The sequence below is a fragment of the Centroberyx affinis genome, unplaced genomic scaffold, assembly GCF_046629955.1.
Source record: "Centroberyx affinis isolate AG114_WGS23_722 - 3 ecotype Tasmania unplaced genomic scaffold, CSIRO-AGI_Caff_v1 ptg000213l_1, whole genome shotgun sequence".
Lineage (NCBI taxonomy): Eukaryota > Metazoa > Chordata > Actinopteri > Beryciformes > Berycidae > Centroberyx > Centroberyx affinis.
Window position 1 is genome coordinate 1 of NW_027278904.1, and position 120,000 is coordinate 120,000.

General features: G+C 44.0%; 2 protein-coding genes across 2 annotated transcripts; one reads left to right on the top strand and one right to left on the bottom strand.

Annotated features, from left to right (window-relative positions):
* The first annotated feature begins 34,938 nt into the window (after positions 1-34,938).
* LOC139662253 (glypican-1-like) lies at positions 34,939-95,751 on the top strand. Its single transcript, XM_071540897.1, has 11 exons — positions 34,939-35,048; positions 35,194-35,765; positions 73,549-73,707; positions 84,739-84,966; positions 85,244-85,407; positions 91,314-91,479; positions 91,678-91,808; positions 93,743-93,871; positions 94,212-94,345; positions 94,719-94,894; positions 95,510-95,751. The coding sequence occupies exons 2-11, from the start codon at positions 35,606-35,608 to the stop codon at positions 95,716-95,718; spliced, it is 1,656 nt and encodes a 551-aa protein (XP_071396998.1). The 5' UTR covers positions 34,939-35,048; positions 35,194-35,605; the 3' UTR covers positions 95,719-95,751.
* A 6,714-nt stretch (positions 95,752-102,465) lies between these two features.
* On the bottom strand, positions 102,466-109,130 carry LOC139662235 (protein FAM227A-like). The gene is given in 11 exon segments (XM_071540879.1): positions 102,466-102,648; positions 104,572-104,639; positions 104,642-104,783; positions 104,863-104,945; positions 105,560-105,673; positions 105,937-106,066; positions 106,346-106,450; positions 106,779-106,877; positions 107,622-107,765; positions 108,018-108,109; positions 109,010-109,130. Coding segments are annotated over 11 exon segments (1,281 nt in total).
* Between the last annotated feature and the right edge of the window lie 10,870 nt (positions 109,131-120,000).

The window sequence follows — 120,000 nt, forward strand, 5'->3', positions numbered from 1 at the left end:
TTCACTTTTGTGGTGAGCATAAGTGATATGTTTTACCTGCCTCCTCTGAAGGGCCCACTGGAGTTTCATGAAGCCAGGTCTGCTGTGTTTCCCTGTGTGTTATAGTTGTACATGACTCATTCCGCTGTAGTATTAGATCAAGCCCAAGAGAGTGCGGCTACACAGATGCATAAGGAATAAATGGGATACATGACTGCTGTAATGTTTCAATATCAAAAGTACCCTCTAGTGTGAGGACCATTTTCAGATTTCTGTTCTACTCTCCTACGCAGGCAGTGCTAATCACTAGCCTGGCAAGAGAATACCAATACATGCATAACTGCTCTTCTGATGACTTTGACACAAGTGAGCTGCTGCTGAATTACTAATGAAAATCAAACATTTATCTCTCAGAATGAAAGAGTTATATGAGCTTCAGTCGAGTCTTGTGTGGGTTGCTTATCTTTTACCTGGGCACTCAGAATCATTGATGCTTGTCCAGGCCTTGACTCTCTGTCTGGGCATCTGTCTAGCTTTCTCCCTTTTTTCTCTTTTTTCAATATTGTATGTTGTATTTAGTTTTGCAGTATTATAATCAAACAGAAGCCCAGACAGGCTCTTCTCCTTGCACTGACAACTGGTAACAGGTCACCTTTTCTGTCAGATGTGTTGAGTGGCAGACAGAGTCCAGTGTCAACGGCAATGGCATCAGTCATCTCTCAACACCTCAAGCCCTGCTCCCATTCCTTCCACCCACCTCACAACAGGTCTTTAGCTGGGTGGTCGGTTAGCTGGTCCATCCATGTGAAGGTCACCTGTATACCAAGATTGATTCTGTCAGCTTCCTCATGAATGTGTAATAGTCTGATGATGAGATGTATGGAGTGTGTGTGTGTTTGTGTGTGTGTGTGTGTGTGTGTGTGCGTGTGTGTGTGTGTCTGTGTGCGCGCACATATGTGTGCATACAAACAGTGTCAGCTGCTACTGTGCATACCTTATAATCTAAATGTTGCTCATAGCAGCGAAGCATGTGTGTCTATATATTTCCACATGTTCTATAAATCTGGTATTCAAGCCAATTTCTTACCTTCCTACTCCAAAGGATCATTCCTGTCAGGAAAACTCACACATGATGTGGTGGAACAAAAAACACCTTGATGATGGAGGACTCCCTTCCAAGGCAGGCCAGCAGGTGGTCCAATTAGGTGGCCCCATACTGAGAGGGAGGAACCAGTGAAACTTTTGATTGGATGGGCTGTGTGCTGTTATCATGAAGAGCAGTTTTTCATGTTCCGGGCTGAGAAGCTCTTAATGCAGAGCAGTGGTCATGGTATGATGTGATAATGTTGTCTAAAGGTCAAGGTAATGATACAAGTTAGAGGCAAGAGTAGAGTGAAAGTGCTCAGATGATGTGTTCTCCCCATCAAATAATCTTGAATCAATAGTGACAAGTTGGAGCATGGCAAATGATTCATAATCTATTGAAGACGTGTAGGTAGATATGAAGAGCATTAATGAAAGAATATGAATGTCTCTGTTCTTTAGATGTAATATGGATTTCACAGTTCATGAACTGTCTCTTGTACACCCAAGTACAATGAACACAATTATTAGAACTGACCAGGAATTTAAAAGTTTTATTCCAGAATTCTATATACTAGCGCAATGCCCGTTCAAAATAGGCGTAGGCTATCAGTCGCTTGCTTTGAGCTCCGCTGCTGCACAGAACGCTGTTCGCTTGTTTATTCAAAGTGTATTAATATTGAACGTGTCGCGTGTCCAATCCGACACTGTACATCCTTGAGTCCCCAGCAATACACCCGCCAAGTGTGAAGTAGATCGCGATATGCGAAGGACACACATACAGACAGAGATTCCTTGCTTTATAGTATGATTCCATGTGGGGGGAAAAAAATCATTATCTGAGGTTCATCATTCAATATCTCTTATATCTTATTTACTGTCCATTAAAAGGGTATCATAATTGGTTTTCACTTTGTTCTGTGTAAAAGCAGTTGCCAGGATTTATTAAAAAAAAATACATTCCAGTCTAAAAGAACTACCTAGTTATCAGACTCCTTTTTTTTCTCTGGGGGCCCTTTTTTAATTTTCTTATGAATGCTCCTCTTTTTCCATGGAATAATTTGGTTGTATTTCAATGCCCCACACCAGCCTTAACACCACCCACACCACGCTTCCACCCCACCCCTCCTCATTGGCACTGCTGCCCGCCACTGATTGCTCAGTGTCACCTCTCGGGTGCTTGCTGACATTTGCAGTGATTGATATGTCAGAGCGAGGGAAATAATGTGTCGCTTGTGAGGAGGAGGACAGCAACACAGGGGACACTGTGAACCACTCTGCCCCTCACTGGTGTCACACAGCGGTGCAAGAACCATGACTTGCGATGCTAACAAGCTTATGCTAAAGCTTTTTACAAAAGGATTTTGTCTAGACTAAATCCAATTGTGTGAAGAAAGACTTGTGGAATACAGGCTTGGCTTGTATATTTTAAGACGACTGAAATGGCCTTGATGATCAGTTTTGTCCTTTTAAGAGAATCCAAATCCAAATAGATGGAATTTGTTCCCTTTGGGACCAGCCTAGAGTGTACTGCTGTATGTGGATAAGACACAGTAATAATGTATTGTGTAATGTATTTGTGTAATAAACCTTATATCACTGTCTTTGTGGTCCAGGAGACCCAGGAGAATTTTCCAGGACTGGGCCAGAGGGAAGTCTGGGAGGAGCTGGGCAGTGGAGAAACAGAGGAGGGCAGCACCACAGATTGTGATGATGAAGATGGATGTCAAGCCTCAGGAGACGGCAAAGACAAGACTTGTAAGTAACACATGCACACACACACCTCACCCCCCCCTATTTCTTTTCCCCTTTCTAATTCAGTGCTTGACCTTGACTGGCAATGCTTTGAGCATTATTGGTTGCTTTAGTAATAAGCTCTAATCTGCAGCCGTCTTCCTCCACACCTTCTTATGAGATTGTTTTCAGGCCCACTCCTTTCAGCGCTCACCTTCCATACACAAATCCTTGCCATGAGTGGCAATACCTGTTCAACCCTCCAACTCATTCATTCTATTTCCAAATGTGTCTCATCTCATTTAATTGTTTTTGTGTGGGAGCTCCAATATCTAAATCAAGGACGAGTCTGCCTCTGAAAAGACAAGGCGTCCTGTCTCTTCTCTCCACCTGAGTCAGCCTTGAATTGTTGCTGAAGAACGCCACAAGGTCACCGTTCCATTCACTCTTCTATTCCGAGTGGAATTCACTTCAAACCCTTTCGACACTCTGCCATTCTCCCCTACTGTCTCTCTAGCAGCAGTATCCACGGAGCTAAAGCTAAGGTGGCAGCATAGGAGGCTGCTCTGAACCTGAGGCAACAGCCAGTCTACTCCAGTGCAGGAGGACACACACACACACACACACACACACACACACACACAAACACACACACACAGACATACACAGCAGTTAGGAGATGTTGGGGCTTGTGCTGGCTTTGATGAGAATCATTTGATCTCTTCCAGAACCATCCCAAGCTTCACCTTAATCATCCCTAATTATCATGTTGCTTTTTCCACCTACAGTCACAATGAGGACATGGAGAAGCACATGCAGAAGCACTTGCATGCATCCACACACACATGCAAGTGACAAATAGTAGCTGCAGGTGCTCGGTTAGGCAACAAGATTGTGGTTTATTACATGGCAGGGTAGCAATAAACTAGGATAAGGAAACACCATAAGGAAGACCATAAGGAAATACACTGAGACATGTGAGCAGGCAAACACAAGGGAGACAAGCCCAATGATGAGAGCCTCTCTGGGGAAAGCTCAGCGCCTCGGCTTCCCCTGCTGCAAGACTGCAAAAATGCTAGATGCTGACTCAGCAATCTCACCGGCGAGCACACCTACACATATAACATGCACCGTGTTTACTCAGTCCAACACAAATGCACACAAGCATTTGTGGAACATGGTGCAGTCTACATACATTGCTGCATGCATCATCACAAGTATGTAATCATGTATAGTAGACACCACTCACTCATTCCACTTGAGCGGTCAGTATAATTGCTGCGGAAATTAATTTTGGCAGGCTCTTTTGGACAAGACAACACATTTGCAGAAAAAACAAAGCCCTGCATTGGCTTCAGACTCTGTAGTGTGCACAAGTTTGCTGGTCAAAGTAGTCAAATTCTTCGCACACTATCCCCTGTTGCATGTCTACAATTAGTCTAAAATATAATGTGTTTGCTTGTGTTGCTTTTCCTCCTTCGGTTCATTGCCTTTGTTTATATCTTGATGCTGACATCTCATGCTATACTCTCCATCTTTCCTCCTGGTTTAATTTAGCAGAAAAACATACCATCTCCATTTTCTTCTTCTTTTCCTTTGTTTCAGCGCAAGATACAACCCATGCTTCTAAATATTCCCTTAGCCGCTCTTTCACCGTAGCCATTGTTGTTGTTGCTCTGAGTTTTGGTCACTGCTATTTCCGGTTTCCCTACCTTGCGGTTGCCTCATCTTTGCTGTCATTCCAACTTACACAACGGCGCAGTGAAACAAAAAGCTTTTTTCTGGTCATGGCATATTCCTACAGTTCACAGGACAGCACTGTAATAATGCAATGGTGGGTCAGATATCACACATTATCAGAATTGGAATTGAAGTACTACAGTAATAACAGTAATAGTATAAGTGGCCAATGCAAAGTTGTTACAAAGTATTACAGCACAAAAAAATCCCAGTATATGGTCTTAATCATTGAGGAATATGTGAAAAATAGAACGCACATGAATATCCTCTAAATTGACATGTAAGAGATGACACTATGGCTCAATGTTCTGTCAGCGTAGTTAAAAATACTGCTCTGGTTTTAGCGCAGGACAGCAGGAAGACTATCCACACCACAGTGCAGCTAATACACCAATCAATAGCCATTACATTCCCAGTTACGCACCCGCCCCGCCCAGCCCCGTTCTGCCCCGCTCCTCCCAGCGATGTGGATACCACACACTCCAGCCTTTCTTAGAGCTCTGACAGCAGCACCCGCAACCCAACAGCAGGGGATAATCAATCAAAACCACTGTCTGAGATTTACAGAACAAAACCCATTAGTCAGTGCTCAAAGTACAGAACCATATCCTGTAGAGCTCTGCTGTCTGTTCAACACTGTCCTTTAGCTTTCAACACAGTGCTCATCATCCAGTACCAACAAATCTGAACTTTGATGCTGCTTGGAAAGAAGATGTTAGGCCAATTGGCATCAATAAAGAGTGATTAACTTAATGCCTGTGTGGGTTTTAGTATATTAAAGGGGGAATACACTGTAAAACAGATGTGTTACATGTTGGTTGTAAACAAGAGTGTCTCAAAGATAAAGACAACAGAGCCCTGACTGTCTTGATGATGTCATCAAAAGACAAATCTGGGAAGTTCCCCATTCACAGTGAGTGGGAGACCCATTTTGTTGACACAGTGACAGAATACAGTATGTTTTTACAGGGTTATGGGCACATCCTCTGGTTCAGAGGTCAGTTGGATGAAAAACCCAATAAATATGGGTCTTTAAAATCACTTTCCAATATATTGTCAATGGATTAACTGTCAATGGCATCTCAGTTTACAGACTTGATTCTCCGGTTTCTACATTCCCTTTATGTGTTTGCATTACACAAATATTGGTTGAACTGTTTTTAATTATAGAAACAACATTTGTTATGGCATCTGTTAAAGAAATTCCCTTTAACTGGGCAATGGTGGTAATATAGGGCTGTAGGCTTCTTTACAAGGTTTCTTTTCCCTTCCATCTGTAATCTGTATTTGTTTGCCTCTATGTAGCTGTGGCAGAGCTCCCAAGGTCCATGTTAAAAGGGGGCATGACCGCCTGCTGACTGTCCCTGCTGCTAAGACAGAGACTTCATTACCAAGCTAATGAACAGCACTAATCTGCAGAGAACACTCTCACTCACTGTCTCTATCTTCTCTCTGATGTGATGGAGCTGCTGCGTGGATTACTAAAGAGACAGGTTACATGTATGCATCCTCAGATTTTATGGCCTCTTGCATAATTTAAGCATGTTCAAGAATGCAGATACAGATGCTACATGCTACATACATACTTAGGGAAACAATGGACAATAGACAACAATCAACATGGCAAAATGTTAGAAAAGTCTAATTCTTTGCAAAACACTCATATTTTCTCTCCACCATTGGCAGAAAGTGTGAGTACACATACAGTCTGATTGTGTGATGTCATGCCTGTTTGATCTCGGGTGCAGATCCTGCCCCTCTCGCCTGGAGACATGCTAGCGTGCGCTGTGTGCCAACTAAACTGGGCCTGGTCATGTACGAACCGCCGTGACCACAGCTGTGAACAGGAGCATAAATCAGCAAATCTTTAACAAGCCATATCTTCCCTCTACCCTGCAGCCATGAGGGCCTCTACTGTGGCACATTGTGTGGCGTGACTATGGCTTATTAACTGTAATAGCCAGGGAACACTTATGGCTGCTCCTTCCAAAAGGGCTATTCATTTGTAGCTAGCTAATTAGCGTATTAACCGCTAAAGGATCCACAATGGCACATTAGACCACTATCTCTCCATTAGGAAGAGAGAGGAGTCTCCACATGTCTGTGCATCTTAAAGGGTGGTCCAGCACTTTATTTCTCCGTCTGCCTGCTGCCGTGAGTCCAGCAGTCTTGTCTGAGTCTCTGGCTCTAGTGAAGTAGGAACTGTACTTTCTTTTCTGGCCTTTTGGGCAGATCTTCAAAAACAGACAGGCCTATCCAGGAGAAAATATGTTATTTCTATGATATTAAAAGTGCAGCAGAAGCTGGAAGTTTTCTTTTTGTTCTCATGAAATCTAGAGGGAGTTTAAGGTGGAATGTGGGAGATAAAAGATTTTATTGCCTTTTTCCCCCCTCTGCCTTTTTTGGTCGACTGCAGTATATTGTTGTTTGTGTTGCCGTTGAGGCAATATCCCTGGCAAAGGTGTGAGAAGTCATAAAAACAAAAAGGGGAGAAAGCAGGTTATCCATCTCGGAGGAGGAGGAGAAGGAAATGCATGGATAAACACTTCCTGCGATTGGGCCGTAGGGGGTGTGCAGCAAAAAAGTGTGAAGCGTGCAGCCATGAAAGTACAATTCTCTTTTGGTAGCAAACACCATCTGTCAGGAACACTAGTGAGCTCATCAAGAAAAGTGAAGACACCCCCGGCATTGCTCACACACTCCTGCAGTTCAGTGGCTAAGCCTGTCTGTTAGCATGAAGCCACGAGTAATAACTGTTTTGCTCTGTCACCCTATCATAGAACATAATTATCTAAGTATGGCAAGATGGATAGTTTTAAGAGTGGATAAACATGTGGACGGATGGATGAAATTGAGACTGTGCATTGTGTGTATGTGGGGGGTGGCTGGTGCTTCTGCTACTCTTAAACAGAAGAGCAGATATATTATTTTTGCCCTCATACAGAGGAAACAACAAGTTGTTAGCTCAAGTGTGTGTGTGTGTGTGTGTGTGTGTGTGTGTGTGTGTGTGTGTGTAAGGGCTGACCGCTAGGAACACAGACTCTGTCCCTTGTGGTCCCTACAGCAGTGTTCCTAGACCCACAGCTGCTAGGTTTGTGGGGAAAAAAAATCTCAGAACATGGACAGAATATGAATTGTATGTTGTACTGTGCACTAAAATAATGTAGTACTGAGTGTGTGTGGGTGTGTGAGAGAAAACACACACACACACACACACACACACACACACACACACACATTCAGAGACATGGGCTGGTGGGTCAGTGTGGCATTAGAAGGGCCTAGTCAGCAGGTTTTGTATTGAAGGGCTGAAGGGCATCAGAGCAAACTGTGTGTGTTCCATACCCATTACTGCCCACTAGCCTACTGTTCACCATGTGAGTCTCTCTCTCTCTCTCTCACACACACACACACACACACACACACACACCTACTCACTACCACATTATTTCAGCCATGATGATTGGATCAACATTGATTTTTAATTTTTTTTTCCTATGTATGTGCCATGGTGTGTGACACAGTTTTACACATTAAACGTGTCCTGTCTCCAGCAGTGGAGGCTCCAGAAAAATAGGTATTATTATATAGATATTTATATATCTATGACCCTGAATCTGACCTCAGCTCTCCCCAGGATCTTAAACCAGGGACTCATCTTAGACATAGCAGCCTAATTAGGTTCCTGTGTTGCTAGTGTGCTTGCATCTGAGTGTCGTGGAGATAACTTCTTTCCAAAGACTATAAGGCCGCAAAGGTGCGCGGCAGCTGTTCTCCCTGGCAGGGGAAGAGCATTCCTGATGTGAATGGCTGCCTGGGCAGGATATGGCCAACCTGCTCCAGTGTTAGCAGGATTATTCTGGATCGGTCCCAAGCCCACTACAGCCCGCTGCTCCCCTGGACCCAGCACGCACCTGCCTTTCATGTTGGAGGACTTGCAAGAGGGAGAGAAGTGTGGAGATTAAGAGAGAAGTGCTATAGGTTAGGGTCTGAGGAGGACCGGCTGTATGGTAACATAAAAGTGGAGGGGGTGAAAGAGAGGTGAGGCAGAGAGAAGAGACAGCGTAGGGGTGAAGGGGCAGGACAAACTTCGAGACATGAAAGATAAAGTAATGGAGGGGTAATACTGCGGAGCTGTATGATATGAGTAGAGATCTTGTGAGGGGAAGTTACAAGAGGCACTGAGGCATGTGAGTGGGGCTGACGTGAGAACGGAAGGTTAAGGGCTGAGGATCAGAGGACACGATTGCAACATACAAACCTATGATTCAATCTAACGTGAGAGAGGAGGGTTAGGAGGGCGGGTAGAGGGATTTGGTGCTTGTGTGCTCTGCCAGGCCGGGTCGAACCAATCCACCCCTCCGTCTTTCCATCCTAGGTCCCGGGCTGAGTTGTTGGCCCCATGGGACTGGCGTGTGTAGAGGCCGGCTGGCCGGCAGATGTAGTGGCTGTGTCCCGGCGCGGATATTACCAGCAGGACTGCCATTTCCCTTAGCCTTTCATCTGGAGCTCAAGGGGCTGAGGAAGAGCTCCCCAGGGCAGAGTATGGTAGGACAAGAGGGGACAGGAGGATCAGAGATGGCTTTGGCTGGGCTGGAAGCTGGTCTGGGTTGGGGATGGATGTGGCAGGAGTGAGTCACAGTTTCACTCTGCAAGATGTGCAAACTCATCTCTTTTGTCTATCTGACCTTTTGCATGGAGTTGCGTGACTTTCCCTGTATTTGTTTTGACACAAACTATGATTCATACTGAGGAGTTTCAAATTTAACTATGAAACGAATATGGGGAATGACGCCCACAGTACAGAGCATTCAGAGGGCTAATCATGTAGACTAATATCTGCTCAAACCCCTTTGTCAGCACTCAAACCAGCCGACAGCTATTCCGTTTAATGATAATCACTGTATCACACGTTCTTTATCGTGCACATCAGCATTTGTGATCAACCGTCTTTCCCATTTTCCCACTGCCCCCATCCATCCCTTTTTATACCATCATCCGCCTTGCCTCTCAGCGGGCTCTATTTTCTGACTAGCTTGGCATATTCTGCCCTGTGGTTTTTATGGCAGTTTGAGAGCGTATTAGCTTGAAGGGCTCCCTAGGCACGCGGTCATCAGAGAAGGAGAATGGTTTTCATTAGCCGGCATCATCATTTCCTCTCTAAGCAGTATCAGTGAGGCCTTAATGGTTGAGCCACTCCAGCACACCTCTGGGATCCTGAGCTGGGAAACACTAAGAATCCCTGGTGTCTCAACAGGTTATAAACCAGAGGAAGTATTGGGAGTCAAGTACCTAGACAGTTAGTGAAAATGATATGTAGAACTCAGCATTTGGTTTGGTAGCTATGACGTTTACTAGCATAGACGAGAAATGGTAGTGAGTCAATGTCTTGTTATCCTAACCACATAAAAGTCTGAAGTACCACAGCAGCAGCTCTTATCCACAGATTTCACAAGAAAACCTCATGTGCAGATTTCCAAGCAGTAAATGGCATTTTAAAGATGGTTAAAAACAGTGTTCAGACTCATAACCTATTCTTTATTGAAATCTGCAAATTCAGAGGATATGACTTTGAGTTTTATTGTGTGCATAACCCTCCACCCTCCCACCGGCATGCACATGCATATACTGGCACACTGGCATAACAAGCTATTGAGGTGTCATTGGGACCAGGCCTCATCAGTATTCAGTGAATCCACAAGGAAATCTTTTGTTGCTGGCCACACACACCTAATTATATTAGCATTATCGACAGACAGACCTAGGGCTCAGGGGGCTTGGAGATGGCCCCAGTTTACTTAAACGGGCCTGGGCCTACTCCTTCATCAGTCCCCCAGTCCAGGCCTCTCTGCTGGGGGTAGGGATGGGGGGAGTGTTGGGTGAGTGACCCCCTTGACCCTCCTGAGGCTGGAGCCCAGCCCTGGCTACTAACACAGGGACAGGCATTCCTGCTGTAACGCAGCACTGAGCAAATAAAGGCAGACATTCCACTGATATTGAAAAATACAGTAGGAGGATAAGCAGGGATGAGTCTGATCCTCTTCGTCTCAGCTCAGCCTGGCATGCAGGGGGAAACTAAGTGAGGAGAGAAAGAGAGAAAGCATGGAAGGACATCAGGTGGGTTTTTCCCTCTCTTTCATTCTCTCTCTCTCTCTCTTGCTCTGTCTGTCTCTCTCTTTCTCTCTCTCTCTCTCTCTCTCTCACACACACACACACAGACACACATGCAAACACAAGCACACATATGCCAAGGCCTTGCATGTCTGTTGGTACTTAGGATGTGATACATGCAATCAAGCTATACCATAGGCATGATATTGTAACTATCATAAACAGCAGCTAGAGTCACAAAATTATGTATTCAAAATGAATCAGCCTGAGTTACTAGTCTGTCGTGCTACAAACTCTGCAACTCCAACAAACCAGAGACACCCCACAGATGTGAACTTTTGTTTTAAAGCAAAACCACTGTCAAAGTATCTGCTCTAGATAGCAAAAGTGCATTAGTATTGCATGAGTGGTCAGATAATGGAGGTTGGTAGCAATGAGCCAATTTTTGTATCGACTGTGTGTATGGGTGTGTGTATGTGTGAAAGAGACTGCGCATGCAAGACAAGTCACTTCATTAAAGGCCTATCCTATTGACCAGCGGTGAGGGCGACAAAGCCCTTCTCTCTTATCCATAATTGATGTGGCAATTAGAGCTGAACCTGGAACAGAGTGGCAGGCCAGAGGACTGGCGGGGTGCTGACCTCTCACTGCTTCAGCTGATTGCAGATCAGATAAGCATGGCCACTGACAGTGTGTTTAGTGCAGAGTTGTAAGTAATCTGATTCTAAAACTGCAGTCGGCAGTTATGTAACCAAGCAAGAGTTTATATCAAACCATTTGACTCAACCGCAAAAAAATCAAACATTTATAACATCACAGCAAGATTTTTTTTTTCAAACCCACACAGACTGCTGAAAGCACTTTGAAGTTGAAAAAGTGAGCATCACTTAGATCAGTTAAATCCAGTGGAGGAAGGTCACTGGCACAATGAAAGGCTGCATCCCATCCTTAGCATCTGTACTGCTGCTACTCGCTGTTGTAGAGCCAAAGGCAGCCTAATAACAGTTTACTCACACCAAAGCCTCTTTTCCGCACTTCAGCCCTGACAGCCCTTAGTGTCACTTGCACAGCAACACCAAGTTAACGCTATCACTGAATGTCTCATTACACTCGTGTCACACCAGTCAAGACTACACACTCTGTGAATGTATTTGAGAGAGGATGAGAGAGGGAGAGAGGGAGTACAGGTGAAAGCATTCATCTTGAGACTTCTGTATTGATTGGCTGATTCCAAGAGAATAGCTGAAACAAATTACAGTGCAGGTGAGTGTGTGGGCGAGAGGGGAGAGTTGCAGGTGTGAAACGTAACGTCAGGAGACACACACACACACAGTGACACCTGATAGAGTGTCTCTGAGTGGTTCCTGCTGTGCACTCCTTCCTGACTTTAATGGATGGTGGTGATGAAGTGTGTGTGTGTGTGTGTGTGTGAGAGGGAGAGAGAGCGAGAGAGAGAGACAGAGAGACATAGAGTTAGAATGAGTTCCTATCTCTATGTCCTTCACGCTTGTCCGTCTACAAGGACAACTTGACACCTGCCAATGCAATGAGGCATCTGGTATATGTGTGCATGCATGCGTGCATGTGTGTGGATGGGTGTGTGAACACTCATATCAGTTCGTCAAAATGGGTTTTCTATTGGGGATAGTGGTGCGTATGTGTGTGTGTGATGGGGGAGTTGTACAGGGCCCCTAACTCCTCTCTCACATAGAGGCTGCTTTCTCCTCAGGGTTCCCCTCCATCTTGAGGTTCTGTCACATCGACTGGTGGAGGTCACTGTCCTCCCAGGGCCCCTTTTGCCTGTGTGTGTGTGTGTGTGTGTGTGTGTGTGTGTGTGTGTGTGTGTGTGTGTGTGTGTGTGTGTAGGGGAGTAAATCTTAATCCTCTATACCCCAGTACAGCCAAGAAGCGTACCAGGCAGATTCCATTCCTCTGGTCTCTGCTGCGGAGTTGCCATGCTGCTATGCCTGTTGCTAGGTTAGCTGTAGGCTAGGATGTGTACCCCACTGGTGCCCCTGTATTTTTGTGCCCCCTTTACCCTTGGAGTGGCCTGCCAGAGACCCCGTACCAGCCTTGGATTCCCTACACAGGTTGCCTGTGAACCAGGGGGATAGTTCCCAGAGAAGTGTGTGTGTGGGTGTGTGTGGTGTGTGTTTGTGTAGAACCAGTGTGTTCCTCAGAATACAGAATAGGGAGATTAGTTTGAAGGAGAGAGGAACCCCTGCCTGACATGGCACCACATAAAGAGTGAGTTGTGGACAAAAACAGCACAGAGATGGATGGCCTGTAATGAACTGTGTGAATTTGTTCTCCCACCCTCGCCCCCCTTTGGAAGAAAGTTTAGTGTGAAAAGAGATAAAGAATGGCGGGGTGAGTGTTTGGGAAGGTGTGTGTGTGTGTGAGGAACCTTAAAACAGATGGGACCCAAAGAGCCTTAGCATTCTCCAGCTCTAGGAAACGCTGTCAGGGCGCCCTTGATCCATAGACACCTAGACCAGCATCAGTCTTTTATCGGTCTTTGTTTCTCCAAAGGCCTGATCGAAGGCAGACTGATGGCTCTGTGCCTCAGTAATGCTGAAAGAGGGCATTGTCCATGCAACTTGCTTAACTCGCTTGCTTATGTCTGTCCATCAGTGTTAATGATGATGTTGCTCCCACTGAGGAACATTGGTCACTGTGGGGTGTTTCTTTTAAGTAGGCGTCTATGCACTCCTCAATGAGATCCATATTACAGGACTTCAGGGATTCCCCAGAAGAGGGCCAGCACACAAAACAGGCAGCCCAGTGTCTGCTGCTTATCCACACTATGTAGTAAAAAGAAGTTTGTTAAGGTAAAATCTACAGGCCTAAAAAAGAATTAGATTATAATACATAGTATCTACGTATTGTATATAGTAAAAGAGAGGAGTGGGACCGCGTACCATGTTTTCGTGTCTCCTCTCTGTCTTCACTCTGGGCGTCGAGAGCTTCTTGCCAGTACAGAATGAGGGATAGATGATAGGTAGAAGCCCTGCAAACATCTGCCAAAGGTCACTCATCAGGTTGGCTCAGAAGAGGCTGCTCTATCTGTGTTAATGACAGCGACTAATTTTACAAGTCATTTTCAGTGGCTTTGGGGCATCTGAAAACAGCGAGTTCCAAGGACATATTGGCTATTACATAAAGATCTCGTTTTACAGCAAATAAGGATTGATCTAGCCAATCAACAGTGTCATTACTCAGCCAGTTGGCAGAGCTGTCGTGTTTCCGAATCGTGGTAGAAGAGGGGGGAAGAGGAACAGTTGGCTAGACTGTACTTCTGTTGTCTCTGAGACGCGCTCGCTGGCCTCGACCTCAAAGTGGAACCAAGCACACGCTATGGAGAGAGGCGACTGGCTAATCACATTCTCGTCACACTACATAACTCAGTGTGTATGCCCAGACAAATTGTGTGTGTGTGTGTGTGTGTGTGTGCGTGTAGGCGTGTGTGCATTATGTGCATGCACCGTGAGCGTGTGTAAATGTGTGTGCCGGTGTACATGCTTGTGCAAATGAAATAATAGTTCTTGTGTCAGAGGTCACCCCTGTTAATCAAGCGTCCCCGCGAGGCAGATCCAGTGGCCTTGTCAAAACCCACGCCCATCAACTGCTTTACAGCCCCCTCCAGCACCTCTCCCATCTCCTTCCAACCGCTCAGCGGGGAGAAGACCCTCGAGGTCAAGGCAGAGGCGTGAGGAAAGAGGGAGGGAGACAGCGAGAAAGACAGAGAGGAGGAGAAAAGTACTGACCTCCACTCACCTCTACCGCACTCTCTTTCTGTGCCACGCCACAAATCAAACCTCCACCTGCTGGCTCTTTATAATGGTGCGCAGCAGGCAGAGGAGCTAAAACTGCCACAGCTGTACAAAGGCCCAGGTTAAAGAGGTTGAATTGTTATATTTACACATGTAACTTCTATGTGGGGTTTTAAGTCACACTGTACAAATGTGTAGCTGAGGAAGCTACACAGGCAGTGAGGTGCGCTGTCAGTAGAGTGAGAAGCAACAACACACAAATCTCTGCCTAATTTAACTCAATGAAATAGAATTGAAGGTTGTAACCAGGTCCAAGGTTGTGTATTTGAAATGTTGCCATTTCTTTCGTAATGTCTTTTTAGCCAGACTCCTCTGCTCTGAATAGAATATAATAGAGTAGAATAGAACACAAAGCTATTTGTTTGTGGTACACCAAATCAATGCTCAGTCTGGAAAAGTCTGCCTAGTCATCTAGATAGCAGATAGTGTGACAACTTGCTAAGCCCCAGTATACAGTAGCACCATTCCTCACTGGATTACTGAACTGTAGCTAGTATTCAGCCAAGAGCGCCATGCGCACACACACACACACACACACACAGATAGACCTGAGTTGCCTGGGTCAAGTCTGTTAGCCGTTCGATTTGTCCCTCAATAAACTCCCTGCCCAGTTCTCTCCTTGCTTGTCACAAACACTGCCAAGGCTGTCCATCTCTGTGTGTGTGTGAGTATGCATTCGTGCGTGCACGTGTGTTGTGTGCATTCATATGTGTGTGTGTGTGTGTGTGTATTCTGTGTCTGTGCATTACGTAGTGTTTATGAGGAAAAGAGAGAGAGACTAAATCTTATCAGTGGAGGACAGAGGGAGGATTGTTTGAGAACAGTTTGCTTCTTCGCTTTGCATAGGTTTGAGGATTTAAATTAATCTCTGTGGCAGCAGTGGCTATGTGCTGGCAAACAGAAAGACAGAGAGAGAAAGAGAGAAAAGGAGAGAGAGGGTGAGGGAAGAGTGTAGCGGTGGAGAACTGGCATGGTTGCCCGGAGAACCATCATGCAATTTGCTATCCCTCAGATGTTTTCCAAAAAAAACGATGGCCAAGGCTTTTGTTATTCCTCCCACCCACCTTCCAACCCCTCTTCCTCTCTCTCTCTCTCTCTCTCTCTCTCTCCTCCCATCCCTCCTTCCTCTTGGCCAGTGCCTGAGGTCCACCTCTTCTTCAGTGCTGTGGCCAGGCTTGTTAGAAGCAGCTGTTGTGCTCCTTGGCCAGAGGGAAACGAGGCTCCTCCAACCACGCAATCCTGCCCATCTGGAGAGGCATTAGTGGCCATGGACGCTCTGGACAACTTCTCACACACTCAGCCAACCCAGAGGTCAACAAGGTGGCATGAGGCTGGCTGGGTTATGTGTTGGGTTATCTGTCTTTTGTTTTTGAGTGAACTTGACATTTAGTTGTCTATGTGTATCTGTGTATGTGTAGTTATGGAGGTACATTAACAACTTGCATATCAGAAGAAGAATGAGTATTTGGTGCCTTTTGCCTTCAGAGACTAGAGACCCTCTTACAAATTAACATGTCCCCCCCCTCGCTGTCTACTCCTGTCTTTAGAGACAAATGAATGGTACCACTACTCATAGGCCCAGAATACACACATATACACACACATTCACACACGTCTTCCCGGACATGAGGTCTGTGGTTAGCTTTCCGTGGCCTTGAGATCTCTGAGTCATATTTGTCTGTCTGTCCTCCCTCCCCCTTTCTTTGTTTTTCTTTATCACCCCCCATATCCTTCCCGCATTTCCAACAGTTTCCACAGCCTAAGGTGAAGGTTTTTACCTATGTCAGTTCAAATCAAATTTGTAATTTTCTGGTGGAGATACATATTTCACTGATCATTTGTTGCAATAGGAATAGCATGTCAGTGAAGTCGTTTGAGGTGAAATTGATTCTGTCTCCCCTGCTGTGAGTGACGATGCATATTCAGCCTCATACTGAAAAGCCAAAATAAATATTTGTGCACTGTTTTCATCTTCTAACCCTCTACGTCATCCCTCACTCTCTCTCTTTCTGTTTCCCACCCTCTGTTTTTCTGTCTTGCTTGCTCTCCCTACTTCTCCCTTCTTCGCTCCCTCCACATTTGGGGGATTTACACATGAGCCAGCTTATGAAGCACGGCTTATCTGCTAACATGGCATCATTGTGACCACAACAACATGACATTCCATTATTCATCTGTCCCCCCATTTCTTGATTTCTTTGTGCCTCAAGTTGTTGCATGCTTTTAGAGACTTAGTGTGTGTACACAACCATTTTGATACACTTCTTTTTCTCAGCTCATAAATTGATTTTGCTTCACGGCAAAGTTCCTATAGTCCCATTTACAGCTTTTCATTTATAAGATGCATCTTCTCAACATATGTGCTTCAGAGGAGGCTCTTGGCAACCTAAATCTAACTTCTAGAGAAATTCACAATTTCCTCTGTCAGCCTCTTCTCTCAGACACGACCACATAAGAGGCTTTTGTAGGGAAACAGCTCAGCTGACAGAGTAGAAACGTCTGGGAAAGGGCCTTGTCATGGCAGTAGGCTTCTGCTCATATCCGAGACCTGTCTTTCAGGCTTAGACCATTTTATGTCAAGGTCTGGTCTTTTTCTTCTGTGCTGTGCCCATATGGAAAAAATACATTTCACATGTACTTCAGAATATGTTTAAAGATATGTTTCAAAGTCAGACGTATTTATAAAATGTATCTGCAGTGTCGATATTTCTAAACAATTTCTGAAGTGAAGTGGATTTTTTACAGTATGGGTGTGTACTGCTGTCTGAAACCAATCTGGTTTAGTGAGTGGAGCGTTGTGCACGTGTGTGTGCATGTTTGTGTGTGGATGTGTCTGTGCATGTGTGCAGTGGTGTTTGGATCTTGTGTCTGTGTCATCTTACATTGTGTCATAAAGTGAAAAACAATGAGTAGTTTTCTTAAAACTACTGATACTGATACTCTGATGAGCAGCAGGAAACAAGTTCTACGCTATAGTAGAATATCTAGAATACATAGCACACCTGCCTCACACTAATCGACCATTGCACCTGGTTCTTAAGTATCAAATGTTGCCAAATGCCATGAGACACAACTGCCCAAATTATGGCTCACATGCTGTATGTAGAAAATGTTTTCAGGTGCCCTATTTTGAAATAATGCAACTCCTTTGGTCTGACAGAAACCAGCATTAGCTGTATGTTTACCCAGAGGAAATTAATTGTTATGCACAGCAGAAATTTCCATTTTGTCTTCTGTCAGCTTGGCGGTATAATTTAGCATGATCCCAAGCATGTGCAAAACTTCCTTTTGTAAGTTTCTTCTTTCAGTTTGGAAGCGAAACATATATCAAAAATACTGGTGTAGCATCTAAGTCTAAAAATACAGTATATGCCTTTGCGAAGGGGAGGGAGGGTGCAGGGGAGCAGCCCACGCGTTATCATCCTGATCAAAGATACTAGTTGCTGGGGAAGGGAGGAACAGCGTGGGGGAGATGATTTGCTCGTTGAGGGACTCAGCTTACTGGGTATTGACGCTCAGCTCTGTAACTTTTTTTTTTATTTTTTATTTTTTTACTTCATTTCATTTTATTGTTTCCAATTTCATTTTATCTCCTAGTTCAAAAAGCATTGTAGCACCATGCATTCCCCCAGTGTCTACCCTATATGAGGAAGATTCTGTAACTAGCTGGCACTACTGTAGTCTACACTGTAATTGGTTGCTCTGGCAAGTGCTATGCTCCATCAATTAGCCAGTTGGTTAGCTGCAGCAGAGTAGTATTAGTGTTGTTCTGGCCCATTCAAGTGCTGCTTTCTGACATCTCCCTAATGAGATGCAGCCCATTTCCATTGAAACAATAACAGCAATCTGATTTGGGATAAATGATGTCTTTGTCTATTGTCTGCTGGAACAACAAAAACCATTGGCACAAGAAACACTTCTCTCTCCCTAGAGCTCTGCCTAGCCCTATTCACACACGCATACAGATACAGATAGTCACATACACATGCAAACACAAGTGCGCGGTAGGGATGGGTCAATATGCATTCTCAGTGCTATGAAAGAATGTATTCGTAGATTTATGTATCTGACCAAGCCAGGTGTGAAAGAAAATAAAATCCATATTGGAAAGATAGCTTGAAAAGAGTGATAACTTTTAGTCCTTGAGGTTGGGGCGTAGGAGATTGAGCGAGGTATCCAAAGCTCTTGCACATTGTGCTATGAATTTTTGTGTTTTATACAGTAAGAGTGTAATATCCAGTACACTCTTACCACACACCTGCCTGCCAAGTTGTCTGGAGGCCAAGGCACCACACAGAGGAGGTTTTAGCTGTCTTGAAGCCTTTTATTAGACAGCTGAGTTCCAGACAGATTGGGCTGAACACACACACACACACACACACACACACACACACATACACACAGACTGTTTGGAGTCATCATTGCGGGCTTGGTCTGTATGTGTGGCAGTGACAGCTTAAAGAGAAGGTTTGACACTGTACTGGGCTTTAGTCCACAGTGTGGCAGACCCGATGCCCTGATAAGTGGCTTACCCCCCCCCCTGCCACCACACACACACACACACACAAACACACTCATTCTCTCCGTCCCCCTCTCTCTTTCTCTTTCCTTTGGCATCAGCCCCCTCTTCCCTCTCCTAACTCCCTAGATATTGTCTTCTAACCATTTCACACAAGGCTTGCAGAGACCTCTGAAACTCCAACACACAGATACAAAGTGAATATGTGACAATTACGCGGTCTTAGCGATGCAGCCAGTGGATTTAGGTGTTAATTGGGAACTGGGAGAGTGTATGTGTGTGTGGTGCACGTTCTGTGCCTAGGGTTGTAATCTCTCTGTAATCCATTGTTGTACGGAACTGGGCCGGGCCGGGCCGGGATCCTTGTCGCTCCTGGGAGAGGAGAGAAGGAATCAATTTCCTTCTCTCCTGTCACACACTGTCACGACCCAGAGGCAAAGGGGACGGTGAGAGGAAAAAAGATACAGAGAGAAAGAGGGAGCCACGCTTCAAAAGCAGGGCGAGGGGAAACATGAGGACAGGAGTGATCAGGATCAAGTGAGGATAGAAAAGAGAGAGACTGGAAGAACAGTGAGGGATGGACGACAAGAGTGAAGTCTTTCTGCGAGGCTGGGATTTCACTGATGTCAGCAGGAAAGTTTGTGTGTGTGTGTGTGTGTGTGTGTGTATAATCTATGTGTGTGTTTGTGGTGAATGTGATGAAATACGTGCTTAATGTCTGCCCTGTCTGCCCTACCCCCCATTGGGCTGATTTATCTCTGATTGGCTGCAATGACACTCTGAGGGCTGTCCATCATCTGCTCCTGGAGATTAGACAGCCAGTCAGCCCTCCATCATGGTGTGTGTGTGTGTGTGTGTGTGTGTGTGTGTGTGTGTTGGGGGGAGGTGGGGTCAGTTGCTTTTTCACTTGGGGCTGAATAGCACTGGCACAGGCTTGATGTCTGTAGCTGTGTGACAAAAGAGAGTGTGACAGTGAGTAGGTAGCTGAGGACTAGAACTGAGGAACAGTTTTAATTTTTGTGGCAGCGACACTGTAGATGCAGGTTCCATAAAAGCCCCGTTAAGTGATCTGAAAAACAATTGGCAATTTCTTTTTAAAGCAACCTTTGAAACAAATTAGTGGTTTAAAAGGGAAAATTGTTGTAACAGCTGGATACTGCTGACTGAAACGGGCACAGCTGTGCATCTTCCGCTGCACATATGAACCTCAGATTCATTGGGATTGTTACAGATGGACATAATCGTACATCATTGTTTTAATTGGAGTTTTTTTTAAATGGGGTGACAGGAATAAGGATGGGGTGATGATGTAGCAAGAGGGGGCCCGGCATACAATACAAGTTGAAGATTACAAGGACACTGCTTTAAAGTACTCTGATACCACAATGAGTCAGACCATTAATCTCTCTCTCCCTCTCTCTCTCCCTCTCTCCCTCTCTCTCTCTCTCTCTCTCTCAGCACATACGGCCAGCGATGGGAAGCCCGCAGGGAGACAGCCTGGAGGTGACGGCCCACATGAGAGCCCGCAGAAGCCCCCCGTGGTGAGGGTGAGAGGAGGCTCGACGCCCGCCAGCCTGGCCCGACCCTGGAGCCTCGCCCTGCTCTTTGCTGCACTGGGCCTGCAGTGGACCCTGTTCTGACGCTAGCGCCCCTTATTACCCGCCCCCACCGATACACATACACACACGCACACACTCATACATGTTTACCATGCAGGTATCACACATAGCATCCTAACTCCTGTCCTCGACGCACATGGACGGACGGTGACGACGGAGGAGAAATCGAGACTGGAAAAGGAGGATTGGGTGTGGAAGAGAAGAGGACAGTGACGTAGGAGACCGTGGGCGGGGGGCTCTTGCGGGGGACTTGTCGTCCCGCATCATCATCGTGTGTGTGTTTGCACAAGCTGATCCCACACACACTCATTTACCCAGATCGTTACTAGGCCTGCTGCTTCCTCTGGGCTGCTCTGTATATGTTGCGGGCCGGGCGCGTGTGTATAGAGACACTGATGCAGCCCTACCGCTCTTCGCTTCGCACACACCCTCACACACACACGCCCTCTGTGGGGAGGGTTACAAAGCAGGACTGCATTGTTCTGGTTTTACTTACCTACGCTTATACACACTCAGAGAAACACACAGACTCTCTCTCTCACACACACACATTCATATTGAAATACAAACACAACTGTCTACTTTTTCTGCTGCTGGTTTTTACTTACCCTTTCTGGCTAAAACCTCATCTTGGCCGTTGCACCAGTTGCCTACCAGGCAGCAGAGTTCAGCTCATTTAAAAAACTGTCACCTCATATATTTTCTTTTTTTTTCCAAGGATTAAGGAATGCATGATAGATTGATAGATCAATCCCAGCTGCCCGGCCCAGAATAGCAGATTTGATAAGCTCTTATGATTGTGCACCTCAGCAGAGATTAGAATGTAATCATTTCACATTTAGAAAACGGGCACACAAGCACGGCTGAACAGATAGTACAAACAAAGTAAGTGTGTATAGTATGTAACTGTATATAGGCAGAGAGATCGGATGGAGTATATGAGGTTATGATTCTCTAAAACCTGACCCAACAAAAAGCTCTTTACTGATAGACTAAATTGATTATTTTCTGTCTCCTCAATAGCTTTGAATGAACTGTGCTTGTCTGCTCTATATAAAAAAAAAACACAATGCAAAAAACCCTCTAGAGATCTATTTTCTATAACCAATAAACCAAGAATGTACATCCTTTTCCTACCCCAGCCTATGACATATATGGACACATTTTGGACATTTGGTCAGAGTCTGTACATTGTTGATTTTACTAATGTTTATTGTTCATCCAGTTTTTGCGTGTTTTGCTCGTTGAATTGCACATTAATGCATGTATAACCTACCTAGTTATCAAAGTTTTGTTATGATAGGGATCAGGTCTTTCTTTCAGTAAAGCAGCAAAAAATATATTGTTCTTTTCCCATAACCTTCCACTGATGACATCAGGTTTATCTTCCTCTCTCAAATGATGGTTTTGAACTTGACAACAGGAGGAAGGTTGGGCTTCAGATCCCATTACTACATACTGATTCAAGCAGGTTATACCATTTAACATATAGATATATAAATATATATAAAAAACATTTAGAATATTTTTTTTTATAATTTTGGGTGCATCTATTGTTTGATCCAGCACAGTGGCAGCCATTGTGGAAGCCCCCCTTCATGCATTTATCCTGCAACTACCCTGTTTTACTACTGCAGGCATTTTTGTCTTGAAAGTTATTCAGGAGAACCAAACTGGTACAATACAAAACTCTAATGTCTGGCAATCCACTAGTAAGCAGACCATTCCTTGGAACTTCCAGCAGATAAAAAGAGAGCAAATCCTGATTTTTTTTCCAAATGATTCCTCATGGGGATGGAGTAAAAGTGCAGCAAACATGCAGTAAAATGTGGGACTTCTACAATGGCTGCATCTGTATGTCTGTGTTTTCCTTCTTGTGTACATCAGGAGGTTTTGCTTAGTGGTACAGTAGAGTACCTGTGTGAATGAGGATGATGAATGTGCGGTTGAAGTTATGCAGATACAGTATTACAGCTGAATATGCCTATGTAAAGTTACACAGATATCTAAACTGAATATGCCTATACACTTACAGGTTGACATGGGTCTAGGAGCAGGGATACCTCTGCCATTGAATAATTAACATGAATTGGGGAAAGGTTTCCCTCTACCTACTGACAAGGGCTTCACCATTGGCTCTCCATAACAGTAGAATAAGGACAGATATATCCAGTCTATAGGATCAATGAGCTTCTCCCTAGTTTGGTATCAAGAAAGTACTGCCTGGCTTCAAGTGGTTCACTTGTCTAGATTAACTATATGCAAATGAATACAGTTATGGAAATGGAGATGACTACAGGTGTATGAGGTTTCAGTAGTTTAAATGTGTCCCATTTTGTGTGCTGTAACCAGATTAGTCCAGTTCATACCAATCAACTTCTGTCATTTTCTCCATGTATGTTTTGTTTCTGACTGGCATTCAATGCACCCACAGATCACTTACAGTCCTATACATTAGCATGTGTATAAATGTATATATTTTAAGTCACTCACCATTTGTTTTGTGTTTTATTTCCTCTCTTTTGTATCAGTATGGTATGGTGTAGCTGAGCTCTATTAAAGGTGCTCTGCTTTACTGCTGGTCTCGACAGCCTCTCCTTTAAGAAAATAACACAGTCATTATAAACACTGACAAACAAGGGATTTGCTTCAGAAAGTATTAACATTTCACATGCACTCATTCACTCTGCCTCTCTTCTCAAGAAGGACTATCAAACCGTGAAATACCCACATTAAGTACATCTAGTGTTATTGGCTCACATTTGGGTTCTTTTAAACCAAGGGGACCTATTAATATTGGCTTACTTTCAGTTGCTGAAAACTTCAATCTATTCTCTCATACCATTGCTTTCTAAACTTACTTAATCTTGACTGCTGGTGCCCAGTGGAGGAGGAGTGAGTGGTGAGGGTGTGGGCAGGGCAAGCCGTCACAGTCTGACCTTCTCTATTTGCATCCAGGAAGCCTCTTGCTAAACATATCAGTCTGTCTGACTGTGCAGCCCAGCCTGTGCCATCTTTGCACCAGGAATAGAGGTAGAAAGGGGGAGAGTGTGAGAGAGAGGAGGAGGAGGACGTGAATAGGTTTGGTGCTGGAAAGGACAGTGGCAGACAGTCAGCCGTGATGACAGCGGCGTCGACAGTGACAGTTTGCTCGCTCAGCTGATGTGTGGCTGACCCGCTGGCTGCTCCTGCAGGGGAAACTTTGGCTATTTATGGGCTATAATTGCCCCGAATTAGCCTGCGCTGTCAGTTCCAATGTTAGCATTACTGTTAGCCTAGCTTAGCTACAGTAGGACACACACAAACACAGAGAGCGAGCAGACAGGGTGCCAGTGCTGGCAAAGGCAGAGGTATGTGTGCTGTGGGGTGTGTTGCGAGGCACCCACTGCACTGCTGTTAGATCCAAATGAAGACTCAAAGAGAGCGAGGTTACAGCCTGAATCAGCCATGTCATGTGCTATCACTGTCATCATTACAGTCGCTGTATTCTTTAACATCATTATTTTAGGATGAAGCCTGAGTACTTGTGTAGACACGTACAATGTATATGATGCAACGCTCACATGATTGCAGGAAATAAATTGGAAGTGATGTTCATAATTGGTTATCATGGTAACATTGGTCTGTCTTCCTCCACAGAGAGTGTAAAAGCATTTGATGGCAGCGTATCAGGCGACAGTGGCCCTCCAAGTCTCACCACACCTCCCACTGTTTAAGCCATCAGCGTGAGAGCACATAACTAATGGCACTTTACTGGCTAAGCACACAATGTCTCTCTCTCTCTCTCTCTCTCATACACACACACACACACCCACACACACATGCAATCATGAACACAAAAAAAACATGACAGACCCCCCCCCACACACACACACCCACACACACACACACACACACACACACACACACACACCAATGATCTCATTCACACACACTGTCCCACAGTTGCACACAGTCACTCACACGCAGAGTGTATTTGATCCTTGGAGTCTATTTCATGCTTGTTCCTGTGAAACTGAGTGTCTGGCTGGCTTGAGAAGAGAGTGGAGCGTCCAGTCCAAGGCTATCTTAGAGGCAAAGAGGAGGTAATGTAATTGGACTGCATTGTGCCCGCCTGACAAAAGCAAAGCTGTCTGCCGTCCTTTCATAACCTCCGCTGACTGTTGCAGAAAGCCATGGATGACTTTAAAACGTGGACAAAGACGGGAGCAAATTGAGACACTGAAAGAGCATTTCCTGGAGTCTGAAAATTACCTTCAATTGAGCTTTCTTTTTTAAAGCTATATGAAGTCTCTAGGTTTTCAAAATTGGACACATGAGCACAAAAGATGTAATATAAAAGGTACACACACACACACACACACTGCAAGAGACAGTGTGGTCAGTGAGTGTAACAGTGAGAGTTAGGGGGACCCGGGGTCACAGCTGCTCAGCTCTCTGTCTGGGCTATTTTAAACGCTAGCACACATCAGCGCTTCTGTCCCACTGGCTTGGCCCAGCCAACAGCTCAGCGTCCTCACACACACACACACACACGCACACCCGTCCCCTGAAACCTTACTTGCCTTAGCAAAGAAACAAGGTAAGAGCCATTCACGAGCTTCCCCACAGACATTCAGAGATGAACCACGGTTGCATCACACATAGCGAACACAGCCTGCAGATGAATAACTGCATTATCTAACGGCTGTTTCCACTGAAGTCAACCTGATTGTGCGGGAGCGGTGTGACAGCAGTAGGATCCCCCCCAGATTGTCTTACCTTGTCAGCCCGGGGATCAGAGAGGCGGGCCAGGACCAGGAGGGAGGGAAGGAAGCAGGGAGGCACTGGAAATAGCTTTTCACAGACAGGCGAGCGGGCGAGGTAGAGGGGTAACGAAGGAGGACCTGCGGCTGCTATTTACCACAACTCTCCTTCTTGAGTTTCAGCTGTCTACTGTAGTCCATTCCCTTCTACTCAGAGCTCCCTCTGTCCTGACAACAGGCTAACACAGGCTGTCACTACCAATTCTCCCTCTGCCACTGAGCTCTGTCCAATTAACATTATACTCAATGAGCTCTTGAGCTGACTAATTGAGGCCAATTAAACAAATTTCTGACATGGCAGACCTTCAGGAAAAGCCTCAGCAACACTGAGAGAGATCAAATCAGCAACAGGGATGCGGACAACTGTTGCTTGATTCCTCCAATCCACTGATTGGCCTCACTTGTCAGTTCTGTTTCCCATCATGCAGTGTGCTGGCAGAGGGCAGGTAAACAGTGTTGGGAGGTGCTCCTCTCCTGCCAGCTGCCATAGGGTTGTTGTCGGTTTCTCTGTCTGCCTGACTGTGGGAAAATGTTAATAAGAAACCCAACAAGTCCGAGCACCTTCTCCTTTTTCCATGGGTGGCCAACATGGTGTGGCAATACGCCGTCTGGCTGGCTGTCGAGCCTCCAGGCTATTTGTGGTCGAATGATTAAATGTTTTAAAAACACCAACATGCATGTACACAGATCTGTGGCTACAGGCATACACACACACACACACACACACACACACTCAAACAATCATTAAAGTTCAAGACTGCAAAAGGCACCTTGTCCAATACTCGGCAGACAGCTCCCTCTGGCAAGTCATTCTGGTTGAGTATGAACAGCAGTGATATGAACACAATAATGCAGAACAGCCATTCAGCTGGGCAATAATGTCAGATCCCACAGGAATCCCAACTTATTCTGCCTGTTATTAAAGGAAAATAGAGGCAGACGCAAATCGCACCGCAAGCCTAGAGGACAGGGTGTCTGGCTGGAACCCCTTACTGACCCCTCACTGAGGGGACCCAAGGGTGAGGAGGGTTTCTGGACCATTGCTGCCCCACCCCCACACCCTACCCACACACGCACACAAGGAGAGAAGACAAGGGAGGGAGGGAGGTCAGGTGAGGCGTCTGTAGTCTCACGCAGAAGAGAGACGAGAGAAAGCAGAGCACCTGCATCAACTTGGTGAAGAGCGAGTTAGAAAAAGTGGGAGATAAAGAATCTGGGCAACAATAGCAGTGGCAAAGCTACATATGGATCAAACTTATAGTGATACGATTGATATATATCAATCTGAATTGCTGATTTACCAGGTTTTCTGCTGCAGCGTAAGTTTGTGTACAGTGTGTGCATGGACATATAGTATATATCCATATGGTACTGACTGCTGGAATGACTCCAATATATGTATGTGTGTGTGACTCATAAATGCAAATTATAGTACACAAGGTAGTACCCCCACACACATACACACACACACAATTATACACAGACACATACAGTATATATACTGTATATATTTCCTGGCCTGTGGAGCGGAGAGAAGTGTTGGGTGAGGAAGAGTTGTCATTAAAATGTATTGTGTCTTAATAAGGCGGAGCAGAGGGGCCTGAACATTAGTCACCATGAAAGCCGGGCCGTTAGGAAAACAGATTAACTATGTCGCCACATGACAACGGCCAGCCGCAGAGATATGTGGCCCTGCTAGCGTGAGCCCCCATTCCAATTAGACCGGTGGGGTCTGCATTAGTTAGAGGGTGTGTGTGTGTGTGTATGTGTGTGTGTGTGTGTGTGTGTGTGTGCGTGTGTAAGAGGTATGATTAAGGGAGGGTTGGAAGGGAGTGTGTGTGTGTGTGTGTGCGTGTGTGTGATTTCACATGCGTGTGTGTATTCCTGTCACACATGTTCAAGGCTGGACAGCCTCTCATGCACGCTTCCCAGTCAGCCCCGCTCTGTTTGGCATGCTACTGGCAGCCTCCTCCCTCATGTCCAGGAGATGGATGAGTGCTGGTGTGAACGTTTCATGGCTCCCTTGGGTGCCATCCCACCTCCTCAAACACACACACACCCACACTCTCTCTCTCTATCACTGAAGGTTGGACCAATGGGATATGCTATTCAGTGAATATTAAATATATATTAAATGGTCTGATTTTTAAATTTTTACCTTCCTTTGTCCTTTTTTCTCCATGCATTTTTCAATTGAAGACCTGACATCACTGTGACGCAACCATACATTAGTACGGTTTTGGAGCATGAATGTTAATTCGCTAGTGTCTGTGCTTGTGTGTGTGTGTGTGTGTGTGCGCATGTATAGATTGTACATACTCATGTGAAGGCACGTGAATATCTGTGTCTATTTGTTTCTATACCTGAAAATCAGTGTCCCTTCAATCTATGCTTGCGTTTGTCTGAATGTGTGTGTGTGTGTGTGTGTGTGTGTGTGTGTGTGCATGTAGGTCAGACGTGTGTATGTGTGTGTGTGACCCAGGATGAATGAGTGCGCTGGTAGACAGGAGCATCATTGATCGGCTATGATTACGGATTCAGAGAGGCCCGCCACTGTCCGATTGTGCCGGGCCTGAGAGAGGAGAAATCAATGCTGCGGGGCTCACAGGCCGTCACCCAACAAGCTCATACTTACAACACATACACTCCCTTCCTCATACCAGAGGGGACTTGGATTACATTGATGGCACTTGTTTCTTCTCATGTTAGTTATTTCTCCAGTGGCTGATGGTTACACTTTGAGTGACATGACACAGCGGGAGGTTCAGACCAGTCAATTTAGTGAAAATCTGAGTTTCTTTGTCATGCCAACTGGTAGCAGGGGAGCTTGTTATCTATCATTCTTGCTTTCTCCAGTTGTTTAATGGTCATGTATGTGCACTACTTTGAATGGTTTTTCAGACAGTAGCCTGCACATGTCTTAGCAACCGCTGTGTAAGAGCGATGAATGTGCAGGAAAAGGTGCATAAGCAAGCAAGGACCATGTTAAATCTGAGACAAAAAATTCCATAAATTAATAGTTTAAGGATAATGAGGATATGCTGCATACTGTAACCCAGGGCGACAACTGTATGTGATGACATGATTTATGGTAGCCCCCTTCTATTCCCCCCATATGAGCTGTACAAGCTAATTCAATGTCAGGAATTTATGGCGTTGTTTTACAATGGTGACGTACTGTACTGTACATACACTTACAGTATGGCGATATTTGAGAGGGAAAATCCACCCTAAAGTCCAATTCACAGATTTTATGTTAAAAAGTTCAGTCTGGACATGTGAGCATGGACAAGTTTCACCGAAATCTAGAAACAAGAGAGACAATATTTTGACGATGTCGATAAGTGATAAGAGCTGGAGGAATTTCACTGAGAATGAATGACACACTTTGTAGATGCTGTGACAGAACTGTGATAAGTATATGGCCCCTTTCTCTGATCCACTGTTAAGTTTTGAGCTGTTTGATTTAAAACAAAAGAAGTCCACAAAGTCAGTTTCCAATTCTTTATCAATGGAACAAGTTGGTTCTATGTTTTCTAGCTTTGGAAGAGAGTTTCCATGCTCACAAATAATGACTGAAGGGATCAGGATATGAATAAACAGGAATTTTAGTGTGAATTTTTACAATGAGACAAAAACATTAATGCTGCAATGATATCATGTCCTTCTGATGCCCCTTTACAGAAGTGGAATAACAAGGCACACGTTTTAGGCATCCAGTAAAACATGCATATATGCATGACAGACTGTGACAGGCATAAAATATCTCATGTAAGTCTACATGCCAAGCACACATACTTTGTTACATTTACTCGTATAAATGACGCTCCAGTCAAGAGGGCCTTGTAAATCAATGATGAGGCACACAGCACTTTTGAACTCCGGGCTGCAGGAAACGTACACACTGCATTACAGCTTCATTTGAAACCCAACCAAAGACAGACTGTTTTTCAGCCGACAGATTTACAAGTTAGATTTGTTTTACAATCCAGTTTACAACACCATATGAGGGGATTGCTGAGAGAACCATCCGTCTAAATGGCAATTCCCCATTAGCAGCCCCGCTCTGATCAGAGAGGGCGAGGGAAAGGGCTTCTGACAAAACCATACCAGTACCATAGCTGGACGGCTCTCAAAAGCGGGCTGCTCGCACATAGAAAAACATGGCTCATGAAAAGCTAACCGTTTATATTTCAGTGGTAAGACTTACTCTTACACAGCCAGTGATATCTGTCTGCTGATCGAACTGAGTCAGGAATGATACACTCCATTCGTCATGCAGTCTTGCTCATTAAAAACAAAATAGGAGAGATGTGAGGAGGAGTAATGTGATGAAGTGCTTCTGTACTGGGGAGGCTTGAGGAATGCTGGAGGAATGTTTGGATGTTCTAGAGTGGCAGGGGGAAAATAATTAAGGCCTCTTCTTAGGGGGCTGAGAACCACACAGAGACAGGGGCCTCCCACTGGGTCCAGGGCCTACATGGAGCGAGATGCTGCCAATCTGGATGAACTGCCTGCGAATGCACCAGCTACATGAAACCCTATGAGAGCCCTGAGGTTCCTTGAAGTCCATTTGAATAGAAGAGTTTTGATGTTGATTTTCTGGGTGACACCAAGCAAAATTTCACTAAAATCCTAATTTTTGTGACACTGGACATAGACTGGACATAGATGCCATGCTGTCATTTAAAACAGTCCAACATCTGATATTACAAAGCAATTACAGACATGAGAGATGGCTATAGGAGATTGTGCAGATCCTCCAAACCTGTCATCGCCTGCTTCCCTCCCATGAGTTTATGAGTTTTCACGGCAAGAAGCAGATGAGAAGAGTGGTTAATTTATCCTCGAAGACATATGACAAATAGAGGAGGTGAAATATTTATATGGGAACAGCATGCGGGCAAATGAACAGAGTAATTGGATGAAGGTGGTGCAGGAATAAGGGGATGCCAGCACCAGATGGGTATGGAGTGACGCTATCTTGGTGTATGAGAGAGAGAGGGGGAGAGGCCTCGTGTTGGAGGATGAGAGAGAGAAACCTACCCGTTGCAGTCCTCTCATTCGTTATGTTTACATGAACAAGATGTGTGCTGTCTTTTCTATCTCAGCGCAGAGTGCTAACATAAGCTACTGTACATAAACAGATATTAAAACACTGCATTCAATTGCCATTAATCAGCCTTAAGCCGCTGAGAGTGGCGTTTCAATTAAATTTCATGTGATGGGATTTATCTTTAGCATACTCCACTGCAGCCCCTATATCAGTGAGCCACATGGGTGAGACTGACAGAATCATTGGTGTGATTGTGTTTTTTCATGTTCATAACATGGCAGTGTCCATACTGTGAGAAGATTGGAATGTGCTCAGAGTTGTAATTACCAAGCAGAGATGGTGCCAGGATGCCCACAGGGACATATAAAGACACAACACAACACACTCCGGGGGGCATCTCTCATCCGCGACAATGGCTGCCTGCAAGAACCACCCCAAGAATTCAAGGACCGGAGCCTCGCTGGCCGCCGGTCGCTTTCCCGTAATTCCAACCCTCCTCTTTTCTCTCCCCTCTTTTGAACCCTCTCTCTCTATTTATTCTGTTTTCAGCGCCTCATTCCCTCCACTTTAAATGTATCTCCCCATAACCTTTTATCTCCTCGTCCGCTTCCCTGTCGTTCTCCCCATGTCATCCATCATCACATTCTCCCCGTCCTTATCTCGCCTCATATGTTCACCCCCCTCCCGATTTCCCTCACTTTTTTCTCATTTTTCTCCACATCTCTATCTCTCTACCCTTTGCTCTCGCCATCAAAATCTCTCCTTTTTCTGTCATCGTCTGTCTCTGGCTACTGGGGAGGGCTGTGTGTGTGTGTGGAGATATGCAGATCTGCTGTTTGTGGAGACTGTGTTTGCACAGACTGACACTGGGTAAATGTGATCAAGGAGTGATGTAGCACCACAAAATGGCAAAGGGACAGGTGTAAAGAAAAGGCAGGCGGCAGAACAACATCAAATCTAAGTTTTATGCAGGCGCGCATTTTATTCACCCAAGGATGAAGCAGTCTGGTGTGATCGGGCTGTGTTCTCATGAGATGTAGATAGAGGGGAAAAGGAAGGAGAGAAAAAGAGATGCGGAGAGAGAGAGAGTGGAAATAAAAAGGAGTGAGGAAAAGAGACAATGAAAGAGACAGGAGAGAGGCAAGAGATAAACCCGGTGAGTAATGTGTACACACTCTAGCACTCTGGTGAATGTGCTGAACTCAGGCTAATGGTTGACATAAAACCCGGAGAAGGCAGGGAATCGATGCTATCTATATGAGCCCAGGATGAGACTGGTTCTGGGGAGAGGACACAATGATCTCTCTCTAAAGGCTGATTACATCTGTTGAAACAGCACACTGGTATTTACATAGAAACCCCACTGAGGCCCGGCAGTGGGCCCTGTAAGCCGGCCAAACCTGCTGCTCCCTCACTGCATCACTCTGACTGGAAGGAGAAACTCTGGTTATATGTGTGTGTGTGTGTGTGTGTGTGTCTCTTCTATCAGATCTGGCTGTGCCTATCTCTTTTTTCCTTGTGTCATTAGCATCTTCATATGTAAAACTGTACTTGTGGGTGGGTGGGAGCGCTGTGTGCATTTCAATACAACAATATGAAAATGATAAATCCTTCACTTCCACTCCTCCAGTCTTCCATTCTCATACTTATGTACCCTGACCTTCAACAGTAGTGATGAGATTGCCTTTTATATGTGCATGCATGCATCATCTCAGTGTTTTGTGCCTGAAAAGGTGCGGTCTAACAACTGCAGTGTTTCTGCGAAGTGACAGGGTTCATTTTCACCCGGAAACCTCATCACGCCCTGAAAATGCCCGCCGCATAATTGCTGCATGTGTACACTGACAGTTGTATGGCCTCTCTTCCCCCCCCTCCCCACCTCTCTCCCCCCGCCCCCCCTGCTCTCCTCGCCCTTTGCTACCATTTTGCCTCCCCTCTCCTCCCCCCTTTCTACCCCCCCCCCCAGCATCCTGGTCCTCATTAGAAGGCCTTTCATGGTCAGAGCCAATAAAACTTCAATGGGAGGCAGCCTGAAGAAAACATGGCTGTGCTGTGGCTTTACTGAGCGTTAATTACATGATCTCCATACCAGACAGTGGAGGGCCAATCAGTCTCTCCAGCAGCACCCGCCGACCTATGGCCACATGTGGGACACTCGCAGACACATAAACGCACATTGCACACACACTCTCTCCCTCTCTCTCTCTCACACACACACACACATGCATCTACGTGCAAACAAGTACACATACACACATATGGGCATATACGTATGGTCAGGCATACACACACCCAGTTTTATATGCACACACGCACACAACACCGACAGGTATATGATCACAACACACACACACACACTGGGGCCACTTAGCCTCGTTAACTAACCTCTGGCCACATGTGCTCAACTCCGGCGGGGTTTTCCCCCCACGGCAAGAAGAAAAGTGAAGCAACGGTAATAGAAAAACTGAGACTGTGGTTTATGTCTGCTGTGTGGCAAACTTACTCAATTCTCACCCTTAGCGGAATATCTGTGCTGGCATACTGCAAGATTTGCCTGAGTAAACGTTTACAGGCAGCACACAAGTAAGACACTTGACTTTGCAGAAAGAAGGTGCAATTAAAGTCTACTCAGTGGATCATTTCAGAGCCGAAACACTGGGCAGTGAGTACAGCTATTTGTCAGTTTGTGATATGTGAGATTCCGTTCTCTATGTTTGGACTCATCCAGTCACGAGGAACAGACTAATTATAGAGTAACATTGCCTAATGTATTCATAAACAATGTCTGCCTTCATAAATAGAATGATGGGGAGGCAGGAAATGACTGTTCATACCATGTGGCTCTCTCTTTCCCTCTCCTTTCTCTCTCTTTCTCACTCCTCTCACTTTGTTTGTCTTTCTGTCGTGTGACGGCCGGTTATTTCAGGCTGCACCGGAGTTTTTCCATGTGTCACTGCGATAATGTGGTGTGGCATCTTCCTCCCCAAACAGTTCTTAAAACGCCAGCACATCTCCCACAGGAATGACACCATCAAACACCCTCTGATTCCGTTTCGCACACTGAGATGACAAAAGAGACAATGTTTTATGTGAGAATACTGTATGTCCCTATACTGTACAGTACATGCAAAACATGACCATAAAGGATGTAAAGTATACAGCGGCAGTTCACATCAGGTATGATTTGATGATGTCACATGAAAACCATATTCCTCCATTTTTGGTATTTCTTTTATTTTATCACCTCAACTGAAAAGTATATGCATGGACGTGTAACTTTAAAAATGATAGCATCGATCTGAAAATGGGAATAAAAAAAAGAATTAAGACTTCAGAGCAGACAGCCTTCACACAGGACAGAGGTGAGAAAGTGTAGGATAGTGAAAGCAAAGAATTAAGAGCATGAGTTATGCTTTTGAATACAAGCACGTTGAAAACAGCATCACAGGCGTAGGAAGCCAACACATTCAAATGCATGAACTTCTTGCTTATATAACCATATAAAGAGGTATTCTGCCCAGACACAGCATGGGAGAGAAAGTGTAGATGACCGTTAATGTCACATGTTTCTGTGTGTATGCATATGTGTGTGTGTGCGTATGTGTGTGTACATTTGTTTGCATGCCATATGACAGATTTGAAATGGCAAAGGTGCGAAAATAAATACTGTATATAAGCCAACATAAGCGCAAACTTATTTTTAGTAGCTACTAAAGTACTATAGTTCATTTTTCTTGTGCTTTACCTTGCTTTCCATGCCCTTAAGTGAAGAAGTGTAAAAGCACACACAATTTTGAGGCTCATGTTATGAATCAACAAACACATACGCTACGCATGCACACACGCACACGCGCGCACACACACACACACACACAGATAATGAAGGCATTCAGCAGGTGACAGGTAATCTGGGAACATCACTGGGCAGGTAGTGACTTGCTGGCTGTTTAATTGCACCTTGAGGAGTGATGGCGCATGTGCACATGCAGACTGGAGGAGAGCAACTTAACATTGACCTGTATTGGTGGGTGGATACCTGGGGTCGAGGACACGCCCACGGTCCACCTGTGACACCTGGCTTGTAGCGATCAAGCTGTCAGGACACAGTGCACATTCTTTCACTCTGAACTAGGCTGGACCGTGTTGTGATTCACCAAACAGCACAAATAAGCACACTCAACTAGCTCATTACCATTGTAGGTGAAAAGAAAATGTCAGACAAAAGGCCATATAAAATTTCCGAACCTCAACCTAACAATCAATCATGTTAGACATATGTAGGCCCCTCCAACTAAAAGAGCAAATGTTCTTCTAAAAATAATATTTAAGATGAGAGAATAAAGCACAAATGTAAGGAAGGAACATGTAACCTCGTGCAGTCGCTCTCGCTCGCTCGCTCGCTCTCTCTCTCTCTCTCTCTCTCTCTCTCTTCCCCCCGCCTCCTCCTCCTCATTCCACCGAGTGGCAGCGCTGGGATAGCATCGTTCCGTAAAACCTGAACGGGTTATAGAGCTGCGGTAACTGTCTGTGCGCACCCCGTTACCCAGATCGCCGGGGCTGTCATTGCCGGTAGGCGTATGGCGACAGAACCACAGTCGCTATCCAGACTGCACGGCGTCAGCGCAATACAGTGCTATTTTCTGCATGAGTTGAATTATTTCAGCTTTAAATGTGTAACCTAATTCTTTCCTCTATTGCTTCTCCCCCTCCCTAGGTGAGCCAATATATTGAGTATCAATAACAGTGGATAAGACTGGAGAGCAGCAATCATCCTGGCCATTGCGTGAAAGGCTCCAGTTATTTGGGACCCAAGTCAAAACGAGCTCCTGTCCTGTCCGGATCGGCCCTGCGCTGCGCTCGGGAAAGAAACGGGACCTGTGCGCTGTGAAGAGTCGCTCCTGTGCCGTGCAGCAGTGCGCGGAGACGAGACGCACTAGACGCACTAAAAGGGCAGGAGGGGGACAGGAAGGTGGAGGATATTTTACGCGCAGCAACAGCAATCAGTAGCTCTGTTTGACACACGGCTGCTAACTGGGAGTCTCCGCTCCGTTTAGGACTCAACACGATCGCTTCGCTCCTCGCTCGGATTTGCACTTGACTGAGTTCACACACAGCAGCTGGCTGGGATGGATTCCTTCATCATTGCGACTCTGGCACTGTGCTCTCTAACGGCACCAGCTTATGGGGACAAAGGGACCGGCAAAGCCCGGAGTTGTTCGGATATCAGACAGTTTTACAGCGGGAAAGGATTCCCCCTGGACGGTCTCCCTCAGTCCGAAATATCAGGTAAGCGGCCTTGAAATATACAGTAGCTTGATCAAAGTCTGTTGCGTTCACGCTGTGCGCAATCTTTCTCTGGATCAAATCTGGTCACACGCCTCGTTACAAAAAAGAACTATGAGGATAAGCTACTATATGATCATATCACTCTGCTACCATCTGTCCAAATATTGTACCACAGAAATTCTTTAAGTTACACCATAATAGATACAGTAGGCTATACATTAAAGTACGACACGGTGGCTGTGAACTGACTACTGAGTACCACAATGACTCTACTCTAAGTCCCTATAGGAATATTAGTCAATTATACGGCCAAAGTCGCACCTGCAGTGGCACTTTTGACTGTCTCGTGCAGGCCCATTCTGTAGATCTGACATATCCTACAGAAATGCATAAATGATAGGTTTGAGTGTTGTTGGTCCACACAGACTTTGTGCTCTGTGCTCACTGTAGCTTATAGGATATTTTAACTTGTTGAAAAATGTTTTGTTAACCCCTGGCTTCAAATGAAGCATTTTTAGTTTGTTTTGTTGTGCTACTATACTTTCTTTCTCAGCAGGACTCGATTTATCAGAGCCAACTACCCAGCTACACCTCTTTTAAGCCGGTCTAGCGTTTCATGTCTCTAGCTCTTGGCTATACTGTATCACTAAAGATGAAACACTGCTTTGAAAAGATATTAGGAGAGTACAGACATGTCACAGACTGTATTGCTGTCTGACTCCTGATCAAAAATAGGAGGTAAATCCCCTAAAATCCCTCACACTTGACATCTCTGAGCAATACTGATGCACAAATGGAACTTTATTTTCTTTCCTCCTTTCTCCATCTCCCTATTTCTCGAAGTCACTCTAAACTAAGCTGCTACTCTCTAAGCTACTCCCTACTCTTTCTCCTTCTTTGTATGTCTGGACTATTTGCAAGGAATTCTTCCTTAGAAATTAACAGGCGGTCACTTGACCACATGCCGTAACCGCGCAGATATGATGTTGCACCCTGTGTCATGGTCTGATGTCAGAGGGCTCTTTTCATAGACACAGTCACAAGCCACTCTGCAGTTCAGATGATTACACGTGTGCCTTCCCTGGAATTCTGTGCACTGCTTTCACGCACACAGGCACAAACACACACACAAACACACACACACTTGCAGTTCACTGCAATTTCTAGTTCTACAGTTACAGTCGTACATGCATGGACAAGAAAGGAGACCATGACCATGCATACTCTCACAACTGCTTTCCTGGGTGCAGATTCAAAGGGAATATAACTCCATTTAAAATTCACATTCACTTACATTTAAATTTAAAAAAATTAGTGAATGTGAACAACTCTCTTCCAAAAACTTCAGATCAGAGAAGCACGGCGCTAATCTGTGAGGTCCTAACAATCTAAAGCCTCTCACTGAGAGACTGTGGAATTTTGCCACCAAATGAGTTTTAGATTATAATACAGCTATCAGTTCCCAATCCGATAATATACCCTTATCCCCAGAAAATCCTTCTAGATTCTGTCTCAGTCACCTTTTCCACGTTCTCCAATTCATTTTCTACGGAGTGATAAGCTGGTGTGACTACACAGATAAACTCTTCTCCCCTGTTCCTGGCCATAGAAGACAGTGATGTTTGTTCATTAGTGCAGACTGAACGGTACTGAGGCATTCAGTCCTGAATTCCAGCAGTATTTGCCTAAAGGTCACACATTCAGGTTGATTATATATAACTCAATAGGTAGACCACGACTATAACACTATAAGGGTTTAGAATCCCTTGTGCATACTTAAAGAGTTATCCACACACGGTCTTGTAAATATATCTTTTGAAATACACTTGAAGTTCAGTACTAGATGTGATAAATAGGTGGAAACTGCTCTACTTTGTGTGGTGCCAAATGGGCTATCATCGAGACAGAGAGTATTGTGTCTTGCCAGAAATCTCCATATAATGAGCTGTGGATTTTTGTGGGACTTTTAGTTTGGTGGATTTTTGTTCTAGTTTACTAATTTAGCTGTATTCTCTTGATTACAGTACACTCAAGTTCCTTGCTAGCCAATGAGCCGCATACATGAAATGTTAACAGTACGTCATAACTATATGTAACGTGATGTCCAATGCAAAGACATAGATCCTTCCTAGTGATTACACTGATAGAAAATGAGGGAGATTAAAAGATTTGAGGGTGGGGCAGTAATGTGATGAAGCTGTTAGCTCGTGTCATCATGCCATACATCATAAGGTAGTGAGAGCCTAGTAGTAATGGGACACTCCTAATCAAATTGATTGACCATACTGTATAAATCAATCGACAGAATTAACGCCAGTGCTGGTCCCTTTGACAGCCCCTTTTCTTCCAAATGTCTGTAATCCATAATGCTTTGAGGAGCAAATCTGTCTTGTCATGACACCACCTATTTCTCTTGTTTCAATCAATGATGTGGAGCATACTCAAGTCTGGGGTCAATGCTTGCTCTGTCAGAGAAAAAAAATAGGAGCGAGAGACAGAGAGAGAGAGAGAGAGAGAGAGAGAGAGAGAGAGAGAGACAGACAGACAGACAGAGGGACAGAAAGAGAGACAGAGAGAAATGTGAGGAAAAAGAGAGAGATGAGAGAGAGGCAGAAAGTGACGGAAGACAGAAAGAGAGAGAGGGGAGAGGGGAGGCTATGTACATTGACAATATTTCTCTCTGTGTCCCCGTCTCTTGGCTCTTAATAACAGCTCATACGTGCCAGTCTGGCATATTAAACACCTCAGTAAAACATGAAAGCTTTAATTTATGCTGCCAAATTATGAGCCACCTGAATGGTGAGGATGATCCCTGACATTTGCGGAAGGATATTTCCTGCTGTGACACCGGGGCTTGATCAGCCTAATGTATTGGCTGGGCCCGACTCAAGGTCGCATGCTGAGTCCATCACCCCGATTCACTCTGGGTGGAGAATGAGAGATACGACTGCATCCCAATTCTGTGAATTATGTCCTATCCCAGTGGCTTTAAAACCTTTTCAAGGCCATTGCGCACATTTGCAAGACACGAAAATCCTTGCAACAGCAACTGATTGATGTACATGTAAACTTTAAACTTCATTTATTGAATATGTATAGAAGAAAACATATAGAAGAACATGATAAGCATATACAAAAAAAAAGCTGGACAAGGCCCGCAATACATTAGCCTAGAAACAAATATGTGTGATCTTAAGCCAATATGGTTTCATTTTAATGAAGAGCCAAGATTGAGGGTTTTAAAGATGATCCAACAGCTTTTATCCTTTCCCTTTTCTACATTTGAATAAAGAGACACACCTAGGATTACTCTGAAGTTCCAAGGTACACAAGTTTTAACTTTCCAACTAGTTGAGAACCACCATCCCAAATAGCAATCTCTTCTTCATTCCACGATATTGCTTTCATATGGATACGCCTCATAACAACATGGATTGTCATCTGTTCTTAGGTCATTTACCCTAGAGAAAAGGCCACAAGGGAAAAAAGCTATTGACTTTGAGGATGAATTGTTTGATGTCATTGTGTTGAAGCAGTGTTTACTGGACCATGGGAACAGTATCAACTGAGCCGAAATGAAAAGCAATGGTTTGCAAATAATCAAGTATTCACAAACTGATTGATGCTGTTGAAAAAAAGTGTGTTGACGTTGGTTTAGCTCTGTGGAGTGTGATCATTTTTGGCTACAGATTTTTTATGGTGTACTGTTTACCAAAAGTGGATGATTGATTTTTGTGAGGCTCATCTCTCTTCTCCCTGCGCTGCCCCCTCCCTGTCCCACCCCGTCATTACAGCCTTGATGACTTATCTTTTTGTCTTTCAGGGGATGACATTCTTCATCTCTCTCTCTCTCTGATCAACTCTTAAAGGGAGAGGCACCAGACATTCTTTGAGAGAGCAGCTGGCAGGCAATGAGTGTTAGACACTCAATGTCATATAATCCTGTACAAAAAGACAAGCTACACGAGGCATCTGTAGAAAGGCTGGAAACGCTTTGGTACGACATTGGGCTTTCTCATGCTGTATTTGTGTTGTTTTTGATTGCCGGTTGCTACAGGCTGACTGTGAGTCGTTCTGTGCTCTGAAGTGTCATCTCTAACCAGTGTTAGGCTAATGATACAGTGGGACTGGTGCTACAGGCCTGCTTACCAGGCCTGCTAGGAACTGTTTTTGACTAAAAACTGGCTTGTGGCTGGAAACATGGGTTGATCTGTCTGGTGGCCCACAGCAAAAAGTATGGAAATGTTTTGAGCTAATAAGCTTGAATGTGAATATGGGTTGTATACGTCTATTAGCAGTGTTGTAACTGTAACAGTGTGTTTGTATTTATTTTGTGCTTGGTGGGATCTGAGCTCATACTGCTTAAAGCATTTTTACACACACACACACACACACACACACACACACACACACACACACACACACACACACACACAGTAGGACATCTCCCTGGGCATCTTTCTCACCTCTTTGACTGAGGCTAATGATAAGATAATGGCTGCTGGTGTGTTTGCTGCCCCCTACACAGCTTCCCAGCCAGAGGTTAAATGCAAACAGGAACCCACTGCCAGCAAAAAGCAGCGGCCAGCCAGGCTGAGGCTACAAAATGTGCAACAAAACAGCAGAAATTCACCAAAAATACACTGGGTGCTCATATTAAAGGACAGCGACACTGGGAGGGTTAGACATAGTTTAACCATGCCTAACAGCCTGGATTATGCACCTATTTTGCAAGGATTGGCATGAAGAGAAACTAACACACAGAGTAGCCAGCTTAGTGAAATTGTTTACTTAGTTTTCTGACATGCCTTGTGCTACACTGGCATTATTGTCAGTGTACGGACAATTCACAAAAGGGGGTGCGGCCAACCAAGGCAGGATAGGAGAGAAAAACATTGATTCCTAGCGTAGTAAACTAGCTAACTTAGCTGGACTAGCCTACACCTAGAATAATATAAGGAGAGACAAGGCAACAAAACATGCCTGTCCCTTGCTGGGTGCGCAGTTGTCACAAAAGTCAGGTTAGTATAGTTTAGCCAGTTACTTACTGACTTACTTTTTGGGCTGGTGTGTTTCTCTGTCGCAAGTTTATCCTGTTGGTTGCGTTGAATAATGTTTCTAAAAGCCGCTGTCCACGTGTGCATCGAAATTCTGATGTTGTTCTTTAGTGTCAGCCATGGATTCATGTAGAGCTGCAACGGTTAATTGATTAATCGATTAGTTGTCAACTATTAAATTAATCGGTAACTATTTTGATAATCGATTAATCGGTTTGAGTAATTTTTTAAGAAAAATACGTCAAAATTCTCTGATTCCAGCTTCTTAAATGTGAATATTTTCTTTACTCCTCTATGACAGTAAACTGAATATCTTTGGGTTGTGGACAAAACAAGACATTTGAGGACATCATCTTGGGCTTTAGGAAACACTGATCGACATTTTTCACCATTTTCTGACATTTTATAGACCAAACAACTAATCAATTAATCGAGAAAATAATCGACAGATTAATTGACAATGAAAATTATTGTTAGTTGCAGCCATGGATTCATGCAAAAACTATGACCGGTTCCATTCATTGCAGCATTAGCCTACACTCTCAATCTCTGTGGGCAGAGCTGTGCAATATCCGCACATGCAGCACCAGTCGCTGTTAGCCGAGCCTCTCCAGCCCCTCCGTCCGTCCCAGCCGCTCTTCCCCGGGGACGCTGCCTGACTCGTGGCTGCAGCTCATTCTTGCCTCCTTTGCAAAATCTCCTCAGCAGTGCACAAAAGGGGATTCCGAAAATTACTCAGTCATAGTTACCTGAGCTTTTGGAAATAAGCAGCGTTCACTAGCTAACTGGCTAATTTGCTAGCCTGTGCACTACCATAACAAACCAGCTCCGGCCCTGAGAGGGAGGAGGCATGAAGTAAACAGAGAGCCATCCCCTAATTGTAGTTTTCATTGAAATCCTTGAATCCAAATTTAGGAAAACAAAAATATCCGAGCAAAATTGTTTTTTGCCAATCGGAAGCACTGACATTCCTGTTTGCCTATGGAGCTACTTAGATAGGCTGTATGTTGTTTTGTGGTGTAACCTTCCTTTAATATTCAACCTTTCCCTTGACATGATACCCGCACAAATGGACAGACAAATCTTAACCATAGAAATAGCAAATTTCCAATGCGTGCTGAGATAAGCTCCGGCAGCGTTGTGATTGTGGCTGTTCTGGACTGTAGCCTAATCTCAATCGCATTAATATCTCGCGGCTGATGTCCTGTGCTTATTCTCCATATAGTGGCTAACTAATTGATCCCATTGAATCACATATTGCCGCGTTGTGAATGGAACTCATTAACCGACTTGGAGATAAGAGGGCCCAGGCTCATTTGAAGGTTAATGTCAGCATGGCCCTATGCATCTGCAAAAGCAACAGTTGTTTCTGTATCACAGTCCACAGGCTCATAATTCAACTGCAGTTGAAAGCCAGTGTGTGTGTGTGTGAGTGCTGGCAGCATCTGTGCTTCTGTGTGTTAATGTGTGTTTGTGTGTGCGTTTCCGTTCGCATGGGTTTGTGTATGTGTGTTTGCCTACCAACTGAATGCGCTCGAGTTGTTAAAATGCTGAACTCAGTAAGAAGCCTCTTGAAGCATTAAGCCATAATGGGCTGCAGAGAGCATGAAACAGACCACAGTGTGTTTGATGTTCACCAGAGAGAGAGAGAGAGGGAGAGAGAGGGAGAGAGAGAGAGAGAGAGAGAGAGAGAGAGAGAGAGAGAGGGAAAGGAGGGCTGGTGGACTGCTGACTGGGACTTGGGCTGCCCTGGTCTGCTCTGTCTTGCTAGACCCTGCTCCGCCCTGCGATTGGCTACGCACAGGGGAGAGCAAGCAAGAAAAAGAGGTAAAAGAGGCTAGATGGAATAGTTCCATTTCAAATTGTTTTCTCTGCTGCAGTTTCTTGTTTGATCCTTTTCATACCCCAGGACTGTTAGAAAGATGGAAATCTAGAGGGCAGTCTGTCCAAACATGTTCAGTTGCTCTGTACTCTAAATGGGGTGGGAACAAGGGAGGGAAAACCTTTTGCAAATGAGACACATCTATTCTGCAGTACTACCTGTTGATAGTCTAAAGCACACATTGTGAAAGTAGTCAAGCACAGACTGTTGGCTAGAGAACTGAAGGTCTGACAAACATTTCACCATTTTCCTTCCTATTTCCTATGACTAATTTCAGAAAATTACAATGGTTTGCAGCAGTGTGTAATATGGGCTTGAAAGGAGGAAATAGAGGACTGAGATAGATTGGTGATTGCTTTTCACAGTGTGATGAACCTACTTACCTGACAGGTAAGATCTCCTGTCTCCTCTCTGACCATTATACCACAGCTGCTGCCATCTCTCTCTCTCTCTCTCTCTCTTTCTCTCTTTTTGCGCTCCTCTTTTCTTTTGTTCCCTGTTGCTCCTCTGATGTGAGAGTGGGAGTTCACACGTACAGGCCTCCCTTGGCAAGCGCGCGCACACACACACACACACACACACACACACACATGCACATACACACACGCACACAAACAGATTACAGCACAGGCCAGTCCTTTTTGTCACCACAGGGGGTTGCAGTGTCATTGCAACAGGCTTGTGTGCATGTGTTAAAGTGTGTGTGTGTGTGTGTGTGTGTGTGTGTGTGTGTGTGTGTGTGTGTGAGTGTGTGTGTGGGCATGTGTCTTGTTCCTTTGGGGGCCGCAGTCTGTGTATGTCTCCTTTGTCTTCAGAGGAATTGGCTGTGTCAAACTGAGAATTATTCCCCCGTCACAGCAAGACTCCTCTCTGTCTCTGGTTGTTGTTGGTGTGTGTGTGTGTGTGTGCGTGCGTGCGTGTATGTGTGCGTGCCCATGTGTCCATGAGTGAGTGTGTGTATATATCCATCTGTGTGTGTGTGTGTCACAGATGTGCGCACTCTGTATGACTTCTAAAGAAGTAGCGAGGATGATATAAACCCGCTTCCTCTGTCTCTGCTGTCATTGTGTGTGATGTGTGGCAGGCATGCATGTATGTGTGTGTGAGTGTGTGTGCGTGTGTGTGTATCTTGATGGTGTCGACGTCAGGGCCGCTCTCTGTTTTGCCTTGTTGTCAGTTTGTAAGTGTGTGTGTGTGCGTGTTTGCCAGGCCAAGCTGTTGTGGATCATGTCCCCTCTAGCAGTGCTTTGTGTAGACTAGGTGACTATTTGAAGTGACAAGGAATCGGCATTAGCTCTCTGTGTGGCTGCGCTTCTGCATTATACAGCGCTGTTCCAGCTACCTCTCCTTATTCCCTCCCACTGCTTGACAGATGGCACAGACCCAAACCAAGATGCCCACTACCATATTAAGTGCAGGCACGCAGTATGAATTTTACAGGGCGACACGCCCTACGCCGACACACACATGCACACTGTCTGCAGCTGTGGATCGGAGTATTTCTTGGAAGACTCTTGCTCTTTTGGCTAAGAGACACATCCCATAAGGGAAATCCTGTGGCTATGGCACTATGGCAACAGCTCCAACAGGCCCACAGGGATGCACAAACACACACACACACACACACACACACACACATATATATAATTGCTAAGTTAGATGGATATCCTCTGATGGAGACAGCCCTCCCATCTCCCATCTCTCAAAGATAAAAAACAGAGTAAGAAGAACTAGGAATTGAGGTGATGAAGACATTGGAGCTGTATAATAAGATAGCGGTGGATAATAAAATCAGCAAGGTGTCTTCTCACTGTTGAATGCCTGAAATGTGTCCACCACCTCAATGCACTAGTGCCTGGCGCACGCAATACTGATTTAATAAAGATAGGACACACACTCAGTCGCTACACTACACGCCTCCCTAAACTACACACCTCCCTTTGATAAACAATCATTTCTGTTCCGCTCTGCTCAACACTGGCCCTTATTTCCGCCCGTAGCTTCTTATTAAAAAACACTATGCTGTAGCTGACATCCTGGAAGAATAAAATAGTACAGCAGTTAGTTATGTAGAAACTAGACTGTAAGTTGTCAAGCCCGCTGTACATGTGTGTGTGTGTGTGTGTGTGTTTGAGGGAGATATCTCAGGTGTTTTAAGTCTCTAGTGAATATATCTCCTTTGTCTCCAGCTTCTCCTCCTCTCCCCTGAGGTCTAAACATTATTCTCCATAATCTTTCCAAACTAGAAGTACGTTTCCGCACTTAAGATGCAGAACAGTCTGTCTCTGCCACTTTCTGCTCGGCTCTATCAATTCTCTCACTATCTGACAGTGCTCTGTTTGACTTTTTAATTTGCCAATTTTGGAGGACCTCATAAATTCTTATTTTTTTTCAGGCGCTGTAGGCAAGTGCAGTTTGTCTCTCCACAATGCCATTACTTTGCCTTATTATTGCTTGGCATTCATAAGTTCCTTTAGATTGTCTCTCATCAAGACAAATTATTTTGCACCGGTTTCCATTATCATCATTATTTTCCCCCATCTCTCTCTCCCTCTCTCTCTCTGTCTCTTTCTTTTTCTCTCTCTCTCTCTCCCTATGGCGTCTTTCTCTCTCCAGCTTTCTCTCTTTCTCTATCTACTCGTTTTATAAGACATTGACTGCTTTCTTACAGATTATTTTCCATAAACATGGCATGTTTGTTGTTAATAGTTATTTATGAGCTATAGGACCGGTATGTGCTCTATGTTTTTTGTGATCTATTTCACCATTCAATTTACACTGAACATAAAAACCATATGTTTCAAGAATTCAAGACCAAGTCCCTGAGTGCTCTCCCAGTCACCTTTACTATCTTTCTCACTTTATTGTCTATGGAGTGGCTCCAGACTTAACACCTGACGACATCCCAAGAGCCTTAATCCTCTGTTTTCTTGCTCTGGAAGAAAGACGAAGGAATAAGATAAATGAAATCTAAATTTGAGTGGTGCTCCCTTTTAAAGTCAGTGCTACCCTACATGATTTCTGAATTTTCCCACAACATGGACAAACATCTTTCTGGTATTCTCTTAAAATCTTCTCACATGGGTTTCCGTTTATTTCTTTTCTCACGCTCACTTTCACCCACTCCCAATTTCCCTTGCTCTGAGTTTGAATGTAATTAAAGTGGAATCTGTGTGTTGCCTTATTGGCTGCCTGGGGGCCTAGCAAGCACAGCTTGGCTGGGTTTAGTGCTCCCACCATGTCTCCCTCTCCTCAGGCACCACTGGGGGATGATCATTGTATAACTGACTTTAAGTACAGAGGTCCTGGGTGCCTAACCATTAGTTCTTCCAGCCATGGGAGTATCCAAATTAGTCCTTCTAGCTGTGCAGCACGGACTCTTTTCCTCTGTCTCCCCTAGTTCAGTTTGTGCTGAAGCAGCTTTCTTCGGTTCTTTCTGGGCCGTTCACTTTCATTGAGTCCACTACAACTCTGCTCTCCTGTTGGGTTTTTGCTTCCGAAGCACATTTTTCTGTAATTAGATAGTACGATCTGGTTTTATGTGACATCATCTCTCACGGTTATTTGTGGCTTAGGAAAGCCCCTGTAGGTCATGGCGGTTTGGTTATTTGGCTTGACCAGATGCTTGGCCATTTAGATCTGGAGGTATAGCGTGAATGACTGCGGATGGATGAGAGGGAATGCCCAGACGATTACTAAGGCCTTGTGAGAGGAGGGGCACATGTAAAAAAAACTCATAATTACAGAGGAAAATGTGTAATTACAGCCGATTGTCTTCCTGTTTGCTGCTATAGCATGGCTTTTATGACCTAAGACCTTTTTTTTGTCCTTTTGTCCACTTTTCCTGCTGAAGACAGACACGCAGACACACACACACACACACACACACAAACAATCTCTCTCTCTTACTCACTTTAGTCAGGATCTCTGTGTTATGGTGACCCGAGAAAGGTCCTGGACCCCATCTGTGGATACCACGTCAGTACATAAAACAACTAAAAACTAGAGATGCACCGATCGATCGGCCGGTGACCGGAATCGGCCGGTTTTCAGCTGATCGGCCATGACCGGTGTCCGGCCGATCAGTCTCATATATCCGATTCTGTGCCGGTCAAATTCAAGACAACGGTAAAAACTCAGCTGTAATTAAGCAATATTACACGAGAGGGTGTGCGTTACCATGATGCTTACTGACCGCATCACTGTCCTGCCAATAATGACGGTAACGCACACCCTCGAGTGTAATATTGCGATTATACAACAGTTACCAACAAAATAAAAGATACAAACAAAATGTATTCATATTGTGGGGCAATTCGCTCTCAAAATAAAAAAAAGTTTGCTAGTGTTATCTCCGTTTCCCTGGAAATACATGGGGTCTGACTAATAACTGGAAAATAATCAGTCACGTCAGTAGACTCCTATGTAATGGAACCTAGTTTACTACTCCAGCAAGTAGGCGGAGCCTTAGTAACGACCTGCAACAGAGACGATTTCTAGTCCCTGTTGAGTCAGCCAGCCAACTTGAGCTAATGCTTTCTAGAGATCGCGGGATTTCCTAAACTGAATAAATACCACACATATAAACACAAAACTGCCTTGCTAGCTCAATCTTGTTGTAACTAAGATATCTGCTGAAAAAAATAATTTTTCCATGGACAGATTAAGCTGCTATGTCCGCGAACTTCACATGTATTTTTAAGCTAGTAGCGCCGTGTCACCGACTCACCGGCACAGCTGATGGATGGCAGAGCGTCTGGTAACATCAAGGCTGAACAGAGTTAGCGTAGCGTTATATTTAAATATATTGTATGATAATATGGCGGAGTAATATTTAGTGATGAGCACGGCTAGGTGTGCTGTCATGCTGATTTGATCACGTTCTAAATGTCTAGTTGACCAATCAGATCGCTTGGTCGGAACTACCTGTTGTATAATAGTCCATAATAGTAATAGTCGGTGTGTTGTTATATAGATCTGTTGCACCTGTTTTCTTTCGGGAAAGTATAAAGTGGGATATACTGCAATTCATTTTCATTTGGATTTTATTTGTTCAAAAAAGCTCTGTCCAGTAACCTGGAGCACTTTTTTATTTTGAGATTTGTTTGAGTGAGAGTGAGAGAAGGTCCTGTAACCTGGTGCAGTTTTGGAGAAAATGTAAGTTATTAATAGTCAATGTTTTATTATGAACATACAATTGAATTTTAATTTTCCATTAAAGAAAAGTTACAAAAATGTTTGTGTGTGCTGTCAATTATAGTTCTTAGAAAGAAAATCGGAATCGGCCAAAATCAGAATCGGCAGGTCAGACTTTTAAAAAATCGGAAATCGGAATCGGCCAAGAAAATTGCAATCGGTGCATCTCTACTAAAAACAGTATATCTCCTCCACATGCTACTGGCTCTTTGACCAGCTGTTAGTGAAGTGCTAGTACAATGAAACCAAATGAAAGGATGGAGCAGGAGTGGGAAGGAAAGGTTGATCTGCTCCCCTCAGAGGTGTTAAAAGGCTGCAGCGTGCTCCCCTTCTCTCCTTCCTCCCAGGAGGGGAAGGCAAGCAGCGAGCTAATGAACTTGAAATGACAATGACTTATTCAGCTTACATTTCTTCCGCTCAGCTGTAACAGAGGGCATTTCAGTTAGGCCCACTCTCCGTCGTTTCATACGTCTCGTTATTTGCACTACTTCCATCTCTCCCTCTCTATTTTCATCTCTTCTTCCTCCCCTGCAGAGTCTTCGCTCATAAATATTTTACATCTTCCAAATGAACTCTGTCAACCCAAGCTTAGTGCATGGCTGGCTCCCGCGTGTTTCTTATGTGTTTCTTCAATGTGTTTATGTGTCTGTGTGTGTGTGTGTGTGTGTGTGTGTCTGTGTGTGTGTGTGTGTGTGTGTGTGTCTGTGTGTGTGTGTGTGTGTGTGCGTGTGTGTGTGTGTGTGTGTGTGGAGAGGTTAAGGTTAGAGAATGAATCAGGGTTCTCACAAGTATAGTAATAAACGTGTGTGTGTGTGTGTGTGTTTGTAAAAGAGAGGTTGTGCTATGTGCCATTTTGTGCATCTATATGAGATAAAGTCTCTAGTGCATTACTTAGATGATGATGAGTGCGTCAGACTTTTGGATCTGCTTGTAGAGTGTGTGTGTGAGATGTATTTTACTTATTCATTGTTTTAATTTATTTATTTAACCCTTATTCCACCAGACAAGTTGACTAAGAACATATTCTTATTTACAGCAAAAGCCTGGGGCGCTTGTCGCTGGGTTTAGCAGAATTACATACTGTACATACTGTACATACAGGATACACACACACCTGGGAGCTGCTGAGCAATATGCTAACCAGTGGGTGTTTTAATTCTGAGCAACTAACTTAAAGCAGTTGGACATTAAGTGCCTCACTCAAGGGCACTTTGACAGTTGTTGGTGAGGAAAGGAAAAGCTTTTATCTAAATATAAAGCTTTCACTTTCCCTACCCCGATTTCCTCAGTCTGTCTGGGGCTTTAGCTTGACAATCTACTGGGCAAAAGTTGCCATCTGTAACCCTCAGGCTACCGCTGAACCCTAAACGCACTGCAGGTCCTGTGATGGTTCTCATATTGTTCACACAGCACTTGCGCTATGCATCTTTACACCTTATGCAGTTGGAAATACGTCTGCGCAGGGTGTGCAGAAGGTGTCAAGCACGGCATCTATAACCAGTGTATTTCCAGTGGAATCCCTGACTCGACAGTGTCACAACAGAAGGATGTTTGCGCCTGAGGGAGAGTAAGGGCTTGCTAGTGTGTGTGTCTGTGTGTCTGTGTGTGTGTTTGTATTGGTGCACGTGTGTCTGTGTGTGGATCTTTTTTTTATCATTTTTACCCAGTGACTTTATTTTGGGTTGTCGCAGTAAGCAGTTTGTCAGTGGCAGTCCTGTGTCTCTCTTCTCTATTCAGTGCGTATGCATGTCTGTGTGTGTGTGTGTGTGTGTGTGTGTATGTGTGTGTGTCTTTGGGCCAGGGTCTGGTTTAAACTAAAAGCCTACTCTGTAAATCTTTCATGCTCTCGCTGCCTTCCTCCTGAGATGAAGAGGGAGACAGAGAGATGGATAGGGCTTATAGAGTAATAGTCGCTTTCCCTCCATTTCTGTCTCCTCCTGTCATTCTCTGTTTTTCTATTGTTCGCTTTATGTCTCTTTCACCTCAGTATCATCACTTCTACTCTACTTTTCCTCAATTACTCCTCATATCAAACATCACATTTAGCCTTCAGCACAATTTGTCTCCAGATTTACGTTCTCAGAATACACTTTTGCAATTTGCATACACATGTCCACACGCTCTTGTGTCCTACTATGGACTTGCACATATGTTTATGTGCATGTGTGTGTGATTATGTACCCCTATATGTGAGTAAATCTCCTCGTCCAGCTGTAACGCAGCAGTAGTGGCGCCCCTATCCAACAGTGTCTGGCCCTGTGTGTCCCTGTACCCAGCACCCTTCATCCCCAGCAAACCCCAGCAGCTTCAGCCCCATGGCCCTGGGGTCCAAGGCATCACTCAGCCAAATTGAATCACAAATCCTGTTGGGCAGAGGAGACTGTGGAAGCTCAGGATGAATGGCTCTGGTCTGTCCTGTGACGCCTGCTGACGAATGGCCAGGGTCTGGAGGATCGGAAGGACTGGACCAAGATGGGTGGGACTGGCGAGAATTAGCAGTACTTTTATTGTAGACTATGATGCTGCTGCAACACTGAAACCTCAAATTTTCCTGTTTTCATTTAATTTGAAAGTACACACCACATCTTGATGTAGTTGCTGAGTAAATTTAATGACCTCTGGGTGTGCAAAATGTAATGAAAACACATTGTGCAATGTCAAAAAAACCTGAGAAAAAAGTTTCTTAATCCCTGAAAAGCTGACTTTATGAGATAGATCTGACAGCATTCATAGGATTGATGATTTCCAGAGTGTGGATGAATGGAGAAGGAGTGAGAGGAGTAAATATGCTGCTGTTGTTGAAAGTAGGTTGGTGAGAGGAACAATGAGCTACTTTCTCTATCTAGGTTCTGGCAAATCCATCCTTGTTCACAATGTGGTGATGACGCAAAAAAGAGGAGCATCAAGTCTTTGATGTTCCATACTGGGGTGTTTTGCAAAGAGAGTTGTGTGCTCACTGTGGGATGAAGTCTCTCTCCATCCCTGATAGTCATTCTCTCCTCAAATCTTCCATCCCTTCCTTCAGGCTCTCGGTGTTTGAGACGAGACGGCTCTAAGAAGAGTTTAATATTTCCTCCCTCTCTGCTGTCTTATGTCTCTTCTTCCTCTTTTGCCTCGTTTGCTCTCTCTTCTCCTCTCTTCAGTTCTTCTTTTTTCATTCCGTCTCTGTCCCTCTATCTCTTCTTATCCGTATCTCTCTTGGCTAAGTTCCCTTGATTAAGCACAGCTGTCACACTCATTGCAGAGCCTTTGTTTTGTTTTTTGTATTGTTATATAAATTGGCTGCCTGTCTTTCTCAGGCCCTGGCCCTGTTGATTTTGGGTGACGTCAATTACTGTTGTTTATGCCTTGGACACAGAGCTGATTCTGCTCTCTCCTCTGACTGCTTTGACTCGGGTCATTCAAGCACTGCACAAATGCATGTGTGTATGTGTTCGTGTGTTTGTGTGAGTGCACCAGTGAGGCGTACTCGTTAAATTAAAATCAATCACAAATTGCTTCTCCAAACATATCCCTTCCCTCCATCCCTTATCCCTGACTTGATTATTATCTTTCATGTTTTGGCAGACCAATGAAATCAAATGCTTATTAGAGGTAGCGTCTGGGCCGATGGGGAGGAGAGAAATAGATTTGGCTGGCACCGGCTCAGTGTTTTGCTCCTCTGAATGGGCTGCAGCCAGGCAGAGATGTGTACCCGCAGGGCGCCGAGGCAGTTTGGCCATGGCAGACTGGGCTGTGACATTGAGGTGATGGGAACTTAAATCATCTGCCATTGACTGTGATATTTATCAGCCGCTGGGCTGGTGTAGAGCTGAAGGGTGGGATGACCTCTGGGGAGGGACAGTGTGCTGTGGCATGCACGCATGTGCACACACACACATGCACACACACGCACAGACTCACACTTTGGCCCTCAGTCTTCCCTTACTGTACACACTGAGCAGACCATATGCTTTAACCACTCCAGGCCTGATGGACTCATAAAATTGGTTTCCAAAAAACATTTTATGAAGAAAAAATGTAATGAGTGGTTGACTGTAGGTTTTTGCTGCTTTCTGTAACTGTTGCGGTGACTTGTGTAGCCAATATGGGTTGCATAGAACATTCTTTCTGGTGTGCTACTCTAGATATCATGTCTAGGATTATATAATTTGTATTTTGTAAAATATGATGATCCATTCCAATGCTAGGAAAGAGAAACATGAGAGTAAGCCTTTTTTTTCATTTGGTCTAGTTTTGGTGCTTTTGGACCACCTCTCTAGAAGTGTGTTTGCAATGCACAGTGCTTTGCATCCCCCCCTTCACCATACTGCTACCTTTTCTAAAAGCCCTTTCCTTCCATAGCCTCTCAATTTGCTGTCTCAAACAGACATGTAGAGTTATTCTCTGTGACGGCCTACCAGCTCCTCTCTGGCTAAACGACATGCAATGGCTGTTAGGAAACGGAGCTTCGACTGTTCGAACTCCCCACCACCCACAACACCCATTCCACAAACTGTAGCTAGGCCCCCTTCTCTCTTGGGAACACAGTGCCTAATGCACCATTATACTGCTATAAATACTCTTTCCCTAGACCACGCTCACATTTTCATTATGTGATTATTATTTTATTTCTCACCACTGTCATGGGCCCTGGATGGTCTGTTAATGTGGATCATTTTTGGAAGAGGGAGAGTGAAAGAGTCTTGCCGTCTCGAATGCATGCAGTGCAGCTACAGTGTGATCCCATGTGTCTGATTATTACAAAAGTAAAATGCAAATGGATAATGTGCCTGTTCACAGTTCATTTAGCATTTAGATGCAGCATCCCCCAGCACTTTATAGTGAGCGCTGTTTGCTAGCTGGTGTTTCACTAATTGCCTGCAGAGCAGAAGTTGTTTTTGTACTGTGTACAGCAGTAATGCATACTATAGTGTTCTATATGCATTTGCATGGCTATACTGAAAGAGTAAGGAGTGGATAATTTCAGATGCTGAAAATACAAATGGGTGGAGGACTGGGGCCTCTGGTATATACTGCGTCATTATAAACAGCCAAGAAAAGTTTCATTCAGCCACACACAGTTTTTGAAAAATTGTATAGACTTTATATAACATGTTTGTGTGCATCTCTCACCCCAAATATGATAAGGAGTTATGCCTCTTTTGATTTCCTGAAATGATGGCAGAGGTTATGGCCCGAAGAGGTGTTTTGGGTAATTTAGTTTCACCACTCACTGACTCCATGTTGTGGCACAGAGAGTACACTTAATGGCGACTGATTCACTTTAGCCACCGTCAGTGTGCTTCCAACTGCCTGACAAGCTCTCTGTTATCACTGGCAGACTCAGCCTTGATATGACAAATCATAGACAATAATCTATACGCTAGCAATCTTGTGTTTGGATTCCTGCTGGAGGGTTTAGATCATGTCGGTAGTCTCTTAGTTAAATTGTACTTCCTCCATGGTGTTCGCTGTGTGTTCTGCCATGTTTGATATTTCAATTTCTAAAGTAATCTACAGTATTTGGCAGCAGTGATCTATTTGGCAGTAGTGATTGATTGTTTTGTCTATGCAGCTTTAATGTGTTTTTCAGCTTTTTTAAATTTCTGAACAGAACGTAGTTTACAAATCGTCAAAATCTCCAATCTTCACGTTGACTTACTTGCAAATCCAGTAATTATGGTACTAGATCACAGAACTAGTTAGATTTAAATGCTCCACACATAAATTATGAACTTGGCAAGGCCGGTTGTTGACTCGGTTTGGTTTTTGATAACATCTCACATTTTCTAGGACGTTTGCCATTGCTCTCTATAAATGCATATTTATTTGTTTTGTAGGTTGCTGACTGTTTGACTGGAACATGTGACTGAATTGTATTTTGTGTGGTTTTTGTCCTCAGCTCTCTCTTATAGAAGAGATCTGAGTGAACTCAGTGGGACAACCTGATTAAATGAAGTTAGAATATTAAAATAAGGGCGCATAAACCGATGCATTCTCTTTAATGTAACGCTGTGATCACACTTACTGCGTTGAATGCCCTACTCTCTGATGGAAATTCATTTATTTCAAATGCTGGGGGAATCATGCTGTTGCAGATGCATTGCCTTGCGATAAAAGTGTCACTTTACTGCAGATCTTTTCCAGTTATGCATTGATAACACATGCTTAAACTACACCAAATGTTGTTTTGCCCTGTTATCGCTGCCTCTCCGGGAAGTTTTTGCGATGAAAACATTTTATCAGTGAATCAGAGTTGTAATGAAAGTTAATGTTATAGGGCTAATACAACCACTTACCATGTCTACTCAATTTCATCTCAGTGTAAATCACTTGTGTAGAACTCTGCACACAGTTTCCAGCAACACAAAGGAATTAAGGAGTACATGAGATACCGGCATAAGGGTCAAGGTCTTGGTGTCTTATACTGTAGACTGTAGTCAGGAAGTAGAGGATCGTCCTGCTCAACATTTTCCCATCCTCAGTAGCTGAGGCGGCAAATGATGGGTAAACAAAGAAAAAAAAAGAGAGAGCCAAGGAAACAGTCGGGCTCTTCTCTATCCATTCAGTGTTTACCCATGGATTAGAATCCTATCTCTCCTAATTGAGTTTCCTGGGAATGTCACGCTCATAATCTGTCCTCAAACACGACTCTGGCCTCCCAGCGTCCCTGTGAATTCCTGGCTTCGGTGCATGTCTGGTACCCGCCGAAACGCATCAACAGCAGCAGGCTCAGATGGTTAAGTGTCCCCTTTACTGTTACAAAGTCCGCCCAAAGTGAAGCTATGCTTTCAGTTGGCTGTAATGAGGTTTTAATGAGTAAATCTTTCTGGTCGAGAGAGACAAAGTGGATAGATGTGATTCCAGGCCGTGCGATGTGCCTCTCCTTGTCCTTGTGGAGATGCTCCTGAGGCACGTCTGTCTTCGTGTCTGAATTATATCATCTCCGGGTCTTGTTTAGCAAACAGGATCTGCCGTGTTTTAGGGGTTTTATTGTACCTCTAGGTGTGTGTGTGCCTGTGGGGTCTGTATATGTGTGTGTGAGAGACAACATGGAGGAGATATCCTCTTTATGGCCAAGTCTGTCCTTGCAGTTAAACCAGCCACAAACGGTTGTAAAGGCCTTGGTCATACACTGCGGCAGTATTGGGTGATATAGACATCTGCCCTGGCAGTTAACTGGCGACTGCCCCTGTAGTTATTACTGTAGTCTGTAAAGGAACCCATCGTGCTGTCTGGAGACGGCTGCCTTAATGACACTTTGCCAAGAACATGGTCCTTTCACTGAAGTAAAAGGACCTTCTCTTTCTCTCTCTTCCCTATCCCTCCCTTTTTTCCTTTTCTCTCACGTCTTGTTCTTTCTCTCTTTCTGTAGAGAGCATGGCCTATAAGTTCTTGCTGCTTCCCCCCCTCCTCCTCTCTTCTCTTCCCCTATTTCTCCCCTAAAGCAGGCTTTGATGTTCAGTCTCTTAACTCTCTGAAGCACTGCTGCTTCGCCTCTATCGAACCACCGCCTCTTTCTCGCCCTCTCCCTCTCTCTTTCTTTTTTTTTGTTTTTTCAAAAAAAATTTTTAATGCTGCTGCAGGTGGGAACAGATCTGTTCTTCATGCCTCGGTTTTCTTGTGACAACAGTGCTGCTGTGTTCAGCCAGCTGTTACATAGCTAAGGATTCTCTAGGAGTTGGTGAAGCTCTCCTCTCGCCATCGTTATCTGTGCGTGGCTCGAGTCTCAACCTCACTTATGATTAACACTAGCAAAGCCAAGGAGATGGGTAATTGGAAGAAAAGGTCACATCCAATCTCACTTTATTACATTTTCACCTCCAATGACAGGGGCAATAAAAATAACTTTCCACACTTAGGTTAATATGAAGAGGACAAGACTAGACATTTTGAATTTGTCGCTGAGCCAACTTAGACCTACACCTTGCACCTACACCCGTGCAGTCATGTTTGGTGAACAAAAGACCATATTCGTTTTGTGAAGATATTATACTTCCTCTATATGTCAAAGATAGCTTTCACACCCCGCAGTTCTCTGTTTAAATCTGTTATAGTGGATAGGAACTGAAGCTCGTATATCTGCTATCGCCGTAGTGTTCCACAGCTCTTTCGGTTTCAATATCCTTTTGCAGTATTTGTCCATAAACAGCGCATTTGGATGTTCTGTACGGGTGAGAATTTATGAATTCAACACCTGATCTGGCATATTTGGTCGTGAGTCATGTCTTGGAATGGTAGTTGTAAACATGGGTTAACACTTTGTCCTTTTGTCTGAGGATATTAGTTACAGAGAAGGGAGTTGTCAGACTTATCCCTCTCTAGTCAGGGCATGTAGCTTAGCAGCCTACTGTACACAATACCTCAGGAACTTACATACATACACATAGGTGTACATACTGTGACAGATGGAGCTCCTACTTGCTGTCATATGACCTCTAAAAATTCCTGTTTGGTTTTGAATCTGTGTTGTCCTTTTACTCTCCCACTTTAGAAAAAAAAATCCCCTTAAAGATCAAATGGGGCATGATCTGACATGTTCTCTTTGGCATGGCTCAGTGGTAGCTGACAGATTTGAAGTTAATTAAAAGTGCTCTTTTGTCTGTTGACTGATGCCAGTGTGGCAGGATCTGGGGGAGGGTGCGACAGGCGTGGGCGGAGGGGAGGAGGGAGGGGTTGTGTGGGGGGGCTGGTTGGGCACACAATAGTGGGCTTTGTAGGTGGCTGTGATGCAGGGCAAAGGGTACATGATGTCAGAGGAATACTGGCTTCAATCCACATGCGTTCAAGTCCCATGGCCCTCAGAGGGTCATTTAAAACACCTTCTCACAGCTGGATGACCAGGAGGAAGAGGTGGAAGAGGAGGTGGAGGAAAGCTACCATGCAAGAGGACATACAGTACAACGGGCTGCATTCCCTTTGATGAATATGGTGGAGAATAAGGCAATTTTTAATATGGACTTCAATGATAGTTGAATGCCTGTGGTAGTCAAACACATTGCAGCTGCATTCACAATGGAACCATTCACTATCGCTGTGATGATAGTGTTGTTGTTGATGATGGTGATGGTGACAGTGATCTGTACGGTGGAAAATGCATGTGTAGCACTGTTTTAACACAGTGTAGGAAAAACAGAGCTGCTTTAAACTGTTAAGGACCGATAAAGTGAAGGATGGCTCTATGAGCTCAGTAGCTCATGTCTCCCTCCACCACTTGCCTGGTAGTGATGCTGCTGACTCTAGTAGCATGCCATTCTGTGCCTGTTTTTGACTGGCGTCAGGACTGCAGATAATACTGAGTCGCAGAGGAGAGGGATAGATAAGCACACAGAGCCCTTCAGTCTCTCTCTCTCTCTCTCTCTCTCTCTCTCTCTCTACCCACCCCTTTGCTCTCTTTATAATTCTCAATTTCTTTCTCTCTCCGCTCAGCCTCTCCTCCTCCCTCCCTGGTCGGAGGGATAACCATCTACCCTTTCAGCAGAAGCCAGTGCTCTATCTGTCCCCCTCTGCCCTCCCTCTCGCCTCTCTCTCCCTCCCTCTCTCTGCCTTCATCTCACTCTGAGAGGATAACCATCTAGCCTTTCAGCAGAGGCCAGCTCTTTCTAATGAGTGTTTCCAATGAGGGAAGACAGTGAAGAAGCTTTGTCCCCCTCACACTGGTGCATTTGACCAGCTTAGGAAAGGGGAAGTCTACCACTGATTAATATTTGGACAGCACCGCAGATAAGGTTGTCTAATTTAATGTGTTGGCAAGATGAGATGGGCTCTTATTAGTTTAAAGATGGCCCTTGCTTGCTGAAGCTGATACGACAGCATGGCTGACTGTGTTTGCTAGTTTGTAAAAGTTGTGTGTAACTTATTCAGGGTTTATTTTATTAGACTCAGTTCACCAATCACAAACCACTGCAATGAAAGGGAATTCATATTGAACTCCATCTCAGCACTTTCATATCTGCTATTCCATCAAGCTAATATCTAATAGCAGGAGTCACATTGGAATAAAAAATAAGTGCAGCAATGGCTCTCTTTGCCGGTGTATGGGGGCCGACGCCTGAGCACCATAACAATAAGAAGGTTTTGTACTGCAGAAGCACCGTGTTTTCCCATCGGAACTAGCATCTTATCTGCAGACTGATAGCAGTCACCTGGAAGTCACAGCGCAGATGTGAAAGCTTTGACAACTAATGACAAGGATGGAGAGAAAAAAGAGGGAGAGAAAAGACAGGTGGAGGTTTTAACAAAGCATGAAGAAACCCAAAAATGAAAACACAGGCATGCTAGAGAAAATCTGATGTTTGAAAAAACGATAAAAGACGCTAACAAAATGCTGGGATAAAGGAAATTGAGAGGAGCGGAGGAGAGGATAGAAAGTTTTAAGCACCATGTTTAAAGTATAGGGAGCCAAAATAGAAAGAGCCAGGGTTCGTATGATCATGAAAAACCTGGAAAAGTCATTGAAATTTAAAATGCAATTTCCAGGCCCTGGAAAAGTTATGGAAAATAATATTTTTGGAAAAGTTTTGGAAAAGTCATGGAAATATAGCTAAAGAATCAAATATAATTACTGATTAATCCAAGCATGAAAATAGTCACGTAAATTGGCACGTAACCATCGCGTCATTTCAGTGGTGTGAGAAGTTAGTTCAGTCTGACTCAGTCTGTTTACATGCTCGCAGTTGCTTTCTGCTAACGTAGCAGTTAGCGAACTTACTTTGCCGACAATATGCCAGGCAAGTGCAGCTTCAACAACAGAAGGCTTTTTAAGGAAAAGTACCAAGTATCACTGGCAAAGGCACTGACCCAAGACGTGCTACACGCAAACTGTGCTGTAAAACCTTTGATATTTCGAATATGCGAAAGGCCGCGCTTACTAGCCACGTGAAGGGGAAAAAAGCACCAGACCGCAGCCGCTGTTGCAGGCAGCGCAATTCCTATCAGTGAGTTTATGAACGTAAGTGCTGGTGCGGCAAAGACGTCCACCGACACTACTGCAGTTTCCACCGCAAAGAAACAGACAAGTGTATAGTTTCAACCAAAAAGTCATCATCCCATTATGTGTTGTAGACTTAACACCATACTGATTTCTTGTGTGACTGTGTGTGTAAGAGATTACTGTGTGTGTGTGCGTGTGCGTGTGTGTGCGTGCACATAAGTGTTTATGGTATGGATCCATGTAATATGAAGCCCCCCTGTCTGATTGTTGCTGAGTTGTTGAATTAAATCGTGTAAACGAGCCTTTCTCAATTTCTCTGATGTCCATAGGCTGTTTTCTCATTAGGCTATAGATATTTTTTTCATTTTTTCATTTCAACAACATTTCTCATTATAATGAGATAAGTTGGTATGTCACAATAACGAGAAAATATATCATTATAACGTGAAAATATCTTGTTATAACGAGAAAAAGATCTTGTTATAATGAGAAAGGTTTCTCGTTAGAACGAGATACTGAGCCGATTTTTTTTTTCCACTGTGGCATCAATACGCTGCCGTACATCAAAGCTGAGATACTATGGGCATTAAAAATCATGAATTCGCACTACTCGTTCAAGTTGCCAGACAGCCAGATTGCAGCAAGATTTGTCTATAGTGAGAGAAAGTGTACTGTGAGCTAGTTAACACTGGCGTTCCTACCTCAACGTACTATTTCTCTCTCTCTCTCTGTCTTTCTCATTCATTCTCTTTGTCTGTCTCTCTCTTTCATTCTCTCTTTTTCTTATGCTCTCTCTCTGATAGAAAATGTGATGGCATTTTTGATTTATCTTTTGTGACATTGACAAAAATGTTAAACTGGTATTGGATTTAAATACGACAAAATGTATCTAGGTGTGTCTGTCTGGTGTTTATTTGTTCTAGAGAGGCATGAAATGCAGACCTAATTTTACAGTGTTACAGTACAAAATTTTCAGTGGTACTACAGAGAAGTAATTTCTTTTGGTCATGGAAATTAGGTTAAAGGTTGTGGAGAAGTCATGGAAAAGTCATTGAAAATCATTGGTGAAAAAGTGTATGAACCCTGAAGAGCTCATGACAAGAGACAGGAAAACATCTGAAACTTTGAAGTTAACAGGCACATGGGGACTGAAGGGAAAACATTAAGAGAGAGTATGACAGAGCGAGCGAACGACGGAGACAGACACAAAGGAGGACGAGAGGGAGGCAGAGGCAAAGAACTATGCTGCGCTTCCAAGTTTAGGAGTGCAGATTTGACAAGCATTTAGGTTTTCTTTTTTTCAAAGAAGAACCTATGAAAAGCTTCCTTTCAGGCCTGCACTGAAAGGAGGATTAGACAGAGGCATGCCCAATGAAAGACACAAACATTCCTCTACACATCTTGTGCATTTACCTGTCAGAGCGCTGCAATAAAGCTGCTCACACATGGGCAACATGCCAAGATTTTGAATTCTAAAGACCTAAAGGCCTGTTGTCTGTGGAAGTCTTAACACTGCATTAAGAAGTGTGTGGCTCCATTTCTTTGCTGAAGGAAAAACCTTTTCCCATCATTTCATTATAAACAAATAACTAATGCTTATATAAATAGTATACTGTTGTATACTGTATATATGCACACACCTCTGACCCTCATGTTTCAGAGTGTGCAAGTTTCCTACCCTACACTATTGAAAGTGAGTTTTCTGGCAAATAAAATGCTTCTTTGCTGTCAAATGCTTATCTTTCCCACTTCCCATGAGTGTTGCATTCTAGTCTGACCTTTTCGCATCTGAGCTGAAGATCAGCTCTAAGTCCTTCTGGATGCCATTCCCCTTCGAGCTATGGTGAAGAACAATTTGCTCTGGTTCTAGCTGATCTATGTGTGAAGAATGCTAGGATTGTGCTGTGCGGAACATTAATTCTCAAACTGCACATAAACTGTCTGCTGTGCCTGCCATCAGAGAGAGAGCTAATGATTTTTTACATCATTAAGATTGTTCCAGTGCTTTAGGGGTCATTGTGTGACCAGTCAGCCTTGCATTATTACGCTAACAAGTGCTAGCCCATGACAAATCCAATAGTGGTTGGAGTTTTAGCTATTTTTTTTCAACAGTGGAATGTGTGAAAGTCTTTTTTTAAGTTGTTTTGTGTCTGGATGAGTTTGACAGAGATCAAGTGGTCCTGCCTGACTCAGTCCAAATGGACCTATTTCCAGGAAAGGCCTCTAAACTTGGTTCCAGTCAAAAATAATTACACCACCAGGAAAACAGTTGGAGGCCGTCAAGGTCATCCAACATAGCTATTGTGGACACTTGGACAAACCTAAACCACTGTGTAAACACTGCAGTTAGTGTAGCCAAGATTTCCACGTAACGCAGAACATTCTTAAGTCCAGTTTTGTCCCATTAGCTTTATTTAACAAGTTGTATTCCACATTGTTAATGTATGGTTCAATATCACCAAAATGTAAAAAGACTGCTTTTGCAATAGCTAATCATTTTTGCTGCACTCAACCACCAACACTATTAAAATTCAGGTGACTCAGCTTCCCATAGTGCCCTGTTTTGCCCAGCAACCGTGGGCATAGCTGGGAGTTGTGGTTCTCCAGTCATTACTTATAAGTGGTAAAAGCCCACACTACTGCTGTGCATCAGGCAGGAAAAGTGCATGACATCAGAGATGGTGGCCTACATTGAACAATGGGAGTGGTGGCCTGGATTCTGAAATGAGCTACTGTGGCGGATGGTGCTGTGCGCTGTCTGGTGGTATGTCATTGCGGTTTTGGTAAGAGAATTGGCTCTTTGGAGTAAAGGAGGAAAGCAGAGACCACAGACTTAATAGCTCTGACATGCTCTCTAAGCATCCTCATCTTTGTCTTGACAACTCCCCGGCTTTCCACTGCTTTGTCAGTGTGCATCTTCTCAGTGTGTCTGTTGCCCTTTGCCTCTCCAGTTACCTTCTCCCTTTGTTTGTTGCCTGTATGTTGTCTGCCTACCTGCCTGCTGATCTAGAAGTCTGTCTGTTGTCTTGCTGTCTGTTTGCCATGTGACTTTTATGTGTTTGCCAGTCTGTCAGTCTCACCGCCTGGCTGTCAGTTAGCCCCTCTGCCTACACGTCTGTCTGTCTGTTGTCAAGACATTTTTGTGACTCACAGTGACTAAGAGAGGCCTGAAGTGTTAGCCTGTCCTGACCTGACTTCAAAATAGACAGCTTGGCACGCACACCATGCACACATAACACCGTCAAAACAGGGCTTTCCTTGTACAGCATTAGTTCCCATGTCAGTCCCTCTTTCAGAACAGGCTTTTAATATGATTCACTGATAGGTTATGAGAATCTTAGATGCTTGAGAACACTGAAGCCCTTAGCCGTCATCTTAATGCGTTTGATTGTTTGTCAGGCATCAGGAAAACATAATGGATTACACAGCTCTGTCGTTTGACTCACCATTTGATTAGAGCTCGGTTGTTGGAGCTTTGTTGATTGATCAGACCTCTGCTAGATTGTTTGTTTCATGAAAATGCTTTAAGGCAGTCTGCATAGAAGCAATCTCTCAGAGTTCTCCGGAGTTGATGCGGCCTGAGATTAAGTTGTGCAATTTAATTCCCATCAAACAGATAATGCTACGCAATGACAGACAGTGATAGTATTTATCTTGATTTATATCAAATGTAGACAAATGACATAAAAAGGTAGAGATAAGAGAACTTCCCTCTAGGTAAAGATTGTTGTCTGGCCCCAGCCATAAATAAAACATACCAGTGTGTGTGGATCTGGGCAAGTGAGGATCTGCTCTTTGGAAGCCCAGATTCCCTGGCCAGATTCCCAGCCAGAGGCAATGGGGGGGAGTGAGAGATGAGTGAACTAAAGGAAGGAGTGAGAGACTTGTCTATGCTTTGATCTAATGACTGAGGCAGAGAGGGCTGGCCATACACACTTTCTCCAAGCACTAATCTATAATCAGATCACCCAACTTTTAATACCTATCTGATTCATTATTGAGGATTAAGGAAAAGAAAATTTGACACGGGATCAGCCGTTGGCAACAGTTCTATCTGGTTTGAAAAGGGTGCGGCGGGAGTGGCGTGGGGTGTATGCTTGTGAGTCAAAGGGTGATGATTGATGGCTCCTTGGGAAGATTTTTTTGCACTATGGCAGGAGAGAGAAAAGAGCTGGATTAAATAGTAGCATTGCATTCTAGACTTCCATCATATGTGCCATTTGTGTTCTCTTAAAAATGGATTTCTATTCACTTCTATTCAAAGAATGCGAGTCAGAGAACAGATTGTTCGTTCCCCCTAGGGTGTTGGAGCTGGAACCATCACTCTGAGCTGGCAGCATGTGCATGCAGGACGCCTAAGTGTTATTTTGAGCAAGCCGTGTTACCACTTTATAAAGGAGTGAGTGTTGCAGCGACAGAGTACATCTCTCACTCAATAGTTTGTTAGATGTATGAGATTCAGAGATTTGAATGTGTTTGGTTGCTCAAAATGCACAGCGTATCACATGCAGTTCATCCATTTCCGAGAGCTCACAGGCTGAGAAGAAAGACGGGAGGAGAGCGTGAAAGAGCAAAAGGTCTTGACAGGTAACAGCTGTGCCTGCACCTCTCTGACAATCACCCGGTCACCACTCACTCGCCCGCTGTCTTTCTTTCTCCCTGTTTTTGTTTGTTCCCGTCTTCCTCATTTTGTCTTTTGTTTGATCCCTCAAAACCTTTTCACCTCTTTTCTCGCTTTTTCTTTCAAACCACCCCAGCTCTTTTATGTGGCCAACTGCCCATTTTCCTCTTGTGTATGTCTCTCTCTTTTCTTTTTTCCTTGTCCACATCTCTCTCTCGGTCCTGGGTGAAGGTGTAAGTGGAAACCTAGGCCTTGTTGCTTTGACAGGCCCTGACAACAACAGGTCTGCTCCGTCTCCTCACCTGTCTGTCAGCCTCTCCACCTCTGAGAGCTGGCTTGTTTGTTTGCTCTCTCGCCGCAAGGAGACAGCCGTGCCACAGATGGAAACTTGCAGGTGTATAAAGGAGTCAAGCCATGTGCTCACACACACACACACACACACACACACATACGTACACATATACAGTACATGCACACGGGCAGTAACGTCTGCACATTAGTTCTCTCTTTCTCGGTCTGACCCGTCTCTTTTAACCCCTTCCTCCCTGATCTTTTGAAACTGTTTTTTCATCAAGCTTAGTTCCTAGACTGTATTGCGTGTGGCTGCAGAGGCGACAGACATATTAGTCCTCCTCTTCACCACTACATCATGTGACAGGATGTTCTGTCTGAAGTGTCAACCCATGACACATCCTGTCAAAGACCACTGTTAGAAACCAGTGTTAAAAACACACTAACCAGATACACTCTAACAACAGTACACACACACACACACACACAGAAATGAGGTCAGGACTCTTTGCTGCCTGTGGCTGTCCTGTTTTTGAGATGGCCTAAGATATGGTGGAGACACGGTTCAGAGACATTTCAACAGGATAATTCTTTCCCCCCCATGTCTTTCATTTTTTCCTCTCTCTCTCTCTCTCTCTCTCTCTCTCTCTGCCTCTCTTATTGTGCACACACACAGATTCAATAAGGCCAGTAAGTCAACACAGACAAACTCAAGTTAAGGCATGTCTGTAACCGTGGGGGTGGGGAGGAGTGTAGGGTGTAACTAGGACAGTGTGCGTCTGTATGTGCTTGTGTGTTGTTCTAGACTGAGATCGGTCTGTGGAAATTGCATTCTCCTGCATTCCAGGTCAGTTCGATTTGATCTTGGACAAAGCGGAAAGTGAAACGTAGTGGAATTGGTAGCAAACGCAGGTGCGGGAATAAACAAAAGTGTGGAGATGACACTGGAGAAGGCAGGACACGGCAGGGCAGGCTGGCAGGCGGGCTGGGTGGGAGCTGGAGCGCCACATCAGCCTATCTGACAGCACTGTGTTTGTACCTGCTCAGGGAAGGGGACAGCCTGCTGCCACCGTTCAAAGCAGCTGGCTCACACACTCATTGGTTATTCATTGGGTGACATTGCCACTGGGATACGTGTGTGTGTGCGTGTGTGTGTGAGAGAGAGAGAGAGAGAGAGAGAGAGAGAAGGACAGAGATAGAAAGAAAGAGACAGAGAGCAAATGTGCCTGTGTGCATGTGTGTGTGTGTGTGTGTGTCTGAGTCACTCTGTGCCTGGCCTATCAGAGAAGGCAGTCATGCATGTTTCTGAGGGCTACAGCAACTTAATTACAAAACCTGTTGTAATCCATCATGTTCCTTATAATTCACAGCTCCTGTCGCTTGCCTGATGCATCACACTGTGTAGGACTCACGATCAGTCATTCAGATGTTTTGTGTGTGAGTGTGTATATGTGTATGTGTGTGTGCACATGTGGGATATGTTCGGTGCTTTCATTTGCACCTGTAGGTGATAATAACCATAAGTAATGGCAAGCTGTTCTGTGCTGTCCTGTGCTTTTCTGTCCTATGCTGCTCCCCGCTGTCGTCCTCCATTCCACTTGTGTCTGGTCCATTTGTTAACATTGGCTGGCCATTGTTTTGCCTGATAGCAGCCAGAGCTGTTTGTCTCTGGCCAAGTAATCTACTCCCCACTGCCCACATCATTACTTCATCACACTATCCACTTATCTAGCTATGTCCTTCCTCTATCCGATACTAATGCAGTTAATGCGTAGCCAGCCCAACCCTGCCCAGCCCAATAAACCACAATTCAGTACAGTCTGATTCAAGTCAAGAGTGTGAAAGAGCACCTGCATAGAGAGGGATTAAACTGTGTGGGGTTCCACTAATAGGCATTTCATGGAATCTGTTGCTACTGTGGTGCCTGTGCATATAGCCTAAAGGATAGCTGGCCGGTCAGCCAGCCATCCAGGTAGCCAGATATAGCCTAGTGTAGGCTGGGAAAGAGGAGCACAGAAGATCAGCCTGCCTCAGTAGTAATGCGTTATTAATGTGTTGTGTGGCCGCCACCTCGTCTGGCTCGAGGAAGCTATTTATGTGACCCTCTGCTTGGCTCACATTACCACACTGATGAGCCGCTAGTGTCTAGGTTAAAGCCTGGGTCGCTCTGTGTGTGTTGGAGATAGGAGGAGTGCAAGGAGAGACAGTAGACAGACAGACAGACAGAGACAAACACTATTTGACTGAAGCCTTGTCTGTAACGAGCATTTGTCTGGCCGGTATGTGACATGAGAAGGTTCAGTGTGTGCAGTTGCTGGGTCAGACATGTCAACCTCTGCTGCCAGCTAGCCGCGTTGTTTTTCACCTGTTTAACCTTAATCCACTGTTCAAGCCTGCGTGCGGGTGTGTGTGCGCATGTGTGTGATTCCTAGTGTTCCACGGGTGTTTTCCTTGGCACTGATGATAATCCACCCATCTGTGGACTCACACACACACACACACACACACACACACACTCACCAATGACCGGATTAGGCTGCTAATCCCTCAGCTCCCACAATGTGCGCGTGCACACACACACAGACACACACACACGCAGTAGTTTGAAATAATGTCAATTATGCAGTGGCAATCTGAGATTAAAATGTGCCTCAGAACAAATGCATGTAGATTTACCAACTGAACATATGTAATCCATTCTAAACTCTTCTATGCCTACCGCACCATATACACAGTATCAGATGGATCAGATAGTGTGAGATGGAAACAAAATAAAATCAGAACTAGTCTAGACTAGTGGGCTTATGTAATGTATGGTACATCAGTGTTTCCCCTATATGCATGCTGAAATATAACCGCCGCTGCTGAATTATTATTATGTTATTATTATTATGCACCGATTGTTTTCTTCTTCCTGGAGGCGGGCCTTACTATGTGCGAGGGCCACCGTGACACGCGAATGCTGTCAATCTCAAAGACAACTGACAGATTCCCTCACAGAGATATTAACGTTACATATTATTTTTGGATTGTTGTAGTATTTGTGTTATGTGATTTTACTGTGTATGGATGGCTGTTGATACAATATATTTTTTGTTCAATAAATGTCAATAATTGTTTTAAACATTATACTTTTATTATGTTCAATAAAAGTGTATTTTCCTAAATCTTGATATGTAAGCTAGACAAACATTTCCCCTGCTCATTACTGTGCGCAAATGTTCTGTATGTACTTAGGCCTCAAGAGCCCTTCTGGTGCCGGCAGACACATAGAAACCTCCCGGCAGGGTGCCCTTTACGAGCGCACAAAAAAAATGTTGTGCAAAAAAAAAAAAAAATTTCTTCACCTCCACTGCTACAACTCCATCCTAGGGGAAACACTGTACATTATTGAAACATCATTGTGAATTCCAAAAGTGATTCTCAACTTGGGGTTTGGGACCCATAAGTAGATCCCACAATGATGTTGGAGGTGGACCGCTATGATTTAAGGAATGTGGAAAAAATACATATTTCTTACACACTCACCCAACTGTATATGTGCATACTGTAAGTAAAATCAGGGTGCAAATATGTAAATCAGGGTGTGTCCACCTTCACATTATGACATCAATTCTGACTTTGACTTAAGTCCATTTGTATGCTCCATTCCTTATGCACCAGAAACCCTGCAATATGTCAAACATTACCGTCAGTTTTATGATATCAAACAAGAAATCTTCATACATATTAATAGATGCCAAGACATCAAATAGAATATGAATTGCTAATGTCTAGGGTTAGGGTTAGCCTGTCTAACCCTAAGGGATCATCAAAGGAGATGGCACCAGTGGGGCACATGGAGGGTGCCAGGACATTATTTGGATCTGCAGAGTTTAACAAACGCCCAGTGTGTGCTCAGTGTTTGCACATGAATGGGGCCTTGATCATTAAGCTGCGCTGCTTATTTGCGAACAGCCGAAATCCATCCTGTGTTCCTCCAGGTAGCATGTGCCCTTTTCATCCTGGCAACAGGAGCTCAATCAGCTGGGGATGGGGTGGATGGGGATGTTGGCAGAATATCTCAGGCCTCTGTCTCCTGTTGTCTGGCACAGTTGTTAAAGTCGATGAGCAGACACACAAAAAATATATTAGGCAGACCCTGACGCGTAAAGGCACATGATCAAGGACAGTTTCCACTCTGTCAGTTTAGAGTCTCCGCTCCATCTGATTTGCTTGTCTTTGCAAACTCCACACAGAAGGGGCCAGGGTCAGGAATTGAACCCAGGTCCTGCCAGCACTGTCATCCTCACAACAAATGAATTATAGGTGCATGGCGTTTCAAGGCAATGCCTCAGCAGAAAAAAGGAGAAAAGGAGAAAAGCCCATGGCTTGATTTTCCACCATACAAAGAAACCGGGGTTTTGAATAAACCCTTGCACAGCTGAGGGCACTCCCAAAATCCCCAGTTCACGCAGAGTCCAACTCTAAAAGTCTGAAAATTGCATATCTCAAGACCCGCATAACTTAACGCAGTCTGAATCGGTGGAACTAATGCAGCTTTGAGGCTTTCCCCAATATATAAAGAAGTGAAATAGGCTGAAATGGCTAAATAGAAACCATTGCTTGCAATTGCAGTGTGTTATTCTGTGTGGAGGGCCAGTGTTTTTTGGTCTCTTTTTCTTTCGTTAAGAGCCATGAACCAGAAAGATTTATAACTACTGCACAATATAGACCACAATGCTATACTGACTAGCCACACAGTCATGGTGACATAACTGTACAAGAGCAGAATTTTGACTTATTCTGTTTTGCCCACCCACCCCCAGACAAATTATGGAGAGAATGTGGCTTTGAGTCACTCTTCATTTCCCATCGCCCCCTCCACATCTCTAAAAGCCTCTGTCTGTCAGTCTCTCCCAGGGTTTATCACAGTGCGCACGGCCTTATTCTGCCTTCCCAGATTGCTGTTTAATAGGAGCCTTCCTCCCTGGTGAACAGTGATAAGCTAATGGTTGGGGAATTGCTCCCCATTTAGCAGCCATGTCTGTCAAAGGAGAGGGGAAGGAAGCTTTGGAGGGCTATAATGGGGTTAAACATGAACAGTGAGTGTATGTGCGAGTTTTCCCGTGTGTGTAATTGTAGGAGAAGCCAGGTGATTGGCTTCTGCTACCTCTGTGCTGATTGGATTCACAGGTGGTTGATTAATTCAAAACACCTACTCTGTCAATTTGAATATATTTGAATAGATCAGTTGTTTTTTGCAGATCTTCTTCACAGTTCTCTGTTTTGTTTTTACTCTGAGTGTCTACTCTGTAATCAGTTTAAACTCTGTAATCACCCTCCCTTGCAGTATTATTAGGAGCATATTTTTTCAAGTCGGGTTTGCTTTCTATCAAGTTTATTCAGACTGCAGGAACAATTCAGGAACAATAGAGGGAGGAAATAGTGAGGGCAGGCTGGAAATTGGTTAACGCAAGGGTAAAACTCAGACCTATAAGGAAAGGGGAAGGGGGAGGGGGGTGTCTTGTGTTAATAAAGACAGGGGTTTTTAACTGCTCCACTATCTCTAAGTACAGAAAATTGGATGTCTCAAGCATTAGCTTTCACTGCCTTTTGTGATGCAGCCATGAGATGCTCCTGTTGGAGCCTCCCGCTAACACAGGCCTTCTTTAGATTGAGCTGCCCCTCTCTGCTGATTACTCTAGTGTCCTCTGGCTATGAGACTGAATGTGATGCGTGCGTGTGTGTGTTTGTGTGTATGTGTGTGTGTGTATGTGTGTGTGTGAAAGAGAGAGAGTCTAAGTGTCTAAGTGTAAAAGTAGGAGAGACATGTCTGGTTGTTAAGGATACATTTCCTCTACACTTAGATCGAAAGTGGCTGATTGTCTCTCACACGGATAGAATACACACACACACACACACATACACACACACACACACACACACTACTACACACGTACATTCAGTATACTGAGTCAAATAGAAGAGACTGCTCTGATTGTGACATTAGCCAGAGAGTAACCAACTGGAAAAGTAATCCTCTGTTACAGGTGACCTTTTCTGCTGATGGAGGAATGGAGGAATGTGTGTGTGTGTCAGTATGTTTGTGGGCGTGTGTGTCCAACTATTAGTTGCTGTGTGTGTATATACTGTATACATACTAAGTAGACACACTGAGCTGGCCCATTCTCTCTTGCTGCATCCGGCAAACCTCCTACCTCCCACTAGCAGTGTGTGTGTGTGTGTGTGTGTGTGTGTAGGTGTGTGTCTGTGTGTGTGTGTGTGTCTAAGTGTGTATTCTTGTACTTTGCACAGATGTCCTTCAAATGGCAGGCAGCAAGCAGATTGCACTGGAAGAGATGGCCACAGGCCCATAATACACACACACACACACACACACACACACACACACATACAGACACACACACACACACACACACACACACACACACACGCTAAAACTGTGATGGCCACCGGCCCAGGCATTTAAATGGGCGTCCCAGCGGCTGACAGATTGCAGCTGACCCCTGATAGTACTGTATAGGCCTATTCGTCCATCAATCTTTCTCTCTCTTTCTCCGTTTCTCTCTCTTCTCTGCTTTTCTCACCCCTGTTTTCTCAGCCTCTCTCTCCTTCTCCCCTGCTTTCTGCTCTCTCCCTCATTTGTTCTCCTCCTCTTTTTTCCTCCTTTCACTCTCACAAACAAACACACATCACACAGACTCATATATAAGGGCCACTCTCTGGGCCCAAGCTCTCCCCTTTGTGTGTGTGTGTGTGTATGTGTGCACGTATTTTTGTGTACGTACATGCACAGGCACTGACTCATATAGTGATAGGGATGCTCAATGTCACCTTCTTCTCCAGTCTAGGCTGTCTGTCCTCCACTTCAGTGTTTGAAGAAGAAAATGGCCTAATTGCTCTACTTCAGAGTTGGCCTGGATGAAGCACTTAAAGGACAGTTACAGACTCTTAGTTGACACATAATCAGTGAAATGCACGGATTTGCTCTTGCCATACACATATATGGACACACACACACACACGCACACACATTGAATGATAAAATACAGTGGAGATCGCAGGTCAGCATAGGGTCCATAGTGATTAACATCAGGCCACAGCTACAGTAAATGAGGGTGAACGACTGCTTTTAACGGTTGAGCTGCTGCACATAGAAATCGATAGCTTTGACGACAAGCTATATCGATAGCCTATACGCTTGCCTTCAACTGAAGCGCCACCAGGTTCACCGTAAAGACAGTCTGAGAGATAGAAAATCATTAATCCTGTCCCTATGTGGGTTTACTGCATATGTATGACTGTTTGTATGGACTATGTAATGCTCATTGTTGTGGACAGACACAGTCATTAAACATTATGTGTAGGCTGCCGTGCTTTGTTTGTCATTTGAAAGGACAGACAGGGACATATTACCGTACATGTTATGTATGAGCAGCAGTAGATGTGTTGAATTTACTGTATTCTGCATTATTATTACAGTGGCTGAGGCAGCCTAGGCTGAATCCTTCATAAAGTAAAACCTAACAGGTGTACAATATTGCAGCAAAATAATTCTAGTCTCAGTTGTTCTTCATATCATTATGTCCTTTGATGGCTCATGTTGGCAGAGCAATAATGCAGCAGTAATTCATTCGTGCATGCAGTAAAAAGTGGGACTTCAACAAGGGCTACATCTGAAGGTGCTTAGGGTGACACTGACGTTCTTTTTCTTTAAAAGTCTCATTGGCTGCAAGAGAAGTGTCGTGCGCTAGCCTTGAGATTTGCACTTATGCTGCAGAATTTGCATCATTATGTCATTGATTGAAGTTGTGTGTTCACAGATCTGAATCAACATTTGTAAAATCGTTTGTGACAAAGTCTCATATAGACTAAACGAAAGGACAGCTTAATTTAATTACAACGGAAAAACAAAGAAATCACAATTATGAGGTTTTAGGGCCTGTGTGTGTGTGTGTGTGTGTGTGTGTGTGTGTGTGTGTGTGTGTGTGTGTGTCTGTACACGTGTGCATACATAAATGTCAGAGAGCCTGTGTACAACACCAGGACAGCCTGAACAAGACCTTGCAAGAGGATCTCAGAAGGCCCTCCAGCAGGGAACAGAAGAGACAGGAATGGCTTGTTAGGTGGGCATTACAGAGAGCTTGTTAGAGAGTGTTTGTCACTGTAGGGCCTTTGGATAAGATGGCAGGCTCAATGAGAGTCAGTTAGGTCCCTCTTCCATGGAGGGAGTAATATGATCTGAATGGGAATGATACAGCCTGCACTCTATCTACTCTCTGTTTAACATAAAGTGACACCAGCAGCATACTAATACCAAGCAACGGTAAACATGTCGTCCCCCACAAATGATGCAATCCTCCTTTGGGCCAGTTAATGACAAATATGTCATCTTATTTTGACCTGTTTATGTAGCAGCCCCCCTTGGGCCAATCAGTGTAATTTTGAAAATGCTGCAACACAATGGTGAAAGGCATAATTCCCCAAGTTTTGTCAAAATCCAATCAGCGGTGTCTGATATATCGTGTGTGACGGACGAATGGGGGAACACACTAATGGACAGAGAGATAGAGACCAATCCACGTTCCTTGCCGATTTCATCATGTGGGAAAAAATTGTGTGCGTGTGTGTGCACGTTAGAGAGAGAGAGAGAGAGAGAGAGAGAGAGAGAGAGAGAGAGAGAGAGAGTGTCTGTGTTAGAAGACCAAACTAATAATCTAAAAGCTTAACTGTTCCTTCTTCTGAAGAGGAGGAATGTCGTGATACAGTTTGGTATGCTCTACATTATTGTTTATCTGATCTTTGTGTGTGTGTGTGCGCGAGCATTTGTGTTTGCGTGTGTGTGTTTGTGTGTGTGCGTGTTTGTGGTTATAAGTAGGAGTATATGAGGATGTTCAGATTAGTGCCACAAAACGAGGAGGAATTTATTCAATAAGACATTTTTGATTGCAATCCAAGGCTATGGTTCATATCTGCTGTCTTCACCTGCAAATGAATGTCACCCACATGAATTTCTCTTGCCTTAGGCCTGATAGCAATGAGGTGGATGATGTAACTTACATTTCACTATAATTTGTTCTGATTTCAGCTACAGCTTGACTGTAATATTAACCAGTTTTGACTGCCCTTGTTGAAATTCCCTCATATACTGTAGTTTTTGTGTGTGCATGTATGTGTATACGGGTGTATGTTTGAGCTTGAGCTTGCAGACGCATTCCACCTTTTTCCTGTTTTTTTTGTTTTTTTATCTGTGGGTGTGTGTGTGTGTGTGCACGTGTTTGCATGCGTGTGTCAGGAGTGCTCATTAAAGTTGTATGGGAACCGATGCCCCCCCCCCCCCCCCCCCCCCCCCTTCGCTCCACTGCTCCCAGCACCACAGACTTCTCCACATCCTGCCAGGCAATCAGGAGGTCGGACCCAGGCAGCCCAGCCTCCCCGCCTGCCAGCAAACTGGGTTCAAGGCTATAAAAACAGCCATTGCAACTAATACAGGCTGCCTCCTTTGTTCTCATGTTCGCTGCTGAGCATTATATCCATCATGCCAGAACACAAGAAATCTTCATCTCGATTTTGTCTGCGTGATTTGCCTGCATGTCGACTGAATTGGTAGAACTTGTCGATGCTAACGTGTTTTTTGTCTTTTTTCTTTTCCTCTCCCTTCCTCCATATCCCCATCCTGCTTTTCATCCTCCCTTCTTTCCCCTCTCCTAAATCCTCTTCCCCTCGCTCTCTCCCCATCCCCTCTGCTCCGCTCTCCTCTCCTCCACCTCTCTTCCCCACCCTCTCTCCTCCTTCATCTCCACCTGTCCTCCTGCCAGGAGAGCACCTGCGCATCTGTCCCCAGGGCTACACCTGTTGTGTCAGTGACATGGAGGACAACCTGGCCAGCCTGAGTCGCAGGGAGATGGAGGGACTGCTCAAAGACGCCGGACGAGGACTACAGGCCACGCTCGGTCGACAGTACAAGATCTTCGATGGTGAGTGTGTGTGTGTGTGTGTGTGTGACTGAGTAGGGAGAAAAAGAGAAACCCTGAATGTAAGTGCGTGAGTGTTAGTTCTTCGACAGTAATCAACTGGACATGAGCCTATCACACTGGATTATTTTGATGTGGAACCACATGTCCAGGCACACATTTCTAGCAGGGGATGTTTTTTTTGTGACACACAGTGTGAGTAATGCATGCAGCTGTCAATTTTGGTTCAATAGATATTCTTGGCTGTTTCTCTTTTTCATTCGAGACATACCGAGCATACACACAAACACACACACAGACACACAAGGCCATACACACACACACACACACACACACACACACACACACACACACAAAATGTGAACGAAGAAGAAGAAGAAGAAGAAAAAGATAAGAAGAAGAAGAAGATAAGAAGTTAAAGCCCTTTTATTACACAGACTAATGCATAGATTAATACAGAGCATTGATTATGTATCAGAAGAGGGTAGTAATGCCTTGAAGTAGTGTTGTTGTCATTGAACCAATACAATTACCTAAATTTAAATATTAGCAATTAAATGGCACAAGATTGCTTAAAATAATGACTGATGATTTTGATGATGTAAGCCTTTTCCCTGTCAAATAGCCATTGGTAGCTCTTTTCACGGGGGTTAAGAGAAACTATAAAAAGTGTTTCCAGGCATACAGTATTTTGCTGATGCGTAACTTTTGCTCTAGCAGCAAAACAGCACAGTTAACAAATTATAATCGTCATCTGAAGCATAACATTCTGTTAGAATGTAAGGCAATGCTGTAAATAAAAAAGTTTTACAGGGTTTATACTCGTGAGTGTGTTGACAAAATTAAATATGACAAGAAGTACAAAAATAAAGTACTGGTTCTCCAATCAGGTGCTGTGGTTCAGGCGGTGCAACTGTACAGTGGCATTATAGCCTCGAATCAAACCCTACCTATTTCATGGTAGGATTTGATCCAATTTGAATTCATTCAGCTGAATCGCATGAGGCCTCATTTTAAAAAAAATTAATCCATCGCCAATTCATGACTCCAACAGCCTCGACCCGTGTCACATTGCAATTCCCAACTCTAATAGAAATAAAATACCCTTTTAAAATGTTGAACTTGACTCTGCATTTCAGTCGTTCACTCTGCAAGTTTCCTAATGTTGTGTTGTAATGACATGCATCAGAGCGATGAGTCTGAATCACTCTGCATCACAGGACAAAGATTGTTTAGGTCCGTAATTGTAATGTTTAGAGTGAGAGAGAGAGGGAAAGAGAGAGAGAAAGAGAGAATAAAGAGAAAAAGCAGGAGTGAGAGAGAGAGAGATTCTCAATCTTAAACCGTTAGCGCACTAAGGCAATTATTTGTGTTTAATGACCTGCTCCAGTTAATAGAAGGGTGTCTCTGTGCTCCACTTGTTCCCCTTGGCCAGTCTATGACAATGGATCTGTCAGCTGGGGCTCTGAGCTTGGCTAGTTAGCCTGACCTTTTCAGATCACAGTGATTAGTGGCTGAGTGACATTTGTTTACTCTTCCTCTATTGCTCTGTGTCTCTGTCTCTCCATGTCTCTCTCTTTCTCATGGTCCTTCCTTTTCACTCAGGGTGCTGTTTCCATGCCAAAGGGATACTTTCACCCTGCCAAAACCCACAGGAGGACACACACACACACACAAACACACACGCACATATACACACACTCACGCACGCACGCACACACACAACCTGTCCAAGACATACAAATCCCCTCCAAGTTAGTTTATGTCATCTTAAAGTCCTGGAACTTTCCCATTCTCCAGAAAAACACCTCATTTAGCACAGCAGAGCCAGTAAACAACACAGACTGCAGACGCACACATTCAAGCAGCACTCAGCTCTAAACTCTAAACAATCTAATGTGCCTCAAAGAACTCGCACACGCACACAAACGCACGTCATGTAAGTGGTAACTCATGTTGCCAAACAATGAAGTCATTTGGAGCTTGTTTTTGTAGGTGTGTGTTTACCTGTCATGTACTTTCAGAGTTCAAACGGCTGCTGTTGTTTCGTAACACAAAACTCTGTCCAGACCTCAGATGTGTCCTTTTCCTCGACCTTAAGTCCAGCCACACCTGCCACATCTTCCTCTCTCTCCTTCTCTTTCTCCCACCCTCCTCACCCTCTGTCCTCTCCTCTCCTCTCCTCTCCTAGCCTGCTCTCCACTCTCTTCCTCTTCTCATCCCATCCCATTTACCCCTTCCTCCTCTTTTTCCATCTCCCCTCAACTCACCCCGTGGAGCATCAGATGGGGACAGCAGAGGAGACAGAGGGAAGAGAGAAATGTGTGTGCGTGCGTGTGTGTGTTGGGGATGGGGGGGGGGCTTAAGGTCTTGAAACCATCTGCTGTTGATCGCGTCCTCCGAAGAAGCTGAGCGATAGGCCGGGGTTAATTGGACCGTGATGCGATGCATTCGCTGCCACAGAATGGGCTCAGTTTGGCAGGGTACACCCATTCTCACTGAAGACTGGTGTTTTTAGCCTTAGCTACTGGAAATGGCACAGTAAGATAACTTGTGTTTCAGGCCTCTGTAAACAACTCAGCCACCACCAAACCCAGCCTCCTCTTCACTGTGTCAGAAGTGGATCTGTGTCAACAGTTAGATTCAATTAAGTTCAGACACAGAATCTTGTTTGGTCGTTTCGTTCAGGTTAAGCTTGATATTTATGGTTAAATAAGGGCGAGGAAGAGCTGATTCCCAAGCAACCTCCAGAGGAGTGAAAGTAGCAGTATTTGTTTTTGGTTTTTTTTAGTTTAGTGTAGCTAGACAAGAGTGTAGTAGCGTTGTACCCTGCTGCCAGTCCCTCCACATCTGGCTGTGTTTAGCAGGGTGTGGGCTAGCTAGCGCCATGTGGCTAAGTGTAGGGTGTTACTGTTCCAGCCCAGGCAGGCAAGGCCTTTTTAGGTCCAGGGACTCTGGAAGAAGCCCCAACCAAGCCACAGATTAGAGGACCAGCATGCTCACACACAGCTGGCTCCCGGCCTGCGAGTGTGTATAGTAGTGTGTGTGTGTGTGTGTGTGTGTGTGTATACAGACACACATGCGTTTGTGCATATGTGTGTAAGTTTGCAATTTTGTGTGTGTGTGAAAGAGAGTGTTTTTTTTTGTGTGTGCGTGGTTTGTACTGTCTGTTCCCTATCTCTTTACCGTTGTCAGTTTTACTGCTGCATGGCTAAGGATGACCATTACTGATTCCAACTAAATAACATCAGGACCAAGTTAAATAGCCAGTAGAAGGCAGACAGAACAGCAGGAGAACTGCGCACACAACGGTGAGGAGGAAAGTGAAAGCAAAGTAACAGAGAGAAGGCAAACGGATAAAGATAGAATGAAAGAAAAAAGATCTGGAAGGACAAGAGATACAGGGAGAAAGAGACACAAAGGACACCAAACGACAGAAGAGACAGAGCGAGAAGGAGAGCGGCAGCGAGGGTGAGAGACGAACAGGCAGAAATAGGAGAGTGGTAGACAGAAGAGAGTGAGATAGATAAACGGACCAAGACAGAAAGAGAGATGGGGGAGTACACACAAAGAGAGAGAGAAAGGTCAGAGAGGATACAGAGAGTGATGGCACCGGAGGGAGCTGTGTGTGTTAGATGGCAGCCAGGTGTGGGAGACAGACGGAAGCCTTAAACCTGGCAGGTGGTGCTCTACCTAATAGTGCCATGGCTGGCATCTGGATTTACTGTGTGTGTGTGTGTGTGTGTGTGTGTGTGTATGATTCTGGCAGGGGGAGTATGTAATTGCAGCCATTGATTTATCTAGATGCAAAAGGATGCTTTGGCGATTTGTTTATCTTTATATGTGTAAGTGTATGCGGACATCAATGTATAAGAGAGAAAGATAGATAGCATACAGACACACAGATGGACAGTTGGCTAGATAGATAGATAGATAGATAGATAGATAGATAGATAGATAGATAGATAGATAGATAGATAGATAGATAGCCTCACAGTAAGAGTCAAATAAACGGGTTTACTCTTTTGTCTGATCCTAAGCCAAGACATAACTCTCACACACATGCACACGCACACACACACACATGCAATGGAATACAGTATTTATGAGTAGCCAAAGGGTTATTGGCCAGTGTGTGTTTTAGCCCATTTCAGTCCAAGGCAGATCAGTGGTCATAGAGTTTAATCTGATTTGAAGAGTACTGGCTGGCTGGCTGGCTTATGGGTACACTCATTTCTAGATGACCAGGCAGGACACTCTTATTTATTCATTTAAGTAGAGCTGAACATCTCCCAGCTGGCCTGTTAAGTAACGCCATCTCCTGCGATGGAGCTAGACAAGACCTGAGGCGGGGAGCAGTCCATGACGATGACATCAAGTGCACCCAAATGCATCCTGCCCGATTTAGAATACAGACACGACACTCCGATCAAAGGACAAGTCCACAACCCCCCCATCCCACCCCAACCCCCACTCCCCCACCCTGTATCGCCATCCACCTCAGCAGCAGCAGCCCGCTTTGTTTTCTTCCCAGTGTAATGAACGCCACGGCAGACAGCTCATCGGGAGCGCTAATACCAGCTGCAAACACTTCTAATTAGACTCCGGCGACACATTCGGCGTCTGCGTTGAAATATTCCTTCAATTAGACAACTGATTTGACCCCCCCCCCCCCCCCCCCCCCCCTTCCACCGCCCACCTCCTCTCCTCCTCCTCCTCCCCCCCCACTTCTAATTTCTCCTGCTTTCAGGGTCACCTCTGATGATGTCACGAGAGACAAGGACATCTGCTCCCATTGTGCGGCGTGATTGGCTCGTTTTATCAGCATGCAAATCACGTCGGTTGGGACCTGGAGTACACTGGCCTAATTATGCCAAACACATTACTCACTAGGAGCAATGGCGCCTTGGAAGGATAGAGTGAAAGAGAGAGAGAAAAAGCGAGACAGAGGGAGAGAGAGAGAGAGCGCAGGCGAGGATAGATGAAGATTGCGGTGTTATAAAAAAAAAAAAGGATGATGGGGGGAAAGAAATGGAAAGTAAGTTGAGATGGAGGGAAAAAGAGAACAAAATGACATCGGGCAAGGAGCGGCATGGAGCGCGGGAGGAAACAAGCAAGGGAAAAAGAGCTGAAAAAGAGAAACAGATGGATAGAAAAAGAAACAGACATGGGTAAATGGTGCAGAGTGCCAGACAGGGAAAGTCAGGAGGGAGAAATAGAGAGGGAGAGAGAGAAATAAAGACTTCCACAGACCGACCGTTGATAAATGGCATGTGTTATGTGGTGTGTCGGCTTGTTTAATATAAGGGAGCTTTTAATGGCGTCTAAACGTTTGCTAAGGGGGCTGTGGTGCTCCTGGGGCACAGTATGTGTGTGATAAATGTCCTTATTGATGGAGAGTCAGTCTGACACATAAACAGTCTAATGGCTCCCAGATCATCGTTTGTGCATTCGGCGCACCCGGGACAGCAGTGTTTGTTTGCGGCTGTCGTGTTTATTTGTTTCCGTCCTTGCACAGGTGGAGAACAAAAAAAAAACAAAGGGAAAGGTGGAGGTTCCCGGGGACATGTGGACAGGGAGGGGGACAGCATGCAAAGGGCGGGTCCTGATAGGAAGGGTAGAGATCACACAACCATCTGGTGCCTGCTGAGGAGGCTGCGGGTGCGGCTGGAGCAACCAGGCACAGAGAGAGCAACCAGGCCTGGAACACTGCAGCTCAGTCTGCCTCGCCTCTCCATTACCCTCCTCCTCCTCTTACTCACTTTTTATTATTTAATGCAGCCCTACCGCCTTATTTGCTTCCCGTCTTCTCTTGGCATATACTTTTTCTCTCTTGCCTTCTCTCTCTCTCTCTCTCTCTCTCTCTCTCTCTCTCTCTCTCTCTCTCTCTCTCTCTCTCTCCCTCTCTCCTCTGCCAAGGAAACGTCCAGCTAATATGATCATTCAGCACTTGTCAAAGTGGACAAATAGAATTAAGGCCGTCAGATATGCAACTGCTACGCCTCTTGCGGTCTCATCTTTTCTCCTCTCCCTCCCTTGCATTCTTTCACTTATCCTCCTCTTCCTTCCAGTCCTCCCTCGTTGGTTTCTGGTGCGCTGCCAAAATTGAATAGATCTGTCATGTTTCACTGCTAGTTTGCTTACTATTTATGGACATGTACTGTATGTGAGCGCGTGTGTGTGCGCCTCTGTGAATACAATATGCTTAAGCATCCTTGTCAATATGAGTATATGGGTATCTGCTTTCATTTACATAGGCCCATTTGTTTGGATAGTGTCCTTGTCCTGCAGAGGCCTTGTAAGTCAAAATATATACCAATATTTTCTACAATGTCTTTTCACTGGTTCGGCTTGGTCTAGAGACATTTCTTGCACATGGAAGACAATGTCAACTGCCAATCAGAGGACAAGAACAAATGCCAAAATTGATTTGTGCAGGAAACCGGTGTTAGGTGGGAGTAGTGCAAACAAGTCATGAAAGAATGAGTGATTTCCTGTCAGCCTGTGATGACTTAATGACTCATCAATTTGGGATCAGGAGCTCAATCTACCGGTGTGGATTTTCCAACTTTATTACACAGCGGCAAAAGTAGCCAGACCCGCTTAAGCCCTCTGTGTGAGAAAACTGATTCTGGATTAGTCTGGAATGAGGAGCACAAGCCAGGGTCAATTAATCCCTCTGTGAGAAACTTACTCAGGATCAGCCCAAGCCCTCAGTGAGAGTGATTGGCAGCTGGAGGAGGATCAATGGTACCTCTGTAACAGGGAATCCCTTGTCAATAACACACCTTGACAGAGGAAGAGACAGAGAGACGGAGAAAGAGAGAGAGTGAGAGAGAGAGAGTGAGAGAGATAGAGAGAGAGAGAAACAATGCCAGAGACAGAGAAAGATAGGGAGAGCGAGCGAGCAAATGGAGTATAGACTTGTCGAGTTTAAACCACTATGTTGATTGATTAAAGACCAAGAGCGTAAAGGAGGGGGTGGATTACCTGAGAGCCACCTTGTGGTATGTGTGTGTGCATGTGTTTTATCAGGTTTAGAACCAATGGGATCAGAGAAAGTTGGAATAGAGTTAAAATAAGCCTCCGACATGTCAAGGTGGCCTGGATGTGAAGCGCAGTGTGATTACAAATGAAATCATTAATTCCCCTCTCACCGCAGGAAGAAAGTCATTAAGACACACACGCTTAGCTTATCTCGTTCTCGCTGTGTGTCTGTGTGTGTGTGTGTGTGTGTGTGTGTGTGAGAGAGAGAGAGAGAGAGTTAGAGAAAAAAGACAGAATGAGATGGAGATAGAGAGTGTCAAGAGAGATTTTCATATTTTATCATAGACTACTGTCGTATTAACCAACTGTTGTTTGACCCCTCTTTGTCCCCTCCTTGCCCGATTTAAAGCTCCTGTCCTGGGATATGAGCAGCTATAGAACCCCCTCCCAGAAAATGGGGGAGGTGGAGGTGGAGGTTAGGCTTGCAGGGATGAGAGAGGATTGGGGGATACAGCAAAGGGTTGGAGGGGTGGAGGGAGGGATGAAGGGATGAAGGGATGAAGGGAGAGCTGGTGGGCCCACTGGGATCCCTGTATCATGGAGACACAAGCAGAGAGAATGAGAAAGGTCATCTTTACACATGAAAGTACGTGTGTGCGCTTGACACACACACACACACACACACACACACACACACACACACACACACACACACACTGGGGCTTTGTGTCATGCTAATGATGATCATTATTCACTTGGGCTGAAGGCCAGAGGAGAAACTGGACAGCCTGTGGTGCAGTACAGCAACAAACAACGAACAAACATTTAAATATGCACATACAGCTCCCATCAAGAAAAATACATAACATTGTGGGCTGGCCCTGGTTCCTTAACAGTTTCTTGAGGTATGAATCAGCTCACCACAGGGGAATGTGTTATACCCTGAGCATTTTAAACACCTGCCCCTGCCTTATCAGGAATATAAACAGAAATGTGGATAATTCATTTAATAGCAAAACAATCTCACTCCATCACCTGAATGAAACCTTTCCTTCTGGAACCCATTTTGCCTAGCTAGACTTTCGCTTTTTTTTTCTTTTTTTACAGTATGGCTGACAGTACACAGCAGGAATGAATCCTAATGGGGATTATAAAGCAAAGCTGCACCTGTCACACCAGCTCCCCGTCTGTCTGTCTGCCTGCCTGACATTGTGTGTGTACTCTGGATAGTGTCTCTCTGTCTTTGTGTGTTTGTGTGTCTGTGATCATTGTGTGTCTCTGTGTGTGTTCATTCACTTTGAAGTTGGTTTCTGTGTGTGTGTGCACATGTGTATGTCTGTGTGTTCATGTGTGTGAGTATACATATGTGTGTATGTGCTTTTCTGCTGACTCCTTTATGTGTGTTTTTTTCGTGTGGAAGCTTGCGCAAGAGTGTGTGTTTGTGTGAGTGACAGATGTGCTGTTCTCCCAGTACTTCCAGGCAGGCCCAGAGCTGTGTTTGCAGGGACTTTGAGTGACAGGAGGTCAGGGAGCGGGGGAGCGATATGTCATCCAGCCAGGAACTCTTGTTACCGAACAAACACTGGGAGTACGGCTTCTGCATCTCAGATGCCTTTATCTCTCTCAAACTTATATTTTAAGAAATGTTTTCACACCTCACACACACCCACAAAGACATATACATGCTTCATTATTTCTGTTTGCTCTGTGTTCTGTCGCTGTAATGAGAAGTTTATTAGAAAGTTTCTCATCGTTTTGTAAAGATCTGCGTAAATTGTCTCTATCGTACTTTCTTTCTCCTTCTTGTATTTTAAGGGATCTATCACCCATGTTGCTGTTTATCACCCCTCATCATTCTAGCCATCTTAGGAGTTAATACTTTGTACCATTGTTTGGTTTGGTTATTGTTTTTTATATAATTTGTAATTTTAATACGTATCCATTTTTATTGGATACACTGGTGTCTGAAAATCCACCTTGCACAGTTTAATAACATAATAAAAGAACCAAATTTAATTAAAATACCATGTTAAACTTATGACCAGTTGCATTGCTATATTAAAACTTCTGATGAAGAACATTCCAGACACAGGATTGCAGCACAATGCAGCAAAGTAAAAAAAAAAGAGCCACAATTGTAAAAATGGTGGTTTCACTAAGAGTCATTAGTTCCATGAGTTTCTAGAATCACTGAGTTACATTTTCAGATACACTGTAAGCCTATGGCAATGTTCATTTAGCACACAATAGCTACCAAATATCTCATTTAAGAAAATGGTGGTCTGCGGTATTTAATTCATATCAAAGGAAGAATAGTAAAGGAGCTACATGGGAAAATGGTTGTCCGCTAATGGAATAAAAAATGACACACAATCCTGTCAGGAATGCCTTTCTGCTAACATTAAATGCTAAATACTTCTCTTCCCCGCAATGTTCAAATCAAGGACTCCAAATGAGAACAGAGACCTTTTAGCTGCGAGGAAGCCTGTGAAAATGCCAGGAGAAAAAGCAGGGGAGCAACGGCAGCGGCGCAGCAGGCGGGTTAGTGTTTATTAATGAGCGGGACTAGAGCGGCGGAACAGAGATACAGTATCCGACAAGGCCAGCGCTTAGATAATGCCACGCAGATGGGTCAGGATGAGCTTAGCATATTAACATGTTATGTAACTCCAAGTATTGCGATTGTCTTCAGGCACTGCACATGTGGGTGTTGGCGTTTTGCAACTTCTGTGTAACTGTTGACTTCACGTTTAGAACTGCATTTGCGGCAGTCAGGGAAACTGTTGGAAGACGGCGTTCTGTTTGTGTGGCTTTGAGTGAGTGTGCTTAAATATATGCTGGAGTGTGTAGCACTTGTGTGTGTATGTGTGTGTGTGTGTGTGTGTGTGTGTTTTATTATGCATTTAAAAGCAGCTTCGTTGGGGGAATAAGCTAACCCAGACTGGGGCTTCCCATGTGGAGGCCCCAGTCACCCCTTTTCTCGCCTCTTCCCAATCTGGGATGGTGGCTGGCAGAGATAAGACACCTACAAAGTAAACATTGCTGCGGACTACCTCTCCCTTCTCCCTGCCTCGCACACATCCATTCACACACACATTGCAGACAAACAGATATGCACACACACACACACACTCACAGCAGATGTAAGCCCGTTGTGTGCATGGAGATGCAGAGTAAATGTTGGCCTGAATGGCTGGATGGCCCGGGCACGCTGCTATTGTGCTGAACCAGGCTTCTTCTGCTGCCATACTCCTGGCAGACCAGAGCCTTCCGTTCCTATTGGGGTTGGGGTTTATATTCTGCTTTCTCTGCTCTTGTCTGCTTTGTTTTTTGTGCTTGTCTTAGTCTTCAGCATTCCTGCTTTTTTTTTTTTTTTCCTCACGACTGACAGCCTGTCTATCTGTCTGTTTGTCTGTCTACCTGTCTGACTGCTTGTCTGCCTGCCTTTATATCTGCAAATCTTTAGCTGCAGCAGTATATTCTGCACCCCGAAGCACTGTCAGTTCCCTGACATCCCCCGGAGGGACGCACTCAAATACTTCCACTTTGGGTTCATTGACAGTACGAGGCAGTGTTGGTATGCAGCACAAAGCAGGGAGAGTAGGATAGGGGAAGTTTGTAAAAGTTACCGTAGTTTCTTAGAAGAATGAGAGCGCAGCCATCACGGCACAAACTGCCATAATAGCCAACTGGGAATGCCACTATAGACAGCAATATGGCTCCTAGAGGCTGACATGTCCTACTGTTTTAATGACTGCAGATGGAAGACATATGTCCACTTTGATTTGGGGTTTTTTTTTGTTTTTTTTTTCAAATCCACAATTTACATTCATGCAGACTGGCACACACTCTGCAGTAACTGAAACTGAGAAAGTGAGGATATAAAGGAAAAAAAACAGCCCCTCACCCATGGTTGCCACTTTTAGAGTGACTAAAATAGCACAAAACAAATCAATACCAAGGTCTGTGTCCATGTGAGCTATATAGTAGATATCAAACTTCCTCCTCCCTCCGTTAAAACTGTCAAATTTCTGTGTCTGTTTTCAGGCTACTTCCTGGAGTTGCTGAACCGTTCGGAGGTGGCCCTACAGGAGACCTTCCCTCCAGCTTTGGGTCCCCTATACTCCCAGAATGCCCAGGTCTTCTCTGACCTGTACACTGAGCTGAGGCGCTACTGCCGAGGCTCCAACGTAAACCTGGAGGAGGTGCTCAACGACTTTTGGGCCAGGCTGCTGGAGAAGCTGTTCAACCAGGCAAACAAGCAGTACCTCATAGGTAGGTTACACTACAACCCCTCTGTAATAGAGCAACCAAGGGGGCTTTTTTTACTGTGATGATGGTGCCAATAATTGCAGTTGAGAACATATTCATGGGTCTATGATGTTTATACCAACCAGGTGAGGTGAACAGTGAGGTGATAATCTTTCTTGCTAATGTTCTTTGACCCTGTTGTGAGACTTCATATGCAATCCATAAACCCATTAGCTTTCAATGTATTCAAATTCAATATTTATGGAAATTCACTTTCATGAAATGTTTATGCTGATTGCAGGGGAAGACTACCTGGAATGCGTCTCTAAGCAGACAGAAACGCTGCGGCCTTTCGGAGACACGCCCCGTGACCTCAAGCTGAAGGTCACACGCACATTTGTGGCAGCGCGTTCCTTCGTCCAGGGACTGGTGGTCAGCGGAGAGGTGGTGCGCAAGGTGTCCCAGGTAAGACCTCTCTCTCTCTCTCTCTCGCTCTCTCTCTCTCTCCCTCCCTGTCTCTCTCTCCAGTTCTCTTTTTCTCCTATTCTCTTCCCTTTTATTGTCAACCTGTATGGCACTCCCTGCGCTTTATACTCTTTCTGTTAACATTATGGGTATCACTGCTTCTGTCAAGTCCTGTTCTTCTACTTCCCATTCCCATTCTGAATTCTATTGCTTTTGATGGGAGCCACTGACTCCCTCCCAAACCTTATTTACCAGTGTCTTTTGTCCCCTGGAGCTAATATTCTCCTCCCCTCCTTTCCCTACATGTTCATTGGTATTCTTGTGTTCAGAGTCCGCATTCCACTCTGTCCTGAGTGCTCACCATCCCACCCGGCACTTGGTGTGAATTTGAACGCCCTCACACATGCACACACTTCTTCACCTATCCGCGGGCATAGTAAAAGGCAATAGCAGATCGATGTTAGTGGAAACGAGAGGCTCCATAAAGCATGGCCCAGGGCTCAGGCAATCAGCCCCTGCAACAGCAGTTAATGTCAGCGCCACACTGAAAAATGTCCCCCTAGGCTGTGGGGAGGGTTAATGTCAGTGCACCCAAGAGAAATGGCACCCTCTGTGCGTGAGACAAGAGTAAGGTTGAGATCAGAGCACGGCTGAGAAATCTTCCCTGCTCCTGAATGGGAGGGGGGCCAGTATTGGTGTGCCGATGAAAAATATCTCCCGTCATGCACTGGGCAAGGGGAGCGTTGAGTGCACCCATGAGAAATATACCCATCCTTTGAGAGAACATACGGTTGATAATGTTGCACCTGAGATTAATATTGCAATTCTTTCCCTGATGAATTATGGGACGGCCAGGGTTTAGGTAAGCATGAAAGAGAAAAAGAGGGAGGGAGAACAGAGAACAGTAGCGTGACAAAAAGTCCTTATAGGGAAAACATTTAGGTGTAGTGCCACTAGCTGACTGCAGGACCACACATTTGGATGCATGTCGAAGGAAATCCTTCCCTTCCACTGTGATGTATGTATCCCGGCTAGCATTACTGGTATGTGCTAGCATGATAGTGAGGCAGCCTGGCCTAGTATCTCTCTTTGTTTCTCTTTGTCCCAGAAAATAGGTGAGCCGGCTTGCTGCCTACACACAGGGACCTCAGGATGTCTCAATTACACACACAGTAAAGCGACATCCACAGGGGAATAAGACCAGGAATAACACAGCTAGTCCAGCAGACCAGTTAGCTCTGCTAGAATAAGGACCAGCAATACAGTGACAGCTAAAACAGCCTGACTAGCATTAACATGATCGCAACTAGTCTAGCGCAGCCACAGACATGCGGGAATATGAAGGCAACACTGCCAGCATAGCTTAGCTTAGCCGCAAGCAGCAACAGGGGAGTGAGGAGCAGTATTAGCATGGGCAGACACGCTAAGTTGGCATTTCTATTCATGATTTGTGTCCCATGGGTGTGCCCCCCGGACCAGCCTGAGTGGCTTACGGCCCCCACAGAGATCTGCCAGCTGCAAGGTGCCAAGCTGATAAGCAGTCTCTCTCTCTCTCTCTCACACACTCACACACACATATGCACACTGGCATACACACACGCAAGCGCATACAGGTACAGACACACATGCCCATGCGCACTCATCCACATACACACCTCATCGTTCCATCATTCCCCTCCCAGCGCTGCCTCCCCATTTCCCCAGTGCAGCTAGATCTTATTACATATTTCCTGACTGATGGCATTTTGTTGGTGCCGAAGGACATTGAGCGATGTGTTCATTAAATGAGGTTGGCCTGGGAAAATGTGTAAGTAATTAGTGGAGCTTTTACAAAATTACAAAATGTCATCCTGGTGCTAATGCCAGGGCACTGGGAACCGCCACCACTCTCAATGAGGTCATGGACTGCCTTCCCCTCCGCTTTCCCTATTACACACACACACACACACACACACACAAACACACACCCACGCTCACAAACACACCCACATGCATTCGCCCACACACATGCACACACTATAGAAGCCTCAAGAGGGAGAGCAAGGGCAGACTGTATTATAGTAAAGTAGTCACCAGACACACTGGGTCAATCTCTATAAAAGGGTATTTCCAAGGTATATTGAACTATACTAGAGGACAGAATGTCTATGTTTCTTCAAATTCATCCGAGTCGAGGTCTCTATGGCATGGTTTGACTGACAGATATGCTGGCTTTGACCCTCTGTTCAATTTCATATTCATAATTTGTGCGTCTGTCTGTGTCTGCATCTTCCCCAACGCACAAGCGGCACTGTGTTCTGCTGCTGGAGTGGCTTTCACTGGCTCTGATTGGAACAAATGAGAGAGAGAGTGAGAGAGAAACAGCGAGAGAGAGCGAGAGAGAGGGATAGAGGAAGATAATGAATAGACTATGCCAAGCTCTAGCATCCTCTCTTCTCTCTCCTCTCCTCTCCTCCTCTCCACATCCACATCTCTCTCAATCCCTTAGTCTCCTCCCTCGCCCAGCGAATTGTACGCTATCATTTCTGTTGATATTGTCCAGAGCTGTGCTCTGTTCTGTCCTCTGTCTCCTCTTAGTGTGAATATCTTGGTATACTAATTTGGATCTTAGCTTTCCCTCCTTTCCCCTGTAATTCTATCTTCGATTGATTGGGCCCTAATGAGACAACCGCTCCTATTTATGGCTATTTATAGCCACTTAATGGGCCCAGTGACTGAAGATGTTTACCACACGCTGCACAGAGAGGTATTACAGCACACTGCTGGACTGCAGGGCAGGAGGAAATAAGAGTAAATTACCTCAGTGTATGTGTGCGCTCAGTATGTCTTCAGCAAAAGTCTCTATGTTTGTTGCAAACGGCAGAGTGGGGATGACATGCATCCCCTCTCTGTATTAGGATGATTAGCTGTAGAAAATAGGCGCTGCAGTGAAAGGTGATGAAAGAATACGCTGGAAGGAGGCTGGGACTATAGCATAGCATAACAGGGAGAGACCGAGATGAGTGGTTACTGAGAAAGAGAAATATACATCAAACGATTCGAGAGAGGTATCAGTGAGACAGAAAGAGAGAGAGCCTAACATTAAGGTGCAGTCTCTCTTTCCGCCTAACATTAAGATGCAGTCTTTCTTTTCCTCCACAGTATTCGTTCTTCCCCTCCTTTGCTCCAGGCTGCACCAGTTGCTGTGTCCTTAACTTTTTCCGGACTGTTCCATTCCCTCGGGTGGGGGAGTGGAGGAAGTAGGCCACGCGCCACATAGCTCACTCTGGAGGCAAGGAGTCTAGAATGGCTCGCTCCGTAACACAGGGGGGAGAGGTCGCTCATATATCCTTACTAATTACACAGGAAGGGCGGGCAGAGAGAGAGAGAGAGAGAAAGAGAGAGAGGGAGAGAGAGAGAGAGAGAAGAGCCTCGTGTCCCAGCCTCACTCGCCGTGGGCAATATAGAAGCTACTGACAGGTATGGGGAGCAAGTTGTGAAGGATGAAGCAAGGACATCTAAGTATATGGGTATTAAAATGTAACACAGTCACGTCAAAGAATCACACCTACATGCACACATCAAAGAAGGAATTTCAAATTTGCAACTTTCCCTCTGCATTCCTCTTAGGCCAGCATAGAGATGATTAGGATGAGGTCAAACTGAGTGCAAGCGCGGTGTGTGTTTGTGTGTGTTTGCGGCGTACTGTGTGTCTGTCTCCATCAGTCTTATTACTGGTCCTAATTTGACGGCCCCTCCTTTACAGCACTCGGTGTGCCGCAGCTCCAAGGACACCGGGGGAAGTTGTCAACGTAAACCTCCAATTAGTGCCGCGGAGGAGTTACACGCTGTTTTATGTCTGTTGTGCTTGGCCTGGGATTCCCAGCGTTAAAACTTGTATGGATGATGTAACAGCAACTAGATTAATGACCGGATCGCTGCTTCTTCTTCATCAGTATTTCATTAGCGTCTCGCTCTGTTTTCTCCTCCCCCACCCCTCTCCCTTGATCAATCTCTCTCTCAAGTTTTTTTTTTTTTGGTGTCTCCCTATCTCTCTCCTTTTCGGTCCGTCTCTCTATTCATCTTTCCTCCCCTTCCCTCCCTTTTCTCTCTCACCAAAGAAGCATTTGTCTGACTCATCCCTGACTAATGAGTGGCAGGGTGAGGATGGGAGGAGGGGAGAGGAGGAGGGCAGGAGTGGGACTCTGACTCATGTCTCATATGACTTGAGATTAAGCCTGGGAAAGTGGTTAGTTTCACTTCTTCTTCTTCTTCTTCTCCTCCTCCTTGTTCAACTGGTAATAATTACTGGATTCTGTTGGTCTGTTTTATACGTCAGAGATGCACTGAGTAATTCAGTTTTATTACGTTAAATTTTTGCTGTGGTTTAAGATTTTTTTAGGAGTTGACAGTTTTGGAAATAATTGGAAATGTTTTTTGCCTTGTGTGGATCAAAGGTATGATCAGATGAAATTTTATGATGATTTAATGATCCCCGTGGGGAAATTGGGTTGTTACAGCCACAAATAGCAATAGGTTGCAGCCAAGAAAAATAGAATAAAAAAGAATAAAAATAGAATAGAATAGAGAAGTATATTAACATAAACCAGAATATAACAAATTGAACATACACAACCAACAATTTCAACACTAGAACATGTTAAGTAGAATTAATGAGGAGTATGGGGAAAAAGTATGGATTACTGCATTATTAGTGTATGCAAAATAACAACAGTAGAACACACTGAGAAGAGAATGAACGCAGAATATGTACAATGTGAAAAGAGCCTTAACTTGCAAATACCAATATGCAAGATAGAGTATAGTCTGCTGTGTATAGGGGAATTACAGCATGAAGCACAAATGCTGTTAGGGCACTGGCTTTGTTCATGCTGGTTCTTTTTATTGGAGGAGGGGGCGAGGCCGCTGTCCATGGTCCTGAGAAAGCAATTCTAGCCTGAAAATGAACTCTTTATTTTTTCCATTCAATTTTGCCAAGCAGACTTGAGTGTATTGTAAACACAAAGTAAGGACAGAACACTGGAATGTACAAAGTCTCTATGATTTGTTTTCCCGGCCGATCCCTATTGTCCTATTTCCTCTGTGAAGACTGTATATTTGTTGAAAGCAGGTTTTAACTGTGACTTTGCTGTCAGAAGAGGAGCAGTTTCCAGGAAAAGCATCAGGCTGGCCCAGATGTCAGCTTAGAGGAGTTTTGTATGCGTAGCTGGGCTCGCTCCATCACACGCACGCACGCGCACACACACACACACACACACACACACACACTCACACACACACTTCCTGGGGTTTTGTATGCATAGCTGTACTCTCTTGTGAACAGAGCTTACTGGTATTAACCCAGTTTCAGTTTTCACGCACGGAGGCCCTTTCCTGCGGGAGCAGCCTTGTGGGATAGAGAGATGGAGGAGGCAGGAAGGATGGAGTGAGGGATTGAGAATGTTTGTATGAATGTCAGGGCCTTTTCAGCGCATGTGAAACAAAAAGCAAATTCTCCCAGAAAAGAGGTTTCCAAGGAAACTGCTGAATGAAAGACTGGCGCCAGCGAAAAAAAGGTCACCATGGGAGGTGACCTCCTCCAGTATTGTGGCTGTCATTGTCATTCCAAAAAAAAAAAAATCACATCTTTTAATCTTATAAAAGCTTAATACTTTTGTCTGTCATACATTCAATGATCCATGGTACTGTGGAAAAGATGTTAATGGATAAAGTGAATGGCAGGGGTTCAGCAGCACATAGTTTGTAATAGTTGCAATTGTCAAATGTGCATAGTTTGATCTATTGCTGCTATCATTTTTATCCGTTAGACTCTTAGATCATAGATGCTTGGTAGACAAAACTGGTAAATAGTAATTTTTCTTCCAGGTGGTGTATGTATGCTTATTTTTGTGTGTGCCCTACCCCAGGTGCAGCTGAGCCAGGAGTGCATGCGTGCCATGATGAGGATGACTTACTGTCCCCACTGCCGTGGCATGGCCTCGGCCAGACCTTGTGCCAACTACTGCAGCAATGTGATGAAGGGCTGTCTGGCCAACCAGGCCGACCTCAACACCGAGTGGAGGCATCTGGCAGGTGGGACACACACACACACACACACACACACACACACACACACACGCATCCATGCAGGCATATGGTCACACAAAGGTTCGCCGAGATTGATATTAAATTCTGTAGTGAATAGCAATCCAACTGAATCGTTCTACCAAAGTACTACACATTAAACATTTCACACCTCCTCCATGCTGACTATACCTCCCGTCTGTGTAGATACTATGATGCAGGTGGCTAACCGCTTTGACAGCCCAGCTGGTGTGGATATCGTGGTCCTCTCCCTCCCCAATCGCATATCAGAAGCCGTCTCTACCATGATGGAGAACATAGACACTGTCAACAACAAGGTGAGAACGCACACAATAGTGCACACGCATATACAAACTGACAGCTGATATAGGTGATGTATTTTAACTTTTATTGTAAAGAGATCAGGAAAAAGACATGAAACCCACAGCGTTGCACACAGGGCATGTGACCCAACCCCCAGGGCCACCGGATGCCTCTCATTTAACTATATTTGAATGATTACTGATCGTTAATATTTATTAGCCTGTAATAAATGGATGCCTTATTGATCTCTGTTGGGAAATTATTTTTTCACTTACCCCCTTCCACAACGAGGTCAGAGGTCATGCGCAGCAATAGAACAGCACACAAGGATGCTGGGGCCAGCATGGGGGCTTGAACCTGTCTCCTTACTCTTGATGCCACCCTGTTGCCCCCACATTCATTTGTGTCTCCCCTTAACACCTATCCCACCACTGAATTTATGCTGTTGCAGTGCTCCACATACCTGGTTTAAAATAAAGAGATGTGAGTCATGACGGAGCCGGCGAGCCAACCATTCACTTCTCTGTTTAATGGTGTTTGAGCAACACTTTTATGTGACCCTTAAAAGGCATTGGCAGGCATGAAAATCTGGCTATGTTGTTTGGTGAAGGTGGAAAACAGCGCAGATAGTGAGAGGGAAGACAAAGCTTCCTCTGTGCTGGTTTGCTGTTAAAGAGCCTGGCTTGTGTTGAGCCACAGCCTGGCAGACTGCCTCCTCACTGATCATATTGGTTCAGTGCAGGGATCACTTTACCCACTTCTAATCTTCATAGGGGAAAGTGCTGAGCTGATCCCATAGAAGTCAATTGGTGTCCATAGTCTAGTATTATAGTAGACACTAGTGTAGCACAGATTATCCCCTATTTGCATAATCTGTTGACGTCCAACTCAAAGCCCATATGGTCTGTTACTTACTTTCCCTATAAGAATGTAGATTACAGATACAGAACTGGCTGTGATTTCTGCAGCAACATATGGGTGTAAAGTTCTACCATTAATTTATATGAATGCATTTGCTAATATGTCTGAATGCTATGTGACATCTGCTACTACTTGTATGCTGTAACGGAGCCAATGCCATATTTCTTTTACATATTATTCAATCTGCTATGAACTGCACAACACCAACTAGTTATGGTGACAGACATGACTGGAAGCTTGAGACAGGTTTATGTTATAATGATATGTATGGGGGTAGAAAGGCTTGGGGCTCTCCAAAACTGGATAGATTGGATGACAGTTTCACTTTAGTGTTACTGTATTTCCTATGCTGCATTTACAGAATGTAAGCCCCATGGGGACAAGTGGTATTTTCTCAGCAGTGAATCCTTCTGCTGGAACAATGTGGTGATTGACTCCTGGGGTCATGCAAAATACAAGTAGCTCTCATCATTCCTTGTCTTCAAAGGTAGAGATGTGTGTGATATAATGCACTCAAAGGTCCTTTGTGCAGTTATGGATAAGGTTGTCTAGTAAACTCTGCAAAGTGGAGCAAAATGTTTTGCTGTGGCAGTACAGAAGTATGGGTTTATAGGATTCTATTCAGAGAGCTGGTTTCAGCGTTATTGGATTTCAGTCCTGTCAACACCAACACCAATAAAGATTATATACAGTGCAGAGCCTGATCTACATATGGTAGGAGAGTAAAGTTTATAGGGCATGTCTGAAACCTTACGTTTCAAGTTTCATCCAGAGTAGTTGTAGAGGAAGATGAATTTGATGATAAAGCACTGAGATCTATTTTGGCCTCGCAGTGTTTTGAGAGCTATGGGTAAACTCCAGCAGAGGCTTTAAAGCTTTTGTTGGAGCAGAAATCTATCGAAAAACCCTCCGGCCCTCTTCTCTTTCTCACCAATCAATTTCCTCCTGAGTTCCTTCTGATAACCCGTCCCTCTTGCCTCTCTCTGCTCCTTTCCTCTGCTGCTTACGTCACTTTCTCCTACCCCAGTTGTTCCAGGCCTGTGGGAACCCCAGAGAGGGAGGAACCAGCACCACAGGACTGGAAGAGGCGTTGAAGAAAGGGAAGATTACAGTGGAGGACAGGGTGGGACCCAGCACTGACAAACTGGAGAAACTGGTTAGTATTTACCTGACTGAATCTCTGTCCTCATTATCGCTCTCTGATGGCCTATTCTGTCCCATTCAGAGTGATGGTTTATGACGCAGGACCTATTGCTGATCATGGTCAATTAAACCCCTGGTGCTGTTCATTTCAGCTTTACACAGAGGACTATGGGATGATTAGAAGGGGAATGAATGTGCGGATGAATTAATTAAATGACAAATGACTGGGTGAAGTAAGGCGAGAGTGTTTCTTAATCACTTTCCCCTGCTATTTGTTGCATTACTGAGTGCACACTCATGTTGTGATTTTAGACAAGCTACAAAAGACAATGTTCGCTTCTACTCTCCCACAGGTGTCTGATGTGTCCAGCAGGCTGAGGGAAATGCAGCCATACTGGGTTTCTCTTCCAAATATCCTCTGCAGTGACAGAGTGGCCACCGGAGCAGGGGCCGAGGATAAGTGTTGGAACGGCATGAACCGTGCCAGGTAGGGCCCATACACACACAAAGAGATTTATTCCAAAATGAGATATTCTTAAGTAAAAAAAAACAACAACCTCATCTTATAAACGATGACTGGTATGAAAGTAGTGCACACTGTGGGCTACTGCTGAAGTGATGAGTCATCTCAAGACCTTGGTTTACAAAACAGATATGTTCTTTGGGATATAGTCATCTGTATTTTCAAAATATTGAATGATGAGTTTCTGTGGTCAATATTTATTTTCCAAAATGAATTTATGAATGAGCCGTTTCACCCTCACTTGTCAGATTCTTGCCTGTGACATTAAAAGAATGGTGATTAGAAGAAGAGAAGAGATTTTTGATTTCACCTATGTGTGTGTGTGTGTGTGCGCCAGGTACCTTCCTGAAGTGATGGGCGACGGCCTGGCCAGCCAGATAAACAACCCTGAGGTGGAAATTGACATCACCAAGCCAGACATGACGATACGCCAGCAAATAATGCAGCTGAAGATCATGACCCACCGCCTCAAGAACGCTCTCAACGGCAACGATGTGGACTTCCAGGACACAAGTGAGTACATTTACCTGGGCACACATCTGGGAGAGGCTTAGTGTTAGCGCCTCTTCATTAGTACCAGTGATTAAGAACAAAAACAACCTATAATGAGTTTCTAAAGACCTTTCAAAAGAAACTTCAACTGCAGAGACTAACACCCAGATGATTCATTGATGAACTAAAGATTTCAACAAGTTCTACATTGAGGGAATTAAACTCTATTCTGTGCATCTGAGGACTTAGCTCACTATAATATCTCAGTTAACTACACAGACTATCAGAATGGCAAATACAGTACTATTTTGGGATTAAGCTGAAGGTATGGCTTGGCCTAAATCATAATGCCACTTTGAATAATTGAGGTCATATTTTGTACCACATTATGTATGTATTGGGTGAGTACTGGCAGTGAAAGTCTAATCATTTTTCGGGGGCTTGCACCTGGGCAGTCAACCTCATATTTTGTTGCTATTAGTTAAGCAAATGCACATGCAGTGTGTGGAAATCCTATTAGTATGTTAATCCTATGCATACATTGCAAGCGAGATCATATGTAAATGTTATCGTCAATGTTGTACATTAGGCTCAAGTCCTTTCCTCTGTGCCTGTGTCTTCTCTCTGTATGTATAGGTGATGATGTGAGCGGTTCAGGAAGCGGCATGTGCGCCGATGACATCTGTCCCCGGGGTCCACGCCTCATCGTCCCCAGCACGGACCGACCCAAACTCTACGTCAACCTTCCAGAGAACAAGAAGGTGGTGAAAGGCTCGGCCAACCAGAACCTCCCCTGCCTCACCGTCTACCTGCTTTCATTGGTCACTTTGCTGCTCCGGCGATAATTGACAGGGGAATCCACCAATCGGGACTGAGTTAGGGACATGGGGGGGTTGGGGGGGGGGGGGTGGGGGGGAGGCTGAAAGGGTGGGAGAAGAAGTTGGGGGTTAGTTACTTTGCCAAAACTAAATAAATAAATAAGGAAACAACAAAAAAAAATACTTGGATGGACTTCCGTTTGGTCTCGGATTAGAGCAAAATGGAATGACGAGTATTCATAGATGTTTTGGTTCTGCTCTTGTCTTTTATTTCGTGCTATATTATGACACCATTAGAGCTGGTCTTTTTCGCATCTTCTAATGTTTTGTTTCTGGTGTTTGGGTTCTCTGAGATTATATCTGTACCTAAGACGTGTGTAAGACTATAGAGCTAACAGTATGTTGGTGTTGACACCATGGGGAGAGGGAAGGGAGAATGGGGCTTTGCAGTAGCGCTGAGCCAGATATTTGTTATTCCACTCCTTTAAAACCGCATTTGTGTTCAGTAGGATTATTTATTTATTAATAACTGAGGACAATAGACCCCCGAGTGGTTTCACCGCTCCCCAAGAATAATCGAAAAAGTACACAAACCGCAAACTCAAATGAAATAAACTATTGATGAGTTTTAAAGGAGGATAATCTGGACAGCACGGCCCTGAGTGAGACCCTCCAAACCTCTTAACGCATTAAGCGCACGACATCATTACACTCACACACACACACACACACACACACAGAGAGGATGAGAGCGCTCTGCGTCAGCACTTTCTGCCGTTTCATCATGTAAGCTGTAATAATAGCCGTGATCACATTCATACAGACATGATCCTCTACTGTGGGAGTAATGTGACCCTTCCACCACTCCATCCATCCACTCATCCCTACATTCCCCCTCTCTGCCCCTCCCCCTCCTCCCCCCGCCGGAGATGATCTCTCTCTCTCTCTCCAGGCTCTCTGCTGGCTGTGTAGGATCAGGTGGGGAGTCTGGTGTAAGCAAAACACATGCTAGGCTAGGCCAGGTCTCAGATGACAGCACCTTCCCACTATAGAGCACTGTATGGGGAACGGGGGTGTCAGTTTAAGATCGCCCTCACAGCAAAGGATTGACAGTTTATGACATTGGAAACGTGTAGCAGTGAATAGAAATGAAATGTTATGTCCTGTCCTACAGAAGCAGAAACAGAGTGCTGTCATGTAGCGCTTTTTTGCCTATTCACTCTATGTGCGCAGCAGAGCAAAGCTATAATATGCATCATTGGTGTGTTCCCTGCAAAGGCCCAGTGTCTCTAAGATTAGCATCATAATCGCAACCAGCAATGGTATATATTTTTGTCTAATTGCAGCAATATTCAAGTCAAAGCCACATCATGGACAGCACTGCACTATACTATAACCACATGTTCTATTGCAGATGGTGTACACACTTTTGACTGCTTCTATGTTTTCCAGAAAAAAAGAAAAAACTAGTCTGTAGGAATCCAAATTTTGTACTGGCCAGATTGCTGTATGCTATATCTCTTATTTCTTTTATTTTCTTTCATTATGTGTCAACCTATCTATATCTGCCTTCCATTTCTCTGCCCCTCCTCTGTATCAGTGCCTCTTTCTTCCTGCCCTGTATTCCCCTCTCCCCACTCATCAGGTGTAATGACCTTCAAAGCGTTCCCCTTGCTTTACATGACGGCAAGGCAATGTGACAATGACACAGTGCTTCATTATGTATCAACCTTACTGGGAATGTTGTGGGAACACAGTCTAAGGCTTTGCTGATGAAAAGCTTGCTGGGAGGAAACATGTACATGTACATTTTAATTCAAAGAAATGTCAAAGCTCTCATATTTTAGAACGCTGTGTGTAGGAGGATGGGACAATGGCTGTGTGTGTGGTGTCCGTGTGTACGTGTGAGATGGAGCAAAAGAGAGTGAGAGTGAGGATAGAGCCTTTATAAATCTTGTTTGGGTGACAGACAGTATTGAAATGTATTGCATTGAACTGTTGCATTGAACTGTTATTATATTAAGAAATATAGCCCATATCTTTCACAAATAGAAATTTCAACTGGACTAATAACTCCCAAGGGAATCTGTGTTGATGTTATCTGTGCTTGTCAATGCTGTATGTGACAGTGAAATGCTAGGAATGAGGAGGATGCAGATGGTCAGGCTTTATGTCCCTAAACATGGCTTCAGTTGCACACGGGACATCTGACATACATCTGATACGCACCTAGAAATTCGATAAATGCTGCAGATCAAATAGTTGTGGGTCCCTGTCAAAGTTTAGAAAGAATATTGGATACATGGCTGTATAACTGCTCTGAAAAGTGGGAGTTTGTTGTCACAGCGTGTTGCCTGCCAGGTAATTTTGATTGCATTTTCTTCTTTTTGATAGTTCTTTAATGAGTGCTGTGCGTGTGTGTGTGTGTGTTTGTGTGCGTGCGTGCGTGCGTGTGTCTTTCTGATGGTCCCTGGTTTAGAAATCTGCCTGTGACTGCCTTTGTAGGGTTGGGGTCAATTCCATGATTTAAAAAAAATGAAAGAAAGAATGATATAAGTCCCAGTTAAAAATTACCTTTTGTAAATAAAGAACAAAAATAGCAAGAGCACCGCATGGGTCTTCTTTTTTGTGACCCTCTTGAATTTAATGAATTTGAGTCGGAATGTGAAATTGCAACTAATGCCCTGTAAAGAATAGGAAATGACTCCAACTGTGATGGTGACATTCCAATTCAAAGATGACTAGCAACTTTAAACTCACAGCTTCACTTTCAATGGCTATGTCTCACAATGTCATCGGCCGAGATTTGCACAACCCCCCCCCCCCACCCCCCTCTCTCTCTCTCTCCTCCTTCACCTTTTGATCTCATTAGTTTGTTCCCCCTCCCTTTTTTAAACGCTGCACTTTTATGAGGCCAATAAATGGCATTGTCTGCACAAAGACATCACAAGATGGTCGATCAATAGGTGAGTCAACACCTTCCAGAAACGACTATTGATTGGAGATGTGTGTATGCAGATAGATATGGACCAGCAAGATGTCTCCTGTTTGACTATGGTGAAACAGCGTACACACATCAAGGCCCCTGAGTACCACTAGCTCCCCTCATGAGCCCAGGAGCAGGAGGGAAGTTGCTCCAAGGCACTGATCTAAAATCAGTGTGTGCCCCCCAATCCTACCTTCACTCACTAGATGGGGAAAATGCTAAACTGATTCTAGATCCTTGCATTTACAGACAACTTTATTCTACACTGAGTTGAATGTGGCAGGCATTTCTGAAAGGTGCCAATTTGTGAGGAAAAAAAAATACTCTACATTTTTTTTTTTTGCATTTTTATTTTGGTTTTGTTGTTATTAGAAACCTATGGAGAGTTTGTGTTTATGGTGAAGATAAACGCCAGAAAGAGGTTGAAAAATACAAATGTCTCATTTGCTGTTGTTTGTTCCTGGAATCTTGTCTCAATTATATACATTGTAAGATTTTCAAGATGCCTGTGTCCAGTTTATTTTATGTGGTGTGTGCGTATGTGTGCATGTTTGTGTGCATGTGTGTTGGTGACAGAATAAGAGGGAGAGTGAGTAAATAAAGCCCTATAATTGATTCCTCTATACTCTCACCTCTAGAAGATCAAAAGGGTTGAATTTAGATTTACCGCACTGCACACGTTTGACCTTTCTTAAACAATTAAAACTACCTAGAACCTAGAAAATGCAGATCTACTGTATCTGTACGTGTCTTAAGGAGGAGGTGTCTGGTCTACTTGAAGCTGGGTACACCATCTGCCTGAGTCGTTTCCCAGAACACACTGGGGCACACTGCCACCTTAAAAGGGCCAATGCGCTCCAGTGATGATGTCAGAGGTGACAGCTGCTGTCTGGTCTCGCCACTCAGGAGGAACTGCCACACGCTCAGGACACACTAAGTGCTTTGTCTTGTCTTGGTGTGCACTGTATTGACATTGAAATGATCGTCTCCCCCAGGATGATTTTAACAAGGTGTACTTGACCATGATGCTATGGGAGATTGAGATGCCATGCTCTACATATAGCACAGTCGCATACAAAGTACTCCTAATATGTGTGTGGAAGCTGAGTGGTTTTGTGTTTGTATTTCCGAGTCTGTCATCAGGTTACAAACTGTATAAGCGAAAAAAATGCCACGAGAAAACTTGCAGTCAAGTCGGGGCAAGAATATTTAACCAGCATCATGAATATTTAAGTATGTCACAATATATTTGAGGGCAGACAATTTCAAGTGCCCCCCACCCCCTCTCTAAGATACACTGAGTTTTATTCTGTCCTTCTAGGTCGACCTTGTTCACACCAAAGAGACTGTTTGATGTCACAACACTGCAGGGGTGGGGGTAAAGACACTGACAGACCTGGCAGCACATGCCATATTTTGTGGTGTAAATAGAAAGTTTAAAATCTTTTCAGAGATTTACTGCCTCCATCTCTCTTTTCACCCTCTAAGGTGAAAAAGTACATTTTGTTCTTCCTCAAGGCAGGTCAGGCAAATGGGTTGTTTTTTTTTCTCTCTCTTTTTGTTTACAAATTTAAAATGTACACAAATTAACTGAACAATCCCAGCCCAGAGCTAATCAATATGTCTTACTCCAAGCTTAATAGTTGTATCATGTCATTTCTACTCAGTGGTAGGACTCAGTTGTCTCTATTCAGTGTCCTAGAAATACCCTGTTTCTGTTGTTCTATTGTAAGTGAACTGTATAGATTTCATTTTACTCAAATTATTAGCTCTCTTTCTGCAGTTCTCGTCCATATGTAGTTACTTATGTACACACCTATGGGCAGAAACACACACACTCCCAGCTATTGATAATGTCTGAAGCTTTTCACCCACTCCCTTACTCACAACACACACAAATGCACACATACACATTAGTTATTCTCAGCCTTTCGTCTTTTGGCTTGCCCTTTTGTTCAGAGCACTTTTATGAGTGACTGATTCACGCCTTGCATGGCCTCCCTATTTGAAACATCAGCTCAACAGGGCAAAACACTTGTCAATAAAAACCTCCCCAGCTCAATACAACCTGAACTGCCTTGGCTTTCAGGCTGCAGATGTCTTTACATGCTATCACGATTGTGTATTCAACGGCTTCTGAAATCCATTAAAGGACATTATCCTCAGAAATCTAATGAAAAGAGGGTAATGACATACTAAATAAATTTCTGAATAAATTTCCATTTCAATATGAGAGCAACTAATAGGGTAGCTGGATTAGTTCAAAGAAATGTAATCCCTAGTCTAATGGAGAAAATTAGCTTTTTGTCTTCTTATTTTCTCCTCAGCAGCAGGTGCCATGGTAAACCTAGCAAATCTTCAAACGTGATCTAGTGAATGTTTTATTGAATAAACAGAGTAGTCTGGAGTAGTTCTAGGTTTAGTTTATTATTTTAACTACTCTCTCCCATTTACTTTGAAGTTGGATTACACTGAAAATCCATACAGGCTTTCACGTCAAAATGCCAGGGATTCATAAAGATGGAGAAAGCCCCTGTAACTTTTAACTTCAGTGTCATGACTGGAAGTTGAGCCAAAGATACACAGAGGCAGGCTTTTCTCCATCTATATCTCCCTACATGGCTGCAAACGTACTCTGTGCTCTTGTGCCTGTTGGCTTATTAGACGTATTCTCTCTGCCTTTATTCTGTTTGATCTGCTCTGCAATTGAATTCTCTCTCTCTCTCCCTCTTTCTCTCTATCTATCTCTTTCTCTCTCTCTCTGATATCAAGCTGTCTAAAGAGTTGTTATATTATTATACATCAGTGGTGATATTCTAGATCAAGGGCAACAGATCATTGCTTCTGTCAGCTGTCTGAATATGAGAGGCGTCTCACTACAGCAGTTTTACTTCAGGTTGTAGAAATGTACATACTGCCACCTAATGGAAAAGGGGATTCATTACAATGTCAGAAAATATGAAACGGCACACAAATACAAGCCAGAGTCATGGGGTCTTTATGGGTTGAAATGGAAGTTATGGTCATAAGGATGTGGGTCTGTGGATGGAGAGAAGTCTCAGTCCTGATCAGACAAAGCTGCTTCAAAGGTATGAATGACCTCTGCGTGAGACCTGTCATCCTCTTCATTCTGCATTAACAACATATAGATAAGCAGGAGCAGTAGAATTTGAATCTGACTGAATACAAACCCTCAGCTACAGTGTAATTATTGTTAGCTCACATATATTGTATGTGGTATGAACTGATTCCCAGTCAGTAATGGCTGTGTGTCACTCACAGTCTTTGAGACCAGTGTCTGATACAGGATCCTGACAGCGGCCCTGTTGGCAAGGATTAACCTCTTTCCTGGGACAGAGGAGAGATACAGCATAGCTATTATCATGACCAAATTATTTCTAGCCTTGTGAAGCTCTCAGACGTCCAAATCAACTAGTCTACCAGAGAGGAAGAAATAAGCGAAAAATTGGGCAAGCATTTTCTTTGGACTTGTGTAACTTGTGTGGAATTTCCTTATTGAAATGAAAACAAACAGTATCTTAAACCGCAAAATGTTACTGCAGAGCTGGAATTTCAAGCATTTTTATGTTAACAAAATTTGGCTATCTCCATCGCAAAGATAAACACGGATAAACACGGTCTGACTGTGCATAATAGTTCTGTTCCCAATAGAGTAGGAAAGCAAAGTCCCAGAAGAAAACCTGGATAATCTGAATTTATTCATTTTGTGTGTGTGTGTGTGTGTGTGCTGCCTATGTACATGTGTGCATGCATGCAATTTGTCTATGTTAGGACCTGATGCTCTTGTGGTGTTCATCCAATTTCGTCTGTCGAATGGCGTGCAGTCCCTGGCTGTTTTTCTGCCACATGGCCCTCAGGTCCTTGTGGTCGGCTGCTGAGCATTCGTAGGCTTTACTCAGCGGGTCAGCATATGTCACTGAGTCAAGTGTGGCATCACACTCTGTTAAGGACTGGGTGAGAGGACAGAGAGCCTGCTTTATACTTTTAAGGTTCATTCGTTCATTTTCCATACCTGCTTATTTCTGTTAGGGGTCACGGGGGGCTGGAGCCTATCCCAGCATGCATTGGGCGGAAGGCAGGGAAACACCCTGGACAGTTCGCCAGTCCATTACAGGGCGAACACTGATAGACAAACAAATTCTCTCTCTCACATTCTCACCTATGGGCAATTTAGAGTCTCCAATTCACCTCTTTGGAATGAGGGAGGAAACCGCAGCACCGGGAGGAAACGGTCACAAACACGAGAAGAACATGCAAATTTCACACAGAAAGGAACGTGGCTGAGATTCAAACCAAGAACTTTCTTGAAGCGACAGTGAACCACTGTGCCACCCAACTTTAAGGTAGCAACTATTTAAAGATATCATTAAAGTTATCATTTTCTTGAAAAAAAAAAAAACTTCCATAATGTTAGCCTTAGTCTACGAACTGAAAAAAAATTGAATTTTTCCCATTGTTGTCCTACCAACTCATTTAATTTTACAAGAGACCAATTTTGCATCACAGAAAGTCTGATCAAAATGGACTGTTTTGGTTCTCAGCTCTGAGTGCAGATATCAATAACTCATAAAAAAAAAACAAATCTGCCATAACGTGCCTGTTATTCCACTGTCACGTTTGACATTTTAATATATTGATTTTTTAATAGTTTAGTTTGGTCCCATGGTCATGAAACATTTTCCACTGCTAACTGATGTCACTTCTCAGTTTTAAAAAAAAAAGCTATAGTTGGAGCAAAAGTAGAGCTACAAAATTCCTGACAAACACAATGATATGAATTCGTCCCATTCCAAAGCACAAATGCCTAAAGCAGCACCTTTGGCCAACACTAACATATATAATGTATGTTTCCAAAACCAATCAATACCTCTCCTTAATCAGTCATTCTTCATAAGATCATTGTTTGACAAAGACTCATTCCTTATTCCAATGTATTAAACTATATAGGTATTAACCTATGGAAAACTATTGCAAGCACACTAATAACAAGTATCTGCTTAATACATAATAGGATATAACAACACAATTTAAAGTCACACTGAAATGAAAAATGACTTTCTTTGCCTTTTTACCGTACACCTATTTGACAATTTATGGCAAAAAAAAAATTACACATAGAAAATATTTTCTTGTATTTTTATAAAATCTCATGATTTTTGGAAAATGGAAAATCTTTAGTGGTGTGGTGACTTAATGTACCAGGAGGCGTATGTAAAAATTCCAACCAATAAAACCATCACAGATTTTGTAACAATCCCATCCCTCCGCTCTTCCCATCAAACTCTCACTAACTGGTATCCCATTGGTTTAATTTAATTTAATTTTGAATGATCCCTCCCCACATATTGTCCCGCCCCAATATCCTGTTTCAACAGGAAATACATCACCTTAAGGAAGCAAAATGCTCTCAACATGAAGTTCCATTGTGACTTTATGCACAGAGCGCACAAATGTAATGTACTTGCAAAGTTCCTACCAAAATAGTTAATAATTTTAGTTTAATACACAGGTTAATAAACATACTGCAAAGCAGTGTTACCAAAAAGTTTAGGTTTGGAGCAGCAGTGTCACCTCACAGCAAGAAGGACCTGGCCCTTTCTGTGTGGAGAGTCTTGAAGAGTTTGCATGTTCTACTTGAAAACTCTTCATGTACAGTAGGTTTCCTCTGGGTGCTCCGTTTTCCTCCCACATTCCAAAAACATGCAGGTCAGGTGAGTTGGTAGACTCTAAATTGTCCATAGGTTTGAGTGATAGGTGTGAGTGATTCTCTGTCTAGCTAATCCTGTGATGGACTGTCCAGGGTGTTTCCCTGCCTTGTGCCTAATGCATCCTGGGATAGTCTCCAGCCCCCGTGACCCTGAATACGAATAAACGGGTATAGTAAATGGATGGATGGAAGGATGGATTAATCTAATCGTAAAAGGATATGGAGGAAATTTGGCATCTCTGTCCTGGACACCAGAATGTCCATTCCATACTGAGGGTGCATGTTGAACAGCTGCATGTAGTATGTAACCAGGGGACTGTTGCCATGGAGGTTAAATACACTCTGTCTGAATTCTGTAGGAGGGTCCACCACATGAGACTGGGGAGAGAAAAGATAAGGAAATTATGATTGGGGGGGTGGGGGGTGGAGGGGGGGGGAATAGAGGATAGTGTCTGACCTCTCTGACCGGTTTGTGACTGCCACCATGAGTGAGGGCCTTCAGCTTTTTGTCTGTGATGTTGTCTGGACCCACTGTGTTCTCTGAAAGATTTAAGCAAAAAATTAAACCTTCATTATAATCTAATCTTATCCTGTCATATACTTCCACATGTATGCATTGTGGATCCCTTTCTGTTCCTTGCTGTCACCAGTAGGGGTCAATGTTACCTTCTCTGACTGAGGTTGTCCTGCAGTAGATGACTGTATTTTTGGATGGTTGGCTCTTCACACTAGCCTGGCTGCTGTCCTTAATTACAGAACTCTGACAGTACAGAAGATACACAGAGAGTGAAAGCCCAAGACTGAAGCAGAATATTTTAGGATTGTGAGGTGTCTGTGTGTGTGTGTATGTGTGTGTGTTGTGTGCCTTACTTGGTTGAATGAAACACTGGCTTTCTGGCTTTTCGAAGGCTCATTGATGGAAAGACTGGAGACAATACAGCCTAACACAGACTGATTTGACCCTTGAAAACACACACACACACACACACACACACAAAACAGAGAATGTGAACAAATACTACCAATTCCTAAGTCCAGAACACATATTCAATAACTGAAACTAATCCTTGAGAGGCAGAGGAATGAGAGGAAGTCTCTAACAAGTGATGACAAAAAAACAAAACAAAACAAAACAAAACAAAACATTAAACTACCATTCTTTGTTTCTCCAGTGTCATTTCCAGTTACCAACTCAGTATGTCTGACATCGTCTGGCTCCAGAGCCTCGAAGTCCCAACATTCATATACACCAGGAGCTGGGCAGATACCTGGAAAGACAAAGAGATCAACAGAAATACAGGAGGGGAATCAATATGAAAATCTAAAAATCCTAATAAATATTTTATAATAGAAGAAGACGAAGAAGACAAACAATGTAGATAAATAAGTAGTAGAAGAAGAAGAAGAAGAAGAAGAAGAAGAAGAAGAAGAACTAGCCAAAATAAATAAATGAATAAATGAATACATATATATATATATAAAAATCTATATGTATATATGGTCCTTTTCCATTGAGGTGGTGCAGTTTGACCTCCAGTCCACTGGTAGGCAGTGCAGCAGAGCTTAGTGAGGAAGGCATCACTGCGGATGGTGCTGCAGGACTGGGGGAAACAGCAGCAGAAGCAGCAGTACAGAGTCTGGGCCAGCGTGTCGGGGAAACACTGGGAGAGAGTAAACATTTGACACAACTTTTTAATGACATATCCATAATAGGATGACAACATTTCATTTTGATCATTTTTATCTGAGGTTTTTCTCATATTGTACAGTGTCAGAATATGCGTTTCACAATGGCATAATTACAAAATGCCTATCACACTTCTTTATACTAAACATCCTCTAAATTACATTATCATTGTCTTTATCATCCTCCATATCAGCGGGCCACACAAATCTTTGTCTAACAGTCAGTCAGTGAAAAGTGCTAGCCAAGACATTACCTTAAGAAATGTATCCCCTTTGCGAGATGCTATGTTGTGGTACAGGATTCGGATGTAACTGACAGAAACACGTGCAAACAGTTTGTCTTGAATGTTTGTGTCAGGCTACAGAGAAAAAAACATAAACAGACTCAGATTTGCTTTTATTTGCAAAGTACAATGGGTGCACAAGGAATGTGACCTGGTTAATTGGTCCTGACACATTGAAAGACAGTTAGACAATACAGGATTGACAGTAGACTAAACATGAACACACTACATAATAGGAGTAACATGCTAGGAGTTACATGCTAAAGGAAATACACATTTTCCTACTGACTAAATGGGATACTAATTAAAAAGGTAATCAAAATAGAAGAAAATCCACAAGTTGACAGGAAAAAATGCACCACTTGCTTTAAATGCTTTAAAATGTATTACTCTGTACTCTGACCTTAAAGTTGTGCAGCCACAGCCACCAGAAGAAGTCTGTGACCAAGTCCTCCATGATGGATAATGACATCAGGTTCTGGAAGACGACCTTGTACTTGGGCTACAAGACAATACCAACACAAAGTAGAATATCATTTCAGTTATGAAAATCATTAGGTTTCATTTGCATCATGCACTCTTATAATTATGCTCTGTAATGCTGTGGTGTGCCTCTGACTCTCTGTGCTAACCTGGGCCTCCATCTGTATGTTTGTGGAAACCTAGCCTGACAAGCTAGACCTCCCATCCAGCTGCAGCTGGGACAAAAAGTCAAAGGGTCTGGCTGGGACCAGGCAAGTAGAAACCTCCGATGTATTCTCAGTTGGTGTCAATTACTGAGAAGGTCAACAGCCTAAAGACTGGACTACTTGACACGTCATAGTGATGAGTTTATGGAAGCTCTCTGAAGTTGACAGTAGACAAATAAAAAAATAAAAAAATCTTAATGTATATGTTTTTCTTTGTTTTTCTGCCAAGAAAAATCTAGCTTGCTCTGTGCAATTATGGTTTTAAACTAGGGTTGCCCTAAATTCATATTAAAATGTAGGTCTATCTGCTTGCTTTTTAAACCATGCTAGAACATGTATCCCACACCAGCACAGAACCACTAGAACCATAAGGTTGGATCTTCCTCTATTCGTGTGTGTGTCTTCTTTTTGGACCATACCCTGTATATACGTTCCTTTGGACTCTTTACCTCCATCTTTCTGTCTTCTATCTCAATTAGCACATGGACTGTTTAGCTACTGACACAAAGTGTGAGTTCCGTACTGTGTGTAGCTGATGTCAGACTGCAGTGGCATACCTTGTTGGCCAGGTGGCGCTGTGCCATCACCACATGGCTGACCACTGTGGCAAAGGAGGTGTTGTGTGGCAGCACCAGACGAATGTTTTCACTGAATCCTGGGAACTGGTAGACCTCTGCCAGCTTAGGCATGCCTTCCTCATGCTGGGTACTCAGAGAAAAAGGCACAATTACTGAGACACACCACTCAAATCTCTATTTGAACTCATAAGACCCAAAGCCACACAATATTTGAACACAAATGCTTCAGTGCCAACAGTTTTCCAGCAACAGTGACAGCTTGGACTGATCCCTGACGACTCTTCATGAAAGATGCAGCTGACATTTGAGCTACCCATGGGACTTTACCCATCTTCTACGACCTGAAACAATCCATAATAACCTCTGACCTCTGACCTTCTCAGTTGTCATGTTGCTCCTGGAGTTGAGCTGGGAGTGGTTGGAGCTCTGGAGGGAGGCCAGTCTGCTGAACTTGTCCTGCTGTCCATCTGGAAGGACAAAGGAAGAGGACAAACTGCTTAGTTAAACCCTATAAACCCTAAGCCAAATTGTTGGACTAAGATCAGATACTGTAGAACTACAATCATATTGTTTGCCTCATCTGAGTAATTGATTCAACACGTTCCAGGGATAGACTGGATTACTGTAATTGTATTCATTGTTGTTTCATTTTGTGCTTTTGTTTTGTTTTATTGTGGTTGATGCCAGAAGTTAAATGATTTTGCAAGGACTGCTGTGCAATCAGTGAAAACATAACACATTTAGACAATACCTAGTGTGTGCCCTGCAGAAATTTGCTTTGAAAAGAATTTGAATACCTTTATGCCTCAGCACAGAAGCCTGGTCTGTAGGTGGAGAGCGGCTGAGCTGTAGCAGTAGATCTTGACGCTTATTAAAACAGCCGAGAGGTAATGTAGTCCAGAGACAATACAAAGAATTACCAGCAAACATTTAAGTTTTAGCTGAACAACGGGAGTATCATGAATTCTAAAGGTGTGACAGCCATATTTTTGTGTCTAGGTCTGTGTGTGTGCGTACCTGCACAACTGTGTTAAAGAGGTAAACACTAACCATGGATGTAGGTGGCCAGGAGTGAGGGGGCAGCTGGGTTATCCTGTCACTCAGTGACTCCATGCACCCAACCTGACACGCTGACATACTGTGTTAAAGAAATGTACTCCCACAAACGGCAAATAAATGTTATTCATCAACTAAACTTTGATTTATCTCTAGGAAACACACTTAATAGCAAGGGGCATGTTTGAGAGGATGAATAGGAGATGTGTCATCAGTGCCTATAGAACCAATATCAGACCTCATGCCCCATTCAGCAGCAATTTCTCACACTTGACATTTCCTCAAGAACAGATGCTGTATGCTTGGGATACAGACAGGGATGCAAGATGCCATCTGCAGGCTCTCTCTCTTCCACCGCGCAGTGACGCGGTTCTCGCCCACGTCCTCTTGATTCGCCACGACTGGCGTGCACAGCCGGCTGATCTCTGTCATGCTTTTACCGCACTGCTTCCTGCTGCCGCCACCAGCTCTCCCTTCTTGGCACCGCTCCTGCCGCTCCGCACCTGCGTTCTGCTGCACTGCAGCCCTAGCGGACTCTGTCCCCTGGGTAGAAGACTGTGGAGAGATGTTTTGTTGAATTGCAGCCACATAGCCCGTCTCTGCATGGTTTATTTTTGTAGGTATATGTGCAAAATGAGCCACAACAACAGATACATGAGCTTGGGTAGTGATTTTCCCATCTGGGTTTATCATCATGCCTCTGGTGAGCATTAACTGAGTATTCATAGTATTCCCGTGAGGTCACATGCATTTCCTACCCAATATGGTTCTTTACCATATACATAGCTCATTGGCTGTGGCTGTCATTGTTAGTTTATTACAATCACCTGTTATTTTCCTACCAAGATGTAGGGTTTATAGGGATGTAATATTAATTATAGGTGTACTGTGAATATGTCTGAGTTTTTCAGTCATGGGCGTCAATCAGGTACAGGTGTGTCTAAATGGTCCAATTTTGACCTTGTAGTATTTATCATTATTATGAAGAGCAAAGAGCACAAATGTATTTGGAAACCAGTAAACCATATAGGCCTACCAACCATAAAAAATCGGGGGACCATACGTGCGTTTGTGCCAGGTAGTTTTGTGACAGCAATGACAAATAATTTATCACACGATATAAGCGGGTTTCGAAGTTTTGGTAGTTTGATAGGCTATTAGATAAATGTAGGGACTTCGCCAAGGTGTGAAAACACCCCAGAGAAAAAGTAAACTAACGTTAGCAGAAAGAAAAAGTAAGCTAACCACAACATATATAGAGTTAGCTGTAAGCTTGAATAGTGTAGGCTAGTTTAGGCTATTTAAATCTGTGCATTATCTCTATGATAGGCTATTTGTCGAGTATCGAAAAGGTCTACCTGGGATTCAGTGGGTTTCCTCACCCACCACGGTCTTTTAACGTTTCCAAGTTGTAAGTCCTACAAGCGGTTGGTGTAGTCTGTTTGGAAAGCACGGGCGCGTCGTCGTTACCAGGTCGTTACCGGGGGAACCCGAGAAAAAGGACGGACCGGACCTTGAGGTTGAGGTTGCATTTCAGTAAATTTCCCAGCAGAGGTCGAGGTTTACTAAAGATGTTAGAACTGCTGGAGGTTGTGGGGCACGTCGCAAAGTGTTGAAAATGACTGTAAATCACGGCCGGGAGTGGTTTATTGCTAAAAGGCTGTATATAATAAAAAGAATGAGTAATAATTAAATGTTATTTCCCCGCTTTGCAAGGTGAGTAATGATTTTATCTTAGCCATTAATATTTAATTCTGCACACCTGTGCTCTGCGGTCACAGTGTGCATTTGTGTATTTGACAATGGCTCAAAACCAAGGACCGGAACTATCCACTACAGATTATTCAGCCTTATTAGTAGCCTATATTCTTTCAACTAAATTCTTCATTCACATCTCTAAGATAGCCTAGTAGCCTAAGTAACATTTTTAAATGTTCTGTTCTGTAGGCTATTCTGGAAGCCTAAACAAAGTTATCTCTGTCTTTAAACTGAACATCTCTAGCTGTGTATAGGCTACTATTTATTTTTCTTCAATTGTAGGCTGCTGCAAGTCTTTTTTACTGCATAGTTTAAATGTTGCACAGTGTAGCCTGAACAATATAACCAGCTAGATAGAAGAGAAAAAACAGTGATAAAATATGATGATAAAAAAAACAAAGAAAGAATGCAAGAAGGTGCAATCGATAATCTTTGCAACAGGTGAGATCTGAAATAGAGCTTCTAAAAACATCTCTCCTCAAAAGAAACAAAGAGTCAAGATGTCAAGCTAAGACACATCTGCATTGTCTCTAATAAATGACAACAGAAACAACATGGTGGAAAACATATGTGTTCCTTTGTACTATTCATTACTCCAATAGGACTGTCCAATATGACAGTCTAGTTCAATGGTTGCGAGACTTTAATTAAAACTAGGCCTACTAATATGCCAATCTACATCAGAAAATAACAATTAAAATAAATCAATCTCCAGTGCGATCCAGAATTCTTATTTGGTTTTCACTTCTACTGCATTGAATTTCAAATACAGTCTACTGTTTGTGGTGCCTCCGTTTTATCTCTCTGCAGCTGCTATCCCTGCCGACTGCGCCCCTTAACTGTCTGTATTACAGTCTGCTGTATTAGAGCTGGCTCTTGGGATATTCTTAATATTCGTCGTGCCTTCTTCACTGTCCCGCACACCAGATAGAGAACAGCTCCCCTCCGACTTCTTCTCACCAGGGGCATCGATAGACCCCATTTACTGGGGCATGGCCTAGTAATTTTTTGCTGTGCTCCAGTAAAATTATCATGGAAAATTAATACGTTTTTGCATTGTGCCCAACATCTCAAGTGGTGATAATTGGTGGTGGCTGGTGATTATTTGTGTAAATGTAGGCATATAGCCCCTATTGTCCCCTCAAGCGTTCCAGTCTAACATAAAAATGAATAGGGGTGTAAAATTATTGCCTTTAACTATGCCCATTTTTTTTTTATTCAGTAACACATTCAAATATGTAATAACTTTGTCATATGTCATTTCATAGTGGCCTAGTTGACAGTCTGGCACTGCCACTATCCACATACATCATAGCTGTTGACCACCAAGCAAAATCTTCCATCTTCAAATGCAGTCAAAGAAATTAAGGTTTGGGAATAGTATGGAATGTTGAAATGGAAATGTACAGGGAGCTCTTCAGTCAGTAGCTGTACCTTTCATAACGCACAGCATAGGCTACAGGCTACTATTCAGTTGGGGTGGGTCAGGCACCTGGTAAAGGTGCCTCTTGGGGTGCTTCCCTTTGGAAGTGTACTGGGCAAGATCGACTAGGAGGAGACCTCGGAGTAGACCCAGGACATGCTGGAGGGACTACATCATCCCTGGTCCCTCCCAGCTGGTCTGGGAGAGACCGGGGATCCCCCAGGAGAAGCTGGAGCAAGTTGCTGGGGTAAAGGATGTCTGGGCTGCTCTTCTCACCCTGTTGCCACAGCGACCCTGACATGGATAAGTGGCTAGAAAATGGATGGATGGATAGGCTACAGGTGACACTATGCAATATCCTATGCTGTAGCAATGAAATGGCATTATTTTTGCATTATTTTTCATGTGGCCTGATTTATGTAGCCTATTTTGTGTAGTTTTGTGATGTACAGTTACCTCTACACTTATTGGCCTTGATAAAGATGCTGTCACTGCTGAACTCAACATTTAAACTTGATTTTTAGGGATGTGAGTGCTGGGGTCCTGTGCCCAAGAAGAGATTTAAGTCAAGCAACATTTCTGTTTCTCACTCCACCTGTCTTGTGTCTTCATATGGGACAGTTAAGCCTTACCATCACACACACACACACAAGCACGCACACACACACACACACACACACACACACACACACACACACACACACACACAGCATGAATATTCGACAAGTCATCCATCAAGCCCTCAACGAGCTGAGGATCTGGGGAGTGTGGTCTAAATGAGAAATCATTGACTAGGAAACTGTGTGGTAATGGGGTCTGCTTCTGATTGGATAAGGAGATTGAACCGAGAACAGAGATGGGGGGTGGTGAGGTGAGGAGCTGGCTGAGCCACCTGCATGTATTGTGTGTGGGTGGGTGTGTGGATGGGTTAGTGGGTGGGTGGGAGTAGAGGAAACAGAGTAAGAATAACACAGATGAGAGACAGGGACAGATAGAGAGAAGGAGAGTGATACAAAAGAAGAGTGAGACAAAACAGAGGGGGAGAAAGTGAGGAATTTAATTGTAATTCCTTTTCTCACTTGTGCTTGTCGCATCTATCCAGATAATACAAAACACTGAAAAACAATTAGGAATGGTCAACAAGTTAGTACAGAGAAACAAGTGTTTTAAGAGAGTCTATTACAATGATAATTACCAACAAAACCCACCATTCTGCTCGCAGCACATGGTTTTGACATTAAAGAATTTGACATGGGTTTTGTGTGTGTGGTGTGTGTGTGTGTGTGTGTGTGTGTGTGTGTGCGCGCGCCCTGTCATGGAGCCTGCAACAGACCGATAATGGTCCGAGCCTTGCCTGACGGCGATGTTTATTGATGTGATGATGCATGCTGGGAGAAAAGATTGCTTTCAAAGGTCAATGTTAATATCAGAAGGTCAATATGTTAACTCAGTGCTATTGTTTGTGTTTGTGTGTGTGTTTGCGTGTGTGTATGTATGTTAATGTGTGTGAATTTATTTGTAGGTGTATTTATGCATGTTGTTACAACAAAACCATTCATGTAATGCATTTTCCAGCTAATAGTGTAATAATCCTGTCAACATAATAATTTAACCTATTAATATAATAATTATGACATAGGTTGTATTATATTAACAGAAAGGTAAAAATAAAAAATAAATAAATAAATAAATAAATAATTGAACTGATTATGTAATAATAGTCAAAATTCAATGCATTGCTGTCATCCATTCACAACTTTGGTTATTAAATTAAAAGGGAAGAACATATGGAAGAGCTTACATTGCAAATAGTTCTTTAGCATTATACTCAAATACTCAGATATAGCCTATTGATACACAAACACTGCTCAAAGTGGGACCCACCGGCCATATGTGGTCACCCCACCACACCCCACACTTTTGGTCCCCCATCCAAAAAAACTTTGAGCACTGCTCTTATACAACATTTATTGTTCGCTTGTTCATCTTTTTACTTCTCTCTTTGTTCTTTTCTGCTATCACATCCTGTGCCATTCAGCATATTTCATACTTCTGCTATCCCCTCCTCTCATGATGCCCTTATCTCCTCCAAATGTATTTTCCAAGTATGTGTGTGTGTGTGTATGTGTGTGTGTCTTTAGAGATGTTTCGGCTCGACTCTGAGGTCCTGCTGGATTGCTGAGCTCCTCAGAGAAAGCGAGGCCTGCCACCCTGCAAAGAATCCTCATTTCGGCCACTTGTATCCGTGTTCTCATTCTTTCATTCACCACCCAGAGCCTGTGATCATAGGTGAGGGTCAGAACAGCTTTCCTTTATGGCTCAGCTCTCTCTTCACCACCGTTGTCCGATACAATGGCCGCATTATTGCAGCGACTGCACCCAACCGGCAGTCATTCTCCCAATTCCTGTCCAATTCCAGTTCCGTGACAGAGGTTTGGAACCATGTATTGTTGGATCGATCCGAAAATACTTGGTTCCAATGCAACATCTCACATTATACTCTCAAACCACTCCAATGAGAATTTGCCCCAATTAATTCTAGGGCAAGGAAATTGCACATTTGGACATGGGGTTCATTTAAATGGACCAGTTGACCATTGAGGCAATCCAACTGATAGAAATGGAATGGCTGCCCTCAGTTCAGTGAGGCAGAGCAGGTAGCGATGGAGACTATGTTACATACAGCTTATTGATTATCTGAGTATATGAGTTTAATGCTAAAGCACTCTGATTGGCAATGTAAGCCATTTACAATGATTAAGACTTATTCAATACATGTACTTCCCTTTTTAGATGTAGCTCCATAGCTAACAACCATTGCTGAGACTCTGACATATTATCTCATATATCAAACATTGGGATTACTCTTTGTTGAATTAAAACAAAATGTCCTACAACAGCTTTAAGCATTGTTTGGGTTTTTTTGCCCTTATGGGACATCCTGGAGTGCCAAAATATGAGTATTTGAGAATCGCCAAAGACCTCCTCCATACATGTTCTTCCCTTTTTTAGATGTAGTACCAAAGCTAATAACCAAGTTTGTGAATGGGTGACAGTTACTGTCACCCATTTGAATTGAAGGTATTGAATTTTGACTATTATAACATTATCAGTGATTCAGTCATTTTTACCTTCCTGTTAATATAATAAACCCATTAATGTAATAATTATTATGCTAACAAGAAAAAAAGTTAGTACATTTACAGGAGCTAAAATTTATTATGTTTACAGTATTGTTACACTATTAATTACACATTTTTATTACATTAATGGTTTATTATTTTAATGAGAAGTTATTATGTTTACAGTTACTGAATGTTATTTTACTGTTACACACATTCTTACATCCCCCTCCACATCCAGGTATCATTTAAGGAGAATTGCCAAATGAGCCTTGAAATCTGAATATTCAAATTCACCAATGAGTTCATCGTCAGTGGGTACTCTCATCCACTGTGTTCAGTCTAGCCTGGAGTGTCACGCTGTTGGTATTCAAATCCAGCACTGGAGTTTCATTTGCTGGGTTTTGCAGAGGTCAGCCTATGACAGGGGATCAGTGTATGGCAGACAGAGGGCAGATTGATTTGACCTCTGTTTCTCTCTCTCTCTCCACCAGCAGACGTTTATCCCATTTAGCGTGACTGGCTCTGGGATGTGGGCTGTTGTGTGTGCTCCATCCGTACTTGGCTGTACAAAGCAGTGGCCCTGACTGCAGACTGAGGTTGATAGATTGGACTGAACTGTCTGTCACAGGCCAGGGAGGGGAAAAAGACAGGTCGGAGGAGACAGAGGGATGCATTTTGATGGTCTTCCTGCGAAACAAACAACTAGAAGAGAGCGATCACCGAGTGGGATAAGCTGTCACTGGGAGCTGACGTGAAGTGATGAGCTGTCATGCTGGTTTTGTTGTTCCTCATTAACAAGTCCACCTCCCAAATGTAGCTTTTGTATCTGGATAAAAGTTATTTTATGAGCCTCTTTAGTCGACCAACCCACGATAACACGTTGAGGGGTAAAAAACAATTTACCATGTGTCAAATGTTGTTCTTGTCAAAGCACCGCTTTTGAAGGAGGTGGAAAAGGTTGGTGCATAAATTGAAAGGCACACGTATTACTCTGGGTGGTTGAGGCCACACGGTTAATAGGAAACTTTCTTAAACGTTGCAAGCGCATAAAAGTAGGTGAATGAATAAGAACCCCATTAACCTTGTCAGTGATTAGAGATCCCTAATCATGAGAAAATGAACGCATCCTAATCACCATGGCCATCAAGAAATAATAATTAATCAGTGAATCGTTATAGGCTCTCTGAATGATTTTGTCTATTGTTTGTTTTCCCCACTGTTTCTAGATTGGTAGCTTTGTACCTATTGGGAGATGGATCGGGTGCTTACTGCCAGGGCATTGTCTGCAACACAAACCCTATGGCAGCTGACAGGGCATGGAGTGACTGAGGAGGGTAATGCACCAATCTATTATCCATCATTCTGTGGTTGAGCCAGCCGCACCACACACACACATGTTTGTGTGCACACATGCATACATATACACAAAAGATTAAATGAAAACAGAAGAATAACCTTATGCGCTTGTACACACACACGCACACTCACACTTTACTGAAAGCAAGCTATAATGATGCTCTTACTCATTCAATGCTATGCAGAAGCTCCTCATTGTGTTGTAGTGATTAATGGTAACTAAAGAACTTGAATCTTGAATGGAATGAATGTGAGCTAACGACTTATTAATCAAACTGTGATACTTAAAACAAATAATGCTTTCATTGCATCTCTGCAAGGTTTAATAGCACTCTGAGAAATGGAGCATCGTCTCTCTCTATTTCTCTCTCTCTCTCTCTCTTTCTCCCACATACACACAAAAAACTATGAAGTTCATACTGTATATGCATGTTGTGTGTGCATGTATGTGGAGTTTCATGCCTGTGTGTGCTGGTTTGTGTGCCTGTTTCGATGTCTATACGTGTGTCCATGCCTGTGTCTTTGTGTGTGTCTATCTATGTCAGTGAACTGCGATGGATGTCTGTGAAAAGTGTGTGTACTGATGGCAAGGGGGCAGATACCATCAATCTTGGCGTCAATGGCAGATTAATGAGAGTGCTGTATTTAGCTCCTGCCCTGCCTCCCTGTCTGACCTACTGTCTACATCTTCCCACTCTCAATACCAGGGCCCAGAAAAAAATCCAACTTTTAATGGGAGTTTTTACTGTAGACATAATTCATCTTCATAATTCATATCATCACACTCTCTATATCCTTCAGTCGCAAGAGGCTTGGTTGAATGCTGAGCACTACTGTTTTGAATTTGAATTCTCACTGCTATCTTGCATTCGCTTATTAGGCAAGAAGAGTTTGTCACAACTATATCTCTACTGCACTGAAAAAAACTACTTTTCTGTAGCTGCAAACAGGCCGACCTGTGCCTATGCAATCTTAAAAGAAAATTTCGAGGCAGACTTAACCAACCTTATGCAGCCCCAACAATGAACCCATTTTCCATTGCCTCTCTTGTGCCATGACCCAGAAAGTACTACTGTGGCTGGGACTCACTAGTGAGTCCTGACCCTCTATTTGGGGAACACTGGTCCAAAGCACATCTGTATTCAGTCCTGGCTCTGTACTCATATTGTCAATGGCCAGCGCCCAGACTCCTGAAGATGGATGAAGCTAAAGCCCAGCCTAATAACCAGTCTATCCCCCCAGGGTTGGTGTAGCACTGCACTCCTCTGTCACCTGGGTCCCTGCACTGTCTCCATATTGACTTAGGCATTTCATTTTCATGCATTCATATTCATCACCAGAAAAGCCTTCCCAGGTCCCATGCTCTCTGGGAAGCATCTCTCCCTCCTATATGTCTGTCTCTGCCTTTCTCTCATTCTGTACCATTATATTCATCTAGCTGTTTGTCTGCGTGTGTGCGTGTGTGCCTGTGTGCGTGTGCGTGTGTGTGTGTGTGTGTGTGTGTGTGTGTGTGTGTGTGTGTGTGTGTGTCACAAGCAATACCACTCTCTTGCACTCCTCTCTAACAAATTTAAATAATGAGCATGTGTCTCAGTAAACATAACTCTTTCCATAAGATGCACTTTATTGTTTCATCCTTAAAGGTCTTTCCTGTGTACTGCAGACACTCTCTGATGTTCTTGCTGTTGTTGACAAAGTACACTACTAGCTGCACACCATTTTGTATTTCCTGCCTGATTCCTCCACAAAACAGAGCAACAGATTTTTTTTTTTTTCAGCCACGTGTTTTAGCTCCCAGACAGAAACCAGCATCAGGAAACATGAGAAATGAAGAGAAATGTAAAGGTCACGGCACATTGGTCTATTTCATGGAGAGGTGGACACCCGGCCGGATGTTTACAGGTCAAAAGCATGATAAATGTTGGGTCAGCTCACAAAACACACGGAGCAAAAAAGATTGAATCAAACACAAGTCAGAGAACACCCCAGAATATGCGCCGGAGAGGGTGTCTTTTATTTTCACTTGAATCTAGTCTTGGAATTGAGGAGTGAAAATAGAACCTGAGAATGTTGCACTTGCAAGCGTAACCACACAGAGAGAAATTGAGGCCACAGAGAGAATGAGAGGCTCTCTACAGTGTTTGGGCTCAGTATTGGTATTGGACTGAGGCTCTTGAGCTGAAGTAGGCAAGTGCTTGTACGCCTTTGTGTGGATCATTATCGGAGTGCTGTGTGGGTGTGTTACTGCATGCGCATGTGTGTGTTATTGCATGCGTGTGTTTGTCTGTGTGTGCATTGTCAGGGAGGATGTGCTACAGCAGCAGCACTATTGTTCCCACCTCCTCTCCTATTCTTCCTTCCTTCCTTCCTTCCCCCAGGGTGTGGACAGCAAACAGGGACAGATTGGTCTGGGCTGCTCCTCTCTCTCTGGAGATGACCTGTGGAGTCATAGGTGACTGTGGCTGGCCTGGTGAAAAATAAGGCTAGGGTGGCTATCATATATATAAGCCAGCTCCAGGGGCCATGCTGCGCTGTGCCGTGTCATATCGAAGCACCACTCCTCGCCACACCATTAAAAATGACAAATGCTCTAATCAACTGCTCTCCCAGGTTAGCAACTGTCGCCTGATGCTGCTAAAGCATTGGCTGGGTGTGTCTGCCCTAGTTCATCTGCTGGCCTTTGCCACGGGTGGAACGCTTGTTTATTTGGTGTGACTCACTTTTCATTTAGTGTGTGTTAGCTTTTTTTTTGGTAAAGGTTAGGAGTTGAATCACAGAAGGGCACAAAAGATGAATGCGGTGCAAATGGGTAAACCTTGTTGGAGAAAAGCTGAAATTATTTTAGAGTGAGAGAATTTTATTTTAATTTTATTGTTTTTGTCAGTTGAAGGTGTCTGTGGTTGTTTTTGATTGTTTGTATGTCTTGCGGTCATGTTCAAATGTTTGTCATATGTTGATTTGTGGACCCCAGGAACACAAAAATAATAAATCATCAGTCATCTTGCTATTTACAGCTTCTTTAAGATCTACACTGGTTGTAAAGTAAGTAGACATAGGCTTTTCATTTTATAGGCTGAACAATATCTCCCACTGTTAGCTCCTAATGAACAACGAAAAGCCTCATCTTTCAACTCTTCTGTGAAGTCAATAAAAAGAAAAAAATAAAGCAGGTAAAAAGTATCTCTAAATAGAGTACTGGGGCAGTGTGCTGTGAAGGGAAAGCACTAAAGTATTAGGCCATTCAGTGGCCCCAGGTAAAACCAGGCCTACTCAGGCTGTAGATTAACAACTCCATCCCAGTTCTTCAGCTCCAGGGACTTGGGGACAGATCTAGTCCAAGACAGGTGTACGGTTCTGGGCTACAGGGCGGCAAATGCCTCCTCCCTCTGCTGTGGCAGGCCCCGGTCCCCTCTGCGTCCCTGTGGGAAAACACCCATTGTGTCTACCATCTGTTGCAGCACACGCGCACACAAAAGGTGACGGGGGCAAGGGGAGGGAGCTGATGTGCAGCGCCTGTTTAATATCATTAGGAAGTGCCGCTGGATTTGCCAAAGCTATTAAAGAACATTCTCAATGCAAATGGGGTCTGCACTTAGGATGAGCATAATGGGAAAGGGAGGCTGCCAGACCACGTATGGCC

Bases quoted from the DNA above. Each gene is read 5' to 3' on its own strand.
- LOC139662253 (XM_071540897.1), top strand. From the start codon at position 35,606: ATGGATTCCTTCATCATTGCGACTCTGGCACTGTGCTCTCTAACGGCA. The intron at 35,766-73,548 runs GTAAGCGGCCTT...TCCTCCTGCCAG, and splicing joins CCCTCAGTCCGAAATATCAG to GAGAGCACCTGCGCATCTGT. The intron at 94,895-95,509 runs GTGAGTACATTT...CTGTATGTATAG, and splicing joins TGTGGACTTCCAGGACACAA to GTGATGATGTGAGCGGTTCA.